The 144179-nt window shown below is 40.9% G+C and overlaps 2 protein-coding genes across 5 annotated transcripts; one reads left to right on the forward strand and one right to left on the reverse strand.

The window, feature by feature from the left end:
- The first annotated feature begins 14307 nt into the window (after positions 1–14307).
- Positions 14308–105730, forward strand: LOC124138581. Of its 4 annotated transcripts, none has more exons than XM_046505309.2 (11): positions 14308–14658; positions 60740–60802; positions 73896–74474; positions 78581–78646; positions 85911–86035; positions 90774–90951; positions 94949–95046; positions 95648–95755; positions 98233–98268; positions 100973–101074; positions 101913–105730. In XM_046505309.2, exons 2-11 carry the CDS (start codon positions 60793–60795, stop codon positions 102177–102179), a joined length of 1569 nt encoding a protein of 522 aa, XP_046361265.1. In that variant the 5' UTR covers positions 14308–14658; positions 60740–60792; the 3' UTR covers positions 102180–105730. The 4 variants fall into 4 exon arrangements, with proteins under 4 accessions (XP_046361265.1, XP_046361264.1, XP_046361262.1 ...); XM_046505308.2 differs by lacking the exon at positions 14308–14658 and adding an exon at positions 49574–49867; XM_046505306.2 differs by lacking the exon at positions 14308–14658 and adding an exon at positions 59916–60250.
- Positions 105731–119813: 14083 nt separating this feature from the next.
- LOC124138636 lies at positions 119814–120944 on the reverse strand. Its single transcript, XM_046505374.2, has one exon. The coding sequence runs from the start codon at positions 120942–120944 to the stop codon at positions 119814–119816; it is 1131 nt and encodes a 376-aa protein (XP_046361330.2).
- Positions 120945–144179: the final 23235 nt, after the last annotated feature.

The following is a 144179-nucleotide window of genomic DNA, read 5'->3' on the forward strand; positions in this document are numbered from 1 at the left end:
TCATGACGTTATTTTTTTAGTTACAATATAGATGTTTAAAATGTCAAATAGCTATAAGCCACATTTCTGTGTTACACGTGTACAGCCATGTATCATAGATGACTCATGATCAGTTTAATATATTCTTTCCAATTTCAGAATAGTGTTAATCGTCGTTTTCAATATCAATCGAATATGGAACAAAAGAAAACTACATCATCTAGAGTGACATTTTGCTTCCATTGATTTGAACTTTAATCTGATTTATCTATTCCGATTGAAATGATGTATAAGCAAAGCCATTTTCTGAAATGTTCATAAATTGTATACTTTAACATTGAAGATAACGGATTTTAACATTACTGTTTAATGGTTTGACCTTTGACATTTACAAGTGAAAAATAACGAAATACAGAAATGACATACGCACATTACCAATGTTCAATTTCAACTGTAAATTAAATATCATGAATGTTGTTACTATTGTTGTAAAGATATCAATGCTACAAATATACTGTCGTTGGCGAACAGTGTGGGAAGGAGATGTCTTTAGGATAAAATAAAATGTCACCCTATTCATCTAAATCACTTTTCTAAATGCACAGTGTAAATGAAAAGGAGATCGAGGTAACGATGAAATAACATTACAACGTGACTTGGAATCACATGTTGGCGGATGACATATGACTTTGAAATATAAAACATCAACGTCAGTCTCGATTATCCACAGAAACAGATTCCCTTATGTGGCAAAGCCAGAATAGTGACTGGATCATTGAAAATCAGTAATGGCTCCAGGTGTTCGCGAAAAGGGTAATCGTATCCTGTCCTAATTGTAGCACTGCCACTCTCCTAAAAAAACATATTTTTACGTGGTTGGAAAATAACTTGTTCTTGTGTGATATATAATTTGAGAACATATTGAAAGAGCTTTGATTTTATTCCCAACACGTGAGCGTGGTTTTAATGGGTTTCAAACAATTTCAAAGTGCTTTCACTGTGGATGCTTTGACCTTGAATTTCGTCATTGACATTTGGTACCATTATCCATCACCAGTAACACTTTTTGCGCAGTGTTTCTCGACCCTCAAGGATAAGACTCTTCAAAAGTGCCATCCAAAGACTTGGGCAGTTCCAGGAAAAAAATTAAGTTTTTTCGTGGAATCTAGGTGTGAAATATTGATAGTACACGCGCAACACGACCGACTAAACCCTTGGATCCTCTTCAACCCTTACATTGAAGACGTATCAAACTCACATTAGATCCTGCGCATCAAAACACTTCACGGTGAAACAGTAGGAGGATATATCCTTATGTGTGATACCATTGTTGGCGTAACACAGATATCATTGGTAACGTTATGTTTGGTGACGTTACGGCGTATCATAGTTGACGTCATCTTGTTGTCAACCTCTACATAATTATCAATGTAAAAACACTCCTCCTTTGCAGATACTGCTATTCATTAAAAAGAACGTATTCTACGTAATTATTTTTTCTCAGTCCGGTTCATTCTGATTGACGCTATTGACATACTAATGTGCCGTCACATCGATAGTTTTAAATAATTAAATAATGCCGTAATCCATTGTTCATGTCATCATTACATATTACCCTAGTGACCCAAAGATCGTGCTACCATCTCTTTGCATATTACCCTGGTAACCCAAATATCGTGCTACCATTTCTTCACATATCGCCCTGTGACTGTCTCAGTGGTCTAGTGTTAGAGCGTCCGCCCATAGAGCGGAAGTTCGGGGTTCGATGCCGGCCGCATCATACCAAAAGACGTTAAAATATGGTACTTGTTGTTACCCTGTCTGGTGCTCGGGCTAAAACACGACTGGTAGGCTCGAAGTCTCTGAGTTGAGTATTCATCTGAAAATGCGGCGTGGTATCTCAGCGGGCTTGCACTATAAAATTAGCATTGGTCCGGACTTGTACAAGCAGCCACACACACGTGCATGCACGTCGCTATAAAAGTGCAATAATCTTGGACGCAACCTTAAACCCCATTCACCTCAGCTCACATAATCTCCTGGTAAGTTTAAACCCAAAGATAATCTTAAAATGGAACTTAGTAATACTTCTTTTCACGAAGTCAAACACAATCCGACATAATGACTGCAAGGTAATAGTTGAACATCACGGCATGCAATCATTCCCAGACATTCCAAGTACGATTTACTGTGATGACGCAGCTGCATCTTAAAAGCACATGTTGAAAACGCTAGTGCTGGTTTGAAGACAAATTTGAAACCTTCGGTTTGATCTGCGCTGGCTAGTGCTTTATCTCTTAAGGTGCATTGTCTGCCTATATCCTTTGAGATATATTTACAGTTGTCATTGCAGAGTCCCCCGATAAAAACAAACAACAATTACAGTTGTCAACTATTTGTCCTTGTAACAGAATTTGAATTTACGTGATTCCTTTTATCCCAATACATGTTTGTTGACAAATAAATATTCTACGAATATTTAATGAAAGACAATAGATAATTCTTCTGAGGCTGACATTGTTGAATGAAAGGAACTAAAAAAATATACTTTCATTCCAAATGCCATCGGTGAGAGTTGAAAGCACAATATTTTTTTTAGGTATATAGAATTACCGTCTGGCTACCTGATGCGTGTGTTACATAATTTTATTTATATTTTTAGTGCCATTCTTTTAATCTAGCTGTTCGTCAGATTTAAAAAACCTGAATCAAAAACAGATTTAGCTTTCATGTAGTAAAGAAGGTTGAAAAGTTTCACTTGCTACACAAATAATACCATTTGTTAACTTTTAATGGCGTTATGTCATGCAATGCGCAAATGCATGTTCGTGTCAATCGAAAGAATGACTTATTGTTCAAGTTATAGTTGCTAAATAGGACGATATCACGCATTTCCAGCAATGAGGTTTGATAGAATTGACATATTCAACTTCGGCTAGTGATCCCAATTACAAAAACAATATCCAAATAACAAAAACTTGTAATTAGGATCTGAATATAGACCATAATGACACAAAACCTGAAGATGAATACAAAGTAGTATTATCATTAAGTGTTTTCATGCTTGATATGGCAATTCAATGCTGAACCAAGTTAATGTAAACGACAAAGCTGTGCTTGTCAGGCACCTCTCTGTCACACAATGCAGCAGAGTTAAAGAGGACCGGAATATATATAGCTATATCAATTCTGTACACATTTTTATGCATTAAGTACTATATTCGTCAAGTAATATATGGGGCGGTCGGGTAGCCTAGCGGTTCGATTCCCGACATGGGTACAATGTGTGAAGCCCATTTCTGGTGTCCCCCGCCGTGATATTGCTGGAATATTGCTAAAAGCGGCGTAAAATCCAACTCACTCACTCACTCAAGTAATATGTATTAATCGCCAACGCCAAAGAATTATCAGTGTCGATTATCAACCGAAATAGATTCCATTGAGCGTAAGAGGCAAAACAGTGGTGAAATGTATATGGATGGAGCACTGAAAATCAGTGATGACACCAGGTGTTCATGAAAAGGGTAAGCATGTCCTGCCCTACAGGTAGCACCCGCCATTAACATGTAAGTGTTTGTTACCTGGTGCCACACAGCACTACCACTGCCATGCATCGTCAGCGGCAGGAGTTTTTCTTGTTGATGACAATCGAGAGACTTGTTAAAATGGAATTGCTCTATTCTACCACCGCTAATGATCCAAATTACAAAACCAATAACCTAAAAACAAAAGACGTGTTATAAGAATCTGAATAATATAATGATTGATGATGAATACAAAGTGGTATTATAAGTATGTGTTTTCATGTTTAATATTACAATGCAATGCTGAACCAAGTAAATTACTGGTTTGCCTGGCCAAAACTAGATTACCTTGATCACACTGGAACTGCCTTATTTACCCACATCTAATTATCCCAATTATTATTTTCCCACTATGTTATTCATCATATATCCCAGGTCTCCGATGCTGGTCGTTAATGATGCCTCATGAGTCTCATCGTGCCCCTACGATGTGGGTCGTTGCTGTCAATCATTGGTTTGCCTGGCCAAAGCTCGATTACCTTGATCACACTGGCACTGCCTTATTTACCCACATCTAATTATCCCAATTATTATTTTCCCACTGTGTTATTCATCATATACTAGGGCAGAAAGATCCCAGGTCTCCGATGCTGGTCGTTAATGATGCCTCATGAGTCTCATCGTGCCCCTACGATGGGGTCGTTGCTGTCAATCATTGGTTTTCCTGGCCAAAGCTCGATTATCTGCAAGCCGATGTGACAGAGCAAGGGTATTTCTAAATGCAACATTAAACAAACTTCACTTATCATTTTATGACAGTAATATGGACAGAACGTTGTTTGTGATACTTCATTGTTTTACTTACGCAAATAGGTATTACATGTACGTCTTACGCAGGTTCTTGAAAGAACACAGAATGGCATAATTATGGGATCGAACGACAGCTTAATGCAGCACATACGTGGAGATCTGTACAGTATGTGTCTTGTGAGGGCATAAATGGTTTTCATGGAAGGCGTGGCATTAACAACAAACATCCCTGATCTTACATGTACATTCTCCTGAAAGTCGTTACTCTCAGAACATATTGCTAGCAGAGGAATAGGGCCAATTTCCATTAACCTCAAGAACCTTTCTTCATTCTGGTAATGAAAGGACGAGATTTGGGTATAAAAGTCGTTTCAAGTGATTAGTTTTGCTTTCTTTACACAAATGAATACATCTCAAAAGGTCGTTTGGGGCATTGAAGCACCCGTAACGATAGACAATGAAGCATATTGATGTTGATGTTTAGTGATAAGATTTAAATTGAAATAATCAAAAATGGTGTCCATGACAAGATTTAAATTTAATTAATCCAAACTGGTGTCCATGAAACTGGGCATATTTAGTGAAGCGTACGTATCGAATACTTCCACATCTACTCGACATCTGATCATAGGCAACAGACTAATACCATTAAAAGAGATTGACATTGTGGAATGAAAGAAACTAAGTTGAACAGATTTGAAAAAACAATATTCTTTTTAGATATTTAGAATTACGTCTGGACTGTTTTGCTATCAAAAGAACGTTTGGGGCATTCATGGATGCAGCATGTTGATGTTTAGTGATAAGATTTAAAGAAATAATCTAAAATTGTGTCCATGACATGTTATCGTAGGCAACAGACAAATACAATTAAAGCCAAGAAATTGAATCATTCAATTATCAATTGGTATGACACAACAAACAGTTTCCGGAACACAGCCTATTTAAGCAACAAGATTGATTTATATAAGACTTGGGCTTCCTGTGCTGTCTTCCACCACAGAGACACTCGGCAAAGAGCCCATTTATTCAAGTCATTCATCTTTATATTATTACAATGCCCGTGGCTACGACAATGACGCCGTTACAGGCGTTAATTTGTTCCTGCTGTACCCGAAAACCGTATGCTTTTGCCAACGTGCAGTGACAGCCCCGGGGAAACAGCTTCCTATAGGAAAAATATCCTCTACTTCCGTAAATTCGAATGTTAGACAAAGAAATTTGCAGCATCTTTCTTGCGGTTGAAAATCAATAATAATAGTAGACGTAGACGTACTCCTAATTGGTTTCCGTGTGCAAATCGTGGCTAAGAAGTTTGTCGTATTTTGCTGAGTTCACTTCCACCTGGGGAATTCAGGTGCTAGCGACTGAGGTTCAGGGATCATACAAGTTAAGACTCTTTCACCTTCTTTATGGATGGGTACTGTCATAACTTAGTGTTTTAATGGCTATCTGTAGGGCAGGACATGCTTACCCTCCCGCGAACGCCTGGTGTCATCACTGATTTTCGCTTTCATCACTATATTCTCTTCCCCTGCAATCAATTTCGTCATGGAACCTGTTCCGACAAATGGTGGAGACTGATTATTCTTTTGATTTGAACCACATGTTCCTGTGATTGTTCGAGTGAACACTTGACGTGCCTCGGCATGTATTTGTGGCCGATACCACCTGTAAGAAATGATACGCTCACCTTTTCGAGTTGTTTTACGTTTGTTCTTGAGCATCTCAAGACTTGAGTCCACACGACTTTGGAAAATAAATAAATAATAGTGTGATGCTATTTCCGTTCAAGCTTACACACAATGACCTTAACATTTGCCCAATACGGCGGGGTATCGGAATAATCAAAGATCATGTTCAGTGATGTTATTGTTTGGCGATTTAACAACATCGGTCAAAATGTTGGCTCGTCCCAATTAGAAATAAAACGTGACATTATTATGATAAGGAATTGAATGCTTCGGACTTGCTGGCGTCTCTCTCTTACATCGTTTAAATTGGATTTGTGATCAATGCAAGTTTCATGACTGTTATGCAACGTTCGCGTTTGGTCTAATAAGAATCTGTGATAGGCTAACGATAGGACTGTTAAAATCAATTTCGTTACTCATGTCAATCGCAAGTAGGACTTTAATCACTGCTCTATGAGTCGACGTGTTTTCCCAAATTAAACTGCCTTTTTCATTGCTAGATAGCAAAGTCATTTTTGGCTTATTGTACAAAACTCAACGTTCTAAAATTTCTTTAAATCGACTGATTTTCTAATTATCTACGGTAAAGTGTGTTCACGGTAGTTCACATTGCCTCTAATGTCGATATTTCCAGAGCGTTTTGCCGTTTTATTTGCAACGTGGAAACTTTAATTGAAATATCATTTTGCTTTTACACTTCTTTGCCGAGCAAGTTCCCATCTCCGTAACTGTTGTAAAAGTGGTCATTTTATAGCGTCCGTCATTGCAATGGCTTCGTGACAATGACATCTCTACTTCAAATAAACAAATTATCGTTTTCATCTGTATCATTGATTGAAATCAATCCTTTGTCATTAGAAACGTTAAATGGCTATCACATATCATATGTTATCTTCGGAGGATTTCATTAAGGGGGTAAAACAAGGACTGGTCGGTTCAGAGGCTGCGTGGTGTGTTCGTGTTAAAACGGCGTCGTGGTACCTCAGACGGCTGGCACTATTCAGCACAAGTCCATGATACTACATCCAGGGAGCCACACAAACGCCATTAACGGACAGAGACGAGGGCCTTTTTAAATATAAAATACTGCGATAAGCTGTCAGTATGCATATCCTTCCATTGTTAGAAAACTCTTAACCACCCAGATCAACTGAGGTTGTTTGCATAAAACAGACGGAGACAAATTGCAAGGTCTAAATATCTGATGCCGTGGCAAATTGTCGGTAACGCAGCCGGTAGTCATATCATCACGTGCTCTACATGTAACACATTGTCCAGTGAGTGAGTGATTGGCGAAAACGGAAGTCATATCATCAAGGGCTTTAGAAGTAACACATTGTCGAGTGAGTGAGTAAGGATTAACGTCGCTTTGAAGAAAAACAGTATATCAGTTCTATCACGGCGTGTCAGCTTAATGTGGGAGGAAAGCCCGAAGTAAAAGCCCTTTTTTTCAAAAGACAGCAGTGTTATTACACCTCCGCATCTCTCTGGACAAGCACTTAAGGATCAGGCATTGCATAGAATGAGCGCTCGTTGACTCCCATCAATCCGTGAGAACTATATATTATTGTCATATGTGTCGAGGAAACTGGAAGTGAAAAAGATATTAGTGATATTATTGGGAAGCTGATTCCCAAATGGGTTCTTTGTGTACAGACCCATGGACATAAACTTACCCGACCGAAACTGTATACAGGTTTGGGCATGGCTGAACCTGTCGTCTGAGGCCGAACAATTTGCTAAGATCATGGGTTCGAAATCTGGTAAGGCTCCATTATGTTTCAAAGTTTATCAGCTCGTAGGTTTCACCAATCTGGTAAACGTCAAAGACCTGCGTCACTTAAGGCTTTCCTCTCACATACAACTGACATGGCCTGGTGTAACACTAATACTGTTCAAAGTGACGTTAAACCAATCTCACCTACTTGTTTCTGTACATGTATAATACTTAATAGAACATCCCCATTCCATATGCATGAGGACATATCCCTCGTGATTGTCGTGATTTATGAAAATAATTAATCTTGGTTTTTATTGGTTAAAAATCAAAGATGAAACATATTGTAATAATGATTACATAAATATGTACTGTTAATGTTTACAGGATTCCAGTTGCTTTTATCCATCGCCACAAAGTAGTATCGACCGTGCACATCCTGTTTGTGCCAATCCTCATCGTCTTGCCACAGTATCTGTATGATTCAATTTGCGACATTTAGTATGGAAATATGGCAGCAACATGCCTGGTGACGCCAAAGGAGAAATAGCCATGCATATAGTGTACAGAACCAACACTTACAGGAAAATGCAAGTAAATATGGTGAAGAAGAGACTGGCTCCATTGGCAACCAAGCCAGCTATAGGTTCTTGTTGTAAATTAATAATACGAATAACCATTCTCTTGTTGGTAATATAGCGGTTTCAGGTGTCACTGCTCTGTCTATTTGGGGTGTCACTGATGGATTAGGTATCACACTGTCAACATTGGTTTTCGTCATTAAGCGTGATGTATTACTGCTTTTTGTTCAAACACAGAAGTTCTGACACCAAGGATGAGCGTATCTATTTATAAATTTCTATACTGTTCTCTGTCGTTAAATTTTACAAACACGATGTGGGCACGGGTGTTCCCCTTTTCTCAGCGTAATGCAGAGTTGTGTCCCTTAGAAACCTGTGATCGTGGGTTTGATTCTAGGTTGGCTCTGACTTTGTATAGGTTTGTCAGCACCATACCCGTCTTCGTGGGTTACACCAAAGCGGCAAACGTCCGAGACAAGCATCACTGCATGACTTCCTACCACGCTAAGTGTCCTTAAAGCCAGATAAACTTCGGTCACACATTTACTAGTGAGTGAGTGAATGGGTGGTTATGATAAACGCAACTTTTAACAATATGTCAGCAACTTCACCTGCAGGGGAAACCACTTGGCGACCTGACAACCCTGCTTCCATGCAATATAAGTCACAATATAGCAATATTCCAAAGTAGTTTCAATATCCGTGGCGTCATTTCTGACTTGTTTCCAGGCCTCTGAGAGTTGCCATGGATACTAGTAATTCCCTCATTGCATGGTGTACAGACATTGAAGTTGACAAATGGCAACATCGCATGTCGGTAAAAATCATCTGTTGACCGGTCAAGGAATCATTGACCCTAACATAAAATTCGCAATCACAACTAACTCACTCACTCAAACACTATGCCCATCTTCATGTCGTTTACTATATTTCATCTGTTTGAAAGCTTTCACTTAAAATGCATGTGTACAGAAAACGCTAATCTAAGGTATGGTACATGCAAACAAGGCGAAAGTTAAATGTTGTCCGTGTTTCCAGAAATGACCTGCATCTACACATCTAGACGATTGGTCCTCTGAGATGGGTTCAGCGCCGTTTTGAAGTTTATTTCAGTTATGTCTACTAGTGTCTGTTAATTACGGTACGAACAAGGTAAAATGTTGTTCCTTGAGACTTCATTTGGGTGTTTCAGTATGTATTTAGAACTATTGAACTATACATGTGTCGTTTCATTGGTACAAAGTGGCTGATTCTAATTATATAGAGTGGATAAATTAAATTTCCAGAAATGCATGCTTACAAAAAACGTTAATCTAAGGCATGCTACATGCGAACCAAGCGAAAGTTAAATGTTGTCCGTGTTTCCAGAAATGACCTGCATCTACACATCTAGACGATTGGTCCTCTGAGATGGGTTCAGCGCCGTTTTGAAGTTTATTTCAGTTATGTCTGTGTGGGAGGAAAGAGTGACTCTGAAATTCGTACTCACGATTGCGAAATTGAACACATTCAATACTGTTACACTATTAAGCCATAGTTTCCTTTAAGGTTCAATTTGATATCATTTAGAAGACGAGTATATTTGTATGTTTGACTCAATGTTCAGAAATGATATAGTGTTGGGATTTTAAATAAATAATTCAGTAAACTAATGAGTAAATAATCAGATCTACATGAATAACATTCATCTTGTTGAAAACCAGTTGACATGTTGGGCGCAAATAAACATTTCATATGGCACAAGACGCCGTATAAATCTAACACCAACCAACTATCACTTTCAACTCCGTCATGGGAATGTATTCCTAAACTGTAGCATTACGTCAGCTGTGTTCAAAATCGATACGATAGATTCAGCGATGATAAAGTCCAGGAAGCTTTTAAATAGTTCACAACTTAAGTACAGAAAAGGATTTCAAATGAGCTAACTTTCAAGAAGGTCATGATGTGAGTAACGTATTTTCTCTTTGCAAGGTTCTGAATTCGTTTTGAATAGGTTTTTCTTTCCTGATAATCGATAATTCTATACTGAATTAGACATGTGCTTTGCCCACATAAACGCAAACGCGGATCTGTACATGGAAACGAAGAAAACTAACAAAGGTAAAGATAGTTAAATAGATTCTAATTATAGGAAGTCTACGTGCGTCATCATAACAATTCGTTTTATGTATAGGACAATAATGGTTTGAATAATGGAGAAGGAAAATCAACTGAATATATTTATTCACGTATCCTAAAGCAAGGTCTTACATGAATCATGCATATGCATTGGCAATATTGTACAGTTTACACCCGGTCGTATTATTTATGTATATATGTATACAGTGAGACCTGGTCAAAAGGTGTCGTTCTCAAAACTACCATCCATGTTAATATATATAAAGCTACAAAACCCTTTCCATATCCAATAGGTTTGTCAGCACCATACCCGTGCTCGTGGGTTTCACCGAAGTGGTAAACGTCTGAGACCTGCATCACTTCGGGCTTTCCTCCCACATTAGGCTGACACGCTGTGATGTAACTGGAATACTGTTAAAAGCGGCGTTAAAACCAAAAATCTCTGCAGAAAGCAGTGTCGATTGTACAATTCCGACTACATCATGAGCACGTGTTTATGAATCAATATCAAATAGTAATGATACCAGGTGTTCACGAAAAGGTGAGAGTATTCTGCTCCACCTGTAGCACAGGTCACACACACATGCAAAGGCAAGTCAATTGTTCACCTGAAAAACATGAGAACGGCAGAAGACAAAATAGGGAATTGCATCGGACATCATTATTGTCACTAGTGCGTCAAATTTGGAAATGTCCTCCACATAAAACTACCATAAAACTTTTTGAAAGTTTTACTGAGGCCTTGAATGTTTTAACCTTGCTCACACGAATTCTGAGCTGGAGTCAATTTCAAGAATCATGTCCACCGTGTGTTATCACTTTGTGCATATGTGGATGTAACATACTCTTTATATGGTCCACGTCGCCCAAAAGCCTAACACCAACTAACCGGTGGCGTGGCACCCGTCACAAACACATGCAAAGGCAAATGTGGAAATGTCCTCCACGACTACCATAAAACTTTTTGAAAGCTTTACTGAGGCCTTGAATGTTGTAACCTTGATCAAACGACTTTACTGAGGCCTTGAATGTTGTAACCTTGATCAAACGACTTTACTGAGGCCTTGAATGTTGTTACCTTGATCTAACGACTTTACTGAGGCCTCGAATGTTGTTACCTTGATCAAACAACTTTACTGAGGCCTTGAATGTTGTTACCTTGATCAAACGACTTTACTGAGGCCTTGAATGTTGTTACCTTGATCAAACGACTTTACTGAGGCCTTGAATGTTGTTACCTTGATCAAACGACTTTACTGAGGCCTTGAATGTTGTTACCTTGATCAAACAGCTTTACTGAGGCCTTGAATGTTGTTACCTTGATCAAACGACTTTACTGAGGCCTTGAATGTTGTCACCTTGATCAAACGACTTTACTGAGGCCTTGAATGTTGTTACCTTGATCAAACGACTTTACTGAGGCCTTGAATGTTGTTACCTTGATCAAACGACTTTACTGAGGCCTTGAATGTTGTAACCTTGATCAAACGACTTCTGAGCAAGAGTCGATTTAACGAATCATGTCCATCGTGTAATATCACTTTGTGCAAATGTGGGATTACATAGTCTTTATATGATCCACGTCGCCCAAAAGCCTAACACCAACTAACCAACCAACCATTCAAAGCAAAGTGTGGCGCAATCTGCGACTACAAAATGCCATGAGTGTTGCCTCGTATATGAACTCATGTGATTTCATTTTAGGAAATGCATCATTTACAGAACCAGAGTGCGATTCCATATTTCCATTCTTCAAAATAACACGTTCATTCCGAGTAGCTCCTAAGCACGTTTAGCATCTCCAGGAGTGTGTATATATGTTCTCACGAACACCTGGTGTCCCCACTGACTTTCAGTGATCCATTCTTATTATTTTCATCGCTAATTTGGCCTTTCGCCCAAAGGAATCTGTTTAGACGCATAAGGAGACTGGGTACTCCCTTGTGTAAAAGCATAAAAAAAACAGTTTCAATTTCACATTGTTCGGTTTCGATCATTTGAACAACATCAGATGGTGAGGAAATGTGTCACAAGCCGTTTCGCGAATCATGACATACGGTGTCAGCTGAGCGGACGTTTACCTTATAAATTGTGTCAGCGACAAAAATGGATGCGCGAGTCTGTGGTATAAGTAACACATCAATCTATATAGACATAAAACTAATGACATTCTACAGTCAGTTTAGCTTGTTTTCACTGAAAAGCAATATATCATTTTTTAACATGTTTATAATTGGAGTAACAGCAAAGGTCACACATACATTTCGTTTCATAGATAAAGCATGTGCTGTTTCAGCATCTGTCACAACTCAAATATGACAGATGAGAATCTGCTGAAGTTCAACATGTAAATAACATTTGATAGCGATCGCAGTATCGTTAATGTAACTGAAATTGATTTTGGCACTTGAAATCGTTTCAACGAATAGCTAATTATATTATATCGGCTCATATTTCTGAAATTAGTTTAACTTTAAAATGATTGAATATTCCACACGCACATGTTCTCCTATAAAAACTTTCATATTTAGAAAATGAATTTGCATGAACGTAACGCGTATTTGTACGTGGAAACGATACAACAAATCCCACGAAAAAGATTACAGTGTCCACGTGCGTCATCTTGCAATTATTGTTAGCGCATAATAGTTTTATGTGTAGGACAATAATAATGGAAAATGAAATATGAACTGAATATATTTTATGCACGAATCAAAAATAAAGTCTGACATGAAACGCGCATTAGCATTAGCAGTAGTTTACATCCGGTCGTAATCAGGTTTTTGTGTGTCGCGTTACGCGAATCATGACAACGGTGTAGGATGACTTTGTGTATATTTGGACGTTACAAGCAGCAATAGTCTGGATTGCAGATAAAAGTTTCCGGAATTTAAGGATCAAAGTGTTCAGGAGTGTGAGTTTGGTTTGAAGCTGCTTTGAACAGTATCTCAGCCTGTCAGCTTGTTGGTGAAGGAAAGTCCGAAGTGGTGCAGGTCTTGGACGTTTGTTACTTTGATAAGTCCCGCTAGCATTGATGTGTTGCTGACAAACCTCGAAACAATTTTAGGGCCAGCCTGAAATTTGTGAGTGAGTGAGTGAGTGAGTGAGTGAGTGAGTGAGTGAGTGAGTGAGTGCATTAACATGATTCCCTAAAACTGGCTGGTTTAGAATGTACATTACCATTGATACATTACAGCGTGTTAATTTCCTAAATAAGTAATATCTGTGAAGCCGTTCCTTGTGGATCCACATGATATTGTTGGCATAATGCTGAAAGTGCCATCCACCCCAAATTAATCCATTTATACTGCTAAAATAACTTTCATCTACGCCTACACCATTTCAGTAACCATGCGACATTCGTTTGTGTAACATGGCTAATTCAATACACACGCGCTTGCTTCTCGCCTCACCTACTTCACTTCACTTCACCTCACCTCACCTCACCTCACCTCACCTCACCTCACCTCACCTCACCTCACCTCATCTCACCTCACTCGATTCGCCCCGACTCTCCTCACCTCACCACACCTCAAATACTGCTTTAACATGCCTATGATATTATCACTTTAAATCAATATTCCAAATGTGTAAATGTGTAGGCATCATGTTTTGACTCAAAATACACCCAAAGCAGTACAATAAGCTATACAGTACGGGAATGTTTCAATGCGCTTGTCAGTAATATCTCAAGCCTTGTCACTACCACGACTACAAGCATCATTCAGCGAAATGACTGATGTTATTTTATCCTCAGTGCTTGAGAGTGTTCAGCTGAGGAAATGCATTTTACCATTACAGAGCATTGATACGATCAGGTCCGCTTCCACATCCTCCACCCTCCCCAGAAACTCTCATCCTTCTTTGAGAACAGAACTCATTTGCATGTGCCCGTTACATAACGGTACAAGGGGCTCTCGTCAGCACAAGAGGCTCACAATCCATACCGTTGTGTAGCACCAATGGTCTATCACATGGGCCGATACTCCAGTCAGTCTCACTAGGACGAGCGAACGGTCGGATGAATTATTGACGGATTTCACTACGCTTGGAGATGAACGCTGACCGACTGTTTCACTAGATCAAGTGGTCATTGTCGGACTGTATGGTCATTTGGCGGAAGATCTCTTTTATTCAGTCTCTACTCGTGTGAGTGCATCGGTTCTGTGATGTGTCATGATCTGACAGAATGACTACGAGTGTGAATATAGTTTGGATATACTAGCGGCAAGGTAAGTTCCGTTGCTCTTGATGTGTAAACTGTTGATATTGGCTTGAAACACTATGCAAATGTGTTGAGTATGTAAACACATACAAGCACGTTTCTGGATACACATGTGGTGTGTTCTATCTGAACACGTCTAGGGTCTAAATGCATGAAATGAACTGTCGTTCTAACACCCCTAAACGTAACATCAGAATTTAAACATGTTTAGTGTTTAATCCTGTTTAGAATTAAAAAACACGTTTAAATATGTTTAGAATTATGGTACACTATGGACATAAAAATGTAAACAAAGCTAACTTAATGGTAACCAGGACACAATCACAAACGGAAGCTGACAATGAAGTATATCTGACAACTACGATAAACCCTTAACATTAATGGTAACAGCCCAAAACCCCCAAACACCCACCCCACCCCTCCACCCCATATCTGTATCCCCCAAACCATATAAAAAGCCCCTTAATTTATTTATTAATTCAAAATTTAATTTTGTAAATTACCTACAACGAAATAAAAGGGGTGGAGGTGTGTGTGTGTGTGTGTGGGGTGGGTGGGGGGTGGGTGGGGGGGGGGGGGGGGGGTGGTGGTGGGGTTAGGGGGGGGTATACGGACCTTTTCCACATTTATACCTTAAACAGGTGTAGCTGTTAAATACTAAATCCTGGACATGTCAGAATTTTGGGACAAGGAACGTTTTCAGATTTGTGTTCAGGATCTGAACACATTTTAACAATGTAGTTATAATTCTTATAGTTTGATGTTGCAGTGTTACGGTCCTTATCATGTTTTTAAGGCATCGAGGGACAACGGGCACGTCATCGGACCATTGAATCAGGCTGTTACATGTGTTTGTCTCGAGAGTTTCCCGTTCGATTCTATATCTGCATTAAATAGACAGCTAATTTCGAATAAGGGACTCTTGTACGACTAGTAACACACTTGTATAAATCTCTTGGTGAGTGAGTGAGTGACTGAGTCGTACAATACTATACCATGAGCAGATATACGTTCACCCGAGTGAGTGAGTGTGTTTTACGCCACTTATTTTCAATATTCCACAAATATCAGAGGGAATAAATTTACAGGTTATACCAGAATCGAACCGTGGTCCTCGGCGTAACGGTCGAATCATTAGGCTATACCGTCAATTGTAATGTACAGACTGTCCCAGTCCTGTTAAAGATTTCACTATTTCGTGCTCAAGTGTTCCAACAGACAGTTGTTGTGTCGTGTGCAGCGTAATGATATTTAACCTGGGGAATATGTTCTCATTCATGCTTACCAAAAAGGCATTTTAAACATTTCACACAATGCTAATGTCTAGACACCTTTTATTTCATTACCGGATTTGCTTGTGGTACGCGTAAAGGTTTGCAACGCCGTAACTAGTTTCCGTCTATATAATGGTGTATAATTACTTACCGGCGGCTGTTTCCATTTAATATACCAGTTTAACGTCTAAGTCTGGTAGATCTAGATAGAGCAATGCGGTGTTCGGAGCCTCAGAGGCTTTGTGTATTAGTATGAGATTAAATTCGCATCACCGTCAGTGCTAGTGATATTGGCTTTTGTTGTAACTCTGTTCACTGAGTGCTTCATTACACTGAATAAGATATGTTTTCTTTGAACTTTTCTCATCAACTTTTGTATCCTTAGAAGTCATTAAGTGAGTTGGCTTTAACGTTGCTCTTAACAGTATTTCAGTTATATCACGGCGTGCCAGCTTAATGTGGGAGGAAAGCCCGAAGTGATGCAGGTCTCAGACGTTTACCACTTTGGTGAAACCCACGAGCACGGGTATGGTGCTGACAAACCTAGAAACATAATCGGGGCGAACAATCATAGGTTTCTGGCGTGCCCAAGGGACGCAACTCTGCTCAGCGTATTGCGGCGCTTTTCACGACCGCCCCCCACCCCCGTGCCCCCACCCTTACAAGTGAATACGTAGGTATGTGTCATGTAAAACTTGATTTGATTTCATTACATTAAATTTACATGATTCAGATACAAACAATCGATTATTTATCTATTTATGTTGATTAGATATATCAGAAAGGATCCAAATCTGTTTGTATCGTAGAGGGTAGTCTTGTGGTTAAAGCGTTCAGTCGTTACGTCGAATGCCAGTGTTCGATTCCCAACATGGGCACAGTGTGTGAAGCCCAATTCTGGTGTCCCCCGTCTTGATGTTGCTGTAGTAGTGCTAAAAGCGGCGTAAAACCTTACTCACCCTTCACGGGATGCCCTTGATGATGCTCCGTAAAGATGGCCTGGCGGAAAATGTACCATTGTTGAAAGTCATAAATTCGATTCCCAAACGAATAGCGTACATAATACAGTTAGTGTTGGCTCTTCACTTCACCGCCTCCGTGGTTTAGTGGTAGAGCGTCCGCCCGGAGAGCGGAAGGTCCGGGATTCGATCCCCGGCCGCGTCATACCAAAAGACATTAAAAGATGGTACTTATTGTTACCCTGTCTGGCGCTCGGCATTAAGGGGCTAAAACAAGGACTGGTCGGCTCGGAGTCAGTATACTGTGTCTGAGTGGGGTATTCATGTTAAACTGCAGCATGGTATCTCAGTTTGCTGGCACTATAAAAAAATCGGCATTAGTCCGGACTAGTACAATCAGCCACAGACACACACACACACACACACACACACACACACACACACACACACACACACGTGCATGCACGTCGCTATATAAGTGCAATAATCTTGGACGCGACGTTAAACCCCACAACACCTCACCTCTTCTTTTGCAGTCACAACCTTATTTATACTTGTATATTTGTCTAAATACAAAGAAATCAATACGATTTCCCTAACAAAGCTTTGAAATGCATTTCAGTTATCCTATAGGATCATTACGAAGAGATTCCACTCAATTACCATCATAAACAGGTAGTGATAACACCATGGCTACAAATCATCCAAGAAACATACCATAGAAAGAACTGAGTATTCTTTCCAAATTTCCCATTCGTGGAGGGTTTCTGATATTAACAAAATTGCCAAGAGTCGTGTGTACACGAATAGCCCAGACGCACCAAGTCTTAGAAAGCTATGATCGTGGGTTCGAATCCCAGACTCGCCCTGATTATGTATGTACGTTTTGTTAGCACCATACCCGTGCTCGGGGGTTTCACCAAAGTGGTAAACGTCTGAGACCTACATCACTTCGGTCTTTCTTCCAACATCAAGCTGACGCGCAATGATAAAACTGATATACTGTTTAAGGCGGTGTTAACCAAGCCTCACTGATCCACCCGAAGGGACAAAGGAAGTCTTTTCCAAGAATATTCAGGATTTGAATTGCTTTCGGGACATCAGACTGCGTTGACTTCAGAATAATATTTAAATTGGTCTGTATTAATATTATAATTCAACTTTGGAAAGATGTATTCTTGTTGAATGGAATGGAACGGAACAAGTTTTCTGATCCAGGAGATAGATGTATAAGAGGTAGACGCTGGTAGGTAGAGGTAAACAATAACACCAACCCTTGAACCATCGCCCATATGCGCATATTATGCATTAATGTAATCCATCGCCCATATGCGCATATCATGCATTAATGTAATCCATCGCCCATATGCGCATATCATGCATTAATGTAATCCATCAACAATATAGACATAACATGCATGAATGTAACAACCAACTCTGTCATCAGTCTTTCCACTTGTTTCGTATGCACCAGTGTTAGTCGTGAATATTTACCAACAAAGATACGAATTCATATAAACCCTCAAAGGTTTCAATGCTTCAAACGCAAACGTTATTTGTAACGTGAGCTCTTGAACAGGGAGATCAGCTTTATCTGACTATTTCTGGAACTTGCATATGGCGAAAGTTTACTCGATAGACTGAACTATGCAGAATGGCAAACAGAACATGATTTGGATAAGGAAATCTAGAATCTTGACATTGTTATGGGGTCTGATTCCTCACTGATCCGCCTTCCTGCTAATGCCGATCCCCCTTAAGGACGGGAATATTGTGTTCGTCAATATTTGTCTCAGCATCGGGCTTTTACTGCTGTTTAAATCATGTGGAATCTGTCGCATCATGGCCAGGATATCACGAAAAATGAACTCCATATAGGCCACTATGAGTTCCCCCATGTCCCTACTTGAACCGTATCGATCCATCGATTTCATTGCGTCAACATAATCTAACACGGACTGAAGATCCTCAGCTGAACGAACATTAATGTTCAAATAAGACCCGGTTGTCTTAAATAATACTTCAACATGCTCAAGGAAATAGTATTACTTCATGGCGAACGCATCAACGTTAAAGTTCTATAACACCATTGAATCCGCCGCGCAATGTCTCCTTCGTGGAGCTGGTATGCGTATGTGTGTGTGTGAGGCATTTCAACGCAAGACATATTTCTCTTAATGTAATATCCATTCATTTCGCAAGTCAAAAGAATTTATAAATGGTGTGTATTTATGGAAATTGGAAGTGGACAGGAATAGATAATTCAATCTTTGAGTAATAATGAAACAGCATAGCTGTTACATCTTCCTTCGGAAATTCCGGAAATTATAATTTGTAAATAATAATAATAATAATAATGATAATAATAATAATAATAATAATGATGATGATGATGATAATAATAAAGGGAAAACATGGTAAATACGCAGACCTCGCTTTCGAAATGTCACGCTTGCATCCCCAGTATCAGGTTGTCCGATTCCCCATTGTTCTCGGTGCCTTAGGTTTGGTACCTCCAAATCTGACCCCGATCAATGGATCAATGTGTACTTGGTTTTCATTCTCATCTCCCTGGGAAGAATACAACACACAGTGTCTGTGAGGCGTTAGGTTAACAGTTGTTACCGTCTCATCCCTCCGGGTACCCATTCACTGCTGGGTAAACAGAGACACATGTCGATATGTCTCGGATTTAAACGTTTGACCCTCTGAATTTGCAGCACCACCAAACCGTATGCAACGTGCCTGCAACAGAAAATTCTACAGATCAATTCCATGTTGTAATCTAAAACATTCCATTCGCAAGTGTCAAAGTACCGATACATACATATGTATATGTCGCATGTGATGTTATAATCAGAGCAACAAAAGCAAAACGTTTTCACTCAAACATTGTCCACAATGTTATTGATAACTGGATTCAAGCGAAACACATCTTTATGGCTATATAGGTTTGTGGACCGTATACTAATTCATTTAAATTACATTGGATTTACACATTATCACATTACTTTAATGCCTAGAACAGCTAGAGCTGTATCGATGATCTCTTTAAGATTCCATATGCGTTGAGAAATCAATTTAATGCGCCATCCACGAATATTATCCCGCTACTTGCACGTTTCAACATGGGCATTAAAAATGCAAAGGAAGCTATGGCCATTCCCAGCAACGATTTCAGAATGTTACAAAATCTCCTCAGGGATTTAGATAAGAGGTTTACTCAATTATTAAAAGTTGCTTGTTTTCAAATACGCATGAAAAGACTCCAAACAGTATAGCACCATTCATTAATTAAATCTACTTAATGTTGCCTTGTTAGCTTCCGATCCGTGAAGATCCGGTTAGAATGGTCTCAGCAACCCATGCTTGTCGTACTAGACGACTAACGGAACCGGGTGGTCAGGCTCACTGACTTGGCTGATGCATGTCATCGTATCCCAATTGCGTGGATCGATGCTCATGGTGCCAATCCTTGGATATTCTGGTCCATTTGATTATGTACAGACCGCCGTTATACAGATGGAATATTGTTGATTGTGGTGTTATATTCGTAAAACATTTTTCACGCACTATTGAAATCTAGCCAATAAATAAAAAAATAAGTATGTATATGAATTAATCATAACATTTTCATCCATTAAATTATGTTAAATCAAACTGTTTGAAGGCAAAAGTTTAAATGAACTGTCGACTGATTCTCATCTTTATGAGTCAAATCCCAACACGTTTCCTAAATGACAAGCGCCGAATGATCAGCGAGGGACACACATTGACGATTTGTTTGCTGTCACGCCTGATCGTATTTTAATGATTAAGTAAAGAAACCCAGTCAACACACGTAGCCCATTTCTTCCACATTGGCACGTGGGAATAATAACTACATGGTGTGAAAAGGGTGTTTTGTGGTTAAGTCGAGCGATGATGAAAATCTAATGATTAATTTATTATGGCCTGATCGTGTTTTGTTTAATTTATGTTTCTCAAGCCGTCCTGCCCTCATAAGAACAGTTCTGCAAGCAAATGCACCTACACCGTGTCATGATCAGAAACGTATAGCTTCTCCCTCCACATTGAATAGCTGTAGAAGTATTCTCATTACGGATCTCTGACAATGTATTCCTTGTTTGAAAATCCGTTCCAAAACACTATTCATTGGGAATTATTGATCGAGGTATCGTAGCATTGCAAATGTTCATGGTCTGCTGGCAAAACACACAAGAGACGTTAAATATCAATAGCTGATTGTCGATAGTTTCAAGAGGTAACAATGAATTATTTTGAAAATAAAACCTTTGTAAGAACAATTCTGTTTTTGTCCAAATTGAATCTAGTTTGAATGACAAGAGAGTATGCCTTCGGAACACTGTACAAGACGAAACCAGCAGCCGACTGCCGATGTTATTTATAGAGGTAATACAAAGAAATATTCAAAACAGGGAGCACAGATGACGCAGTCGTCTGAAGGCCTCGCTGTGCAGAGTTGCGTCCCTTTGGCACGTAGGAAACCTATGATCTTGGGTTCGGATCCCGGTTCGCCCCAATCATGTTTCTAGTTTGTCAGCACCATACCCGTGCTCGTGGGTTACATTAATGTGGTAAACGTCTGAAACCTGCACCATTTGGGGCTTTTCTCCCACATTAAACTGACACGCTGTGACATAATGGCGTCAAAGCGACGTTAAACCTTACTCACTCACTTATTCAAAACAAGTTCAGTTTGAAGAATCAAGTGAATATGCATTAGGAACACTTCTCTAGTTCGAATCCCCATCGCCACATATGCCATTGACATACGACCGGCATGTTAGGATTTGACATCAAACTCATCCTCGATTTTCCAGGGTATTCTGGCTCCATTCTAAAATAGCATGGCCAATCAATTTGCATTCGCGAGAGGGTGAAATTCGGTACATGACATTGAGATGGCAACGTGACCTGTGAAACGGAGCTTTGGTAACGAATAGGTAAATAATATCTTGGATAAAAGAGGATGCATAATGCTAGGAAGCCAGCGACATCTTTACTCTGATACGGCAAGAATGGTCATACTATTGGCAATAGAAGTACAACTATAGCACAAGTATTATACTGAGATCCGGGTTAAAATAGGTCTCCAGCAACTCATGCTTGCCGTAAAAGGCGACTATGCTTGTCGAAAGACGTTACTAACGGGATCGGGTGGTCAGGCTCACTGACTTGGTTGATGCATGTCCCAGTTGCGTAACTCGATGCTCATGATGTCAATCACTGCATTGTCTGGTCCAGACTCGACTGTTTACAGACCGCCGTCATATAGCTGGAATATTGCTGAATGCGGCGTTAAACAACAAACAAACAGATGTTTTACCCACCCTAAATCTTGGGGTGTATGAACCTCTGATTCGTTTGATCTATTAAGAATGGTGTAACATGCGTTATATTGAAGAGTGTTATAAATAAAAGCGACAAAACCATTTCTATAATCATAAGAAATATCTGCTAAAAGCAGAGTCTATTGTATAATACCGACTATATCATGAACATGTGTTTATGAATTACTATCAAATATTGTATATTATACATATTAAACACAACAGGAAAATAACAATAACTAATGTAGAACACAGCGCAGACCATGCAACTCGTGTGTGGATTCCGGGTTAGCAATAGTAAAGGTCAGCAACCTATGCTAGTCGTAAGGGGCGATTTACTGGATCGGAGGGGCATGCTTGGTGACGTGATAGTCTGTCAGCGTGTCCCGACGGTGTGGTTCTTTGCTTAAGATATCAATCACTGGATTGTATGGTCATGACTAGGTGTTTTAGAGGCCGCAGTTAGAAGCTGGAATATCGCTAAGAGCGGCGTTAAACAACGATAATCTAGAATGATTAATTTACTTAATATGTGACATTTACATTAAAAAACGTAAATATCGTCACTGTAGTGACACCGATTATCAGATGGTCGGACCGTAAGCGAAACGTAGCGTTTTTGTGTATTATACACTGCAGTGAGTGAGTGAGTATGGGTTTACGCCGCTTTTAGCAACATTCCATCACTATCACGGCGGGGATACCAGAAAAGAGCTTCACACATTTTCCCATGTGGGGAATCGAACCCGTGCCCTTTGTTCCGACCTGAACCCTTAGACTACCACAATGCCATATTTCCAATATCTCAAACCAATCTGCATATAAAATGGTCAAATCTATATCATATCTTCTTAGCTTGCAGAGCGCGTGTGTTTTTCATAGGCCAAGGCCAAGGGCTAATGAGAAAATGACAAGTGAATATATGGGTCATACAATCCGATCCATCAACCAATATTGGCATCACGCTGTCCTTCTCCCAAGGCAGGACAAATCCGACATGGTTTAAATACAAAGGTATTTGCAGCCAATAAGCTGGTGACAGTGTGTCTCGGGAATGCTTGGTATCGTGAGAAATGCTGAGTCTCCTACTTGTCTCTCTCCAGGGAAACAGCAAAATGACACATGATGGCTTGGGGGGGGGGGGGGGGGGGGTTAGGCTACGATGCCTTCAGCGTTCTTTCTGTTTACCCATCCGTCAACACAAAGAGCAGGCACGTGGGAAAACTTGATCTAAGACGACTTCTCAAAATTTTCTAAACGTTTCATGTAGACATGTGGAGGACATTTCCTGATCAAAATTACGTCCGAAGTAATTTCAATACCATGTGTATACCTTATGTTCCCTTGTTGCTTTGGTGAAACTTGTCTTTGCATGTGTTTGTAACAGGTGCTGGGTAAACAGGATACGCTCACTGCGAACACCTGGTATCATCACTATTTGATGTCGTTCAATAATGGTAAAATCTAATTCCCTTCCATTGATTTACCAACCGGAACGACCGCGTTTGCCTCGTTATCTTGATGCATGACACTGCCGAATGCAGTCGGTCTGGTGGCGTAGCCCAGTGGTTAAATCAAGCCTGATGTCGGGGTTCAATTTTATTTCTCGTGTCCTACGGCTCAATATTTCTGGTATAAAAACAAATTCACTCACTCAACACAATCTGTGGAAACGGATCCGTGAAGATCCGGGGTAGAATAGGTCTTCAGCAACCCATGCTTGCCGTAAAAAGTGACTATGCTTGCCGTAAGAGGCGACAAACGGTGGTCAGGGTCACTGACTTGGTTGATGCATATCATCGTATCCCATTCGCGTGGATCGATGCTCATGATGTTAATCACTGGATTGCCTGGTTCAGACTCGATTATTTACAGATAGTTATATAGCTAGAATATGGCTGAGTGCGGCGTTAAACAACAAACAAATGTGGAAACGCCTTTTTGTACCATGTTTCTCTGCATAAGCAAAATTAGGAACATTCCAACAGTTTGAGAACGATCTCGTTATTTGATTGAAGTTCTAAAATATCGTATATTATCTACTGAACCTTTTCATAGATACAGTACCTTCATTGCTGTAAGTCGCATAATATACCCTCAAAAGAGAAACGCATGACCGATTGCATAACAATGAATATGGTTTCTTTCACCAAAATGGCTTCAAAATTATTAAAATACGATCATCTGCATATACCGTTTAGAGTATTTGGTATATATGACGTTGTGCCGTTTGGTTTAAAATTTTCGAAATATCCTACACACAACCTTTTGATAAATACAAAATTCTTTGGAATATGTCGACCTCGCCTTCGAAATGTCACGGTTGCATCCCAAGTACCAAGTTGTTCGACTGTTTGGTACCTTTCAATCTGTTGACTGGCTTTGGGAGAGTACCCGGGTTTGCTACCAGGAACACAGCCCTTCTGACAATCTGGGTAATGCAGAAGTGTGCAGTGTTGGGGTGTGTTCCCATTCTCCGAAACGTTCTTGGTGGGTTCGACCGCAGGCCCTTGAAGCAGGATAGGGATGTTACTGAAACACCGGACCAATATATATATAAATAGACAAGGTCAGTCACTCCCCATCATGGCCGAAGTATGGAAATGTATGCATGTCATATTCACAATACCTCCCCCTCCCATAGCATACGCCCTGCATGCCGCAAACCTTCATTTGGTGCATTCTATTACCTATATCGGGTGATTTTATCGAAATATTGGCTCAGTCGCGGATGTCAGTCACGGAAGTAAACGAAAATCTCCGCGCTCAAGAGCGCTCTGATTGGTAAATATCACCATGTGCGTTTGTTATGGTTGGAGCGCGGACCAATCACAGCACTTGACGCCATTGAGCGCGGTGATTTTGTTTTCTTTAAGGTTCGACTAGGCAGTACTTCCTGGGAGAAGTACCATTCGCTGTCTGGGCTGCGTGGAGACGGGGCGTGGAGATATATATATATCTTTTAATCTGTATAATAATGATGTGTATATTAATAATGTGCCAAGCCCACACCCTTAAGCAAGCTCCAAGAGAACGCTACATTATTACCCCGGTCAATGAGACAATAAGCACTCAATTCTCATTCTCAGCTCCCTGGGGATGATCAAACACAAGCAGCCTGTGAGGCATTACACGGTTAACATTCATCACTTTATTCGTTTATAGCTACACATACATGGATATGGAAAACCGATTTCAGGGAATATTACATATTTAGTCGACATGATGTTTCATCATCACATACACTGTATGAATTCAATAATTAAATATATTAGCAAACCATAAAAACAAGACGGTATCTGCAAAAAGGATGGTTTTCATTTCATTGATAAAAGAGAAATAACGCCATTATCACACTCTCTATAAATTATCAATAATGTGCATATTACCGATAAAATCTTTGACAAACTGTTCACCCATGAGAGTAACGGGAATAACTCTCTGTTGAAGTCTTTGATTGCTTTTCTATTGATTTGGAGGAAAAGATACAGCCCCGTTCATCGTCTCTTATTCTAGTTTATGTCACCTCGTCAGGAAAAACATGGATGCAACACATTCTGAGCATCTGACAGGAAACGGGAGACAACCGCGATCGGTGTAGGCTTATCTTGTGGTAATTACGGCCTTGCGTGAATTACTCATTCTTAAATAATGTTATTTTGGTCACAGATATATGATTCCTGATGACTGAAGGTTGTCTTTTTGTAGTAGTAGTAGTAGTAGTAGTAGTAGTAGTAATAATAATAATAATAATAATCACCATCATCATCACTATCATCAACATCAAACATCATCATCATCACACAAGATGATAATTTGTAATAACTAGATGATGATGATAACAATACACCATCGTCATCACTATCATCATCATCAAACATCATCATCATCATCATCATCACACAAGATGATCATTTGTAATAACTAGATGATGATAATAACAATACATGTAACAATAACGATATGATAATTTGTGAAAAATGTATCTTATTTTTTTATTAGAACAAGTTATGTTATTTTCTAAAAGCATTCCGAACATTATGTTCGTAATGTGTCACACTAATCATAATAAGGTATGCTAAATGTGCATGTACAGAAAATATGCCATATATTCATACACTAATGCCCAAGTAGATTAGCTGTCAACAGAAATCGATATTGTCCCCTCGTGATATCTATGCCCTTTGATGATTCCAATGGTGTTTCACGACAATTCACGTGAAGGTGAAATATGGCGTCTCCTATCAATATATCGACGTCGACCCGGAAGTACTTGCAACAACTTCAAAGAAACTGCCGCGGGGAGAAAAAAGACATTTTCTTAAATAAATTTGCAAACTTTACAAAGAAAGGACTCACAAAAACTTTCCTTTCAAACCCACAACCAACGTAAGATTGAAGCCCACGGCTTCTGGATCAATAATTAATGACTTATTCACTGCAAAGATTCTGTTTAACTGAAAACAACTTCAATCGTTTCAGTAACTCGGGGTCTTTGGGAAAGAAATTGGTTGTGCTTTGGTAGATGGTAAATTCATTGCTTAAGTATTACGATGAATATGAAGTCTTCCAATTTTCTCCAGCAAATGCACACATACACGTTGCAATTTGTATGATGCATTCACACAGTATAACACCATTAATCCGAACGATATCTTTACCAGTTAAATCGTCTACGAATTAACGAATCCTTCTTTCAGAATAATTCCCTGTGGATATACATAGACTATACTAAAATGATTAGTCGGCAACAGTGGCCCCGGGACTAGAGGCTCAAGCGTGTCCTATATTCGGGGAGGGGGCTTTGCATTTTCAATAATGGTCAAATAGCCAACTCCCTTGCTCTGATTTACCCATCTGAACTGGAAATGAAAGAGACCAGTAAAACCGCCTCATCTGTTCCATATTCAGATCTGAGCACACATATCTAGCGTGACAAAAATCACATGACTGGACTGTGACAAGAGGGATGACTTTACTTTCTCTTCAATATTCTAGCAGCTGTAGCATTTGGTGTCCACATTCATTTTTTGAGGTACAATCGAGCATGCTCTTTTTACAAATATTTCAAAGCGCGTCATTACATTTTCATGAGAATTACAGCACTGAATGCCTTAGTACGACTTTCAAAAACGTTTATGGTAGACATATGAAAGAAATGGATTTTCCATTCTGAAACCAAAGGCATCGAGAACAAAGCATAAAAATCGAAAACATCACAGCCCAGACTAAATTATTGACTGGGATATTTCTGTGCGAGGGAAACAAAATTTACTCCCTTCTTTTTTCTGTTTTATGTCAAAGGTCCATGGTTTACATAACAAAACCCAAAAAAATGACAAAAGTATGTAGGTTATTAGCCAAATATTCTAAATACAGACATTGCCATACACTCTCGTCACCATGACGGCCAATATCAGACATTAATAGTTGGTAGGTGAAGCCAGTCAAACCAAATGTATTAGCAAAGATAAAATCTAACAAAAGACACTTTTTATATGACGTATCAAGTTACGCTAAGCCGTCACCATCAACAACATGATATGAAGAGAATTATTGCTTTTAGCATCACTTGTCACAGCATCGATCACACGCAGAACACCGTATTTAATCTCATCTAAGCTGTTAGTGTGTCCGTACCGGAAGTAATCCGTTACTTTATGGGCTCTCTATCAAAGGTGATAAGACTCACGTATATACCGGTTCACATACATCGCTGTACATAGAGCGACATCTTCTATAGCAAGGTAAGGATACCATGTACTGTTTCGTCCATGGCTACATGAAGGATACTAGATTAATACAGATTAACTGTGAATTAATTACGAGGGATGTGTAGTTCACCTTTATCGGGGGCATGTATTAAGTATAGCACGCTTTATGCTTAAAGGCTGCAGTTTTACCAAATGTACAACAAGGCAGCATGTTTCTGCAGGCATCAAAGGGATTAGGTATCCTCTGTTGATGAACATTGACAATATTGGCTACCGCGCTGTCATCAACTCAAGGGGCTAATTCCAGCTGGACACGATGTCGACTTAAGAGGATAATGCTCCTTCCATTGCCATTGTTCAGAGATGGGCAGCATAGTTCAGGAGGGGAGGACATGGTCATAAGAGAGTTGAGAACATTCAGATGAATGGACTGGGCATTACAAAGGTTTCAACATGCAAGGTTCCAAGGCTTCTGAACCGGATAAGTAACGCTCCTGTATCATCATCATCATCATCATCACTATCGTCGTCGTCGTTGTCATCATCATCAATCTCAATGGACTTTGTTTTGAGGCAGATCCAGCTGAGTTGGTTGAGCATGAATTGGCTTCACTACTTTCAGTCAGAGACTAAACAACAGTCAAAGTAGTGGAAACATCTTATGTTGCTTCTATTTGTGGAAGAGACAATTTGCGGCCAGCATTATGCAAATCTGCTTCGGCAACTGTGTGAGAATATCAATGCTAAACGTCATGGAAACTCACTAAAGGGGCGTTGTTCCATCAGGACAATGCACCTATGCACAAGTATGTTGTTGCAACGGGTGAAATGCATGACTGTGGTTTGAACTCATAGAACATCCCCTGTATTCACCGGAGATTTCCACCTACTCGGAAACCTGAAGACAGAAAGGTCTTGCAAACATTATACACATGATGATGACGTCGTTTCTGCAGTGGATGAAGTCTTCCACACAAGTGGGATCCAGGCACTCCAGCAGGTTGTCTCCCAACACAACTACATGCCAAAATCCCTACAGTTTTATGGAACATCAAAGGCAAATTAACCACTGATGTCGTGGAACAGTCCACGAGTAGGAATTAGATGGGGAGGAAGATGATGAGAGAGATAAAGAAGTGGGTTAACTAGAAGTTGGTTTGTTCAAACAAGCATATTCTTATAGAAAGAACTACTTAATATGATATTGTTTGGAGTATCTTTGAAAAAGAGTACAAATATACATGACCATGAAGTTCATATAAATGAGGTGATTTAACCAATTGGAAGTTCGTAAAACAAATTAAAAAGATGTTGTATAATAGTTAAAAATAGCTATGCGAGATTCCCCTTGCCACTCTAAAAACAAGAACCGTAGATCTCCTGAAAGCTAGAAAGGTGGTGCTGGGAATAAAGAACAAAAATGTCCTCGAAAATCCTTGGAAAAAAAATATGTTCCATATTGATGCATGAAAAAGACACTGCCTACCACAAAAATTCAATGTGGCAATGTTGCGGGGTTTTTTTTATAAATAAATATTTTTGCTCTTAGTCTTAATTAAAAAAATATATCTGGTTTTGCAGCTGCAGCTAAAAAATATCTGGTTTCAATACAAAATTCCAGCCCTACCCCTCTACCCCAACCCTCTTTCATAGTCAGACTCAGAACTTCTCAGCCACCCCGGGTATTACTCCGGTGTTTTGCTTTGCATGTTGCTGTCTTGATAAAGAAGTACGTTCTTACAACGTATGGTATGTGTTTCTAGGTTTCATCAATTTATCATTGTCATCACCATTAATGTCTGAATGTCCAACTGTCCGGGCAGAAATGTGCAGTGACCTAAGACATTTCACCATGCACAGTTGCGTCCCTTAGCCGCACCAGGACACATGGGTCGGCGGTTCGTATCCCTGATTCACCCAATTATCATCATCGGGCTGTCAGCAGATACCACCACTTCCATCCTTGCTTGGGGATGTTCAAAGTATTGTTAAGATAATGAAAACTGTTTCGATTTTTTTGCTGGGAAAACGATGCAAATCTTGCAAGCGATGTTAATTGATCTTCTGTAATTGAAGTTCAGTTCCTAAACTAACATGTGACGAAGAACATTACTCACCGCAAACTTCACAGAGTACAAGAAGGATAGCTTGCATTCATTTTTATATACACTCTACCAAGACGGTGAATGAACCTAAGCATGACATACATGACTAAGTTCATAGAACCATACTAAAATCTTACCAGCCTCAGCAAATTCGTCTCTTGTCGGATTATCTAACGTGACAAATTCTATATGAATGATACCGTTAACACCATAACCTTGTGGACCCTTCCTTGAGTTTCTCAATTCATCCTTAGACATCCATAAAATGCACTTTCCATGCGATAGGGATCTTCTTTAGAGATCTACTCACTTAAATCTAATCGAATTCGCCCCAACGCTGCGTTCGACGTCCTGAAACTAAATTCAGCAGATAGAAACGCCTTTATCAAATTACAAAAATAACGAGCATGGTGAATGGAGATTCATCGGACTCTAAAACGTGTATCTGACAATTGAGGCCCCTGGTCTCGATCGTGAACAATACTGGTTAGAAGTGATGTATCTCACTGTCTCCTTGCAGGCAATACTACGTGATGAACTGCACTTAAGAGGAAATCACTACTCCGATCTATAACTTTAATTGACTGATGTTTTAGAATTGTAACGGATCGAGCTTGAAGTTAGAAAGTAAAACTCTTAAAGGCCTGAAAAGCGTCAGCTTCGAAAAAGGACGACATTTAACATTTCTGTACTTTTAAAATTCTCGACCATTACTGTTGATAGCATACGGCTTTGTGTAGAATAGGAGGCACACTCTGAGAATGTCCTCATTCAACCAAACCCTTTCCATATTCACAAGACCACATACTAAGCATGTGTTAATGAATCACTATCAAAAAGATATGATACCAGGTGTTCGCATCAAAGTAACTGTATCCTGCCCCACCGGTCACAAACACATGCAAAGGAATGGCATTTTTTAACTGAACAACACGGGAACGTGTCTACCATAGAATTTTTTTTAAAATCAATTCCATTTTTACCTCGATCTTCTTCCACGACATACATGTTATCCGAGTGAGTGAGTGAGTGAGTGAGTGAGTTTTACGCCGCTTTAAGCAATATTCCAGCAATATCACGGCGGGGGACACAAGAAATGGGCTTCACACACTGTACCCATGTCGGGAATAGAACCCGGGTCTTCGGCGTGACGAGCGAACGCTTTAACCACTAGGCTACCCGACCGCCCCTATATGTTATCCGAAGAACACATGGTGTGCACTTTTTCAATTATTTGTTTGGACTATGTTCTCGTTTTCTTTTTTTGTAATATATAACTCACCTGACTCAAACTCAAGTGAATTTAGGTCAAAGGCTGCTTTTTCGGCGTCCCTCTTCGTCATCGTCGACGTCGTTTACGTTGTCGACTGTAAACATAATCTCAGAAATTACTGGAGCAATGAAGATGAACTTCACATGATTAAGCCAACCAAATCATGATGACACCAAATTTAGAACCAGAACCAGAAAAGAGGTTCGAATCCGATTTTCAATACGCCACATTGAAGACGTCGACGTCGGCGTCATTGCCGACTGTAAACACCTCCTCAGAAATTACTGGAGCCACGGCCGTCACAGTGAACATTTATATATGGCTATTTCTGGGCCATTTTCGTTCAAACTATCTTAATACCCAGGTAATCTGCCATGTCGTGGCACTATTTTTTAATATTAATAACCTTCAAGCAGTTATGTGTTTTATCTAATATGTATCAAATCTTACACTATATGACATAGTTAGATAACATCATAACCTGTTGGGGTATGGGTGTCTCAGTCGTCTAAAGCACCCCAATTCGTATCCCTTAGACGTGCCTGCATCCTATGATCTCGGGTTCGAATCCAGTATTGGTTCTGATTATTATCCTTGGTTATATTAGTCAGTTCACAAGGTGATAATAACCGGACAGTTTCTGAGGTCCAGTCTTGTTGTAACCACTGTGGTATTGATGAATTACAAACAGCGGTGTAAACCAATATTCATTCACTTCTAATATTTACATCCGCTTTTGTAGTCTGGTAGCTGACGTGTGTATCTCAGTCAGCACATCCTCTCGGTCCGATGGGCAACCGTTCTAATTCCAGTTGTATTGCTGGAGTTGGGCAGTGGGGTAGCCTTGTGGCTAGATAACCTAGGCTTACATGGGCCAGTGTGTGAATCCCACTTCCGATGTCTCTCTCCGTGATACTGCTGGAATTTTGCTAACAGCAGTCTAGTAACCAACCCACTCACTTTGTCACATTTTATATCTCGCGTGTATATCTCATCAAGCGTTGTCTATAAATGCTGAATTTATGACATTGTACGTTGATTCTTGCAGTTGTTTCACCAACATCGTCAGTTTCATTAAGGTAGGAACTGGAGAAGGCAGTAAAATTCAAAACGTCAACACCAGGGCGTGAGCAGTCTCGAAAAATCTGTCAAAACAGAATGCATAGAGTGTATAAGGGAAAACTAAGATGGAAGTAAATCAATGAATCTCTGGAAACGCTTGATGACACAAGGTTTGGGCGAAGGGTATGGTTCCACCGTTATCACCCACACCCACACCCACACCCACACCCACACCCACACCCACACTCACACCCACACCCACACTCACACCCACACTCACACCCACACCCTCACTCACACTCACACCCACATCCACACCCACACCCACACTCACACCCACACCCACACCCACACTCACACCCACACCCACACCCACACCCACACCCTCACCCACACCCACACCCACACCTACACCCACACCCAAACAAAGTTCATTACAAATGTAAGTGCCAGTGAGTAGGAAGGTGTGTAAACTCCACGTAAAGGTTATAGTGTGGGCTGGCTTTGCGCATCATGTTGACAAGCGACGTTTAATATCAGTGAGTTTATCAGAGTGTCCAATATAACAAGGAAGCACTTAACAATGCGTGTGATGGTGACACCTTGGTGGTGAAAACGTTGTTCAAAGCAGAAATGTGTATTTCCGTCACATTTGAATACAATGCACTTGCTCTAATGTACCTAAGCAGTTGGCAAATATAAACGTCATCAACTGATGGTATTTTCCTGACATGAGTGGGTGGGTTTAACGCCGCTTTTAGCAGTATTACAGTTATATCACGGCGTGTCAGCTTAATGTGGGAGGAAAGCCCGAAGTGATGCAGGTCTCAGGCGTTTACCACTTCCGTGAAACCCACGAGCACGGGTATGGTGTGACAAACCTAGAAACATAATCGGGGGTGAACCTGGATTCGAACCCACAATCATAGGTTTCTGGCGTGCCCAAAGGATGCCACTCCTAGCGAATCGCGGCGCCTTAGACGAATGAGGCACCCGTGCCCCCGTAGGGAAGAAAGAACTTCAGGGCAGTAGTGTATGTATTCTCCTTCGGTGTATACGGGGCAGTAGGGTAGCCTAGTGATTAAGGCGTTCGCTCGACATCCCGAAGACCCGGGTTCGATTCGTAAAACATTTGTCACGCACTATTGAAATCGTAGACGGCGCCTTAGACGACAGGGCCACCCGTGCCCCCTTCCCCGACATGATGGAGATGGTGGCGTTTCAATTTGTTTTCGAAATTATCCCTCTTGACGTACAGATTGGTGAAGAGGCTGCCATCACGTTTTCGTTGTAAGAAATATCACCATGTTATTATGATGATGATGGTGATAATAATAACTGCTGGTATGACAGCTCATCTTGGTAATGCAGAAGGTTGCAGCGTTAGGGAATCTTAATATTCTCCGGAAAGTTCTAGATATGTTGGACTTGGCAGTGCTTCTTGGGATAAGTCCCATTCGCTATCTGGGCTTGATGTAGAAGGGGCAAGAGCTGATGATGAGCCTAACCTGTCTGACTGTGCCAGGATCGCCCTTTGTTGCATTGTAATTTTAATGTGTTAAACATGGTAATAAATTAATAAATATATTGTTGACCATAATAATAAACTAATATAACGGACGTATTTTTGGGGGTCCCGGCCATTTGCTGTATATATGCTGTACATGTGCTTATAACGAACTAGAGTTATAACGAGCTAAAATTAGTGGTTTCTTTGAGTTCGTTATAACCGTAGTTTACAATAAACTATAACAGTATTAAATAAATGAAATAACAGTATTAATGATGGGATTATTGTTCACATGATTCATCAATGGACATATGCTAATCCTGACTTTAACGGGGATGCTATCGTCCTAATTAAAGTGGCTAAAACGTATTCAGTTTATGTGAAATATCGGAACTGGAATTACTTGGACTTTTGGCTGTCGTGTTGCACCTTGCTGGCCATACATCATCATCATCCCTTCAGCTTTAATAACAGGTGGCGTCTTATATCAGGGTAATATCGGTATGGTTGAGCTGGAAAACAGTTCTCTTCAAATCCTGGATTGAGTCTTAATGGAAGTTGAGGTCAAATATCAGGTTTGTTGCACTAGCGTTGACAACAGTCCTCGACAAATCATGCATTTAGCTCTAATGTAACTTGAGATCAAATACCAGTTCCGTTCAATCAGTTGAATCTCGAAACAAATTATTGCCAATCTTCATTGTCCGTTGAGGTCAAATATCCGGATTGCTCCCGTACAAGGCATTGTCAGCGCTAGCTACTTAGCTGACATGACTTCTTGATGCTTGATCCAATATATATGTCTGTTCTTATCAGACTGGACGCATTGATTCTGACAAAGCTTGAAATACATACAACCTCTAGGAAATGAAATTTACATGTGACACGACTTGTAAACCCAATTGTCATTTCCCACGTCGCTGACATGAGGACGTAATTCAATTGTTACTCGCCGCCATCTAGCAATGCTGTTTATTATATTATATTACATAACAGAGCGAATACGATTGTTCTCGTCCAATGACGCAAATCTTGCTTCAGATGCCATGTGCATAAGTGAACATGATCGTTGACACAAAACTAACTCAATCAGATTCAGTGTAACTGACACATGTCAAATCGTCCAGACTGTAAGAAACAAATATTGAATACAATCCGCAATTGGTCCAATCTAAGTCAAGTGACCACTGGAACCAATGGCACCAATACCAACATGGCCAGTCAACATGTCTTCGAGTACCAGCCATGTCCAACTTGGCTCTTTGAAATGACAAATTGGTTTTGCAATCATTGAATCGATGGGTAGATTAGATTATAGTGCTGCTCCAGCAGGAACGTACTGACAACGTCTCTTGGCCTTCAAGTAGGTTTGTCTGATTAGGTCCATTTGTGCTATTGTGGAGTGAGAATGGTCATTGTTGCATAGACTCACATACTGCCATGGATCAATATTGTTCTAGAATCCCTCAATGAGACTTGTAGGAGCAGCTCATTTATACCGTGTCAAATACACCCGTGTCTCGTTGGATCCCTTTGTAAACATATGGAAGGCGCATTACAGTATAGAGAGCACACACCCATGTTTGATGTTGGCTAAACATGCTTTAAACAAGAAACGGTTATTTGATGGGGATGTATTTGATACGGATCCTTGTTGTGTTTTGGACCTGAAGCTGCAGTGTTTGGGAGACTGTTTTCCGATCTTGTAACGTTTTGATACAGTTTGTAATGTTTAAATCAAATCCAATGTTTAAGTGTATAGTTTTTGTTTCCTTGTATCATGATATGCTTTGATTTATTGAAAATAGCCCAAACAGTATATTTTTGTTTTGGTCATGTAAAATGCATGAGGTATTTCGGTTAGGTTGACAATTATTTTTACTTATTGAACGTATTCCAGCAGGCATTATATTTTGTAATGGCATACTACAGTATTGCTTGCAAGATGAATTTCAAGAAATAATAGCGTCAAAACCCTTTCCATATTCATAAAAATCTCTACCAAAAACAGAGTCGATTGTATGATTCTGACTATATCATCAACATGTGTCCATGAATCACTATCCAATAGTGCTGATACCAGTTGTTTGTGAAAAGATGAGCGTATCCTACCCCACCGCTGGCACCTGTCACAAACACATGCAAAGCTCAGTTATTTGTTCACCTGAAACAAACATGGAAAGCGTACAAGTTAAAACAGGGAATTGTATCGGACATCAGTTTTGTCACTGATGCGTCAAAGCCGGAAATGTCCTCCACATGTCCACCATAAAACGTTTTGAAAGCTTTACTGAGGCCTTGAATTTTGTAACCTTGATCAAACAACTTCTGAGCAAGAGTTTTATGACGCTCTTTGAAACTTGGTAGAAAGAGCAGGCTCTACTGAACCTCAAGAGTTGTGAAATGTAGACACCAAGGGCTGGAGCTGCAGGAATATTGTTCGACATACAGGAATAGATGACTATTGGAAAGTTGAAGACATTTTTGAAAAATTGACCTGAACTTCTGAAGACAGATATGTAACTATATCTATGGTCACCACCTTTGGTAACAAATGCCCCCTGGATCAAAGAATTAAGTTTTTCCTTCGGTTTGTCTTGTGGGATAGTGGTGTACAAGGTCGAAAAATCACATTTTAACAGAAGTGAACCTGGTTCTTTTCTGAGATTGTAAAAGGTCAAACAAATCCTTTGAGGTTTTTAGATTCCACGTGGTATTAATTCTTCCTTGGTTGTATTAAGGTTAAAAGTTAATCTATTAGACAGATATTTGGTGGTACATTTGCTGGACCCAGCAATATATCTCCGGTTTTTAAGGACAAATCTTCCTTCTCGTTTTGTCATGTGGAAGGGTAGATTGTCTAACCACTTACATGATACTGTTACTTGTGTACAACACGCAGGTAAAACATCAGGCGAAGTGAAGCAACCCTGGCCGAGTCTAGTCTGTGGACGGGGGCGGTGGTCAGCGGCTTGATTCCTGAGAGTTTCTGGGGCTTCCTTAAAAAATGTTTCAGAGATAAAAATGTATGTTTTTAAGCTCTGACTGAGAAATATTCAGCCTGGAAAGAAATTCAAGCACTATCACCACATTGCAGGTATTTTCGCCTTTTGATGGCTGTAAAAACATGTATTAATTAAATCAATGATACTAAATTATTGTACATTCAAAGTAAACAATAACATAGTCTCATTACCACACTCACATCTGTACACATGTACGTCCCATTGTACGTATATATATATATATAAACAAGTCCAGATATTCGTACTTGTCAAAATAAATGTGTGTGTGTATGTGTATGTGTGGGTGTGTGTATGTGTATGTGTATGTGTGGGTGTGTGTGGGTGGGTGTGGGTGTGGTGTCTGTGTCTTGGCGGTGTTGTTTATCGTTACACTCAGCAATATTCCGGCTGTTTGACGGTGGCCTGTCAATAACCGAGACGCCTCTTACTACCAGCATAGGTTGCTAGGCATAAATTCTATCACGGAATCCGCACGGGGCTCTCATCCCGCCAAACACTGAAGTACACCTGTAATGTACCATGATTTGCAAGGGGCTTTGTTCGAAATATGCCTCTAAGCACCTGCAGTGAATTGGTACCCTGTTCACAATGATCTATTGACCGGGGTAATAATAAGTATAAAAGTGTAAAGGTATATAATTATTGCAACGTTTACATATGAAACTATTCTTGTGCACAAAAGAATACATACTTTTTAACGTTTTCATTTGAAATCATGCTTGCGTTTTAACGTTTATCATAATTGCATTGTTTTCACATGAAACGATACAATCATATCATTTTTTCAACGTTTCCTTCTCAAATTATGTACATGTATTATTGTAACAAAATTTGCCTCTGGAACTGGTTATGATTTGTGAAACACGAGACGTACACAATGAAAAAAGCAAAACAGTGCTCTATACAGGTTACACACAACCAACTGTTTTCCCATAGACTTCTATAGTAACGTTATATCTTTTTTTTAAATAACTAAGGGGCGGTCGGGGAGCCTAGTGGTTAAAGCGTTAGCTCGTCACGCCGAAGGTCCGGGTTCGATTCCCGACATGGATACAATGTGTGAAGCCCATTTCTGGTGTCCCCCGCCGTGATATTGCTGGAATATTGCTAAAAGCGGCGTAAAACCTCACTCACTCACTCACTAAAAAATAACTAGGCATTCAACAGCCATTACATTTACATATGTGTACAGTCTGGCCTTAAAGCTGCAATAAAACCAAAAATTTTGGCTAGGTTAGCCAGCTCCTTTTCCGAGTACAGGAAGCGTTTATATACTTGAACTTTAGAACAGCTATAAAAAACAGCCTTTACGTGACCCACATACGTTCAATCCAGATTAGCCTGGGAGCTTAATATTTGTCTGCAAATTATTAATTTGAATTTGCCTACGGTCAACTGCATGACGTGTTGTTTGTCCTTATCGGAGATATTTCAGCGGAGATATATCCAATTTCACCAATCATTGCTATGATTTTGTATATTATGTTTTATCTAAATTAATGAGAGTGATTTGAATTTGATGCCGAAATTACTAGCTTTGCTTCCTTATTATCGAAAATAGTTTCTGTCAGCTTGAATCTAATTTGTCTTTTCAATTTAATGTGTGGATTAATTCGATGTTTTATGCACTTCAGCTACATAATTTTGAACACTACCTCTTCTTGACGAACGATGTTGAATGCATACTTAAAATAAACTTTATATCCGTGAAGGGGTAGAATAGGTCTTCAGCAACCCATGCTTGTCGTAAAAGGCGACTCGTAAGAGGTTCGTAAGGCATTCAAAACGATTTGTGGTAGACATGGGGAGGGTATTCCCACATTTCCCTGTTTGGACTTGTATTATTATCTTCCAATGTTTGATCAGGTGAACAATTGACTTGCCTTTGCATGTGTTGTGATGGGCGGTGAGGCAGTAAATGCTCACATTTTCGTGAACTCTTGGTATCATTACTAATTGAGTGAGATTCATAACCACATGGAAATGTCATCCAGATATGAAAGCAAAACGAAAGACCGGCCCATTTTCATGTACTCGCTGTAATGCCATTCATGTATGTTCAACACAGGAGGTATGGCAGGGGGTACGGATCGGGAACACCTGGTGTCATCAATAATTTTCAGTGATCCATTCGTATAATTTTCACCACTATTTTGCCTTGTACGCCCAATGGAATCTGTTTCGATAGATAATCGAGTCTGGTTATTCTCTGTCGTTGACGTTTTATGTGTTATTGTCTTCCAAGTTCCTACCTTGATGTTCAAGACCCATGAAGATTCCAGGTTAGAATAGGTCTTCAGCAACCCATGCTTGCCGTAAAAGGTGACTATGCTTGTCTTAAAAGGTGACTATGCTTGTCGTAAAAGGCGACTAACGGGATCGGGTGGTCAGGCTCGCTGACTTGGTTGATGCACGTCATCGATCCCAATTGCGTGGATCGATGCTCATAATATTAATCACTGGATTGTCTGGTCCAGACTTATTATTTACAGACCGCCGTCATATAGCTGGAATATTGCTGAGTGCGGCGTTAGACAACAAACCAACCAACCTTGATGTCCAAACATAAAACGGTATTAGTGAGACAACTGCATGAATCAACCTACATTGTCTTAAATCCAGCTTTTATAGACAACGCTTTCCCTTCAATCAAACCATCAGACAGATAAACAAGTAAAGCCAACGACCAATTACAAAAACAAACAGGGTAACATCAACAGTAACTCCAAGATGACATGCTCACGACTCAACACCCAGACTAGAACTAATTACTTGGGGTATTAGCTGATGGATCCCGTACTTTATTTCTTTAAGTGCACGTCATGGCAAGAGGGGCGAGCTAAAATGTCACACCTAATTACCCGAAAACCGTTTCGGAAGCATGTTAATTCTTCCAAATTTCTTCGAACGTCGACATGGTATCAGTCCATGGTAAAACGATGAATAATGGCGATGTGGTCTGATTTGACACTGATGCCATAAGTATCTTCATAGGGAGAGTTAACCCTATGTCTGTAAAGACGAATCCCTTCCATTTGGCAATTAGTTAGGTAACTGACAGCAACACCCTCAGACCACGATTCGGTCCTAATGCTCCCTTTTCTTTACTAGATGGTGTTTCTAGTCGAAGGGATTCTGTCAGACTACCTCGCCAGTGCCGGAAATTTCGGACTGTTAACCCAATTAGGTCTGATGGACATGGGAGATCAATACGGACTGAAATGGTCCAGATTTCTCCACGGGTCTTAAGGAGTCTGATCTCTGTTCTTAAAGCCTCAAACATTCTTTCAAGGTCTCTTATAACGTCAGCCCGACCACACACTGATTTCAAACTTTTTTCCTCTTCAAAATTAAGACTGCTTTGGGCTTCCAGTGCCATCGAACGCCTGTCGTTCCACAGATCGCGAATAGGATACTTAATTACAGATATTTTGACATAAATATAGACATTTAGAACCGTATGGATATTGCTTTAGTATCCTGGTCTGACAGAACTATAACTACAGCGATCACGAACCCTTCTTCAATATCAGACTAATACCCAATTACAGCATGTAGCTCAGGCTAGATCGAAACCTTACATGTGTCACGAAACTTATCCATCTGATTGATGCTTGTCATCCGGAAGCTAGACACATGCCATCAGCTCATTTGGCATGCAAGAAGGGAGGATTCGATGTGCATAACTACAATCGTGGCTGATCCTTTGGTATTTGTTTTGTTATATAGTTCTTTTAATATAAAACGTCAACGCCAGAGATTATAAACCGAGACAAATTCCACTGGGCGTAAAAGGCAATATGATGGTTTGATGGTAATTTATTTTCTGATAGATTTTAGCTTTAAGTGAGTGAGTGAGTTTGGTTTAACGCCGCTTTTAACAGTATTACAGTTATATCACGGCGTGTCAGCTTAATGTTGGGGGAAAGCCCGAAGTGATGCAGGTGTCAGACGTTTACCACTTCGGTGAAACCCACGAGCACGGGTTTGGTCCTGACAAACCTAGAATCATAATCGGGGCGAACCGGGATTCGATCACACAATCATAGGTTTCTGGCGTGCCCAAGGGACGCAACTCTGCACAGCGAATCGCGGCGTCTTAGACGACTGGGCCACCCGTGCCCCCCTTTAGCTTTAAGGGAAAGCTTTGTCTATAAAATCTTGCAGTTGTGTCACCAACATCGTCTGTTTCGTCAAGGTGGGAACTGGAGAAGGCAGTAAAATATAAAACGTCAACGCCAGAGAATAACCAGTCTCGATTATTTAACGAAATATATCCATTGGGCGTAAAAGGCAAAAGTAGTGATGAATGAATCTCTGAAAATGAGTGATGACACCAGGTGTTCGCGTAAAAGGTAAGCATGACTAACATACAATCAAGTGATGAACAACAATGAACCAGATGGACCATTAGCAAACTTCTACACAACTTAAAGCCACAGCGCCCTCAGCACATAACATGTAATACGTGTTTACCGGTGAGGATCCAGGTTAGAATAGGTATTCATCAACCCATGTTTGCCCTAAAACGCGACTATGCTTGTCCTAAGAGGCGACAAAAGAGATCAGTTGGTCAGACTCGGTGACTTGGTCGATGCATGTCATCGTATCCCAATTGCGTAGATCGATGCTCATGATGTCAATCTCTAGATTATCTTGTCCAGTCTCGATTTTCTTTAGACCAATACAGACTCATATTGAAGGAATATTGCTTAGTGCGGCGTTAAAAAAACAAAAAAACATAGGTGTTTGTTAGAACTAGTTTTATGTTGTTTATCATTACCTTAAGTGAAACTGAATCTATGTGTATATGCTTTCAGTGTAGACGTAACATTAATTGTATAAGGTTAATAATGGATTGATACGCAAGCAGAAAATAACAAACCCCGTGTTATGTTCGTGTCATTGCTGTAAGTAATCCCATCTCAATATCTGTTTCGTGACAGTGGCTAATATAAAACCTTGCTCTTTGATATCCATCAGTATTGTATATGATACAGGCTCTGGTGGATAGGGAGACGTAAAATACAACACTAAGTCGATTTTAGCCATACTTTGGATAGAAAGACAAGCACTGTCATGTAACACAAGATGGCTACAAAACTCCCCGCTCAAATGGCGGTACCTAATGAAGTTAGATGCAAAGGACCATTGTTAATTCCTTTGATGAAACTCTCATCTGATATGTTAAGGAACAAAGTAATCTGAATGTATCAAGCATATTTTAAAGTCTTGTCTCAAAAATGTTTAGATTGGTTTAGATATTCGTGTCTGTACAAAAAGGATATAGAAGGTTGATGAACTTTCTTTCTTGACTTTGATTTATTTCGAATATATGTTGATTTCAATTAATTACCCAGATGATTCGTATTTCATCATTCAGTCCCCGACTTAGTTGTCATTTCTGGACGTTTTGTTACTTCAGTTCGGTTTTGCCTTTGCTGAATTATTTATGCCCATGTACAGGTAACCTTCCACATCTCCAGATGTCTGTCTTCCAGCTGGGTACCTAGAGAACATAGCGTAGCAGTTTTACCCTTGTTTCCTTCCGTTTCTAGGCCACGTATCTCATCAGTGCACTGCAATGATCTTCCCATTATCCTAAATGTCAATTTGGTCACTATGTAGCTGGACTGCGCTGATATATGTTGTTAGACTAGCTCTGCAGCATCAATGATTGACCCTCTGAAATTATATGGACTTGCCCAGAGGGCACATCTCCTTGATGAGACACCGGGCTGGGAGAATTAGTGTTTCATTGACTTCAAGGCAATCGAAATGATGAACCTCGGGGGAATAACATTGGGATGGAAGCAAAGGGGAGGTGTGTGTGTGTGAGAGGGAGAGAGAGAGAGAGAGAGAGAGAGAGAGAGAGAGAGAGAGAGAGAGAGAGAGAGAGAGAAATGAGAGAGACAGAAAAACAATGTGTGTGTGCGAGTGTGTGTGTGTGAGTGTGTGTGTGAGAGAGAGAGAATGAAAGAGAATATGTGTGATGTGTGCGTGTGTGTGTTGGAGTGTATGTGAGTGTATGTGTGTGGTGTGTGTGCATGTGTGTGTGTATGAAAGAGTGTGTGATGTTTGTGTGTGTGTGAGAGTATGAATGAATGAATGAATGAATGAACGAATGAATACTCTTTATTTCCCCAAATGAATTGGAGAGTAGTACATACAATTACATTACATTATTTGACAACGGCAATGACAAAATACATACAAATACAACAGATTGAGCTGGGTAAGCAGTAATGAAGTGATGCGTGAAACTGTGTTTCATGATGTGTGACATAGCTTCACAAACACAATATGGATGTTAAGTTCCATGAGTTCCATGTTTAGCCACGATACTCATGAATGCAGCCCAGCTGTCAAGTGTCATGTCCTGGACCACATCTGTAATGGCACCGAGGTATGTCAGAAACTTGACGTCATCACTAGACTTGTCCTCAAGTATGAGATAGGTGTCAAGGCTAACATTGTCAAATAGAGACTCACTAAGCACATTTCTCTGTTTCATTAGGCCATCACAGTGTATACAGGGTGGGGGAAAGCAATATCATACCATACACACAGAGACCAGAGACGATGTGGGGCAAGGCGGGTGTGGATAGCACTAAACCTATGCATGTCTTGCAAAGTTATTTTCCAATTCATATTTTATGTGTGTGTATGTTTTGCGAGTGTATGAGTATTCGAGTGTGAGTGTGATTACGTGGGTGTGCAAATGTTTGTGTGTGTGTGTGTGAGAGAGAGTATGTATGTGTATGTTTTGCGAGTGTATGAGTATGCGAGTGTGATTACGTGGGTGTGCACATGTTTGTGTGTGTGTGTGTGTGTGAGAGAGAGAGAGAGAGAGAGAGAGAGAGAGAGTATGTATGTGTATGTTTTGCGAGTGTATGAGTATGCGAGTGTGAGTGTGATTGTGTAGGTGTGTACATGTTTGTGTGTAGGCAGGGTTATGATACACAACAAATACTGCATTGTTAGTGGCATGTTTGAGACGAAGCAGGGGGTAATGTTGAATGGTATTTAAAAGAACGTCACCATGCCATTCCCTGCCGTTTAACTGACAGAACTGACTGTCCGTCTATCCATCCATTTTTCCATCCATACATTCATCTATTACATATGTTCTTTCACTACGAAATTGGGTCATCGTCGATGCTGATAAAATAGCAGGTCATCGAGCGATACTATAAAGGATGGAAGACTTCCAGTACTAACATAACTAGTGACCGAAAGGTGTCTCTATGGATTTCCCTGCGCTTGCATAAAAACGTATGCCCTGTAATTAAATACCTTATATTGCCATACCAAGTCAGTCCGCAATTGTATGGGTATAACTTCTTGTATAAGGACATATTTTATTCTTGAGAATGAGTGAGTGAGAGAGTGAGTTGGGTTTAACGCCGCTTTTAGCAGTATTACAGTTATATCACGGCGTGTCAGCTTAGTGTGGGAAGAAAGCCCGAAGTGATGCAGGTCTCAGACGTTAACCACTTCGGTGAAACCCGCAAGCACGGGTATGGTGCTGACAAACCTAGAAACATTATGGGGGGGGGATTCGAACCCACAATCATAGGTTTCTGACGCAACTCTGCACATCGAATCGCGGTGCCTTAGACGACTGGGCCACCTGTGCCCCCTCTTGAGAATGAATTCATACACAAACATGAATAACATTTATTAAATATAGTAATACAGTTGTAATAGGTGTTTTCCCCATTATTTCGTACCGCCTCCGTGGTATAGTGGTACTTGTTGTTGCCATGCCTTCGCTCGGCATTAATGGGATAAAACTGGTTGTGTCGGAGTTGGGAAGCCATGTCCAACTGTGATGTGGTATCTCAAGGGGCCAGCACTACAAAACCGACAATAAGTCCGCACAAGTGTGGCATCCACAAACACACGCGCGCACGTGCATGGACATTCCTATAAAAGTGCAATAATCCTGAACGCGACGGTAAACCCCATTTCACCTCACCACCTTATTTTTGTGCGATAATTTTGAATAACAGGAGATCCCCAGTTTCCTCCAGGAATGTGATGAATGTTCCAGACAACTCAAGATATACGCAAATCAATATTGTTCCCGTTCACTTTAAAATATCCTTGATTTATTATTTACATAAAATTACATTTAGTTCAAAAGAAAGCACTATACAGTTTTGCGGTCTGTCGATCCTTTAGTATTTGCTTCCGGTTCTGTGATGTCGTACTATAGATGTGTCGCCTTTCTTCATCATTTTCCTTCTTGCTAAACCTACACACATCCACCAGCGGCTAGACTTATAACGCAAATCCTCCTGGGCCTTTATATTGGGCTTTTATGCACTGTTAGTCCACTAATCCTCTAGTAAGGTTGCCCAGCTCTGTCTGTGGAAGGCGTTCAGCGCGGAGTGCACCGTACCGTAATGGCTCCATTGCTGATAAACCGTGTTTTACTTTAGGATCTGGTAAAGTATTATACATGACTTGTGATACATTGATACATAGTCTATTTACCATCATTTACTGTTATTTTATGATAACCCTTCTGTAGGTACGACACTGGAACATTATTGATGCTGTGTTCAAAAATTACAGGAAAACATCGAGCAATGCTAGGAGGCGGGAAGAAATAAAATCCCACGTGACCTGAAAGCATGACAGTGGAATTCCCTTCCTGGTCACGATACCAATTTTGTAATTCCCAGTTAGGACTTGTTATATAGGTCCGCGTTCCCAGTTAGGACTTGAGTGTGGAAATATAAATCATCAACGCCAGAAAATAACCAGTCTCGGTTATCCGGCGAAACCGATTCCATTGGGTGTAAGATGCATAATCTTATGAACATCAGTGATGAAACCATATCCTGCCCAACCGGAGCCCCCACAGCTTACACATTTTGCAACCAAAGTAAGTGTTGTTGCCTGACGCGCACATCAGTGTTCAAGCCATTCGACGGCGGTCTGGAAACCCCCTAATCAAGTGATGCACTATATGTTAGTTTTGATTACGGCTGCTGTGTACAAGTGCAGAGATTCTGCTGTTTATAATTTTAAAAAACACATTTAAGGTATATGTCCGCTTTGCAACACAGTGGTGGTGGTAGAGGAAGTTTCCATTTTCACGTCAGTAACACTGAAACGCCATTGGTGCTTAAAGTATCGTGATAATGTAATCACTGGTTGTGGATTAAGCAGCGCTTGAAATAAGTGGTCAATGACAACCTTTAACTACGTTACTCAGTAAAAACCTTTTTTGCTCTCAGGAGGAAACTGTGGCGCGAGGCGTAAGATACCCATATATATTTGGTTGTCTCAACCGTCCAATGTGCGTGTGATTTCTTCAGTATGTTAGATCAATGCATTCAATATTCCACGATTATGGAACCCTGTTTTCTCTAATACTATTCATCAAGGTGAAGGCATGAAATAAATATGGTCGCTCTCGACATAACATGCCGCAAAATCGATCAGACGCTTACATAAACAGAGACGCTTCACTAACCAGGGCTTTATGCTTTCAGTTCACAGCAAACCTCTCTTGAATAACGCCGATATAGATGTGATCACAAGGGATGCAGGTGATTTGTCTAGAGATAACGGTATACATTTTCTTCCATGATCAAGGGGGGAATAATCAATATAATTCCCTTTTCAGAATGTGCATCTGAGAAGTTCAGGAATATTTTTTTTCATTAATCCGGGTCAAAGTAAAGATTTTAATGTTTATGCATGTGTAAATGTTTGAATACACTATGCCTTTTAGAAATTGGCCAATAAACAAATTGTTGTATTTAGGATTATAATTTCTTATTAAAGTACAAATAAGCACGTTTAAAGCACAAATTAGTACGTTTTACGGTTGAGTCCCATCCGGGATTCGAACCGACACCTAATCGCAAAGCACAAAGTAAGTGATATTGAGAAAGCGTAATCCCGAATGTAACAAATAAAACAATAAAAACATCTTTTGATGGAAAATGTGACTTTGTATATTATTTATCATGCCCCCCAAACAAATGTACCATTGACTCAACCTGGAAATATAGACGCCAATGATTCGTCACTTCCTGAGCAAATATATGTTTCACTTTTTCTGTGGTATTAGACTCACTAATTAATTAGGCACACATGTCAATAAGCCATTCGTGCATCATTACGCCTTTCCTCCATCACATGAGATCAATTCTGTTAACAGTATGATACTCCTGTCAATCCATTGACTAATTGGCACTGATGCTGAACAGATGTCCTTCTGGAATATAGTCAATACACTCAACTACACCCCATCCCCACCCCACCCAACACAAAACCGCACCCACATTCCCCCGAATACCACACCCACCTGCTCTCGCTTACAATAAGTCTGGCAGGAAACTTGGTGGAATTGTCAGCAACACGTATGCACGATCAACATCATTGATCGTCTTGCGTCTAATAGCTGTCGCTACCAGTCCCAGAAAATTGCTGGGCTCTCTTTCAGGGCAATGCCATGGGAACTTCTGTTTCTCTTGTATAATTCAAGGAGCTGATATCGCATACTGCCTTAAGGCGACGATGGAAATTGTATAATTATTTTACGAAGCACAACCCTGCAGGGGAAGGGATAGTTGGATGTCGAAGAAAAGGTGTCGTGTCAGTATATCTTAATTGGAACTATTTCTTATTATTTCATGTCCTAATCTAGTTCTGGGATAATGCTCATATGTCTCTGTACCTACAACGATATGAATGTCATATTTTGATCATATAGGCATTTTATTTTTCGGCATAAGGTATTATATAAATGCATCAATCTAACTCAACATTTATGTCATTCTGAAACCATATCGTCCTTCTCTGCTAGACGGAATGTAAATAAAGACGGGAGTTTAGACATGACGTGTTGTCGAGGAATATTCATTCTTCGAATGTTCATGTTTTTTTATCATTAGTGAGTGAGTGAGTTTGGTTTAACGCCGCTTTTAACAGTATTCCAGTTATATCACGGCGTGTCAGCTTAATGTGGGAGGAGAGCCCGAAGTGATGCAGGTCTCAGACGTTTACCACTTCGGTGAAACCCACGAGCCCGGGTATGGTGCTGACAAGCCTAGAAACATAATCGGGGCTAAACGGGATTCGAACCCACACTCATAGGTTTCTGGCGTGCCCAAGGGACGCAACTCTGCACAGCGAATCGCGGCGCTTGGACCACTGGGCCACCCGTGCCCCCACTTTTATCATTAGGTGCAATAGATACATATGGACAAGTGCTGTGGAAGATTCTTCCGGATCCTTTCCGATACATTCAAGAATTATTTTCGTTTAAAACTCAGCTTAAGACTCACATCTTCAGACAGGTATACTATTGAACCACATGTTCGAGCAGTTTCATCGTAGCTTCTTTTATCAGTGATCACTAACTGGAGGCAGTCGCTCTACATATGATTCTTCTTCTTCTTCCTCCTCCTCTTATTTTCTCTCCTTTTCTTCTTCTTCTTCTTCTTCTTCTTCTTCTTCTTATTATTATTCCTTGTAATGATCAGCAGCATCATACCCGAGACAGAAATGGGATTAATCGTGGGTTTGAATCCCACATTAGTGTTGATCATGACATATGGTTTGTTTGCGCCATCCTTGTGATCGAGGGTTTCACCAAAGTAGTAAAATCTGCAATGAAGATTGGTATCACTTATGGCATTCTTGACTCCTCTAACCCACGTTCATGTTTATATAAAGGTGTTTAAACAAACTCACTCACCCTGTACAACCCCCTCGTGTAGCAACCATCAGATTATTTTAATGATGTCCTTTTGGGCCAAATTATCTAGTTTTATTCACTGTCTTCGGGTAACCGTAATGAAAGCAGTCAGCCCAATGTTTTAACAGCTACAGGTTATTTTATTTGGTTGTTGTTATCTAACGAGACCGCCTCCGTTGTCTTGTGGCAGAGTGTCCACCCGGAGAGCGGTAAGTCCGGGGTCCGATCCCCGGCCGCGTCACACCAAAAGACGTTAAAAGATGGTACTTGTTGTTACCCTGTCTGGTTCTCGCCATTAAGGGGCTAAAACAAGGAGTGGTCGGAGTCGAAGTCAGTATACTGTGTCTGAGTGGGGCATCCATGTTAAACTGCGGCATGGTATCTCAGTGTGCTAGCACTTCATATCGGCATCAGCCCGGACTAGTACAAGCAGCCACACACACATGTGCTTGCACGTCGCTATATAAGTGCATTAATCTTGGACCCGACGTTAAACTCAATTTCACCTCACCTCACCCGTTGTTAAACGCCACACTCGGCGGTCCGTGACCAATCAAGTCTGGACCAGACAATCCAGTCACTGATATTGTGAACAACGTTCCACGCCGTCGGGGTATGGCGAGACGCTATCAACCAAGTCACCGAGCTTGACCACCCGATCCATTTGGTCACCTCTTATGACTAATATAGATGTCTGGGGACCTATTCCAACCCGGATCTCCACGGGAGTCTTCAACGGGACCCTTTTACACAACCTATGCAGCATTCTCGACGATTACCACACACATGCCGTGGCAGGTAAACATATTCGGTGAGCTTATTGATTAGTAAGATAGTACCTTTATTGGAAGAGAGCACAGCCGACTCCCAACACCATACTAATAATGGCATTGTTTACTCGTATCAAGATCAATCGATCCGGAACCGTAACTACCACACCTTCAACGGCCTCGCTTTCAGGGCTTTATTAATTCAACGACTTGAAAGGCACAGCCTCAGCGCCACACCTGAGTAGACAGGTAGGGCATAGAATGGACTCTCCTAATTGACAAAGTCGACCACAGGTGAACCAGCGTGGGTATGATAGGACGGAACACATGAGTAAGATCGATGTCGCACTGCAGTGGCATGCTTGGTCTACAGCTTCAATTCAGAACCAAAGTTCTACCAGGGAGACATGGCTTAGGAGGATATATCTCAGACGATAGTTTGACGTAAGTATTTTATATGTATCATTCGTAAAATACATCCATCGTTTCTTAACCAGTAAGTAGCCTGAGTTTACAAGGTTCTCAGTCAGATGGGGAGTATGTAGAACTCATTCCCGCTTATTACAGTGCATGTTGCACGCAAATCTTGATCGATATTTCTAGTGTGATTGAGATGGATGTTTATGAAACCCAATTGCTTCGCCCAGGACATTTTTGTGATATGTAAGCTTATTCAGGTGTGTCAGCTTGCTGATGTGCGTTTTCCAGAATCACACATGGACTTTTCGTTTTGGGGTTGTACATGTCGTGGTTCAATTGTCAAACACAAGCTCTCTGTGCAAATTTGTCCCCTTAGTCGTTCCAGTTCCACCTGTCATGGGTTCGAATCCCGATGGGGGCACGGTTGCCCCGTTCGTCTAAGGCGCCGCGATTCGCTGGACGCAGAGTTGCGTCCCTTGGGCACGCCAGAAACCTATGATTGTGGGTTCGAATCCCTGTTCGCCCCGATTATGTTTCTAGGTTTGTCAGCACCATACCCGTGTTCGTTGGTTTCACCGAAGTGGTAAACGTCTGAGACCTGCATCACTTCGGGCTTTCCTCCCACATTAAGCTGGCACGCCGCGATATAACTGGAATACTGTTAAAAGAGGCGTTAAACCCAACTCACTCACTCACTCACTCACTCCAATCCCGATGCGTTCTGATTATGATGTTTGCATGCTCTGCCAGTGTCGTGTCCGTTGTTAGTGCCGTATCTCGTGCTCAAGTGCAGCAAAGTGGTACACGTCTTCCCAGTCAATATACCCACACCAACATGAATAAAAGCGACCTACCCCTTTACATTTTCATTATCAATTTCTGCTGAAAGATGAGTCTGTTGTATGATTCCGATTGTATCATAAGCATTTGTTTGTTAAACATTATCAAAGAGATGAAACCAGGAGTGAGCGAACCAGAATATGATCGCGCACGTGCGGCACTCGTCATAAACACAAATAAAGTCAATTGTTCAACTGAAAAAAACCTTCAAGATTAGGAATTGCATAAGACATACAGGGAAAGTTGTCTTTTGTAAAGTTGAAGTCATACCTTTTGCCATACAGTCCTGTGGATGTGTTTTGACCGAATGTTATACATAAATATCACACATATTAAGGCGGGATGCCGTGATATAACTGAAATACTTTTCAAAGCAATGTTGAACCAAACGCATCCACTTTCCCGAGGTGGATGGGCTGTTATGAATACCTAATATGCACAGTTGTGGGTACTTCAAAATTACGAAAGCCTACGTATCTTCTGATTTACGCCTTGTATTGCCCGTGTTGACTCAACAATATTAAACATTCAGAAATATCTCATCAACTGAACAATTGGATACCGATGTCAGTGAAAACTAAATTTGTAAAGAAAAAGTACGATTATGGATCGTTGTGTTGGAAAACGCATTGTAATTAATTAACTTCCAATCTCATTCTCCAGAGAATTACATTTTTAGAGTCCGTACAGAATATGGTAATATGATTCATCAGACCTGCGTACTCAAATCAACCAATTGACCAGCATATGTTGTAAAAATTCAGTAGTGTATTCAAAATAATCATATTTGCATACTATCTACTTTGCATAATAGGAATACATGTTGCATGTTTGTACTTGTGCCTAATTTGTTATTCAGTCTATTTGATACACACTTGATGCAAACAATCGTGAGGATTGCCTGATGACTGAGGCAGTAACTTCGGTTTTGCGCCGCTTCTAGCAATATTCCAAGACACACGAAATTGGCTTTCTACATTGGACCAATGTGGGAATCCAACCTTTGAGCGAATGAATGTTGTATAATGTTCACATGATGTCACGTGGCAGACAACATGAGAAGTACACATTCAATATAAATATGATTTTGTCTCATGCAAAGAATACATTAAATGACTCAACTAATGTTGCTAGGTTTGTTACAATTTCATGTATCAAATGCATGCTTCCCTTCAACCAGATCGAGGATCAGCATCCCAGAGTCTTAGCTAATCCGCATCTTAACCGTACCCGTAGGTTTTACGAAAGTCTTAAACGTTCAACATGTCTCCATCTGGACCTTCCATCAATATACATAATTATTTATTTGGAGTTGAAATACTGTTCATATTTGCAGACAGTCACACAATCAGTATATTCAATACAAAAAAAATGAATGAATTTGGTCAACGTGCTTCGAAGAGTACTTACAAAAAATATCTCCGAACATCAGTGAATGATATTACATTGCTAATCATTCTCTTCACTAAAATCGGAATACCTTGATATTAAATAAAAACGACAAAACCTCTAATAGGCAATATTAATCTCTGCTAAAAGCACAGTCGATTGTACGATTCCGACTATATCATGAACATGTGTTTATGAATCACAATCAAATAGTAATGGTGCCGGGTGTTCGCGAATAGGTGAGCGTATCCTGCCCCACCGCAGCCACCCGTCACAAACACTCGCAGAGGCAAGTCAATTGTTCACCTGAAAAGCACGGGAACATGTGGTACAAGTCAAAATAGTTAATTGCATATTTTTGTCACCTACGCGACAGATTGAGAAAAGACCTCCACATGTCTACCATAAACCTTTGATTAAACAAAGAGGCTTCATATAATTTTCTGATCATAAGATATCTCTGTAGAAATCTGAGCTACATGTCGAGTATCATCAAAACAACGTCTTTTAGAAGCAGGAGACCTTATACATAGGCCAGGGCCTTTCCTTTGGTAATCAATGTACGACAAGATTGAAGACTTGATTCAATGCGATGACATTCAACACAGACGTGTGTTCTGGCAATGTCTACGAAAGCCACGGGGGGTCATCATGACGTGACATTTAATCAATAGATAGATACAACACAAGCTTAACTGTTATCTCAACATGTGTATGTCAAACAGACTTACCAAATGTCCCTGGAGCCATGGCATTTTAGGCGCCTGCCTTCAAGAACCCTCATATGCTTCTCACCCTATGTGGCCGTGCCATTGTGTCTGGACATGTATAAGGAATCTATATCGTTCATCTACCACCAGCCCTATGTTCTGCAGGTGTGCTATGTTCCAGGTATAATTAATACGCTTTGTTCTCGAGGTACCTAGCTGCAAAACAGACATCGTAGATGTGGAAGGTTAATCGTGTATGTCCATAAATAATTCAGAACAGAGGTAACCCGACTATAGTAACAAAGAGTCTGGGAATGACAACGAGGTCGAGCATTGAATTGAGTCCTCTGGGTACATATATTGCAAGAGGCAAGAGTTTTTTTAAACGAATCTTGCTCAAAACTTGTTTCATCACGATTATAACATTGAAGACCATAGTAGAGCGTTTTATGGTAAGCATGTGGAGGACATTTCCAAATTTAACCAAAATTATGTCCGATGCAATTCCCTAATTTGAATTGTACCATATGATCCGTGTTTTCTTTTTTTCAAGTTATTAATTGATTTGCCTGTGCATGTGTTTGTGACGGGTGCTACAGGCGGAGCTGGATACGCTCAACCTTTCGAGAATGCCTGGTACCATCACTATTTGATGGTGATTCACAAACATACGCTAATGGTCTGAATCAGGCAATGGACTGAATGCTTTTTAGCAAATATATCTTATGATAATGCAAATGACTTTGTCGCTTTTATTAATTGATGGGGGCGGTCGGGTAGCCTAGTGGTTAAAACGTTCGCTCGTCACGCCGAAGACTCGGGTTCGATTCCCGACATGGGTACAATGTGTGAAGCCCATTTCTGGTGTCCCCCGCCGTGATATTGCTGGAATATTGCTAAAAGCGACGTAATATCAAACTCACTCACTGTTAATTGATGTATATGTCTCAGCTGTTTCCTATCAATCACGTTCCAAGAAACAGTTATCTTTTGTCTTCTGTTATGATGAATTTGAACCTACTCCCATTGTTTGTTGCTGATTGAACATTAATTGGTCGGATCGCAAATATATAGAACGCCCTTTATATTAAACGGTGAATACTTTTAGGTAAGTTAAGCTCGAGGCGATACAACAGACTCCCTATTTCGAAATTGAAATTTTCGTTGACACTTTATTGCCCACAGTAGAATAGCATGCGCTATGGTTTTATATCGACACTTCGCTTGTCTCGAAGTATTGATAATTCGATGCGTACACACACGAATCGTTGTGATACAATATATATGTACACGCCTTCTCCTTGGCTGAACAAGTTCGGGAGCGATGGGGTAGCATAGTGGTTAAAGCGTTCTCTCGTCAAGGTAAAGGCCCGGGTTTGATTTCCCTTATGGGTTTAATATGTGAAGACCATTTCTGGCCGTGCTGACCCCGCCGTGATATTGTTGGAATATTGTTAAAAGCGGCGTAAACTCACTCACTCACTGACGCTGTTCATGGTCTTCCGAATATTCGGCAACCTTGGCCTCTGTCGGACATTTTCCATACATGCAATGACCGTCAGCGTTCCATGAACGCCTGAGATCGGGACTCCAATTACTAACGGTAGCGATGTAACGGTACTTAGATGGAGAAAGGTAATGAAGGTGAGAACATGTCTGGATTGGTCTAATCTGAGAATAAGGCCCAGGCAGGACATCATAATTGTGGAAATACGTTAAATTGGACCAGGATCGGGAAAAATATATAGTCCCAGCAAGTTTGACCCAGCAAGGCTCAAACACGACGCTTTTTTGTATCTACTGACTCATATGTCATCGAGCGTTATAAATATAACAGTTAACAGCGACATTTGTATTGCTTTGTGCGGCATTATGCAAAACACAAACACTTACTTTTTATAAAAAATGCGTGAGCGGCGCGTGTTTTTTAGTAGAGCCGGTCACGCTTACCCATTTCGCAAATTCCGGTTCATTGATTTTTGGTGATTCATTCATATTCGCTTCATCACGATTTTGTCTTGTACGCCCTATGGATTTTGTTTCGCCAGATAATCGAGACTGGTTATTCCCAGGCTTGACGTTTTGTATTTACCTAACCTACAGAGAAACAATACCAGTTTCACTCAAAGCACCGAATACATCGTCTAAGCCGATACTGAAAATACGTATCATCACAGTCACTATGTAATATATCGGGTTTAATATCTTGGTATTGGACTACAGTGGCAACGGCAATTACAGCGTACAACATCTGCATGATACCAATGAGTTTCCCAGGTAGATTCCAATCTCCTGGAGGTTTTCATTAGACCACACAAAAGGGGACACGGGTGGCTCAGTCGTCTAAGGCGCCGCGATTCGCTGTGCAGAGTTGCGTCCCTTGGGCACGCCAGAAACCTATGTTCGTGGGTTCGAATCCCTGTTCGCCCCGATTATGTTTCTAAGTTTGTCAGCACCATACCCGTGCTCGTGGGTTTCACCGAAGTGGTAAACGTCTAAGACCTGCATCACTTCGGGCTTTCATCCCACATTTAGCTGACACGCCGCGATATGACTGGAATACTGTTAAAAGCGGTGTTAAACCCAACTCACTCACTCACTAGACCACACAAAGAACACCAAATGACTGTCACACTCGGTGCCGGGTAATATAATGTCTAATCTGTAATTGTTACTGTATTGTGGAGGACTGTCGTAAATAGTGCTTGACACTAACGCGCGATAGTTAATACTAGGTAAGGTTGAAACGTGTTCATTACGTGTGCCACACAAGTCTTCTCCCCATGCTTAATGGTGATACTTTCAGTCTTCAAGTCTGCCCAACATCCATTTATAGGTGACCGGTTGCTAATTCAGACGGAGACGGTATTCTTAGGAGCAAATTCACCAGACAAGGAAGAATGTATTCTTAGCGTAACCTTCCCTTACCCAATCAAGACTTACCTAGCAGTTTACAAATGAAAATATCATCTTTCCAAATGTATTCACGTGTGAGCATTTTTAGCGGATTCGTATGACACGCATGGCATCAACAAATTGTTCCAATTTGTCATTAATTTTGATATTTACATTTAAAGATATATTGCCTCAATTCCTGCATGTGATGAACGTATTGTGATTACCTAGAATCACCACTCGCCGCTTGTAGATGACACAAAACGTGTTTATTGGTAATTCCTCTGGAATGTTGGATAGCGCAAGCATTTTTCAGTCAACGCTTCAAGACATACAATTTATTTTTCAGAACATGTCTCGTGAACGAGTTATTTTGTTTGTAAATCCTGAAACAAACATTTTTTACATCATTTTCGAGAAAAGATTATTGGAAAGCTTGAAGGAAAGTCCAAAGAAAAGGACTTTCGATGATACGACTCACAACCCAAAATTTGAACTAATTTCTGCTGTAAAGGTTTGATAACAATGATGTCTAAAGGGAAAAATTATTATTTTGCTTGTATCCAAAGGCAAGAAAGGCATTGGTTAACGCTGTGATATGATCGTTCAATGGTACATAAAACAAAGTCCATGTTGTAAGATTTGCCAAGTCCTTCGACAAACAATGATATCAACTCCGTGGGGACTTCAGGTTCGAATAGGCCCCAAGAAACCTATACTTGTAAGAGTGAGTGAGTGAGTATGGTTTTACGCCGCTTTTAGCAATATTCCAGCAATATCACGGCGGGGGACACCAGAAATGGGCTTCACACATTGTACCCATGTCGGGAATCGAACCCGGGTCTTCGGCGTGACGAGCGAACGCTTTAACCCCTAGGCTACCCGACCGCCCCTATATACTTGTAAGATGTGACATCATGGATCGGATTCAAATGTTTTGAGTTTGTTTGTTTGTTTGTTTGTTTGTTGATTAACGCCGCACTGAACAATATTCCTGCTATATGACGGCGGTTTGTAAATAATGGATCTGGACCAGCCAATCCAATGATTGATGTCATGAACATCGATCTTCGCAATTGGGATATGATGACTTTCATCAACCAAATCGGCGAGCCTGACCACCCGACCCCGTTAGTCGCCTCTAACGACAAGCATAGTCGCCATGGTGGACTGTGTGTTCATAATATCACTTGATTGTCTTGTTCAGACACAATTATTTATAAGCCGTCGTCATACAGGTAGCATATTGCTGAACACGGAGTTAAACAAAACAAACGCATATGTTTCTCTTTCAACAAGACAGTGGCTTACCATTACATGATTCCAAACTGCTCGATATCACTCCGTCGCTATAGCAACGATTGGTATCACGTGACTCAAAATATATCATCGCATATGTTTCCATGAAAGCATTATCATATCTGACACACGTGTTGTGTAGCTGCGATGGCAGTATCACAACACAGAAGCGATAATTAATTGTATGTATTTTCAACATCGTGTTTTAATATAATGAATCGGCCATCTGTTGCATTTAGGCTACCTCGTCTTCTCGCATAACAAACATCAGCTTGCAATCACATACAATTTTAGGCGCGGTATCTTTCACAGTCGAATCAAAGCAGAATTTCATATTGTGGAGGCGGTTAGTTAGCCAAGTGGATAAAGTGTTCGCTCGTTACGCCGAAGGCCTGGGTTCAAGCCCTTAGTGGTATAAAGTGTGAAGCCCATTTCCGGTGTCTCCGAATTGACCGAGTCCAAATATTGCTACAAGCGGCGTAAAGCCTCTCATCATATTGATCAAACGTTAACTGCAGAACAGAGGGAAGTATACACCTATTTTTGATTGTGGCTAAAAGGTTGTGTTTTGGGCCCCAGGTTTGCATACTGTTTTCAGCTTAGTAACGGTTTGATAACCTTTGTAATGTGTAGGTCAATTCCAGTTTTTAAGTGTATACTTTCTTTTGTCCGGCAGTTTATATATGGACTTAAACAGATACAGTATGAAGCAAAAGATTTTTACTATAAGGTGTGTTGTGTCTACAGGTTTTACTGAGGCACGTTAAATGTTGTGTAAATTAAATTATAGGAACCAGTATATGACAGACGAGTAATGAGAATTGTCGTTTTTGTATGGCGCAAGAGGGTAATCTTAACACCAGCTGATCCATCAAGCTATCTTCAAAAAATGTTTCTCCAATACAAATCTAGCAGAAATCTCCGATCAAATGACCAACTTCTCCTGTCTGTACCAAAAGGAAGACTTAAGTCCTTTGGTGCTCGATCCTTCCCTCATGCTGGAGCTTCTCCATGGACCTAACTCCCTTCAGCCTCAAAAGTGTACCTGGTGTCACTGTCTTGAAGTCTGGACTCTAAACATACCTTTTTGAATGCTGCAACTGAATGTGTATATTTTTACTCTCTGTTGTATATATGTACATATGCTGGATTTGCGCATCACAGGTCCCTCAGTGATGTGGATTTTGCGCTATATAGATAGCCTTAGTAGTAGTAGTAGTAGTAGTAGTGGTAGTAGAAGTAGTAGTAGTAGTGGTGGTAGTAGAAGTAGTAGTAGTGGTAGTAGTGGTAGTAGTGGTAGCAGTAGTGGTAGTAGTATTGGTAGTAGTAGTAGTGGTAGTAGTAGTAGTGGTGGTGGTAGTAGAAGTAGTAGTAGTAGTAGTAGTAGTAGTAGTAGTAGTAGTAGTAGTAGCAGTAGTATGCGAGTCTACCATAAATCTCAGATGGTATTGGGGCGGTAGGGTAGCCTAGGGATTAATTATTTCTGGTGTCCCATAATATTGACTGAAGCGCCGTAAAACCATACTCACACATTGACTCAGATAGTATTATACCGATTCTGAGGTGATTTTAGTCTCCATTTTTAATAGTTTGGTATTCTGGTATATAATTTCAGTAAACTACTAAACGTGGGTGCCTTGTGTAGAAAACGGTAGTCTTGAGTGCGTATATTATCACCAAACAATACCTGTGTACGGAAGAACATTCGCACAAACACAAACATTCAGTCATGGAACATTCTCGGAAACGCAACTCCTTAATTACTCTGCGCGGCTTCGAGAACCATGCTTATGTATGTATACAGGTCGCACCATGCTGTTGTTCTGCACTCTTAAAATTGAAACGTGTCAACTCCCATAACCGTATGGGTTTATGTCTCTAGTTGGTGAAATGTATTGATTTGATATTCAATACCAATTGTGAGCAATCATAAAAGAAACATTTTAGTTTTATTTCAGTTAATAATAATTTAGTTCTTTGCTTGCTCGGGGAAACAACCTGTCTGTGTGTGTGAGGTATTATTTGCCGTCATCAAATCTGTAATTTAAATGAAATGCTTCACTTCCGTGTTTCCATTGAAACAATAATTCACTTGTTTACTCTCACACAACGCATGTTGAAGGTCTTCCGAGTGAGTGAGTGAATGAGTAAGGTGAGGTGAAATCGGGTTTAACGTCGCTTCCAAGATGATTCGAATTATTATACACGTACATGTACGTGTGCGTGTGCGGCTGATTGTGCTAGTCCGGACTGATGCCAATTTTATAGTGTTAGCTCACTGAGACACCATACCGCAGTTTAACATGAATATCCCACTCAAATACAGTATACTGACTCCGAGCCGACCAGTCCTTGTTTTGGCCCCTTAAAGCCGAGCGCCAGGCAGGGTAAGAACAAGCATCATTTTTTAACGTCTTTTGGTAAGACGCGCCCTGGGATCGAACCCCGGACCTTCCGCTGTCTGTGCGGACGCTCTACCACTAGGCCACGCAATGGTGGAGGTGGCAGATGGTTGACTGAACGAGTGAGTGATTTGTGGATGATTGACTGACTGACTGACTGAGTGAATGACCAGTCAAGGCCGTAATTAACTTTTTTTTGACAAGGGGGGCAAATATTTGTACAAGGATCACTTGCCCCCAACTAGATTCAAATAAAACTGTTTTTTTATAAACACCCCCCCCCCCCCCCCCCCCCCCTCACCACCACCACCATGCCCCCGGCTGGCTACGGCACTGCCTGTGTACAACGCATGACAGTATCCCAGACACAATCCCATATTCCCCCCCCCCCCCCCCCCCCCCCCACGACTGAGTTTCAATTATCCAATTATAACGTGTAAAGCACTGAAAACATCCTATACCAACAACACCTGCCGCCATCAACATCAGGATGTGGATGCTATATTTAATGAACGTATGACAACCGTCGCGCAACAACATATGCACACGGCCTGACTGTTCAGCTCACTGACAATATTGTACACACATGCCGCACGGCGAGATGGACACTGGTTGGTAATTCTATTAGTGGAAGCACGGGCTAAATGAACTGGCACAATGAAACATGGTGGAGTTCTATAGATTGGTATGATTGGCTTCATTGACATTCCACGTCATGCCGTAGGTTTGCGGACACATGTGTACATCCCTTCAGGTGACCTGGTATGGTTGACATGCGTGGACGAGGAAGTTGATACAAGGACGATGAGGATGGCACGGCGATGACAATATCTGTACTGCAGCATACGCTAAGATGTCAGGTCTGCAGAAATGTACATACACATGGCATCTGAACCTTTATTGTTATGTAGTAATTGTTTAACTTTTCAGTTCTACTCAGTGCTATTGTTCTACGTTTCAGTTCTATTCAGTACTATTGTTCTACGTTTCAGTTCTATTCAGTGCTATTGTTCTACGTTTCAGTTCTATTCAGTACTATTGTTCTACGTTTCAGTTCTAGTCAGCACTATTGTTCTACGTTTCAGTTCTAGTCAGTACTATTGTTCTACGTTTCAGTTCTATTCAGTACTATTGTTCTACGTTTCAGTTCTATTCAGTACTATTCTACATTTCAGTTCTATTCAGTTCTATTGTTCTCCGTTTCAGTTCTATTCAGTACTTTTGTTCTACATTTCAATTCTATTCAGTACTATTGTTCTACGTTTCAGTTCTATTCAGTACTTTTGTTCTACGTTTCAGTTCTATTCAGTTTTATTGTTCTACGTTTCAGTTCTATTCAATACTGTTGTTCTACCTTTCAGTTCGCCGCTATGTGGATACAAACAGAGGTAGCGCCGCCACGCAAGCACTAGGTATGGATGACGGTAAGTTAACACTTTAGTATCTTCTCATCTATATACAGTAGGAGAGGTAGAGTAGCCTGGTGGTTAAAGCGTTCACCGCCACTCTGAAGGCCAAGGTTTGATTTCCCAATTGGGTACAATGTGTGAAGCCCATTTCTCGGGAGTGAGTGTTTATTGCCAGTAATCATGCAGCTATTCACCGCCCCTTTCTGGTCTTGGTGTGACCTTGCTGAAATATTGCTGAAAGCGGCGTGTATAGTGAAACCTGGATAATCTGGACCTCTTTAATCTGGAATGGCCACAATCTGGACGATTATTTTGGGGGACGTCGATATAATACTATAATGGGTCTTTTTAAGAACCTGACCTCCAATTTGGATAGCTGTTTAGCGGACCTACACACTTTTATTGGCCCGTTCAATGGATCAGTTTGCTCTCGAATTTCATTCTCAGCTCCCTCAAGAGTATTCAACACAGGTGACCATGATGCACTTTAAGTGTAACAGTCACAATACTATCTCATCCTGCCGGGTACCCATTCACAACTGGAAGCAAATGGATATTACTTACACGTTTCTTTATACACTGATTAAGTAATACAGCCGATTTCCCTCTACTGTACATGTACAAATGTTCATTGTATGTTTGAAGTTAAATACATTCTGTTACGAAATATAAGTACGATACATTCTACACACCTAAGTACTGTAGTACTGTACTACTCATCACTAATACGTATATAAACGTCCGTGTAGAATTCTGTCTGTGAATATATAAATCAAAACGTGTAGAATGTCCTAACTAGCAACGATTGATTTGATGTATCGGCGAAATCAACAAAGGAGCATGCACACGCCCCATCTGTTTGGATGCAGCATCAGAATTTTAAAAGCACATGTATGGATTCTTATGTCGCTGCATCGTGATGCGTACAATATGTTTAGCCTTGTTGTTGCCTATGTGTGGTCTTAGGGATCGACCAATTGTTTGTGCGTGTGTGTTTTTGTGTGTGTTTTTTTCTATTCTTGTTTTTTGTTTTGTTTTTGTTTTTGTTTTTGGTTTTTTTGGGGGGTATATATTTTTCAGCTACAACTACAAAACCAGATTATGGTTGTTTTAGAACTATTAGCCTGATTTTTTAAAAGACAACAAAGTATTTTTGGTTGTGGAGAATTAGTGTTTCTTTCAACTGTTACAGTCTGAAGCATTATTACTTATTTCAAGAATTTTCGGGGACAATTGTTTTTGCGATAAAATCCCAGCTGGTCTGTTCTTAACCTCCGCTATTTCACGTGAATGCAAACGGGTCTATATTTCTCATGTAGACATATTGATACGACTAAATCTGGTCTGCAAGCCTGATCGCGTTCACCAGCTGTCATGAATACTGAAATTATATTGAAAATTAACAATGACAATGAGTTCACGAATTTCATGAATATTGCAACGTATGAACATATGTACTGGCATTGATTAACGTGGGTCTGGTGTTGGATCACGTGACCACAATGTACATGTTTGTCTGAAGGATATGCTTTCCAAGTTAAACAGGATCCGACGTTAACTCTTCAGGTTATAGAATGAAGGGGTGAGGCTGTCCGTGTTATTTTTCGAACCTCGAAGTCGTTTCTCTCGAATATTCGGATTTCTCGAAATTGCTTTTTATCTACGACGTGCTTCTATGTATATTGTATCTATCAGCGATAATAATTCATTATCGACATGTATTTTAACTATATATACAGAACAAAAATTGGAAGGATTGGGTGTTCAGTCTTCATAACAAAACAATATCCTCAAAACGACTATGCTTGTTGTAAGAGGGACTAACGGGACCGGGTGGTCAGGTTTCGCTGACTTGGTTGATGCATGTCATCGTGTCCCAATTGTGTAGATCGATGCTCATGATATCAAAACGCCAGAAACCTATGAATGTGGGTTCGAATCCAGGTTCGCCCCGACTATGTTTCTCGGTTTGTCAGCACCATATCCGTGCTCGTGGGTTTCACCGAAGTGGTAAACGTCTGAGACCTGCATCACTTTGGGCTTTCCTCCCACATTAAGTTGACACGCCGTGATGTAACTGGAATAATGTTAAAAGCGGCGTTAAACCCAACTCACTCACTCACTCACTCACTCACTCACTCCACGGTGGTGTGATGATAGCTTCTACACAGAACCACCGTCTAGTAACCAACTGCGACAATCGTGAACTACAGAGCTGGAACCGACTAGTGCCGGTTTTATAGTGCTGGCCTGCCAGTCAGAGATACCATGCTGCACTTTAGCGTGGCTACCCCACTCAGACACAATATACTGACTCCGAAGCGAACTGTCCTTGTCATATTCCTTTGATCCAGAGCGCCAGGCAAGGTAACAACAAGTACCATCTTTAAACGGTTGTTTTTGGTGTCACGCGGCCGGCGATCGACCCTCCGACCTTCCGCTCTGTCCACTGGACCAAGGAGGCGGTCACTCACGAAATTAAAATGTTGATGAAAATGTAAATGCTAGACCTTGTTTCCACTATGCTCCAAAAGCCCAACTGAAGTATAAAAAGTAAGAGTTTAACATTCAGTTACGAGAAAGATGGTGACACCATACGTTGTGAAAAGGGTGCAAAATACAACAATTATTGGCTAATAGCACGTGTGCAATGTTAAAGCTAACAGATCATTTAATCTCAATTTCTTTTTCAACATCATTGAAAATGACCAAAAAAATGACATTAATTCCCATAAAGTCGATTCAACTGACATCTGTGATAGTCGGTAAAGAAAGATGTTCTTTCCATAAAAAAGGTCAAAATAAGAAATTACGATTTGGTGTCATTGCGTTTTCGCTTGGTCTTTAATGGGCCGGGAAATCTGTCACTCAGGAGCTACTATCTCTGCACTGATCAGGATATACGTTCTGCTGTTTTTCTTCTGCTAATGGAAATCATCGCTGAAAAAAGGGCATATCTTTGCAGAGAGATTTTATATTCTCTCTCTGTGGCATTTCGGACGCTTGGCCTGGCCTCAGTCGGTGGTAATCAGTCGGAAGGAAAATACGATTTGGGTATATTAGTGAAGACGTAAATCCAATTTGAGAGGAAGGTAAGATGGGACTCGGGATCAGCTGATGTTATTTAACAATGCGAGAATCAGTACTGATTCACGACACACGGAAATTCAATCCCAGTCAGAGCATGAGGAAGCTGTTCGAGAACGACAGGACGTCTGTAGAGCTGTGGCAGCCATCTTGAAATCTGCTCTAATTTGATACATCGAAAATATTCCGACTGATTTACCTCAAATTGGACTCCCATTACATACAGTTCACGCTGTCTGTTTATTGATTTTCTACAACTGTCCTTCTAGATGGCTCATGGTTAATTGGAAGTCTTCTTCTACTTTTGGGGCTATTGAACGTATCATTGTGCAACCGTCTCCAAATAACTGTAACATGCATTTCGTTCACGCCTGCATGAGGGGGCACGGGTGGCCTAGTCGTCTTAGGCGCCGCGATTCGCTGTGCAGGGTTGCGTCCCTTGGGCACGCCAGAAACCTATGATTGTGGGTTCGAATCCCGGTTCGCCCCGATTATGTTTCTAGGTTTGTCAGCACCATACCCGTGCTCGTGGGTTTCACCGAAGTGGTAAACGTCTGATACCTGCATCACTTCGGGCTTTCCTCCCACATTAAGTTGACACGCCCGTGATGTAACTGGAATACTGTTAGAAGCGGCGTTAAACCCAACTCACTCACTTACTCACTCACCCCAGCATGTACCTTATTGTTAATCCTTTTCGCTAACAGAATGGACATAATATGGAAACGTTTTATCTTTGCTCACGAGACAGGGGGACTCAGTCGTCTTAAGACTGCATTTCTGTGCAGGTTTGTGTGCCTCTGGGTTCGAATCCCTGTTTGACCTGACTATGATTCTAGGTTTGTCAGCACCATACCCATAATGAAACACATGTTCGGGTTTTCCATCCAATATTAAACTGACACGGCCCGATCTGACTGAATTACTGCTCAAACCGTCGTTAAACAAATCATTCACTCACATTGAACATACATGTCATTGTATAACTGTCTTGTTATTATGTAGGGGGCACGGGTGGCCCAGTCGTCTAAGGCGCCGCGATTCGCTGTGCAGAGTTGCGTCCCTTGGGCACGCCAGAACCCTAAAAGTATGATTGTGGGTTCGAATCCCTGTTCGCCCCGATTTTGTTTCTAGGTTTGTAGCACCATACCCGTGCTCGTGGGTTTCACCGAAGTGGTAAACGTCTGAGACCTGCATCACTTCGGGCTATCCTCCCACATTAAGCTGACACGCCGCGATATAACTGGAATACTGTTGAAAGCGGCGTTAAACAAAACTCACTCACTGTTATGTACATATAATTCCTTACGTAAGACGTACTCCTCTTCACTAACAACATGCAGTAGAACGATTTCAACCTTGCTTTCACTTCCTTCAGATGCTCCAGTAGTGTACAATGACCACCCATTGTTATAACCTGCGTAGGAAAGAAAGCCGAGAATACCGTTTTTCTATAAAATCGTACTTACACTCCCTGGATAAAGTCTGCATGCACGTAAACACTATCACATCCAATGGGAAAAACCTCTTTAAAAACAAAGTACGTTGGTGTGTGTTAAGATAAAGCCATTCTTTGCACTGCACATAGGCTTTGTTAAGACCGTTAAGTAACGGCGCGCAGCTGATGCTCATTAGCGTTATAAATAACCTCTCGTCGGATTACCCTTACCGTCATCTTATTTTTCTTTTGCAAGCGTGGGCGTTATCAATTGCTGTCCTAATAAATCCAAGATTTCCAGAACGCATCCCTCAATATTAAATATTTAAAACCACGGCCCTTAATGAAGCAAGTCTAGATTTTCCGCAGGTAACTCCAATCTCACCGAGTCTCCTTTTCATTTTATATGTAGTTGCTTGTTTCTGTCAAAATTGAGACTAAGCGTATGTCTAAGAACTATTGTTAGATAACGGTTGAATTCCAGATAAATAAAAATAGACAGGTTGTTATTTCCGCTTGTTCATCTCGAAGGAGTGTTAAATCCCTACGATAAATGCTCTACGCTCGGTCGTGATATTACCGGATTAAATGAAAGCCCCGTTAAACGTTATTCAATCTCGAAACTATGGCTAACTCAAAAGATCCTATTGGTCCTCGAACTTTGAGATACTGGAGACTCTCTAGGCAGGTTTCAGCCAGAGTGGCAATCCTCTTCTTGTGACAAGTAAGTTACATCAGTGAGTGAGTTTGGCTGAACGCCACTTTGAACTGGTAGTTACAGTATATCACTGCGTGTCAGCTTCATGTGAGAGAAAGGCCGGGGGATGCATATCTCAGCCATTTACCACGAGTACGGGAAGGGTGCTGACAAACCTAGCAACGTAATCCGGGCGAACTGGGATTCGAACCCACGAACATAGGTTCTACATGTACTACATGTACACAATACTATATGTATATTATTCTACTTGAAAGCGTACTTGGTCAACGTTACCTCATGTAATATGTCAACGATAAAGTGCATGTCATTCTGACACAAAGCTTCATATCGATATGTTCTGCAACTGAAGCAGAACATGCAACATCTGTCGTCACCGTAACGGATCGTGTGTAACACTCATCCTGATCACGTGACATTTCATACAAGAAATATACGACCATTAATGATAACATGAATATTCCAGAAACTGTATTTCGCACAGATGATATTCGAAAGTCCGATGCAATGCCTTATTTTGACTTGTACCACATATTCCTGTACATATACATATTTCACTTTCCTTTGCATGTGTTTGTGACTGGTTTCGCCGATGAGGCAAGAAACGTTCATCATTTCGCGAACACCTGGTATCATCACCATTTGATTGTGATTCACAACCACAAGCTTAAGATTTAGTCTGAATCGTGAAATGGATTCTGCTTTTGGCGGACATTATATTTTTTTCTTAAATTATTTCACTTTTTGCGGTGAAAAAGCATATGAGGAATAAGCCGTGAAACGAACTTGCCACTGACTTTTTCTCCCACAGTTTATTCTAAGGTATCACAAAGCAACGCTAGGCCACCAGACCTTTTTCTTAAGAGATTTTACTGAAGGATACAAAAACGAACAGCGTTGGCAGAAATAGATGACATCAGCAATCTTATACACTCAAGAACCACTCTAGTTACTCAGAATGATCCTCAACATCGACTGTTCCAGCCATGTAAGAAATGGGACTATTTGTTACATACATTCAGCTGCGTCGTATGTCTAAAAAAAACTCTTGCAAGCGAAAAAAGCGTCTTGTAAATGGTGCATGTGATGCCCTTCAATCAACGTCCGTTAGTGCACTCACCAAGCAGATCGTACACACACATCTGGTCACTTCTTTAATCACAAGCTTCTTTTCTATGAAGCTGTTTTAACGCCAACATTAGAGAAGATAAGCCTTTTATTGCCGTCCAGCAATGTAATAACCTCGGTGAAGATGTCAATCTCCCCTCGTAATTTGCCAGCCACGGTACTCGTTGCTCTTTGAACACCGAGCTTGTAAAACAAATGCAAATCAACTCGGTGTTGGCTAGAACTCAAAGTGTTCATTAGGGCAAATTTGTGGTGATTTTGTCACTAGTCCGATGGCAATCACAACGTATGTTCCTAGTCTTTAGTTGGACGGTTGGACCAGAAGAAGTGGCCGTGGTACCATTATCGCCATCCGGTGGTCTTTGGCGTAATCTTACCATCATGCCTATTTGTTCACCTTCTTGCATTTGCCACTCGGAACTCTTAGAAGAAGGTGAGTGAAGTGTACTCAAACTTTCACGAATGGTATGATAGGCAGTTTGAAAGCCCATGAACGTAGCGTCTCTTTAACCAGTCCGCTACATACTTCAAGATAAGATTGATATAGTATGCCTTTGAGTTAAGAGTGTACGGTGTTCTAGAAATTCAAATTCTGGAACAATTCTAAAATATCGATTTGCATTTTGGGGTACTTTCTTGTACAGAAAGACTGTGGGATGTATGAAATAAGAGCAATTATCAACTAATGTTGTGACAGGTACCACCGATGGTGCAGGATACGCTCATCTTTTCAAGAACATCTGATGTCATCACCAGTTGAATGGGATATAGTAGGAATCGTACAATGGGGATTTCCTATGCTAATGGGAAGGGTTTCGTCGCTTTTATCAACAATACTAGACTAACATCTAGTCTCTGAAATGAACATATCGTACAGAAAAAACAGTTGTTCAGTTATCTTAATAAAAATATAAAAAAAGGGAGCCCAGTGACTCTCTTCATTTTCAGATACTGCAGTAATCTAGACTTGCCAAACATTATAGACTTGCGTGGGCTGTATTTGACATATATTTGTATCAGGGTCTGTAACACAGACTACAACAATACCTTCAGGTCTTGGTTTGAGCTCTGGAACATTTTGTATGGTGTTGGGTTTCGATCAGTCTGTGTCGTATACACAATACCACTGTTCGATGCTGTCGAGCAATTTTCACGGAAAGCGATGCTATGGCGATTAACTCGACCCTCTCTTTTGTCACAGAAGAGTCACAGCTCTCTGACGTAATTGCACCCAGTTTGACTTCTCTGAGAGTCAAGTATCAAACTTTTAAAACAGGTATAACTGTTAAATATCTTTCGTTACATATTTCGACTTTGTATCGTATATTTTTTTTTTAGTTTTGCTATTCATCGTGACATTTATTAAAAACTTTTTTGTCATTTCATCAAAACCTTTTGAAACAAGGATGATATACCAAAGGACTTCTATATATATGAAAAAGTGAAAAAGTAATTTATAATCATGATATCGAGAAGAGATTCAACCGAGGCCGATGTGCTAAATGGTCTGAAAAATAGGTGTTGTTAAAAAATAATATATATGTTATTGTTCCGCTCTAGTTTTCAGAGAAAACATGTCTTACAGCAGTGACCGGAAATTATCCTTTTGCTTATAAACAAACCAGGACCTCACCCGCACCCGACACCCCATCCCCTCCACCACAACCCCCTTCCTAATATCATAAGAGGTATCTGCTACAAATTCCAGCTACTTAATGATAATGTGTTTATGAATTGCCGTAAAATAGTGATGATACCAGGTGTTCACGAAGACGCGAGGGTATGTTGCCTTGCCGGCGTCACACACGCAAAGGCAAAGCAATTGTTCGCCTGAAAAAACAGGGACATACGGTACAGGCCAAAATATGGAATTGCATCGGATAAGTGGTCAGTGATGCGTCAAATTTGTGATCCATCAAATATCTACAATAAGTGAGTGAGTCAGTTTGGTTTTACGCCGCTTTTAACAGTATTCCAGTTATATCACGGCGTTCTACAATAAGACTTGAAGGTTTTGGCAGTAAAGGTGATTAAATTGCACTCATTGTAACCACATCGATCAATATAAGCTGTTATGTATATCGAAAAACCTAATGTATTGACATAGCTAACGTTCAAACAATCCAGCGCTTCTTAACGATTCGCGATCTATGGAAACATGAACATTATTCCCCTAACAGTACATATTTTCCAACGAGGTTATTCAAAGAGGTTGACACAGGTTTTCTGTTACAGAATTTTTGCAAAGCTGGTCCTGGCCCCGTGACTCAACAATTGTTTTTGTTCTAATGATTTAGTTTTTTTCGCTAAATTTTATGTCATCGTATTTCTACATCCCAATTGTACACATGTCTGCAACCAGCTGCTGCGCAGGCCGGTAAACATATCAGAGCTTTCATTAAGCTTGCTGTAGTACACAATGATCTCCAATTATGCAAAAGGGAACGATCATCTCTGCTTATACTCAGATTTGTTACTCGAAAACTGCCTGAGGCATACTTAACTCTTAAAGGAAGATGTGAAGGTGTTCTTGTCATGGATTCTTGTTCTTGTCTTTGATTACGCAGAAAATTTTCCTTTGTGTTTTGTCCGGAATTGATGTGTTGCAGTTTACCGTGAAACGTGAAACTGATTATTGTTTATCCACGCAGCTTGTCATTTCCCATACCAATTACTTGACGAGGAGAGATGCTTTGTGTAAGCTCACAATGAGGGTACTCATTGACCCGCGTAGAAGTAACGTGGTTGTGTACAGACTGTGTTAATGGACATGAGGATTACATGATCAAAATACACAATTATTTGTTCAAAATATTGATCGTGGTCTCCAGAAGAAACGAACTGAAGTAAACTACGGTTATAACGAACTCAAAGGGACCATTAATTTTTGTTCTTTATAATCGAAGTTCGTTATGAGCATAATATTTATATACAGCAGAACTACAGCAAATAGTCGGAACAAAAAAAGTAAGTTCGTTATACCCGTCAGTTCGTTATAAGCGTGTTCGTTATAAACGTAGTTTACAGTACCTGAGGAACAAATATCAGGTTGAACTAGCCGCATGACAAATATATTCATCCCACAACCAGAACACTTCTTTACGATTGGCGCTCCACTGAAACATGAACTCATTGCACCCCTGACAGTGTATATGACATCAATTATTTTCAATTATTTTCCAACACGATGATTTAAAACCGTTTAAACAGTTTTTGTTTCACCGCATTTTGCACGCTCTATGAACCTGGTCCCGTGTCTGTACACTGTGCAATTAATCTGCTGTTGGTGACGAGTTTCACTGTCTTTTTAGTTGTGAAGATCTTCTCCAACAACGACTTCTTTATGTCCCAAAGAATTGTTATATCTGACCAAATATGCGTAAACTGCGTAAAACGTTATCACCTAAAAATATATCCACTTTGAAACATCTGTCCAAATTCAATGTACATTTGAACACATCATTACGTTAAAGTGTCAAAGTCACTTATTAAGGCATGTTACCATCTTATCTGCATTGAATATTTTATATATACTGAACCGCAAAAGAAACGTCACCAATGGATAGCTATATGAGAAACCTTATTTGTCCAAATACTGTAAACATGCTTTGAGATGAAATTTGGCAAAACTGATCATCAAGTTTGATATTAAAGTGTCAAATGTTCTTAAAGTGAAACACAACACTAGTCTCTGCGAAAATGGCATCACAAGTCAGTATCTCGTGTGTCCGCCATATGAATTGATGACTTCTCTGCAACTTCGATACATGGAATGGATGAGGCGGTTGATGAAGGCTATAGGCACTTGAGCCCACGATCTAAGGAACGCCTGACGCAGTTCAGCTGCAGTTGTCGGCCTTGGTCGGACGTCATTCAGCCGTCTTAGAATCTTGTCCCACAGGAGCTCAATGGGATTTAAATCGGGACTGAGGGCAGGCCACTGCATGGTTCTGATGCCATTCTGCTGGAGGAAGTCTCTTGTTGCTCTCGCAGTGTGGGCACGGGCGTTATCATGCTGAAACTCGTGGTTGCGGCGACGTGCCAAATGAGGTATGGCGTGTGGTCTCAAGACTTGATCAATGTACCGAGCAGCTGTGACACCATTACCTCTCCCTGGACCGATGTTTTGGAAGACCACAGGACCGACCCACTGTGCAAGACCAATTCCACCCCACACCATGATGCTCGGACCAATCTACGAGTCTCTCTCAACAACACAAGCATCCGAATAACGTCCCCCACGGCGTCGTCAGACTCTCTCTCTGCCATCTGCTGTTGAGATACAGCAACGTCTCTCATCTGAGAAGAGGACTCTTCTCCATTGCTGGTGGCGCCAATGCTGGTGCTGTGCTATGTTGCCCACTGAAGACGGTCCCGGCGATGACGTGGTGTCAGAATGGGTCCTCGGTGTGGCCTGTGACATCGCTGGTGTGTCCCCATGGTCTGTCGAGCAGTTCCTGCAGCAGTAACAAAGCGATCTTGAAGATGCTGTCGCACGATCTGATGATCCTGACACTCGGTCTTCCACTAGGTGGTCGGTCATCTGTAGTGTTGGTGGTCTGGTACCGTCGCTGGAGCCCGTATATGGTCCTTACGTGGACTGAAATGCATTGGCTACTTGTCGGGCGGTTTGTCCAGCTTGCAATCGTCCAAGGGCTTGGTGTCGCTGACTTCTTGTCAATCTTGGCATGTGGTAGCAATTCAATAACGAAAGAATGTAATCCGATCTGGGTGGACTTTTATAGGGCAAGATTATGGGGGAACGCATGTGCAATTCAATTTGCACGGAACTCACGTGCATCGGGTTACCATGGCCGTTGCCGTGATGCGTTTGGGCGATCGGTTTTGTCATCTGCTTTGTTTGTTTTATCATCAAATTTCATTTTCCGGACAAGGTAATGTTAAATTTTAGAAACTTTGACAAAAAATTACATAGATATTTAAATGACAACTTTTCATGCAATATTACTTGGGGTGATGTTTCTTTTGCGGTTCAGTATATATATACTCTTATACCACCGTTGTGAACTGTCACTCACCAATTGTGTTTGTTCTAAAGCTTTATTTTTTTTCTTTGTTTCACTAATTGTATATGTTCATATGATTTAGGTTTTTGTCTTTGTTTTACTGGCACACCATAGTTTAATGTCATCGTATTTCTGAATCCCATGTGTACAGCTGCACATACACATATCTACAACCAGCTGCTGCGCATCTCTGTAACTGATGTAGGCCGTTATACGAGTCGGATATTTATGACGCTTGTTGTAGCGGACACAATCAATTCTGCAGAAGGGGACAATCTTCTCTGTTATGCCCAGATTTGTTACTCGACTACTCCCTCAGGTACACTCTCTGCTTGAAACACCAATCCCTAAAAGGAAGATATGGATGTGCTCTTGTCGAGGATGCACGTTTGCACTTTTCTTTTAAAACCGCAAAACATTTTCCTTTGACCTTTGTCACGACTTGATGTCTTGAAGTTTGCCGTTTCATATGAAACTTACTATCGTTTATCACTCTGCTTGGCATTTTAATGGTGAGATGTTGGGTGTAAGCTCACAATGCAAAGCTTACCACGTGCAGGTAAAGTGGCTGTAGAAAGATAACGTCAATGAAACTGCATTACATGATTCCAGAGACACAATTAATTGTTCAAAATATCGATCGCAGATTCACTGAAGAAAAGAAGTACTCGACGAGAAACAAATATCAGGTTAAACCAGCTGCAGAAATGTGCATTGATGGATGCAATGTCATTTAAAGCAACTTCATCACATGCATGTAGGTGATATCCCGGAAGGATTGGTGTGATGACTTTACGTGTCATTAGCTGATGAGTCAAAAGTCCGTGTTGAGGAGATACCGGATACATGTAGTTAATCTCTCCAATGAAGCAGGAAACATGATTGGGTCTCTTGACAGAAAGCGTCAATTCATTGCGTAACCATAGGCAGAGGATTAAACCATTACATACATGCATGCACATTGTAATGGGCTTCATGAAAAAGGAAATGATTCTCGGCTCCAGATATGCAAATCTGTCAATATTTTTATTGCAATCTCGTTTACTTAAACTCGTTCAACTCAATATAGAATATGCTGCCCAGTTTTAATATAGGTGATCCGCTTGACTCGAACTAAGGGTAACTCGATATGTTTTAGTTGTCCCAGGGTTCCGAATTAACGAAGATTCATTGTACATTATCGTCTATTATATTATCAACTTTAACTTTCTTTTAAATGAAAACTGCGTTCAGAGGAACACTTCGATTTAACCGAGTTCATATACATCGAATTGTTGACTTCGAATGGATGAATGTTTACGTTGCAATGAAAAAGTACTATAAGAACAATTTTGTTTATTATTGCCTTGTTTGTAGTTCTATCTTTCGTTCTGACTACATGAATATGGATGTTTGTGTGTTGATTTCACGCCGCGTTAGGCAATATTTAAGCTGAGACGGGAAGGCGATGTTCTCCTACAACATAATTTGATGAAAATTTGACAATGTAATGGAAACGACAAAAAGTACCAAAACTTTTTTGGCAAATTTACATCTTACATTGAATTACAATCAAATTCAGGCCGCGATGTGAAGACCCAGTTTCTAATCATTACACGCTTCAATATGTGAAACCATTTCTGGTGTCCTCGCTATGATCCTGCTGGAATAAAATCGGTGTAAAACCATACTCACTCACTCATTCACTCAATAAAATTCTGTCTTTTTCAGACCATCAGATCCTGATACCCCGTGAAACCCCACAAGAAGATACCATTTACCTTACAGGGGATTATCAGTCGGAGAACGGATACCAGTTGTATCGGGAAGACGCATCACTTGCGGAGGAGTCGCTTGTGGACAGTTGTGTGGACTTTGAAGACGATGACCAGTGTGCTGCTCCACCCCTCAGTGACCTGTACCGCTACCATGTGTTCTTCTCGCACTGCCCAGCGGACGTGGAGTGGGTTGAGGAGACTGTCAACCAACTCCAGACTCCACCGTACACATACAAGACGTACTACCTGTGTGAAAAGTTCAATAGGCGATTGAGTATCAGTCAGAATCTGTTGTGTGCTGTGATGTTGAGTGAACGTGTGGTGCTGGTGCTGTCGAAAAAATACGTTGAAGAAACCTGGCCGGAATTTCAAGAGATTCTGAAAAATCTCACAGCTACCAGTTTACACAAACAGCGTATGTTGATTGTTAAGTTAGAAGATTGTGAAATTCCAGAAATTTTGGATGTGTGTGGTTTTTTGGATGCAACGGATCCTGGATTCTTTCAGTTCTTTACAAGGCGTTTAAAAAGTGGTAAGTATATTACCAATAACAAAACTTAATATATAGTGTTGAACTGAAATGAAAACAAGAACAATATTAAGTTATGCTTAATATCAAAGGATTAATATTTTGCGAACACCTGGTGTTATCACTCCACCTTTGATATAAATGACCTTCGGGCGTTCGTCATTATTTCCTCAGTTATCATATTTTTACATATATTAATACCAGTACAAAGTCATTTTAAATACCTAGTGCTTACAGGATATCTGAATAAAACATATTGCATATTAACGGATCAACTAATTCATGAATTGCAAATCCCTATCTCAGTCAATAAGATGAAAGACATATGGTTATTGCAAGTTCAGTACCAACATGTTAAAGGGAGCCATCGAGTGATACCCACAGACTGGAAGACCTAAAATAACATGTGACCTCAATACGTCACACTGGATTTCCCCTTCTCTACTCTGCACGTAACACAAGTGTAAGAACTACATGGTAGGACCTAGTTTTGGAGAAAACGTGATGCTGCCAAATATCCCTATATGTTAACCTCGTTATGAGACGCAGCGCTTGAAATGACAGCTTGATGATTACCTCTAACGGTTCACAGGTCCACATTACTACACCTATCAGTTTTTCCATTGTCGTCGTACACATATAACAGTGTCGTCAAATGTAACGTTCGTCGTGTCAAGTAATGTACCATTATTTAGGTATTTCTTTCCACTTGCCAAAGTGGAACATTCGCCATCTATTCTTATCAGCACCGACCAAACTTGAAAATATAATAAAAGTTATTTGACCGTATGATAGGTCGGTGGTTTATGGTGTTTCCATACATATCTACGTCTCCTCAATACAAATATAGTGACAGCAAATCGATCGATGTTTCCATTCCATTTACCCCAATCACAGTACTTTCCCAAGTTTGCACATTGACCGAATGACCTGTCAAAGATACAGTGCTGATTAGACACATTTACGAGACGAGAAGCCAAAGTTCCGAACCATTCCTTGAGGAAGCTCGATTCTTCCACAATCTTGCCGCTTGAGTGTTGTTTGGTTTTACAAATGAATATTTATTCCACCTCGTAGCTATTGGGAGGGTCTCCAAGGACAATTTGTTCAAAACGTATTCTGGAAATGTTACGTTTCTCAGTTTTATTACGGTGTGCAAGAATAGTGTTGCAGGGCAGCCAGATGTAATCATTGTCGTAGATGTTTACCGTTTAATGTTACCAGTCATGAAAAATAAATGGGTGAGCTGGGGGTTCAAATCCCTCACCAGTCTGCTCACTTCAATGTCTTAGGTCATCTTGACCATTGAGAGGAATCAAAATCGGAACTGAATCACAAGTTTCACTCGTTCACGTGACAATCACATTACATAACACATTCAGACGGCAGTCGTGGCTCTTACATGTACATAAATGTCGCTTTTTATCAAATTGTATACCTAACTTCTATTAACCAAATAAAACATTGTCCCAAACATGGTCACAATGTTGTAAGAGGTATATATTAAGGGACTGATCAGTATGCGGTTTACGGTGAAATCCAGCCCCTACCCTTTCTGCCAGAGCCATTTAGTAAGTAACGTAATGTTTGTTTGTTATTTAACGCCGCACTCAGCATTATTTCATTGCTATATGACGGCTGTCTGTAAATAATCGAATCTGGCCACACAGTCCAGTGATTGATATCACGAGCATCGATCCACGCAATTGGGATCGATGACATTCATCAACCAAGTCAGAGAGCCAGACCGCCCGATACCATTTGTCGCCTCTTACAAGCATAGTCGCCTTTTACGGCAAGCATAAGTTGCTGAAGACCTGTTCTAACCCTGATCTTCGCGGGTCGAGTAACGGAATTGACCCGAATGCAGTTGACTCATGGTACGCAACTCTGGACGTTGCTGTTACCACACTTGTTACAAGCCATCTAGGACAATGAAAACTGAAACGAACCACGAGATGGCGTCCAGAGAACGAAATCAATAACACGAAATACTCCCAGAGGTATAATTATTATGAATAAATAAATATTGAATTTGGATATTTAGATCCATACTTGAAGCCAAATTAACTCCATCGGCTGCCATTCTGGAATCAAAGGCCATCGACCAGGCAACCAGACGGTTTCCGTATTAGGTCAATTTAGGCATCCTTTGTGCTTGGCATGACGTAATTACAGACCTCGTCATCATTTGGGTCTGTAATAACGCTGGCGGTGCCACTAACATAAACTACGCATCGAGACTCGACGGGCGTAAGAGGTATAATGACCATAACATAGATGAGAGGTCGGCTTTTACCATGACCAGCATATGTAATATTTCAAGCTGTAGTTCTTCGTTCTAAAGACGTTGAGGTAGTGCCATCTGGTGAATGCAGGACATCCTTGGCGTTGGTTTTTCATTTCTGTCAGATAAAAGCAATCATGTTCTTTAAACACAACACAAGCTATGGGAGAAAAAAGGTTTCGGTAAGATTCCAAATCTCAGTTTGCAAATGTCTCGAATATGACTCCAGCAAATATGACTTTTTAGATCTACCGTTCCTTCAGGGAAGACAGGATTAATCTGCTTCCCACATCAAGTGTCTCGGTAAATCTCAAATAACACACAGGCAAAATGTGAAAAGGAATCTATATTTTGTTCAAAATTGGTATTGTTCGTACTGTTCTTATTTTAATAATTCATTAAAACTAATCATTAAACGTGACTTTCTATTTATTGGCCTTTTTATCACTTTAAAAAGATGTCACATCTAAAAAGTTTTATTGTAGAAGTAATGAAATTTGTAATTCCAGTTTGAGAAATTTTACGGACATTTGCTGCAGACATGGGGCCGAATGTCAATCTCAGCAGTCCTAATCCTTCAATTCTCTGAAGAAACACATTTGTTTTGTTTACTTAGTAACATACTCATATCGGAAAACTGAATCGGAAATCGATTATCAAATGACAAGTAGCGCACGTGTTCCATGGCTGCATCCCATTCCCCTTCCATCACACAGCAACACTCCGTACTTCCATGTGGAATATACGCTGCCCTTGTACTAATGTTTCAGAATGTGTCGGTGGTACCTTAGACATATTTCTGAAGGAGATCAATGTTATATGTCGATATTTCCACAAAATATATTGAAGATCTGGATATGAAACAAGTGGTGGCGCTCAACCATTTTTCCAGTTGTACATATGTGTAAGCATAGATTGCTGTGCAGAATTGCTTCCCGTTGATCATCTGACCGCGCGTTCGAATCCAGATACGCTCTGATTACAATTCTGACATTTTCAGCCCATAGTTGTGCTCGTGGGTTGCAAATAAGTGACACACGTCTGAGACCTGCATCACGTATGTCGTTGTTATTTTAGCCGACACGCCGTTTACTATTCTCAATACTGTTCTCAGGGGCATTAAACCAAATTCACAAACTGAATCAGCCTCTTTTGCTGCAATATTGACAAAATGTAAAATATCTCTGAAACTATAACTACGCAAAAACTATATACATTACTCGTACCTTCCACCGATTGTCAAAGGTCCAAGTCTTGCATCGCTTTGGGATTTTCTCCTACAAGGTAAAACTCTATGATATAACTGATATATATAGCCGGGGTGATTCTGGGTTAGAATTGTATATAGATCCCAAGTAATCTAAACTGCCGGGCAAAAGAGTATGCATCCATGTTTGATGGCTAAAATCAAAAAGGAAAACAAGAAATGGTTATTCGAAGGTGATAAATTTGATACGGGTTCCATAGTTGCGTTTTGGACGTTAAGTTTTAATTTTTCGGCGACTCTTTACAACCTCGTAACGTTTTGATAACGTTTGTATTTTTGGTCAAATCCAGTTTTAAAATGTATGCTTTCTGGTTGCTGTCCAATGAGGCAGTGATCATGTGGTCAGGCTGTAGATGTAACCTGGTTGATTGTATGTTATCGTGCACAATCGGCGTCCAACGTTTCTCATACTGTCAATCAGTTGTCTTTTCTGGACTCGTTTTACTGGTTGCCTTCATATACCTTGAATATAGCTGAGTGCGACGTTAAAAACAAACTAACTATAATTGAAATGCTATTCAGATGTGTTAAATCAACTTACTCACTCATTTTCAGGGCGTCTCCCCCGCAGCAGTGAATCAATCAGCAGTGACATTGCAGCGGTCCTCAACCCCAGGGCAAGTGAGGCAACTTCTATCTTTTCCTATTTTAGACTAGCCTTTGAAGACTTTAATCAAAGTGTATGTTCCATGAAAAAGTAATTCGGTGAAAATCCGGATTAGAATTGCTATGCTTGTTCCGCTTTGAAGATTCAGGTTAGAATTGGTCTTCAGCAACTAATGCTTGTTCACCTCTGAAGATTCGGGTTAGAATTGGTCTTCAGTAACCCATGCTTGTTGTAAGATGCGCCTAGCGACGTCGGGTGTCAGGCTTGCTGACTTGGTTGATGCATGTCATCTTATCCTAACTGCATAGATATATACTCATGATGTCAATCACTGGATTGTCTGTCCAGACTCGGGTTTTTTATGTCCCGTCATCATATAGCTGGATTATTGCTCAGTGCGGCGTTAAACAACCTCATTATTAATGCCACGTTAGATATATCATAAACGCATAATGCGTGGCACCGTACCATGACAGTGCTCATAATATTAATCACTGGTTTGTCTTGTCCAGACTCGATTATTTCAGGCCGTCGTCATATTGAGGGAATACCGCTGAACACGGTGTTAAATACCAAACAAACAAAAAACATAAGATTTATTGCAGATGGATTATTTACAGATTTTACACAATGCAAAACTTAGATCTTCAGCAACCCATGCTTGCCGTAGAAGGCGGCTATGCTTTGTCGTAAGAAGCGACTAACGGGATCGGGTGGTTAGGTTCGCTGACTTGGTTGATGCATGTCATCGTATCCCAATTATGTGCATCGATGCTCATGATGTCAATCAATCAAACAATCTTTATTCAAGCACTTAAGAGGACACAGGCCTTTATTATATATGACAGAGGTGTTGCACAAATTTTAACTATTATTTACAAATTTGGTTCCATATATAAGTGTGTGGAATATATACTTGGCTGAGTTTTGCGTTATCAATGTATCTAGATTGTTCAACAGTTGTCAGAATTTCACAATATTTGGATCATTAAAGTAGTATACAGGAATATATTTTTTCTCACAGTGGAATACAGTGGACATACAAATCAATAGTTATACTCATCCTCTATATCTTGGGACACGTGAAGATCCGGGGTGGAATAGGTCTTCAGCAACCCATGCTTGCCGTAAAAGGCAACTATGCTTGTCGGAAGAGGCGACTAACGGGATCGGGTGGTCAGGCTCGCTGACTTTGTTGATGCATGTAATCGTATACCAATTGCGTTCCTCTGCTGTAAATCTTGGCATTTCTTGTGTCAGTACCCTTTACGTCTGCAGCAACAAGTGATGTGGCTTTTAAAAGTCTGTCTTTTATAGCCCTATTATGCATGCTTCCCGTGAAACAAAACACGTTTTCCATGATGTACACGCAATTTGTTGCGTTTTGGCGATTTCGCTCACAAAAAAAATAGGAATGTGTTTTGACGAGCTGTTCTTCTTCATGCTCCGTCCAGAACGTCGTATATTACTCATTCACTTATATATTTTCATATGACTTAAGCCCGGATAAAAATACATCCATTTTCATGGTGGTGCGTTTTCAATGCTGTTCAGTATATATACTACACAAAAATTATGGGAACACCAAAATATTCTGTTATAGAAACATTTAATGACATGTGATCGTATCATTACAATTGTGCATTTGTAGATTATCAAGCTTAAAAAAAAAAACATTTACAGGTAGCTGTCATTGAAAAGCACATACGAACAAGTCGAATAAGAAAGTAGGGGGCAGTATATATGGAAAATGGAAATCACAATGTCAATAGCGAGTGTGTCCTCCACGTTGATTGATGCATTCGGTGCATCTCCGCCTCATGGGTCTTGCAAGGGTGCGAAGGGTAGCCTGTGGAATCGCCTGCCATTCCATTTGGGGCCACTGAACCAGAACCTGAAGAGCTGGTGCAACTCCATGATTGTCCCTGACACGACGTCCCAGAACATCCCAAAGATGCTCAATTGGGGCCAAATCCGGTGAATATGCTGGCCACTGCATCACAGTCACATTGTTCTGTTGCAGGAAGTCTCTAACGACTCTAGCCCGATGTGGTCTGGCATTGTCATCTTGCAGGATTGCTCCTGGACCAATGTTGTTCAACTGTGGTAGGACAAGAGGGCGCAAAATCTCGTCACGATACCTCACTCCATTCAAATTGCCTTGAACAAGATAGAGAGGTGTTCGGTGATGCAAACTTAAGCCACCACACACCTACCACACCTCAACAAGGCAATAGCATATCACCTATAATACAGTAAAACCTCTCTAATCCTGATCCGCTTTATCCGGATACTCTGTTATCCGGGCCATTATTTACATAAATACATAAATACACAACAAAACGATCCTTACGATGTACCCATTACTCGTTAATCCTTAATTTGTCAATGCGAGCGAGTCCACTGGGAATGGTACCATACGAATTAACAGTATTTAACTGAACACTGCTCAACGTTTGATAAGGGTTCCTGATATTCAACATCTCGGTTGTCAAGGATATGCTATTATTCTAAATACGTTGGACCCATTCGACGCCATATCTTCGTTTTGAGTCTCGATTCGAAATACGCGATCCTATAAATAACCGTCCAATCAAATAACAGTCATAGACGAGAGAAAATATGTGCAAAGCTATTGATAAGGCAGGTATATGAGTGAGTGTCCAGTGAGTGAGTGAGGGTGAAAAGTGAGTGAATATGGTTTTACGCCGTTCTTAGTACTATTCCAGCAATGTCATAGCGAGGGACGCAAGAAATTGGATTCACACATTTTACCCATCTGGTGAATCGAACCCGGGCCTTCGGCGTGAACGAGCGAACACTTTAACCACTAGGCTACCCCGCCACAGCTGATAAGGCAGATGGTGACGATGACATCACTTCCTAAACGAAGCTGTGGAGGATAATAAGCCAAGGACATTTATCATACCAGAATATAACACACTTGGTTATCAATGATGAATATTCAATGATACATCATTCTGATGACATAAATGGGAATTGTATTAAATATTGCCTTATCGCTGCTAACACACGTTGAGCCATATACGTTGTTCTGGGGGCCCAGCTGTGCACCCCGACGGTATCATATGTCGGTACTCCGCGATGATACATCACCAAACGTACAAAGGACACTCTGATTGGAAATGTGCTGACACACGCCCTCACTCTATTTTCCTGGAAAAGCGGAAAAACACATACATGATTATAGGTTGCATTGATATATGTGTGCATTGTGTGAACAGATGGTCTCACATAATGTAATGTCACTCATGCGGTCAAACCATTACGAAGCTGTCCTGATATTTAATGTGTGAATGAATTATCTCGCACACATTGACAAACGTTGAAAATAATTTATATAGTATGACCGAACTATCGAAAGACGAAATTGTAGTATTGCAATATTCAGTACCGAACTATCGAAAAGCCAGTTTCGCGCATCACTGCCCAGGGCCCATCTGTCGAAAAAGTGAAGGAATTAGAAGAGATTAACAAAGCTATTAGTGGTACCTAATTAACTTATGGCCTCGTCGGTGTTCTCTTCTCCTCCTTACGTTAATAAAATCTAAAACTGACGACAATGTGAAGGGATTAGAAGAGATAAAAAAACAATTAGCGGTCCCGAATGGACTTATGGCTTCGTCGACATTTTTCTTCTCTCTAGATTATTAAGGTCCAAATAAACATAGATAGGTCAGAGGAGACCTACACTCATGCTTTTCAACTGGTCAAGGACGCAGCACATCAGTGGAGCTTCAACCTTTCCCCAGACAATGTCCAGTTAGACTTTGAGAAAGGCGCACACAAAGCCATAGGAACTTTGTTCTCAAACTCACAAGTGCGAGGATGTTTCTTTCATGTTGCCCATGGTATGGGTGATCATGACGTGTCCAGAAGCTAGGTTCCATGCGTGAATACAAGGACAATGTAGACTTTCATCGACTCGCCAGACGTGCAGCTGCACTGCCTTTGGTTCCATCTCAAGAGGGAGAGGGTGTCTGGGTGAGCTGGTCTCCAGATACGAGTAGTCATCCTGGTGATTCAGTTGTAAGATTAATGGACTACATCAACGAGGGTTGTCGGACCAATACTAACGTCGAGGGCTGGCATCACAGACTAGACAACATTTCCGGAAAGTGCCATCCTAACAGTGCCACCTTGGAACATGTGCCGGTTATCAAGAGAGGGCAGTCCGTAGTTGTTTGGTGTTTGGTCACCGTGGTGTTCCACCGTGGAGGACGAAGTACAGGGACCTGGACCCGAGGCTCTCCGACCTCAAAAACTCCAACAGCAAAACCTGACGAATCTGGACTACCTCGACTCTGTCAACCACCTGGCCAGTTTAGACTGATTGTAAACTGTATAATACAATACGAAACAGTTTAATGTATTAAAATTACAGAAGTGATGTCATTTATTTATACACGTGTTACAATTGAATTAAATGGTAACGATATATGTACATGTCTTGTGTTCTTTGCACAGCACCGAAGCGTCCGCCCGGAGAGCGGAAGTTCCGGGGTTCGATCCCCAGTCGCGTCATACCAAAAGGACCCGTGAAGATCCGGGGTAGAATAGGATCTTCAGCAACCCATGTTTGCCTTAAAAGGCGACTATGCTTGTCGTAAAATGCGACTAAGGGGATATGGTACTTGTTGTTACCCTGTCTTGCGCTCGGCATTAAGGGGCTAAAACAAGGACTGGTCGGCCTAGAGTCAGTATACTGTGTCTGATCATGAGTGGGGTATTCATGTTAAACTGCGGCATGGTATCTAAGTGTGCCAGCACTATATATCGGCATCAGTCCGGACTAGTACAAGCAGCTACACACACGTACATGCACGTCGCTATATAAGTGCAATAATCTTGGACGCGACTTTAAACCCCATTTCACCTCACCTCACAGCACCGAACTGTAGAAAGTACCCAGTGTAATGATTCTCAGCCGACACCAAATGGTCGAAAATATTTGAGTACATAAACCCATGGCCAGCACCGAACTGTTGAATATCAAAACTACCTCAATTCTAGTTTTCTACACTTAGAGATGACACGGGCGGCCCAGTCGTCGCTGTGCATGGTTGCGTCCCTTGGGCACGCCGGAAACCTATGATCGAATCCCGGTTCGCCCCGATTATGTTTCTAGGTTTGTCAGCACCATACCCGTGCTCGTGGGTTTCACCGAAGTGGTAAACGTCTGAGACCTGCATCACTTCGGGCTTTCCTCACATATTAAGCTGACACGCCGCGATATAACTGGAATACTGTTAAAAGCAGCGTTAAACACAACTCACTCACTCATTTGAGATGACACAGGACAAACAGACAGTCACATTCAGACGGGTGTTAGTTTTAGTGAGGCATGGGTGACCGAGAGAGGCACTGCTCATGTATGATGCTGCAATTCCCTGTGCAGAGTAGCGTCGCGTAGGCGTGCAAGAAAACAACGATTATGGGTTCCAACCCGATTTGCCCTGATTATGTTTTTAGGTTTGTCAGCACCGTACCCGTGTTCGTAGGTTTCACCGAAGCCGTAACTAACATCGCTTCAGCTTCTCTCGGTGTACATCACACATTGTACCCCCGAGACCGGTTATCTAAAATGTCTTCATCAGTATTGCTGCTGATCATGAACCGTTACACGGACACCTTGACAGCTAGCAGTCAACGTAAACACATCCAGAATTGTCGCCCTTGCATTACAGACGCACATTTTATTCAGTTAATAGGTGACCGCCCAAAATACTTTAATAGCAAAAATACGTCGTGCATATTTGAGTAAAGTATTTATAGTTTAAGAAGAATTATTTCATAATTTACAAGCCTCAGATATGAATATACCAATGTTATGAAGGATAAACCTGTCTTCATGTTGCATTAACCGTATAGATTTGTCATCGTGGGAAAGCTGATAAAGACTGTGGGTATTTAAAAAGGGTATTTACTGGAATATTTTTGCATATTCACATTATTATTCGTGTGGGTTTGTTTTATTTTCAACAAATCTGGGGTTTCGTTGTTGGCAGTCCTCATTTAGGCATGGTTCTGTGTCTTCTAATCTCCACATTTAAACGATGTAACAATGTTACGTCTAAACTTTGAAATACACTACGTTGTATGCTGCGGAACGTCCGCAGTAGATTAGCATTCCATGTGAGAAGAGATTTGTATTGACTATAGTTATTATACTTGGAGGCTGATTCCACTGAAATATGCCAGACAGAGATTATCTGAAAGTCGTCGCTGAAATTGCCACGTTGTTAGGACATCACAGAGAATACTCCGTAACATCATCGAGTTCTTGTAATCACTCCAGTCCGAAGCCTCAACGGAAAGCATATTTATATTTATCTAAGTAACCCAACTTCTACTCGCATCGTAAAGTCATTTTAACATTATATAAGCTTGGAGAGGTAGTCGATGCGTATAGTTTTACCCCGCTTTTAGCAATATTCGAGCATTATCATGACGGGGGACACCAGAAAAGGGCTCCACACATTGTACCCTTGTGGGGAATCGAACCGGGTCTTCGGCGTGACGAGCGAACGCTTTAACCACTAGGCTACCCAATTGCCCCTTGATGAGGTAGCCGGTATGATGAAGATGATTAAGTGAATCAAAATTTGTAACAATCAGAAGTGATCGGTTGAGTTTGCTAAACTCCATTTGATAGGTACTCAGTTTAGAGATATAAACATACCATATTGATGGCTTTGGAATTCAAAGATATTCGGCATTTCCAAGTACAGTAAATTACGGTTATAACGAACATGCTTATAACGAACTGACTGATATAACGAACTTTTTTGGTCCCGACAATTTGATGTAGTTATGCTGTGTATATGCTTAAAACGAACTACGGTTATAACGAAGTTCGAATTCGTTATAACCGTAGTTTACTGTATATAAAATTTGTACCTTATCTGACAGCGGGATAAAGGGAAAAAATCACAACCATTCACAAACGAGTATGTTAATGCAAGGCAAGATAAAACTCATCAGTCATATAAACTGTATGACGAAGCAAAGTATACAACATATTGGATGATGGCTAAAAACGAAAAAAATAAATAATTTTTTATTGGTGATATATTGGATACGGGTATCAGGGTTTGTGTATTGGTCTTTAAGTCTGCATTGGTTTGGCGACTGTTTTCAGCCTAGTAACGTTTTGTAATGTTTTAGTCAAGTCCAACATCAAGTGTATATTTTCTTTTGCCCGGCAGTTCATAAAACTGCCTCACTCTTGTGATGACCATCTTTCTCTTGTAACAGATCTGGTCAATGGTCAGGTGTTGGCGTCGGTCCAGTTTGAGATCCGGGGCTATCTGCAGGCTCATCTCATGATTGATGAAAAGGATGAAGATATCCCTGCCCCGCTCCGATGTCATGGTATAAATGTGAGTTTGATCCATGCATGTTCCCCTTCTGTACCCGTGAAGATCCGGGTTAGAATTGGTTTTCAGCAACCCATGCTTGCCGTAAAAAGCGACTACGCTTGTCGTAAGAGGCGACTAACGGGACCAGGTGTCATGCTCGCTGACCTAGTTGATGCATGTCATCGTATCCCAATTACGTAGATCGATGCCTATGATATCAGTCACTGGATTGTCTGGTCCAGACCAGGCCACCGTCATATAGTTGGAATACTGCGAAATGCGACGTTAAACAACAAACAAACAAACACAAGCATCGGTTTATCGGGGATTCGAATCCAAAACTCACCCTGAGAATGACCCTTGATCTAGCAATGATAAACATCTACAAAAATTGTCACCTTTGACTTTCCTCTCACAGTAAGCTAACAACGTGACTATAACTTAAGTACTGTTCACCATCCACACTATCCACACTATCCACTATCCACACTGTCCACTCTATCCACACTATCCACACTATCCACTCTATCCACACTATTCACTCTATCCACTCTATCCACGCTATCCACACTATTCACTCTATCCACACTATTCACTCTATCCAAACTATCTACTCTACCCACACTATCTACTATATCCACTCTATCCAACTATCCGCTCTATCCACGCTATCCACACCATCCACACCATCCGCTCTATCCACACTATTCACTCTATCCTCACTGTCCACTCTATCCACACTATCCACTCTATCCACACTATTCACTCTATCCACTCTATCCACGCTATCCACACTATTCACTCTATCCACACTATTCACTCTATCCACACTATCTACTCTACCCACACTATCTACTATATCCACTCTATCCAACTATCCGCTCTATACACACTATCCACACTATCCGCACTATCCACACTATCCGCACTATCAACTCTATCCACACTATCCCCACTGTCCACTCTATCCACACTATCCACACTATCCCCACTGTCCACTCTATCCAACTATCCACTCTATTCACTCTATCCACTCTATCCACTCTATCCACACTATCCACACTATCCGCACTATCAACTCTATCCACACTATCCACACTATCCCCACTGTCCACTCTATCCACACTATCCACACTGTCCACTCTATCCACACTATCCACTCTATCCGCTCTATCCACACTTTCCACTCTATCCACACTACCCACTCTATCCATATTAGTCATTACTCTCGATAACGATAGCTTTGATGAATTGAACGCACTAAAACGTCAGTGCCAGTTCCCAAAGAAGCGGGACCGCCCGTGGGTGTTCAATCTGGAAACACATCGTCTGTGGTTCTTCCACTGTCATTAAGCTGGCCGCTGCGTACTCGCGCTGATGCCTCGGGTGTTCTCTCATAATCCAACATGACATTCTGGCTGGAGAGGCGGTATCAGCACACGTTGCACTTAACAGTTCTTACCATTTGCGTTCATCCTTCACCAAAAAGTGTGCTCTTTTATCAGTTACCGACAAGCGTTAGAAACGACATGTAATTGGTTACATGATTTGGCACAAGAATTCCCATGAGGAACTAGATGGTTCTGCGTAAGCGGAACTAATTCTAAACAATTTTCACGACCTTTAATGTAATTAGCTTCTGTAGCTGTTTATTGGGTATAAGGATCGTCGAACGACAAGTAGAGAGCCTCTTCTGCTTCGGCAATTTCAAATGCTGTACATGTACTGTACTGCTGTGGAAGATTCAACCATTCGTTGTTGTATTTTGCATTTTTTTCTTGTATTAATTCCAAGGTAGAATTTGTCCTTTTAACCCAGGCTTATCGTAAGAGGTGATTAAAATGGATCAGGTGGTGGAGATCTGTGAGTTTTGCTGAATTTGTGTCACCCTGCCCCACTGGCGGAGATCGTTGTTCATGCTTTCAGCCACTGAATATTTACAGGCCGCTGAATTCCTGCTGCCTGCGGAGAAAAACAGCATTTACTTGTTTGATATTCTTAAGGTCTGCCAGAAGTCGTTACACTGTAGATGACAGGGTACAATGTGTGATGTCCTCACAGATCGCAACTCAGGCGAAGTTGAGCGCCGTCGGTGGCGGAGAGTAGCGGGATGGGTGACTGTGTTCAGCAGACTCCAGATAGTTGTTGTGGTTGGTTGGTTTGTTGTTAAACGCCGCGCTCAGCAATATTCCAGCAATATGACGGCGGTCTGTAAATAATCGAGTCTGGACCAGACAATCCAGTGGTTGATATCATGAGCATCGATCCACACAATTGGGATACGATGACCTGCATCAACTAAGTGTTGAGTGAGTGAGTGAGTGAGTGAGTATGGTTTTACGCCGTGTTTAGCAATATTCCAGCAATATCTCTGCGGGGGACACCAGAAATGGGCTTCACACAATGTACCCATGTTGGGAATCGAACCCGGGTCTTCGGCTCCACACAACTGGGATACGATGACATACATCAACCAAGTCAGTGAGACTGACCCCCCGATCCCGTTAGTCGCCTCTTACGACAAGCATAGTCGCCTTTTGCGGCAAGCATGGCCTGCTGAAGACCTATTCTACCCCGGATCTTCACGGGTCGACTCCTGGGAGTATTTACGGCTTTGGTCTAGCCCCACACCGAAGCACCCGTGGCACGTGTGGTGTCTCAGGCAAGTGACATTGTTCGACATGTGCCTCTATCACCCAGCAGTAAATGGGGTACCGGTAGGCTGAGGATCCTCACATGAAGTCCGGCTTGTATACTCCCCAGGGAGCTGAGAAAAAAATCGAGTGCACTATGGTCCATCAACCAGGTCAAAAATAATGTAAAAGCGCGCGTGAGAAATCGGCCTTTGAATGATAAGGGAATACACAAGAACGTATCAATGGTCTACCAATATATACAAAAACAATAACATAATTCATAATTTTATAAGAAAAGAAATGTGAAATATACGACAGCACACGTTGGATTATAAAAAAAAGCAGCATAAACGATCAACATGCCCGTAATCGCTCAAAAAACACCATCTGACATGAATTTGTATTTAAAGCCTTGTCCCAATTAACTTTATTCCTGGCCCCTGGTGAAACAGGAGTGAGGCTTGTTTCCACCGTGTGTTGAGATGAGTGTCATGTGCGATAGTGCCAGAGGACATCGCCCCTGCGTAATCATATTGGTACACCTGCTGTCATTGTCATTATTGTTATTTTTGTCGTTCGACTTTCTCCTTGAACTGGATACAATGTTACACTGACGCATGATTTGTTATCCTGGACGTCTACGAAGTATAGAGTCTTACTTGAGAACTTGCTGGAGAATGTTTTATAGCTATTCCTTATTCGACTAGCTATTAGACTCGATGGGTATTTTAGATATTGTTTTCTGGTTAGTAGAGACGTATTACCCCGTGCCGACTGAAATCGGTATTATTTCCAGAGTCGCTCAATCACTCTCTCTAACATGCTTACTTCATCACACACGGCGGCGGGGTAGCCTAGTTGTTAAAGCGTTCGCTCGTCACACCGGAGACCCGGGTTTGATTCCCCACATGGGTACAATGTGTGAAGCTCATTTCTGGTGTCCCCCGCCGTGATCTTGCTGGGACACACACACACACACACACACACACACACACACACACACACACACACACACACACGGATACTCACCTACCCGCACTCTCACTCACCTCGGTATTCGTACATGTACACTCACCCACCTAACCCACCTTTTCACTGAAAAAAACCTTCTCTCTCTCCCACTCTCTCTGTCTCTCTCTGTCTCTCTGTCTGTCTGTCTGTCTGTATGTCTGTCTGTCTCTCTCTCTCTCTCTCTCTCTCTCTCTCTCTTACTCACTCACTGTCCCGTGTGTTTCAGCTGGACCAGAGCGAGGGTTATGTCATACTCCAGAGCATCAGCCACACCTTTACTCACTCACTCACTCACTCAATGTCCCGTGTGTTTCAGCTGGACCAGAGCCAGGGTTATGTCATACTCCAGAGAATCAGCCACACCTTTACTCACTCACTCACTCACTCAATGTCCCGTGTGTTTAATCTGGATCAGAGCGAGTATTAGGTCATGCTCCAGAGCATCAGCCACACTTTTTTACTCACTCACTCACTCACTCACTGTCCCGTGTGTTTCAGCTGGACCAGAGCGAGAGTTAGGTAATGCTCCAGAGCATCAGCCACACTTTTTTACTCGCTCACTCACTCACTCACTCACTCACTCACTCACTCACTCACTCACTCACACCTTTTTTTTGTTTTTATTTTTTTTCCAAATTGATTTTTGGCCTTTTGACATTGATTGCCCTGAGGAACGAAACTTTAAGCAAAGTTCTATCCTGGATATATCTTTCTTTGTATCATTTAGTTTAATTTGATTATAAATCGGTCTTTCTTTTGATGATTTTGTTTATTACTCTTTTGTGGTTCAATGTCTTTGGAAACTGTATGTAGTTCCTCCAGTGTTCGGGCAGCAGCATTGACGCAACAGTTTATGTCATGCAAAGAACAGTCCGCACTGAGAGTGACAGAAATAATGTCATTTAATTTATCAAGTTGATTCTGTGGAAAAGATTGGTTGCAGTTAGCTCACCAGACTCACGGAGCATAAGAGTCATTTTCAAAAGATGTCAATTTTGAGTTTCGAAAATATTACAAAATCCAATGGTTGATATACTATCTTTTTTTTGTTTAAAAGGACTAATAAATGTCTGAAGCTGTCAATAACATCAGATGGAAACCGTGTGTTTCAGCTGGACCAGAGCGAGTATTGGGACATGCTCCAGAGCATCAGCCAGGTGAACCAGGGATCGACGCAGGCCCCGTGGGTGTTCACACTGCAGCCAGCCATCGTCCTCCTCTCTGCCTTCGGAGTGTGGACTCTCGCCTTCATCCTCGTCATCGTCGTCTTTGTTGACACTAACAGGGCCGGTACGTCATGGTGACGCTTTCTGTTACAGGAGAAACAGCATTTGTGTTCAAACATGTAATTATAACATCGTTGTATCTTTGCAGACACTAAAACAGCTGGTACGTCATGGTGACGCTTTCCTCAATAGAAGAAGCAACGCTTCTGTATAAAACTCTAATTGTCATAGTTCTATCTTCTATCACAGCCGGAACGTCATGATGACGCCGCCATCAAAAGAAGAAAATGAACGTTTCTGTTTAAATTCTTATTGTAACACATTTATACTTTTGTTGACACTAACCGAGACGATACGTCATGGTGACGCTTCCCCTCATAGCAGAAGCAATGTTTTTTTTCTTTTTAAAACTCTTTGGGTATTGGCTTTGTAGTTCGGCGGACCGGGCCAGAATTCGTTTACCGCAGTTTCGACTATACGTCATCTGCAGAGTTGCGTCCCGTAATCCTGATAGGATCCGTTGGTGCTAGATCCGAATCCCGGATTCGTCCCGATCATGACTGATTTGTCAGCAGCATTCTCATATTCACCAGTGTGACGTGCAAATTGTTCTCTCACTCACTCACTCACTCACTCACTCACTCACTCACTCACTCACTCACTCTTTCCACATCAATCTGTATAGGGGATCAGTCATGTATATGGATAAGTATTACAGTTGCATTGACTGAGTCATTATAAGAATTTGTTAAACTGTTATCACTTTTACCCTAGCATGTAACCTTAATGTGGAATGACAGCCCAATTGATGAGGGTCGCTTTAGTGAAACCAACGAGCACGGCTATAGTAATCACAATCTGAGGATCATAATCAGTGCGAACCAAGACTCGATGTTCCAATCTATTTCCCTTTAGAATTAACTTACATGTAGGAACAATAGGGTATCATTACCAAACAAGCCATGATCGGTAAGGAGAAGGTTATTCCTTTGTACTCACGCAACTATTTTCACACAGCAGTCTGAAAACATTTGCGTGATAACGATCGTAAAATAGCTGAAATTTATATGTCGTTTCCAACTGAGATGGGATTATGTCCTTGGATATTTATATGTTTACTTTACGAGTTATTTCTTTATAATGGTCCTAGCATCGGTAAATCTAATAATGATTCAGACATTCTTCAAATACCCTGGCATTATTCCCAGGAGATCAATATATGGGACACAATTGTGACCCGTCTGACCAGTGATTTCGAAATTTGAGTATGAATTAGACATCAGAGACCCATTGTCAACGTTCTAACCCTGCGAGGTAAATGCAATAAATGAAATTTGTGGAGGTGCAATTTTGGACATTGATAATACCATTCGGTTTGTGTCTCCCACCACTGCAGGTTTTCAAACGGGGGTGCAGCTGGAGGCATAGTTCTCCGACAAAATGTGCGTTTTCCAGCATATTTAATTGATATCCAATACAAAGTATACAATTCTTATTTTCATCGCCAATTCATGCAGTAGGGATGAAACCGCGTGATTATACAAATGCCACGAACCTTGTTTATCCGGACGGTATCGTTCCCAGTGAAATCGCCCGGATAATCCAGATTTCGGGTCATCGTATCGTGAATACAAAGTAATGCGGGCTCTCCTAATTAACGGGGATCTGGATTATCGAGGTTTCGTTGTATTCACTTTTAAATCATACATGTCCGCAATAAGATGATAGTATTATAATAGGTATACTGTTCAAAGCAGCTTAAAACTCACTCACTCTTAATACATTCCCTGCGAAGATCCGGGTAAGAATTAAGCTTCAGCATCCCATGCTTGTCGGCAAAAGCTAACGGAATCGGTTGGTCATGTTCCGTTACTTGTTCGATTCATGTCATTGTATCCCAATTGCGAAGCCCGATGCTCATGATGCCAATCACTGGATTGTCTGGTACATGTGTACTTTTTGTTAGACGCTATTCTTATATTAATGTGTTCAAGATTATTTCATTTGTTTTGCGACGTGCGTTGACGTATGTGTGCGGCTGTTTGTACTAGTAAGGACTGATGCTTGTTTTCCTGTGCTGGCCCACTGAGATACAATGCCGCAGTGTAACGTTGGTGCCCCACGTAAACACAGTTTACTGACTCCGAGGATCCAGTCCTTGTTTTTTTATTTTATAAATACCGAGTGCCAGGCAAAGTAACAACAAGTACCCTCATTTAACGTTTCCTGTTTTGACGCAGGCAGGTGATCGAACCAACGACGTTCGCTCTCCTGTTCACCTTACTTCAAGTACGTTTTGATATAACTGAAATACTGTTCATTGAAAGTGGCCTCACAAACAACTCACTTACTCACTCTGTTTGTGTACTTCATTGTTTGCTTGTTTGTTGAAGTTTCTACATGTACATGTTTGTTGAAGTTTCTGCATGCACGTGTTTGTTGAAGTTCTGCATGTACATGTTTGTTGAAGTTTCTGCATGTTCATGTTTGTTGAAGTTTCTGCATGCACGTGTTTGTTAAAGTTCTACATGTACATGTTGGTTGAGTTTCAACATGTACATGTTTGTTACAGTTTCTGCATGTACATGTTTCTTGAAGTTTCTGCATGCACGTGTTTATTGAAGTTCTGCATGTACATGTTGGTTGCAGTTTCTGCATGTACAAGTTTGTTGCAGTTTCTGCATGAGCATATTTGTTGCAGTTTCTGCATGTACATGTTTGTTGAAGTTTCTACATGTACATGTTTGTTGCAGTTTCTGCATGTACATGTTTGTTGAAGTTTCTACATGTACATGTTTGTTGAAGCTTCTGCATGAGCATATTTGTTGAAATTTCTGCATGTACATGTTTGTTAAAGTTTCTAATTAAATAATCAAGTCTGGACCAGACAATCCAGTGACTGACATCATGAGCATCGATCCACGTAATTTGGATCGATGACATGCATCAACCAAATCAGCGAGCCTGACCATCCGAGCCTTTTACGACAATCATAGTCGCCTTGTACGGCAAGCATGGGATGCTGAAGACCTATTCTACCCTGGATCACACCCTAAGTATTTTTTCCAACAAGTGTACTCACTTTATCGGGGATCCCCGTAGGAGAACACTATCTAAACGGATAAAATGCATTTTCATTTTAATCAGTTTATTTCGCAGCAAAACCTCAAGAAAGTTATGTTAAACATCGTCCCCGTGGAGTGCCTCAATTCGAAGGAAATAAACGAAAGTGACTTTCTGCAGCCAAAACATTTTCCACTGTCTTTCTAAAACTTCAGCTTACAGAATACTCCCCATCGGGTTGATGGAGTGTTTCCCGCTAATGGAGAATTTAGTCTCGGCTCTTTATTACAAAAATAAGTCCCCTCGCAAGAATACACCAAGGAGCAAACATCATGTCGAGGCGGATTTATTCTGTGAGATATGACCCATGCACGTGTTCCATTGTGTGGTCTTGCAACTCCATTGAGAGCAGCATAATAGGATATCACTCTTCATCATGGACGCGTGGAGTTTCCGCCCTCGAGATTCGTGTACGCTTGGGGATATTTGGAACATGGACACAGTCTCCTTAAATAAGACGCGTATTTACTTTAGAGTGCATACTTATTGATATGGTCAACCTTGGAGGAACTATACAATATCCTCCTTAATCTTGACTGTCTCTTGTACATCATGGGTCTCATTTATTCAACCTTATGAAATATTAAAGAATGCTTTGTGATGACATCTTTATAACGAATACAGCGGTGGGGTAGCCTTGTGGTTAGAGCGTTCGTTCGTCACACCGAACACCCGGGATCGATTCCACAAATGAGGGTCGTACTCGTGAAGATCCGGGTTTGCTTGGAACTTCAGCAACTCATGCTTGACGTGAGAGGTGACTAACGGAACCGGGTGGTCAGGCTCGCTGACTTCTTTGATGCACGTCACCGTATCACAATTGCGTAGAACGATATTGCTGAGTGCGGCGTTAAACAACAAACCAACAACTCATGGGTTCAGCGAGTAATGATACAAATGACCACTATGAACATATCATATTTGTTTTGTCTTTTCAGATATCTTGTCCGTACGGTTGACCGTGTTCGTCTTTCCTCTGATTCTTATATCGGGTGTATATATTGTCCGATGGAAAAGGAGAAAACATATCAAATTGGTAAGCATGTAATTCTATAGGAGAGAGTGAGTGCTAAATCGTTCATGGTAAGATCTATTCACCATGCACTTTCAATAGTTTCACAATGAGTTTCTGCCTGGTTCATGGATAGATCTATTCACCATGCACTTTCAAAAGTTTCAAAAAGAGTTTCTGCCTGGTTTATGAATAGATCTATTCACCATGCATTTTTTAATAGTTTCACAAATAGTTCCTGCCTGGTTCATTGATAGATCTATTCACCATGCATTTTCAATAGTTTCACAAATAGTTCCTGCCTGGTTCATGGATAGATATATTCACCATGCATTTTCAATAGTTTAACAAACAGTTACTCCATGTCTCACAGAAAAGATAACGCTACGGCCTAGTGGTTGTACGCAGTATATGTAATATTCCACTGAAAAGGGCCCCCTACAAGAATATGTTTATCCCAAGGAATAAAACCATTTTCGAATGATTACGAAATAAAAAGCATTTATTGTAACAAACATATGTCCAATCCATGAATCAAAACAATTTGTTTTTGGTAATCAGTCGAAAGTAATTTGCAACCCTGAACTTGTTTATTATTTGATCTTTAATTTGTTTTATCTGGCAGCTGTGCAAGCGCATGTTGAGCCGGTGTCTACACATCAACAGCACGCTGTACATGGATGATCGCCCAGTCGTAGTCACCATCACACAAGAGAGGGGTGCAAGATTTAATGTATCCTTTGTTGATGAGACTTGGTTTCACAGCACTATGAACGGTATTTGAGTAGCGTCAAGGCGTGTTAGCATGATATGGGAGGGGAGTGGCGTAAATTAAATTCTCTTATGCCCGTACACGATGTATATCCTCTATTTTAATACAGATCATACTCTTAATGGCTTTTTGAATGAATGGATTCATCACTGGAAACAGCAGATGTTCGCCATCATCACCTATTACTCGTACAATCAATATTCTAGTCCTTTTGTACTCAACTTTTTAATTCGAGAACATCCATGTGACAAGCTAGCATTGTTTGCGTTTGTAAAATACTACAAAAAAGGCAGATAACCATATAATCTTGTTTCTCTCTGAGCTATATCGAATTGCAAATGTCACCGAGAGATCTCATGGTTACACTTCGGTCACGATAACATTAAGTGACATGAAATGTTTATCAGATTCTTGAAGATTAACCCTGATGCACTACTCCCCGTCAGGTTTGCTAAGATTCGCGTGTTCGCTATACGACACCTATGTGGAAAGCTAGGTCGCGATACAATACACGACAAAATTCATTAAAACTTCATACTTGCCATTCAGAGGGAGGTGAGGTTACATTTAGTTAAACGTCGCGTTCAAGGTTATATCACTTCTATAGCGACGTGCATGCACGTGTGTCATTGTGTGTGTCTCCTGTGACTTGCACAGACATCAATACGTCATCATGTTTCATATGACGTCATCTGCTTTCACGATATAATCCATTTCACATTTTGTGTTACCATACCGAACCATCAAGAGGACGTAAGACAGATATAATATTGTAAAAACAAACATTTTTCAACGGGAATAGTCCCGTGGTGTGAAGCCCTTTCAGCTCGTAAAATGCCGGGCCCTCTGCTAGTGACATACATGTATACCATTCATTATAAAAATATGTCTAAAAATCATAATAATCACATCATAAGCGGAACTGGAATCTTAATAGTGCACGCGATATTCATTCTCAGCTCCCTGGGGAGTATACAACCCGAGCTGCCATACTAAGCAGATGTGAAATAATTGATCCGACCTCTTGCACAAACCGGCAGAAATAGGTATTTCACAATTACCTTGTCATTCAATTTTGTTCACAGTGCCATATATACATACTTGATTTACGAGTTAAAAGTTCGTGTACACGATCTCATTGAACACATGACCATTTACAGATTGACAGACAGACAGACAGATTTATTTGTATAAGGCCATTTGACCCATTGTACAAAATGCATCTACATTTTATTTATCTAAGAGTTACCTAATTGATACTTGTGTGTGTGTGTGTGTGTGTGTGTGTGTGTGTGTGTGTGTGTGTGTGTGTGTGTGTGTGTGTGTGTGTGTTGAGAACACGTACATTAGAAATTTTGCAAAATTTATCATTGCGTCGTTGTTGGATACTTGACAGAGTCTTTCTAAACAAAAATAGTTATGATTAACTGTCTTTGGGATATACATTTCCCGCCGACTTGCATAAAGAGGACAGTTGTATATAACATGAAGTTCATCCTCAATTACATGACAGTGTTTACATAAGACGGCATCCTCCTCAATATTAGCAACACCCCTACGTATAAGTTGAATACCAAGAGTATTCTGTCCACATCTAAATTTGGTTATTAGCCTTCTATATTCACAATGCTTTATATTTGATAAATATTTTTCACAAACGATAGTAGATTTATGCAGTTTATAGAATGAGAGGGTCTTGCTGCCTAGAGATGCATGCCAATCTTGAAACGAACAATCTTTAACTCTTTCGCTGAACATATGTACAAATAATTCTGCATTGCCAACATGACTATTTAGCTCGTAAGGCACTATCGACATTTCACCTACCAACCATATTCGTGTGGTGGCAGAGATGGGGGCCAGGTGCCGAAGTCGTGTCGAGTTGCGTCCCTTAGGCATGCCAGAATGTTTCCAGGTTTTTCAGCACCATACGCGTGTCAGTGGGTTTTACCAAAGTGGTAAACGTCTGAGACCTACATTATTTCGGACATTCCTCCCACATTAAGCTGGCATGCCTTGATACAACTGGAAAACTGTTAAAAGCGATGTGAATACCAACTCACTTACCTCAGATTCTTAAGTATATAACGACAACGCCAGAGAATAACCAGTCTTGATTATCCATTGGCGTAACAAGACACAATAGCGGTGAACATTATATAAATGGATCACTGAAAATCAGTGATGATACCAGCAGGTGTTCGCGAAAAGAACTTTTTGATAAAATGTTCGCTCGTCACGCCGAAGACCCGGGTTCGATTCCTGACATGGGTACAATGTGTGAAGCCCATTTCTGGTGTCCCCCGCCGTGATATTGCTGGAATATTGCTAAAAGCGGCGTAAAACCATACTCACTCACTCACTCACTCATTTGATAAAATGACATTAAGAATTAACTTACTTTTATGTCTACTGTTGCTTTTCCTTAACTCTACCAGGTACATTTCTACTATTTCAACATGACTGATTGTTTTGTGAGTATGACATATAATTTCCTACATGTTTTCGGCTTCAATTCAATGAAAAAAAGAACGTGACCATGAAACGCCTACAGATAGTCTAGATATCTAAGGGGCGGTCGGGTAGCCTAGTGGTTAAAGCGTTCGCTCGTCACGCCGAAGACCCGGGTTCGAATCCCTACATGGATACAATGTGTGAAGCCCATTTCTGGTGTCCCCCGCCGTGATATTGCTGGAATATTGCTAAAAGCGGCGTTAAACCATACTCACTCACTCACTCACTCTAGATATCTAAGAAAACAAGCGTCAGCCATTTCCGTCCCACCTACTCTTTGATAAAACGGCCCTTGTCACTTTTCACATTTCTTTTTATATTAAGTTTTCACATTTTCACAATTTCCTTAAAATTTCGTTTTGATCACATTTCTTTCCCTCCTGACATCAAAGCTGTTGAACGTATCATAATTGGTTAAGACATAAACAAGGAATGCCTTCAAGCTCTTGTGTCAAAATGGGGTTTTTTTACGTTGGAAATTTCATCGTGTTTAACAGATTCGAATGATTAAATTTATTGTCTTACACACTGCCTTTGAAGCATTTCTAAATCGATTTAAATGTGATCAGCACCACGCGCATGGCGTGTTTAATATAATTCTCAAGAATCTCTTGAAGGGTTTCAAGCTTCAACAAGCACTTTGTGACATTAACGTACCTAAACATTGTTAAAGATCCTCTGAAAAGGCATTCATTTCCTGTTCATTGAAACCTTGCTGACAATGACGTTCAATAACTTTATATAACTGATATAGTTTATGAATTTATTCCAAGTTGAAATGAGTTTTAAATTTCAACCTCGCTACCTTATGACTGCAGGTCATAAAGAGGTCTTCAGCAACCCATGCTTGCCGTAAATTGCGACTATGCTTGTCGTAAGAGGTGACTAACGGGATCGGGTGGTCAGGCTCACTGACTTGGTTGATGCATGTCATCGTATCCCAATTGCGTGGATCGATCCTCGTGATGTCAATCACTGGATTGTCTGTTCCAGACTCGATTATTTACAGACCACCGTCATATAGATGGAATTTTGCCGAGTGCGGCGTTAAACAACAAACAAACAAACATGAACGTAAAAAGTCGGGCAAAAGGAAGTAACCACGTATATCATCTTCTAACCTTATCCGCTAACCAGAAACGTCTCAACGTTACTGTAGTGAAACAGCGGGTGTTTCGAACCAAAGAGAACATGACATAATTTGCTTGTCAACGCAATTAACGTCTCTGATATCGTTTTATTATAGAGAGAGAGCTTTATTTCATGAAAGGGGCCACCGGCCCATTATACAATACAGAGTTAGACAATTTCAGCGCCAATGAGAAAGGTATTACGCCTTTTAAAAGCAAGAAATATAAATTTAGCTAAAGCATTGATTATTCATGGGGTTTAAGATGTACAGAGTGTTACAAATTTATCAAAAGTTACATTTGTGTAAAAATAATAAGGTAGAACCTTACGTCTCAAACTGTCATAGTATGGACATTGTAAACAAAAATAATATTCAGATTCCACTTCAGGTCTTACACAAAATGGACATATTGTACTTCTTTCCATTTTCAATTAGCAAGGTATGACCAGAGCATCTACATTTACTCCAAGCAATACGATAGGCACTTACAGGAATGCATTCTAGATAATTTTCAAATACATTAAACTGCTTAATACAGGAATAAAAAGAAAGTTCTGAGTAAGTTCTTAAACTGCTAGACCACTGTTGGCTATCTATATCAATACATCTTGTTTTAAAGTTATCAATAATACCTATATGATTTACTCCTTGACTATTCCAAACATGGCCAAAACCATATGAATAAAGAAGTTGTTTTACTCTTAGTACCCAGCAATTTATTCCTTTTTCTGCCAGATTGTATTGATATGAATAAGCATGGCTAAGGATTATAATAGTTTTTTTAGAAACAAGTCGGAGCCAATATTTGACAATACGAACATGTTGATTGACTTTAAGCGAATAACGTCCAAGCTCACCACGAGCATCTATATTGGGGACAAATCTCCCATATTGTTAAATATTCTTACATGATAATGAATCATATAACTAGCCACGATTGTGAATGCGCAAAGGCAAAAGTACCGTGATCATGTACATATATTGATTACTGGAAATAGATAATAATGCTCCGGCTACTGATATGGGCTATATATGGCTTTACAGATCAATCAGTCCTCTAACTGTTTACGCAACAAACCAGTTATCTAGAAAAGTAGGTAGCTCGATGCCAATTTGTATTGCTGTCAGGAAAGTTACACGTCCTAATGTCTTTCCCTCAAACCAAAGTGGGAAAGGAAAATGACGGGAAAGCGTGAAAAGAACACATTACTAGCGAGAATTTGAAATTAAAGGTTTTAACGTTCACAAGTTTTTATTGTTCAAACAACCTTCATTAAAATCAAAGTATGACGTGTCTTGATAAGAGCTTTATCACATCACCTATGAATATATTTAGAGCTACATGTATATTAAATTAAATGGAGAAAGGTCGGCTTGTATGGCAAAGATCGCCTGCCTTAAAAAGTGGAATAATATTCCCCAAAGCGATCTAATGCTTCGGTCATGAACAATACATAAATAATGATCAGAGAAATGTCCAACGTTAGTTTTTAATGTTGAGATACATATAGGTGTACATGTTTGTTTTTCAGGAAGATGTGAATCTTCTGTTGTGTAGCTGTCTAGATGAGGACGTAGACAAACTGTCTAAACTCATCAAGGTCTACACTAAGGACTGTGACTACCTCAGTGAGGTGAGTGATTCATCCACTGACATTGTCTTCTAGTAACAGCGACAGAAGTAGATGCTGTCTGAATACACATGAGGACTGAGCAGATCAAATGTGTCGAAATTGTGTTAATAGATAGCGGGTTGGGTCCCCGTTCCAAATGGCGATCGTAGCGCGACAAGTCCATTTAAAATAGTGGGACCGCACCCGTGGTCTAGTGGTAGAGCGTCCGCCCGGAGAGCGGAAGGTCCGGGGTTAGATCCCCGGCCGCGTCATACCAAAAGACGTTAAAAGATGGTACTTATTGTTACCCTGTCTGCCACTCGGCGTTTAGGGGTTAAAACAAGAACTGGTCGGCTCGGAGTCAGTATACTGTGTCTGAGTGGGGTATTCATGTTAAACTGCGGCATGGTATCTCAGTGTGCTAGCACTATAAATCGGCATCAGTCCGGACTAGTACAAGCAGCCACACACACACACACACACACACACACACACACACACACACACACACACACACACACACACACACGTGCATGAACTACGCTATATAAGTGCAATAATCTTGGACGCACACACACACGTGCATGAACGACGCTATATAAGTGCAATAATCTTGGACGCGACGTTAAACCCCATTTCACCTCACCTTAAAATAGTGGAGTTAGTTTGGCCTTAGCGCTACGATCCATTTGTTGAACGGGTTATTATATGTTTTACTTAATTATTCCATAAACTAAAACAGAAAAAACGAAAGTATGTTAACATTTTCAATTAGAGAAATCCGTGTAAATCTAATGTGACAGGGTTCATTGTTGTGATGCGCAACCAAATATATATTGGTGTTGTTTCTCTTTTGCAGATGTCTCTCGCTGAGAGGCTAACTGTAATGATGGCGGCGCCCTATGCTCTAAAATTATCTCGTAATCTACTTCCGGTTCCGGCCCAAGAGCGCCATATTGATCAACAATTGTGTATGTGTCAGTTCACGGAGGAGTGCATGTCGTTATATATCCACTGCCTGTCAAAGGAAAATACCGCTGGTCTTATCAAACTGTTTTCCCAATATCTCCACGCTCTGTGCACTGTGCGGGAGCTGCGAGAGATACAAGAAATGGCCCCATCATGACGAGCTGAGCAATTCTCATCGCTGGATCTACGACAGCTCATTTTCATCAGTGTTTTGGACTGCCATATTCAAACACATTATTTTCATTCCCGGGCTTGTTATTTCAATTACAATGAGTTGGGTTTAACATCGCCTTGAACAGTATTACAGTTAGATCACGGCGTATCAGTCTAATGTGGGAGGAAGTCCCGAAGTAATGCAAGTCTTAGACGTTTACCTCTTTGGTGAAACCCACGAGCACGGGTATGGTGCTGACAAACCAAGAAACATAGAAACATTATCGGATTTCTTGTGTGCCCCGTTCCAGGGATTAGAGCATATTCATCCATTGATACCAACGACTGTGGAAACGTCAATTGTTAGTATGATTAGTACTTAGAATATGATTAGTAATATCATAATATTGTAGCTTGACACAAGTGCAGAGCTAGGCGATATATGTGGTGAGTATGTTAAGTAGGATGAGTGAGTGAGTGAGTGAGTGAGTGAGTATGGTTTTACGCCGCTTTTAGCAATATTCCAGCAATATCACGGCGGGGGACACCAGAAATGGGCTTCACACATTGTACCCATGTCGGGAATCGAACCCGGGTCTTCGGCGTGACGAGCGAACGCTTTAACCACCAGGCTACCCGACCGCCCCGTTAAGTAGGATGACAACTGTGGAGTACGACTTAGAAAGGTTAGGTCGTATTTAGGACACTTCACATGACACAATAGTTAGGAAAGGTCGCATATTATAACGCCATGGAATGTTAGCTTCGTACGTTGATGTAGTAGAGTCGGGTCGTATATTTGATACGTCATTTGGCGTCCCCTCCAGTCATGACTGTGGGAGCAGATTGAATATACGATACGTATTGTTGCATCAACTTCATATACTGACGTAACCTTGTCAGGTCGTATGTACGATACGTCAGGGAGCGTCAGTTTCATACAAAGACGTAGCAGTGTCACGTCGTATATACTATACGTCTTGGAGCGTCAGCTTTATACTTTGACGTAACAGTGTCATGTCGTATGTACTATACAGCGAGCGTCAGCTTCATACAAAGACGTAACAGTGTCACGTCGTATATACTATGCGTCGAGCGTCAGCTTCATACTTTGACGTAACAGTGTCACGTCGTATGTACTATACAGCGAGCGTCAGCTTCATACAAAGACGTAACAGTGTCACGTCGTATGTACTATACGTCGAGCGTCAGCTTCATACAAAGACGTAACAGTGTCACGTCGTATATACTATACGTCGAGCGTCAGCTTCATACAAAGACGTAACAGTGTCACGTCGTATGTACTATACAGCGAGCGTCAGCTTCATACAAAGACGTAACAGTGTCACGTCGTATATACTATACGTCGAGCGTCAGCTTCATACTTTGACGTAAGTTTCACGTCGTATATACTATACAGCGAGCGTCAGCTTCATACTTTGACGTAACAGTGTCACGTCGTATATACTATACGTCGAGCGTCAGCTTCATACTTTGACGTAACAGTGTCACGTCGTATATACTATACGTCGAGCGTCAGCTTCATACTTTGACGTAACAGTGTCACGTCGTATGTACTATACAGCGAGCGTCAGCTTCATACAAAGACGTAACAGTGTCACGTCGTATATACTATACGTCTTGGGGCGTCAGCTTCATACTTTGACGTAACAGTGTCACGTCGTATATACTATACGTCTTGGGGCGTCAGCTTCATACTTTGACGTAACAGTGTCACGTCGTATATACTATACGTCGAGCGTCAGCTTCATACTTTGACGTAACAGTGTCACGTCGTATGTACTATACAGCGAGCGTCAGCTTCATACAAAGACGTAACAGAGTCATGTCGTATATACTATACGTCGAGCGTCAGCTTCATACTTTGACGTAACAGTGTCACGTCGTATGTACTATACAGCGAGCGTCAGCTTCATACAAAGACGTAACAGTGTAACGTCGTATGTACTATACGTCGAGCGTCAGCTTCATACTTTGACGTAACAGTGTCACGTCGTATATACTATACGTCGAGCGTCAGCTTCATACAAAGACGTAACAGTGTCACGTCGTATATACTATACGTCGAGCGTCAGCTTCATAGAAAGACGTAACAGTGTCACGTCGTATGTACTATACAGCGAGCGTCAGCTTCATACAAAGACGTAACAGTGTAACGTCGTATGTACTATACGTCGAGCGTCAGCTTCATACTTTGACGTAACAGTGTCACGTCGTATATACTATACGTCGAGCGTCAGTTCATACAAAGACGTAACAGTGTCACGTCGTATATACTATACGTCGAGCGTCAGCTTCATACTTTGACGTAACAGTGTCACGTCGTACGTACTATACAGCGAGCGTCAGCTTCATACAAAGACGTAACAGTGTCACGTCGTATATACTATACAGCGAGCGTCAGCTTTATACAAAGACGTAACAGTGTCACGTCGTATATACTATACAGCGAGCGTCAGCTTCATACTTTGACGTAACAGTGTCACGTCGTACGTACTATACAGCGAGCGTCAGCTTCATACAAAGACGTAACAGTGTCACGTCGTATATACTATACAGCGAGCGTCAGCTTCATACAAAGACGTAACAGTGTCACGTCGTATATACTATACAGCGAGCGTCAGCTTCATATAAAGACGTAACAGTTTCACATCATATGTACTATACAGCGAGCGTCAGCTTCATACTTTGACGTAACAGTGTCACGTCGTATGTACTATACGACGAGCGTCAGCTTCATACTTTGACGTAAGAGTGTCACGTCGTATATACTATACGTCGAGCGTCAGCTTCATACTTTGACGTAACAGTGTCACGTCGTATATACTATACGTCTTGGGGCGTCAGCTTCATACTTTGACGTAACAGGATCAGATCGGGTATAACATACGTTATCGAGGACCAGCTCATTACATTTGCATCTTACAATGCTATGTTTATATTTAATGGTTAGTTTACAACCGGGGAAAAAAAATTCACACCACTATATGAAGAGCTCATAAGCGGCAGCAAATGGGTTTGTTCTCGTCAATCCAAACAATCTTTACATTTATCCTCCGTTTCATTTGTCATCTAATTATGTTTGTTTGTGAATAGGAATTGGTAGCTGCACAAAAATTGCACTGAAATAGAGAAAGCATGAAAACCCGAACACAGACTCGGTCGTGTTGTATAGCTGAAGGTTTTGTATAGACTTAAAAAATAATCAAAATAAAATTGATATATTTCTGTACAGCTACACATTTTCATGATTCGTTGTCATTTCAGAAGCATCTTTTATACCAAAGTACACCTAGACCGAGCGATAACGGTGTCTGTGAAAGGGATGTGACTTTATTACTAGCTGTGATATAACAACCAGATAGTGATCTGTCTATATTTTCCTATACCAGTATGCTACGTATGAGAAGGTTTCTAGCAGAAAGAAGGATGAAAGATGTCCGATTTTTACCTTGATATGTTAAATAATTTGTGTCCGTCTTCTTCAAGTTACTGTTTATATAGAAAACCAATAAAATGCTCATATTTACAATTCATAATTGTTTGTGCTTTTTTTTCACTGAAGGCTGTGTTGATGTGTGTGTATTGTGCCACTGATCAAGACTGGTAGGAGGTCGGAGGCCTTGTCCATCGTTGAACCCATGCCCAACCTGAAATCCTTCTCAAACGTCAAATACTTGACAATCGTTACATCCTTCTACCTCATTAAATCCTTAGTGTTGTCCATCGTGACATCTTTGTCGAGCGTTAAATCCTGAAAGCGTGAAGTCATTGTACATCATTTACAACTTGTCAATCGTTAAATCCTGAAAGCGTCAAGTCATTGTACATCATTTACAACTTGTCAATCTTAAATCCTGAAAGCGTGAAGTCATTGTACATCAATTACAACTTGTCCATCCTTACATCCTTTGCACAACGTTACTTAACTCTAAATCCCCGTCCAACGTTACATCTTTGTCGAGCGTTAAATCCTGAAAGCGTGAAGTCATTGTACATCATTTACAACTTGTCCATCCTTACATCCTTTGCACAACGTTACTTAACTCTAAATCCCCGTCCAACGTTACATCTTTGTCGAGCGTTAAATCCTGAAAGCGTCAAGTCATTGTACATCATTTACAACTTGTCCATCCTTACATTCTTAAGTTTGCACAACGTTACTTAACTCTAAATCCCCGTCCAACGTTACATCTTTGTCGAGCGTTAAATCCTGAAAGCGTCAAGTCATTGTACATCATTTACAACTTGTCAATCGTTAAATCCTGAAAGCGTGAAGTCATTGTACATCAATTACAACTTGTCCATCCTTACATCCTTTGCACAACGTTACTTAACTCTTAATCCCCGTCCAACGTTACATCTTTGTCGAGCGTTAAATCCTGAAAGCGTCAAGTCATTGTACATCATTTACAACTTGTCCATCCTTACATCCTTTGCACAACGTTACTTAACTCTATATCCCCGTCCAACGTTACATCTTTGTCGAGCTTTAAATCCTGAAAGCGTGAAGTCATTGTACATCATTTACAACTTGTCCATCCTTACATCCTTTGCACAACGTTACTTAACTCTAAATCCCCGTCCAACGTTACATCTTTATCGAGCTTTACATCTTTCTTCAACTCTAAACCCTTTGTCCGACGTTAACTCCTTGTCCAACTCTAAATCGTTGTCTATCTTTAGATATTTGTCCAACGTTACATCTTTGTCTATCGATAAAGGGGGGCACGGGTGGCCCAGTCGTCTAAGTCGCCGCGATTCGCTGTGCAGAGTTGCGTCCCTTGGGATTGTGATTGTGGGTTCGAATCCCGGTTCTTCCAAATTATGTTTCTAGGTTTGTCAGCACCATACCCGTGCTCGTGGGTTTCACCGAAGTGGTAAACGTCTGAGACCTGCATCACTTCGGGCTTTCCTCCCACATTAAGCTGACACGCCTTGATATAACTGGAATACTGTTAAAAGCGGCGTTAAACCCAACTCACTCACTCACTCTATCGATAAAGCCTTGTCCAACTCAAAATCCTTGTCCAACTTGTGTCGCGTGTGTGACGGTTTTAAATGTGTCAATAACGGTGTAAAACCATATCACTCATTCACTCATTTAGCTTTCAACAAACACAGAAACAAATAACCGATTTGATCTTATTATACTCTGCAAAAAGGAAACGCAAAAGTAGTAAAATCGTAAATATATGGCTGATACACAGATGAGATTTTTCGGCCACACATCTCTCCCATTATGCAACAATCGACCGTCATTTTCCAACAAGAAAACGCCCGACCTCCACACGGCAAGATTGACAGCAGTCCTTTCAGGAATCACAACATCCAGGTCCTGCCATGGCCCCCCATGATCCATCCTTGTCTACTGTTACCAGGTCCTGCCTTGGCCCTCCGTGGTCTATCCTTGTCTACTGTTACCAGGTCCTGCCTTGGCCCTCCATGGTCTATCCTTGTCTACTGTTACCAGGTCCTTCCATGGCCCTCCATGGTCCATCCTTGTCTACCGTTACCAGGTCCTTCCATGGCCCTCCATGGTCCATCCTTGTCTACCGTTACCAGGTCCTTCCATGGCCCTCCATGATCCATCCTTGTCTACCGTTACCAGGTCCTTCCATGGCCCTCCATGGTCCATCCTTGTCTACCGTTACCAGGTCCTGCCTTGGCCCTCCATGGTCCATCCTTGTCTACCGTTACCAGGTCCTGCCATGGCCCTCCATGATCCATCCTTGTCTACCGTTACCAGGTCCTGCCTTGGCCCTCCATGGTCCATCCTTGTCTACCGTTACCAGGTCCTGCCTTGGCCCTCCATGATCCATCCTTGTCTACCGTTACCAGGTCCTGCCATGGCCCTCCATGATCCATCCTTGTCTACCGTTACCAGGTTTCTCCATGGCCCCCCATGATCCATCCTTGTCTACCGTTACCAGGTCCTGCCTTGGCCCTCCATGATCCATCCTTGTCTACCGTTACCAGGTCCTGCCTTGGCCCTCCATGGTCCATCCTTGTCTACCGTTACCAGGTCCTGCCTTGGCCCTCCATGATCCATCCTTGTCTACCGTTACCAGGTCCTTCCATGGCCCTCCATGATCCATCCTTGTCTACCATTACCAGGTCCTGCCTTGGCCCTCCATGGTCCATCCTTGTCTACCGTTACCAGGTCCTGCCATGGCCCTCCATGATCCATCCTTGTCTACCGTTACCAGGTCCTGCCTTGGCCCTCCATGGTCCATCCTTGTCTACCGTTACCAGGTCCTGCCTTGGCCCTCCATGATCCATCCTTGTCTACCGTTACCAGGTCCTTCCATGGCCCTCCATGATCCATCCTTGTCTACCGTTACCAGGTCCTGCCTTGGCCCTCCATGATCCATCCTTGTCTACCGTTACCAGGTCCTGCCTTGGCCCTCCATGGTCCATCCTTGTCTACCGTTACCAGGTCCTGCCTTGGCCCTCCATGATCCATCCTTGTCTACCGTTACCAGGTCCTTCCATGGCCCTCCATGATCCATCCTTGTCTACCGTTACCAGGTCCTTCCATGGCCCTCCATGGTCCATCCTTGTCTACCGTTACCAGGTCCTGCCTTTGCCCTCCATGGTCCATCCTTGTCTACCGTTACCAGGTCCTGCCTTGGCCCTCCATGGTCTATCCTTGTCTACCGTTACCAGGTCCTGCCTTGGCCCTCCATGATCCATCCTTGTCTACCGTTAAATCCTTGAAATCGTGAAACCCAAACAACTAAATTTTGTTTTGTTTGTTTGTTGTTTAACGCCGCACTCAGCAATATTCCAACTGTATGACGGCGGTCAGTAAATAATCAAGTGAAGACCAGACAATCCAGTGATTGACATCATGAGCATCGATCTACACAATTGGGATACGATGACATGCATCAACCAAGTCAGCGAGCCTGACCACCCGATCCCGTTAGTCGCCTCTTACGACAAGCATAGTCACCTTTTGCGGCAAGCATGGGTTGCTGAAGACCTATTCCACCCCTGATCTTCACGGGTCCTTACAAACATGTTTTATAATCTCCAGCCTGGCCAAAAGCACCCGCCATACATTTGATGTTGACAACGCCCATTGTCATAAACATGTGGAACATACCAAACAAAATTTGGAATGTACACCATTATGTTATCTGACACAAATAGTTGAATATGTGATATACTACAGCTGAAAAGGACGTGCTACAATTAGCGAGAATCAGCAATTCAAATCTGCGAGCGCTTATGTATGTCCTACACTAAAGACACCTACCGGTGGAATCACTCACGTATTCGTGAGCTGCACCTGCTCGGAGAAAGCAATTTTCTTCTAATTCATACTTCAAACGACAGAAATGATACTTCCTTGAAAAGCTCATACTATTTCATTTTACTCACTGCTAGTGAAGCTCAACACGCCTTGCACACATAAGAAAAAATATTTGAGGGTCAAGGACTGCATACTTTGATGTAGCAATGAATGTTGTATTTTGTATATTGTAGCAGTATTAATGATGAACGTGGCCATTGATTTGAGGCGCCTGTAAAATATGTTTAACTTTGGTCGGATCTTTGACATAAAGTTACCTCCCTTGGTTTGCTTCATCTGCAACTCTCACGTCACTGTGAGGAGCTCTTCTTACTGTGTCGTCAATGGCACACCTTCCAGTCTCTTCAAGGTGGAGTACAGTGTATTGATATGAGGTGAAATGGGGTTAAGTGTCGAGTCAAAGATTATTGCACTTATAAAGTGACGTGCATGACGTGTGTGTGTGTGTGTGTGTGTGTGTGTGTGTGTGTGTGTGTGTGTGTGTGTGTGTGTGTGTGTGCGTGTGCGCGCGTGTGTGTGTGGCTGCTTGTACCAGTCCGGATTAATGCCAATTTTATAGTACTAGCCCAATTAGATACCATGCCGCAGTTTAACATGAATACCCCACTCAGACACAGTATACGGACTCGTACCCGACCAGTCCTTGTTTTAGCCCCTTAATCCCGAACGCGAGGCAGGGTAACAACAAGTATCATCTTTTAAAGTCTTTTGGTGTGACGCCGCCGATACAGGTTGGCACGCCTACTGTGCAGTGTAAGAGCAGGACGAAGAAGATTCGAGGTATTGCTAGTACGACCTGCCTTGGAGGAAACCAACTTTTCTACCAGTGTCCATCACACTGATGGCTGGATTCAAGTCGGACCTCGAGCCTTATCCAAGCTATTTCCGTGTGACAATTGACCCATGAAGATCAGGGGTAGAATAGGTCTTCAGCAACCCATGTTTGCCGTAAAAGGTGACTATGCTTGTCGTAAGAGGCGACTAACGGGATCGGGTGGTCAGGCTTGCTGACTTGGTTGATGCATGTCATCGTATCCCAATTGCGTGGATCAATGCTCATGATATCAATCACTGGATTGTCTGGTCCAGACTCGATTTTTTTACAGACCGCCGTCATATAGCTGGAAAATTGCTGAGTGCGGCGTAAAACAACATAGCAACCAACCGTGTGACAATCACTGCACATTCGAGAGTGCGGTTGTTTCATAAATCTTACCCGCTGTATTGCCATATTTGATTATCAAGTTAACCTTGGGTGTATTTCAATCTATCCTGCTAATTGTTCATTGATCTTGTGTGATTTACTGATTTTGCAATCTAGTTCTGTACAGACCTATTTCTGGATTAACCTTTGAGCTTCAACTTGGGAATCATGACGTAACTATACTTCCTTTAACAATGATAGATGCAACGTTTTGGTTGTCAGTAATACGTATGTAGGCAGTTACTTATGATGTATAGATGTGTAGGTAATTACTCGTTTTATATTCTCTTAAGTAGGTAAATACGTTTGATGCATATATATGTATGCAGTTACACGTGATACTTATATGTGTAGCCAGTTACACGTGATACATACGTATGTAGACAGTTACTCGTGATACATACATGTGTAGACAGTTACTCGTGATACATACGTATGTCGGCAGTTACACATGATACATATATGTGTAGCCAGTTACACGTGATACATACGTGTGTAGGCAGTTACTCGTGATATATATATATATATATGTGTAGCCAGTTACTCGTGATACATACATGTGTAGGCAGTTACTCGTGATACATACGTATGTATGCAGTTACTCGTGATACATATATATGTAGCCAGTTACTCGTGATACGTATGTAGCCAGTTACACATGATACATACGTGTGTCGCCAGTTACTCGTGATACATACTTGTGTAGGCAGTTACTCGTGATACATACGTATGTATGCAGTTACTCGTGATACATATATATGTAGCCAGTTACTCGTGATACGTATGTAGCCAGTTACTCGTGGTACATATGTATGTAGACAGTTACTCGTGATACGTGTGTAGGCAGTTACTCCTGAACCTTACGTATGTAGGCAGTTACTCCTGATCCATGCGTATGTAGGCAGTTACTCGTGATACGTACGTATGTAGGCAGTTACTCGTGATACGTACGTATGTAGGCAGTTACTCGTGATACATATATGATTAGACAGTTACTCATGATACATACATGTGTAGACAGTTACGATGGACAAGTTGTTAATGATGTTCAATGATTTCGTGATACATACGTATGTAGGCACTTGCACATTATACATATATGTGTAGGCAGTTACTCGTGATACGTACGTATGTAGGCAGTTACACGTGATACATACGTGTGTAGACAGTTACTCGTGATACATATATGTGTAGACAGTTACTCATGATACATACATGTGTAGACAGTTACGATGGACAAGTTGTTAATGATGTTCAAGGATTTCGTGATACATACTTGTGTAAGCAGTTACTCGTGATACATACTTGTGTAGGCATTTACTCGTGATACATACGTATGTAGGTACTTGCACATTATACATATATGTGTAGGCAGTTACTCGTGATACGTATGTAGCCAGTTACTCGTGATACATACGTATGCAGCCAGTTACTCGTGATACATACGTATGTAGACAGTTACACATGATACATACGTGTGTAGCCAGTTACTCGTGATACATACTTGTGTAGGCAGTTACTCGTGATACATACGTATGAATGCAGTTACTCGTGATACATATATATGTAGCCACTTACTCGTGATACGTATGTAGCCAGTTACTCATGATACATACGTATGTAGCCAGTTATTCGTGGTACATATGTATGTAGACAGGTAATCGTGATACATACGTATGTAGCCAGTCACTCGTAATACATACGTATGTAGCCAGTTACTTATGATACATACGTATGTAGCCAGTTACTCGTAATCCATACGTATGTAGACAGTTACTCGTGATACATATATGTGTAGCCAGTTACTCGTGATACGTATGTAGCCAGTTACTCGTGATACATACGTGTGTAGCTAGTTACTCGTGGTACATATGTATGTAGACAGTTACTCGTGATACGTATGTAGCCAGTTACTCGTGATACATACGTGTGTAGGCAGTTACTCGTGATACATATATATGTAGCCAGTTTCTCGTGATACGTATGTAGCCAGTTACTCGTGGTACATATGTATGTAGACAGTTACTCGTGATACACTTATGTGTAGCCAGTTACACGTAATGCATACGTGTGTAGGCAGTAACTCGTGATACATATATATGTAGCCAGTTACTCGTGATACGTATGTAGCCAGTTACTCGTGATACATACGTATGCTGCCAGTTACTCGTGATACACACGTGTGTAAGCAGTTACTCGTAATACATACGTATGAAGGCAGTTACTCGCGATACATATATGTGTAGACAGTTACTCGTGATGCACACGTGTGTAGCCAGTTACTCGTGATACATACGCGTGTAGGCAGTTACTCGCGATACGTATGTAGCCAGTTACTCGTGATGCATACGTATGCAGCCAGTTACTCGTGATACATACGTATGTAGACAGTTCCACATGATACATACGTGTGTAGCCAGTTACTCGTGATACATATGTATGTAGACAGTTACACATGATACATACGTGTGTCGCCAGTTACTCGTGATACATACTTGTGTAGGCGGTTACTCGTGATACATACGTATGAATGCAATTACTCGTGATACATATATATGTAGCCAGTTACTCGTGATACGTATGTAGCCAGTTACTCATGATACATACGTATGTAGCCAGTTATTCGTGGTATATATGTATGTAGACAGGTAATCGTGATACATACGTATGTAGCCAGTTACTCGTAATACATACGTATGTAGCCAGTTACTTATGATACATACGTATGTAGCCAGTTATTCGAAATCCATACGTATGTAGACAGTTACTCGTGATACATATATGTGTAGTCAGTTACTCGTGATACGTGTGTAGCCAGTTACTCGTGATACATACGTGTGTAGCTAGTTACTCGTGGTACATATGTATGTAGACAGTTACTCGTGATACGTATGTAGCCAGTTACTCGTGATACATACGTGTGTAGGCAGTTACTCGTGATACATATATATGTAGCCAGTTACTCGTGATACGTATGTAGCCAGTTAATCGTGATGCATACGTATGTAGCCAGTTACTCGTGGTACGTATGTATGTAGACAGTTACTCGTGATACATACGTATGAAGGCAGTTACTCGCGATACATATATGTGTAGACAGTTACTCGTGATGCACACGTGTGTAGACAGTTACTCGTGATACATACGCGTGTAGGCAGTTACTCGTGATACGTATGTAGCCAGTTACTCGTGATGCATACGTATGCAGCCAGTTACTCGTGATACATACGTATGTAGACAGTTCCACATGATACATACGTGTGTAGCCAGTTACTCGTGATACATATGTATGTAGACAGTTACACATGATACATACGTGTGTCGCCAGTTACTCGTGATACATACTTGTGTAGGCAGTTACTCGTGATACATACGTATGAATGCAATTACTCGTGATACATATATATGTAGCCAGTTACTCGTGATACGTATGTAGCCAGTAACTCGTGGTACATATGTATGTAGACAGTTACTCGTGATACGTGTGTAGGCAGTTACTCCTGAACCTTACGTATGTAGGCAGTTACTCCTGATCCATGCGTATGTAGGCAGTTACTCGTGATACGTACGTATGTAGGCAGTTACTCGTGATACATATATGATTAGACAGTTACTCGTGATACATACATGTGTAGACAGTTACGATGGACAGGTTGTTAATGATGTTCAATGATTTCGTGATACATACGTATGTAGGCACTTGCACATTATACATATATGTGTAGGCAGTTACTCGTGATACGTACGTATGTAGGCAGTTACACGTGATACATACGTGTGTAGACAGTTACTCGTGATACATATATGTGTAGACAGTTACTCATGATACATACATGTGTAGACAGTTACGATGGACAAGTTGTTAATGATGTTCAAGGATTTCGTGATACATACTTGTGTAAGCAGTAACTCGTGATACATACTTGTGTAGGCATTTACTCGTGATACATACGTATGTAGGTACTTGCACATTATACATATATGTGTAGGCAGTTACTCGTGATACGTATGTAGCCAGTTACTCGTGATACATACGTATGCAGCCAGTTACTCGTGATACATACGTATGTAGACAGTTACACATGATAAATACGTGTGTAGCCAGTTACTCGTGATACATACTTGTGTAGGCAGTTACTCGTGATACATACGTATGAATGCAGTTACTCGTGATACATATATATGTAGCCAGTTACTCGTGATACGTATGTAGCCAGTTACTCATGATACATACGTATGTAGCCAGTTATTCGTGGTACATATGTATGTAGACAGGTTATCGTGATACATACGTATGTAGCCAGTTACTCGTAATACATACGTATGTAGCCAGTTACTTATGATACATACGTATGTAGCCAGTTACTCGTAATCCATACGTATGTAGACAGTTACTCGTGATACATATATGTGTAGCCAGTTACTCGTGATACGTATGTAGCCAGTTACTCGTGATACATACGTGTGTAGCTAGTTACTCGTGGTACATATGTATGTAGACAGTTACTCGTGATACGTATGTAGCCAGTTACTCGTGATACATACGTGTGTAGGCAGTTACTCGTGATACATATATATGTAGCCAGTTACTCGTGATACGTATGTAGCCAGTTACTCGTGATGCATACGTGTGTAGCCAGTTACTCGTGGTACATATGTATGTAGACAGTTACTCGTGATACACTTATGTGTAGCCAGTTACACGTAATGCATACGTGTGTAGGCAGTTACTCGTGATACATATATATGTAGCCAGTTACTCGTGATACGTATGTAGCCAGTTACTCGTGATACATACGTATGCTGCCAGTTACTCGTGATACACACGTGTGTAAGCAGTTACTCGTAATACATACGTATGAAGGCAGTTACTCGCGATACATATATGTGTAGACAGTTACTCGTGATGCACACGTGTGTAGCCAGTTACTCGTGATACATACGCGTGTAGGCAGTTACTCGTGATACGTATGTGGCCAGTTACTCGTGATGCATACGTATGTAGCCAGTTACTCGTGATACATACGTATGTAGACAGTTCCACATGATACATACGTGTGTAGCCAGTTACTCGTGATACATATGTATGTAGACAGTTACACATGATACATACGTGTGTCGCCAGTTACTCGTGATACATACTTGTGTAGGCGGTTACTCGTGATACATACGTATGAATGCAGTTACTCGTGATACATATATATGAAGCCAGTTACTCGTGATACGTATGTAGCCAGTTACTCATGATACATACGTATGTAGCCAGTTATTCGTGGTATATATGTATGTAGACAGGTAATCGTGATACATACGTATGTAGCCAGTTACTCGTAATACATACGTATGTAGCCAGTTACTTATGATACATACGTATGTAGCCAGTTACTCGAAATCCATACGTATGTAGACAGTTACTCGTGATACATATATGTGTAGTCAGTTACACGTAATACATACGTATGTAGACAGTTACTCGTGATACATATATGTGTAGTCAGTTACACGTAATACATACGTGTGTAGGCAGTTACTCGTGATACATATATATGTAGCCGGTTACTCGTGATACGTATGTAGCCAGTCACTCGTGATACATACGTGTGTAGCCAGTTACTCGTGGTACATATGTATGTAAACAGTTACTCGTGATACGTATGTAGCCAGTTACTCGTGATACATACGTGTGTTGGGAGTTACTCGTGATACATATATATGTAGCCAGTTACTCGTGATACGTATGTAGCCAGTTACTCGTGATACATACGTATGTAGCCAGTTACTCGTGGCACATATGTATGTAGACAGTTACTCGTGATACACATATGTGTAGCCAGTCACTCGTAATACGTATGTAGCCAGTTACTCGTGATACATACGTATGCAGACAGTTACTCGTGAGACACACGTATGTAAGCAATTACTCGTGATACATAGATATGAAGGCAGTTACTCGTGATACATACGTGTGTAGACAGTTACTCGTGATGCACACGGGGTAGTGGTGAAAATGCCTTGAAATTAGCTGAATGGATTCCATACCAAAACAACAGGAATGCTAGGGTTACTATAACAAGTTTATTCTTTGAAAATACTTATGATTGTTTTACAGAGGCAAAAATATTTTCTTGGGTAAAATAATTTTAAACTGGCCTCATCAGTAGAGATTCACTTTAAGGCCATGGTTGTGCGCAAATTACTGACATGTTGAGTAAAATAGTAGTTGCGGTTGATACATGCACAACTTTATTCGTTGTGTGAAACAAACACTCATAGTCGTTTGAAACAAGCAATCGTACTAATAATGGCGTGTTTGTACATACAATGAGCAAATGACAACAATGGTTTACCTCTAGATCGCTCACGCAGTTGGTCACATTCAATGGCAGCAATCTAACAGCATGTTCCTAAACGGCCAGGAAGTAGGCTTTATGTATTAAAGTAACAAAATAACCGGGCACTCTACGTTGTTGTAAATCAATTAGTTGTTTGTTTTGAGAGATATGGCGTTTTGTTCCATTGTGGAATATTTCGTTAAAGTCTTGCTTTTGATCTTCCAGGTTGTTAGTAGATGACTGACTGGAACGTTTCACCCCTTATCCCTTCTGAACGTTTAACGACTGCTTAGTTTAAAATAACCATCTACTATATTTAATCTACTATGTTGAATTGTGATTCGATGTATTTTATTTCAGCATGCTATCGGTAACCATAATGCAAATCTATTTGGAAATGTTTTCTAATGTGTTTTTGTTCCTTGTTGCAACGGCTGCTTTTACTTTGGCGATTATGATGACGAAAACCTTCTCCAAGCAATGATCATGATGACACGATTATGCTTGACCCCCACATCACTTGCCCCTGGCCTGTCAATACACCACTGACCTATGCTCTCCCAAAACGTGAAAGACCTTTGATGCCACGATATATGATTAAGCTTGACCCCCACATGACTTGCCCCTGGCCTGTCAATACACCACTGACCTTTCCGCTTCCCAAAAGTGAAAGACCTTTGATGCCACGATATATGATTAAGCTTGCCTCCACATGACTTGCCCCTGGCCTGTCAATACACCATTGGCCTATGCTGTCCCCAAAAGTGGGGCCTTTGACGCCACGACATATGATTTAGCTTGACCCCGACATGACTTTCCCCTGGCCTGTCAATACACCACTGGCCTATGCCCTCCCCAAAAGTGGGGCCTTTGACGCCACGACATATGATTTAGCTTGACCCCCGACATGACTTTCCCCTGGCCTGTCAATACACCATTGGCCTATGCCCTCCCCAAAAGTGGGGATCTTTGACGCCACGACATAGATTTAGCTTGACCCCGACATGACTTTCCCCTGGCCTGTGAATACACCATTGGCCTATGCCCTCCCCAAAAGTGGGGATCTTTGACGCCACGACATATGATTTAGCTTGACCCCCGACATGACTTTCCCCTGGCCTGTGAATACACCATTGGCCTATGCCCTCCCCAAAAGTGGGGATCTTTGACGCCACGACATATGATTTAGCTTGACCCCGACATGACTTTCCCCTGGCCTGTCAATACACCATTGGCCTATGCCCTCCCCAAAAGTGGGGATCTTTGACGCCACGATATATGATTAAGCTTGACCCCCACATAACTTGCCCCTGGCCTGTCAATACACCACTGACCTTTCCGCTTCCCAAAAGTGAAAGACCTTTGATGCCACGATATATGATTAAGCTTGACCCCCACATGACTTGCCCCTGGCCTGTCAATACACCACTGGCCTATGCTGTCCCCAAAAGTGGGGTCTTTGACGCCACGACATATGATTTAGCTTGACCCCGACATGACTTTCCCCTGGCCTGTCAATACACCACTGACCTGTGTGCTCACAATTCATCACTGTCTTGGCCAACAAAAACTCGCAAAAGAAATGGAAGGCGCTTTTTTAAACAACAAACAAACAAACAAACAAACAAACATTATTTCACGAAATGTACATCAAGGAACACGTATATAATACTCTCTTAAGCATTTACCGATCTGCTATAGTACCATTCACAGAAGTGACGTCATAGCCTATGATATCGATATCACTCATGGGTGGCTGAAGGTGTCCAAACACCCACTTCTAGTTGCGATATATTACATATTATGGTTCATAAATACGTGTCACATCAGGTCAATTGAGCAGTAATAGATATATAATGTTTATGTATTAACTGAAACTCTGAATAATATCTTTCTCGTGTCAATGTCGGAATGCATGTGAAGCATCTGAACTACAGATGGAGAGAATAAGCAAAGTGAAAAGATCCTTTCAAAAGCCCAAGACATCTCTGCTAAATAAAAGCGACAAAACCCTTTCCATAGCCACAAAAATCTCAGCTAAATGCAGAGTCGCTTGCACGATTCCGACTGTATCATAAGCATGTGATTATGAATCACTAAGAAATAGTGATGATACCAAGTGTTTGAGGAAAGGTAAGCGTATCCTGCTCCATCGGTGGCACCGTTACAAACACATGCAAAGGCAAGGCAATATCAGCAAGGTAATATATTTCTAAAGACGTCCGTCATGTCTCAAGAATGAAAATACAGATTACAACAAAACAACACGGTTCCACCCCTACAGCAAGCTGTTTCATTTTTGCAAAGAAGAATATGCATGAACACACACACACACACGCACGCACGCACGCACGCACGCACGCACACACGCACACACACACACACACGTTGTTCGTATGTTATAATCATCCGTACAAATCATCTGTTGTTAAGTCACATAAAATAGGACAGATCCGAAAAAAAATTCAATCTCAACAATGCACAAATTGGTAGTGATCAACCGCTTATATCATATACGATATATCATTTTTTTAATATGCAATTCCAACGACGGGTTAAAGTTGTCTACCGCGCAATAGGCATGAGTGTGACATTGTCCATGCATCCATCCATCCATCCACACATACACACTCATGACTCTAGGTTCGAAGAGAGGAACCTTTTCACAATGAATTGCAGGGCATCAGCTGCGCGAGCCACTCGTATCCTTTTTACCAAAGGTCTGCGTCTTGGGCCATACCCGTCTTCTATGAAAGACCATCACTCGTTCTTAGGGGGTGTAACATTCACCAATTTTGTCTTCAAACCCAAAGATTTATAATACAGGTTGCAGGTTTTCTTGAAAGTTGTTCTCTGACTTATATATACACCAGTCTCATTGCGTTTTGTTACCAATGGGGCACACGACGTGGCACCAGCTGCATATTTAATAGACTTGTAAAGGTTGCGGAGAAGACCCGCGTTATAATTACTATTTTTGCGAGTCCTCCCTTCGAAATTACCAGCTTTTGTGGTCTGATGAACAGCCAGAATCGAGGCAGTCGCATCTACTACAGTGTGGTTATGCTGCCGAGAGTTCAGCACAAGCCAGTTATCATACGCAGGACGTCCAATGACAATTCCAGGAATGCTGCCCCAAGGAAATGTTGAATCAGTTATAAAATAGTCCTCGGCAACAGTTAGAAATAGTTTGCCTCTTTGTCGGGCAATGGTAGAAAGACTGTCCATATTTGTTCCTTCATCCGCTGTAACACGTAGAACATTAGTCCTTTGACCGATAATCAGTATTGGATTCGATGGTGGAAAATAGCTAGACACAACGGTTCTCAACGTTCTGATCAACCCATCGTCGAACAGAATATCTCCATTTGAGTAACCGTAGAGTTTTGATTTGAACTTACGGATAACATCCAAATACATATATTTCAACACAGGTACACCGGAAGCAGCGATCTTAGTGACCGGAAGTACCTCCCAGCCATGTTGGATAATGTCTTTTGTGTCATTCTCGTTGGTGCTAAAGAAGACCGGTCTGATATGAGGTCTGAGATTTGCCCAGTTCTTCAGTGTGATATTCCTCACCTCGTATTTCTTGTCGTTTGAAGGCCAGGAGGTAAACATGGTTAAAAGAGGTGTGACCGGAAGTGAGTCATTGGCCTCCTTTATGTCTCTTGTCCAATAAGGCTTCGTATAAAATGGAAGTTGGAAATTGGCAATGAACCCATGTCGTGACGTGTTGAGTAAGAAAGAGGAACGTCGGGGTTGTAGCATATGGCTGGAATTGTACAGATACAGGTAGCCAAACATCGAGACGCTGGCGAGGAACAGGACACAGATGATGCCATGACCTGCTCGTACAGGATACAGCGCTCCAAACGTTCGAGATCCCATTGAGTTGACTTACACTGAAACGGAACGAAATACATTACACATAAATGAGTGAGTGATGTGGTTCTAACGAAACAGTAACGAAGCAGTATTTCATGCTGAGGCACTTGATCTCAGCTCGTAGACTTGTACATTTGTTTGTTTGTTTGTTTGTGTGTTGTTTAACGTCGCCCTCAGCAATATTTCAGCTATATGACGGCGATCTGTAAATAATCGAGTCTGGACCACACAATTCAGTGATTGACATCATAAGCATCGATCCACGAAATTGCGATAAAATGTCATGCATAAAGCCGATCACCCGATCCCGTTAGTTGCCTCTTATGACAGTCATACCCGTCTTTTACAGCAAGCATGGGTTGCTGAAGACCTATTCTACCCCGGATCTCTTAGACTTGTACAACGACGAACATTGGTGCAGCATAGGACGAACCTAAGATCCGAATCTACGATAAGTATATCCTGGCACATTTAAGGGCCGCAACTCTCCCATGCTGCTTATTCAACATTTACATGTATACACCTGAAAACAACTTATTGTTGCATATTATATAGTTTATATAAATATGTTATGTTTTCATATAAGAAAAGGATTTGTTGTCCTATCTTTTATAATATTTCTGTTTACAGTACCATAGTCATATTGGCATTACCCTCAGAAGGTACATACACACTTTGTAACAGAAGACAGTACTGCAAATATGAAAACTTATTTTCATTGCACTTGGGCATTAATTACAATTGCGTAATTGGTGAGCGTCCAGAAAGTGTCTGGAAAAGGGTCGGTTCTGCCTTGTACAAAAAATAATGGCAAATTACATGGCGCTGGTCCCGTGACGAACATGAGGCTTTCTTCGGGAAGCGGTTGGTTTCGTATTTCTTGCTGTGGTTTTCCTGTCTTCTTCTAGGATATGTCCGCGTAGTGCAGTGAGGTTTGCTGATACGTCAGTTTCAGGATACATTTAACCTGTCAGTAAAATTCAGACACGCGCCAAGAAGTCAAGCTAAACCATGTTAAGTTTATTGTGATCGCCTATCCCTCCCGCTATGCACAGGACAATACCGCTATACCGGACAATCGGTTGTGTATTATTTGGCTAGAACTGTAAGTAAATGAAGGTAAATTTTAAGAAATATCATATTTTGCTTTAATTTAACGCAGCAATGAGAGTGATAATGACGGCTTATAACTATTAGTCTTGTAGCAAACTTACAGACAATATTGTCTTTGTCATTGCTTTTTATTGTCATTATCTGTATTCATGATCAAATGTCCCAACTCATCTCTTCAGCCCCACGACCACACTCCGTTCTCCCACGTTACATGCGCCATTCGTTAATTGTTCCAGACCTTGAAGTTTGTAATTAAATAATACGCAAAATCACCTTACTCTAGACAGTGGAACCATTCAGTGAATGAGTGAGTGAGTGAGTGAGTATGGTTTTACGCCGCTTTTAGCAATATTCCAGCAATATCACGGCGGGGGGCACCAGCAATGAACTATTCAGAGCAGCACAGACATGCTAGAATAGATCGGACCGTTTCTTATAAATATAATATAATATAATATAACTACAATAAAGTTTCGTAAAAATTAAAAAGATTAGATGCAAATAGAAATCTTGTTAGGTTTTCAACTCTTATAATTAAATGATGAGTAGTTTTATTTGTTATAATGTGTATATTTCTCTCTTTTGGGAAATAAAAAATGCGGTGCCTGCTTGTCATGTGATGGTTATTATCATCAGCTGTCACCATGTGGCAATGTCCAACGTAAGAGCTAGGACAGAGCTAGTAACTGAAACGTCCTCTGGTGACTTCAAACCCCACATTCTCTGCTCAGATCCAAGTACATTGCGACCACTGCTGGGTATAGTAGTGATCTGTTATAATATGTGTTTAAAAAAATACGGTTTTGGGGCGTTGATAAAATACACACTGACGCAAGTATATTCTTATCAAATCAACTGGATGATTGAATATGCTTTCCTGTACATACAAAATTACCTCACTACACATACATTTGACAGTTGCAGTAACACACAATACATTTAATAAGTTAAATATCCCTTTGAACAGTATTTTATTTATATCAGTTTGAGCGTTTGAGTTTGACATCAGATTGATGTGGGAAGAAGTGCCGAAGTAATGCAGGTCTTTGACTTGATGTTCGCGAAAAGGTGAGCGTATCCTGCCAAACCGGTGGCATCCGTTACAAACACATGCTAAGGCAAGTCAATTGGTAACCTGAACAAACACGGAAACACAAGAGATTGACCGATAAGTGGAAGACCCAGGGTCACAACTGCGGCGCAGGAGCGATTCATCCGGGTGTTGCATCTTCGCAACCGGACAATCAGTGCAGCATACACAGCTAACAAAGTTCCTGGTCTTCGTAGAGTCTCAGCGCAAACCATCAGAAATCGTCTAAGACAGCATGGGATACGGCCAATGAGACCATATAAAGCGCCCGTTCTGCGGGAACATCATCGTCGTGCACGTCGGCAATGGAGCAGAAATGTTCGACCATGGACCATAGTGCATTGGAGAAGTATATGGTTCAGTGATGAGTCGCGGTTCATGCTGTATCGCCATGATGGTAGGATGCATGTCTACAGACGGAGAAATGAACACTACACTCGACACTGTATTCATGAAGTCGACCGAAACGGCGGTGGAAGTGTTATATTGTGGGCAGGCATATCCGTGAATGGTAGGACAGATCTGGTGCATGCGCGTGCAGGGAAATTTAACTGCTGTACGCTACCGTGATGAAATCCTTATTCCCGCCATTGACGTCAGAAGAGAGATTTTCCAGCAAGACAACGCAAGACCGCATACTGCACGTGTTACCATGGATTATCTTGCCCACAACAATGTTACTGTGCTGCCATGGCCCTCCAAATCGCCTGATCTAAACCCCATTGAACATTTGTGGAATCTGCTAGACAGACGTGTACGACGCCGACAGCCTCAACCACAGACGCTTCAACAGCTGACCCATGCATGGCAGGATGAGTGGAGAAGGATTCCACAACGCCAGATTCGACGACTCATACAATCCATGAGCAGTATAGATGATGGGGGTTCTGGACCACTTCCACTAGAGCCAGATTTGTATACCTATACTGCTACTACAGAGGGAATTTTTATGTCAAAATGATGATGCGATTCAACGATCGTCATCACGTATTAAAAGAATCATCAATATTAATTAATAATGGATAAAATTTACTATAGCCCACGAGGATATTGGAAAGGTATAGGAGCAATACAAAAATTAGCCACCGCGGCTAAGATATCTAAAGGTTACACACAACCAAATGTTTTCCCATAGACTTCTATAGTAACGTCATGATTTTTTTTAAAAATAACTAAGCATTCAACAGCTATTACCTGTACGTGTGTGCACAGTTTGGCCTTAGAGCAGCAATAAAAAAAATAAAAATGACCAGCTTAGCCAGCTCCTTTTCCGAGTACCGGAAGCTAAACACACCACCCCCAGTTTCGCACCAAATGTCACCTACTTGAAAATAGCTGTGGTCACATTCAGCATAAGTCATCATGTTGAAAAAGACAGTACTAAATATAGAAAAACATGGTCAGTTTTAATAACTGGATGGATGTACATTTGAAAGACATAAAAATCTTACAGAATATCCTCCAATCACAGCCTGCAGATATCTCTCCAAACTGGTACTGATTTGGTGTAGTAGAACCTAAAGATGTGGCCAAGGATTGGTTAAAGAAACAAGTGATGTGGCAAATATACTTATCAGCAACGCTTTATACCCCGAGGAAGAAGTTTGATATTTTACTAAGTTCTTCGTTCATTTTACTAGGAGACCAGACTATATACTCTTTTTCGAAATTTGAAAGAAACAATTGATGACCATATTTGGTTGGTTTGACATTATTATAGACTTGTGTAAGCATTCGTTTAAATGTGATCCAACGATAGTAAACAATCTATTTTAAATCTCCAACCAGTTCTTTGATTTTAGCATTGAATAATTGACGCACTTGTTGTCTCCCCTGTTCTATAAACTTTTTTTTCTCATCTTCGGTAATTCCACTGGTCTAACGAGAATTTGATCGAATCTCCAGCTTCATTGTGTTGTATTTGGTTAGTTCTGACAACCCTTAACGAAACTCCTCCTCGGATATCTTACAATCAGCCAGTGCTTTTGAAATATGATCCTCAATGCTGTTCAACTTTGCTTTGGCGAGTATCCCAATATTATCATGTTTAAATGCTTTCTTTTGCAACTTACGAGAAATACATTTTATCGCTATTCCTGCCAGTCCTGAGCCTCCAGCCGCTACTTCCATGCCAAGTACGATAGGCGCGGCGATTATAGTTGGTAATAAACCAACACCGGCTACACAGAGTCCCATGCCAGCTGTAACAAGCACAGTGTCAACCCCCTCGAGAAAATTCACAGCTCTGCGATACTTATTTATACAATCCAAGTCTAAACGCCCTCTCCTTCTCTATTCGATGTTTTATGTTGGTTATTTGATGTTATTGAAATCCATCAACGATATCCATCTTTTCAGATGCTTCATCGAGCATCGGATATAAACTCACAATGTATATTATTATATCATATAATAGTCTTTAATTGATCTTGCTTAAATGTTTTGAGAGTATACATCAACCTTATTAAATGTATATTATGCGGCATAAATATCTTAGTAAGAGAATTCCTTCTACCTTTTTAATTTGGACCCCTTCAAGGGTTGCAACGGGTGATACTCCCATATAAATAATACTGCAACGTCGACGCTCGTGTTTCCTGAGCCAATTACTTGATAGACCTGTTAATATCTCGAAGGCATCTTCCGATGCATCCCCAAACAAGACTTCAATAATAAGTGTAGAAACATCAAGTATAGCGTTCAAGTTCTGTTTTGTATCATTGAATTCAGTAACCAAATTTAAACTCACATTTTTTAATGCTGGACGACTAAATAACATATAACCTGGGTTTTCCGGCAGGGGAGCAACTAACACACTTTTTCGTTTTTGAGGGGATATAAGCCCCGAGTAGGATCCCACTATTCATTTTCTTAGTTAATTGATGTCCCTTACCCATCATCACATATGGTGGGGCAATGACGATATTCAATAGCCACTCGATTTTTTCTTCGACCATAGTCCATTTATTATCATCGTTGTGAGTAAGATTGTATGAAGTGTTTTTATTGAGTCTACTAACGTCGACATCACTTAAATCTCCTAGATTACCTGTGAATACAACTTCTTTCCGCTTGTATACATTATCTTGTAAATGTAAAGCGTATAACTTGCCATTGGCACAGGGTTTATCGAATCCTTCCATGTCTCCAAGATTGGAAATGCAATTGTATTACATTGTCTAAGGTATGCGTTCCAAGGCCCGATGGATCAACCATTATTTATAATATGGAGTGTTACACTTAAGTATCCTATATGTACAGGTTGATGCTTTACATCTAATACAGAAATTTTGAGATCTGAAAAAATACCCCGCTTTAACTTTTTATATTGTAATGATGAGAAAGATTCCATTCTACCGCTATTGTATTTTTCATCTTTGACTTGAATAGCTCTTAGCAGAGTTGAAGGACTTTCGAGTTGAATATTATCCGTTGTACTGATCTGATCAAGATGGATGCACAACTCTTTATAGGGAACTAAATCGGGTAATTCAACTCCATGCCATGTTTCGTTGGGTTCTATTATTACTTCTTGTCCAAAAAAAACAAGTGTATATGCGAAGTATGGGAGAAGAGTTACAAACTTTTCTCCAGCGCTTAAAATCAGCATCCTATTCGACTCATTTTGTGTGAGACTAGCTCCAAAAGGCTTAAAAATTTAATAATTGAGTGAGCACACGCTGCACACGCTGTAATACCCATCAGATATCGTGTAAAAACCTCCACCTAGTAATAACGTATTATTTTCACTCGCAGCACTTATATTGGTCCATCACGGGTAATACGAGTGACTTCAAGTTGCCCAGCCGAATTATCGATAGTATGAAGCAGTTGAATAAACTGGCCATTTGTTATTCCTGGGAGTGTAACATACTTACGTTACGAATCAATCGATTTTAGTAAGTGCCTCTGGTGATAAGTTTTTCTTTAAATTTCCCGGTATCCTTGAAAAATACAGGGTCCTGGCAACTAGCGATAAAATGGTGCATGATTGGTTCCACAATCCAACGCAATTTTGGCAAAACCAGTTAAACTTTGCCATATGGTGATCCACAACAGGATGTGGTGTATCTCTTTATGCCCCCGGATTTGAACTAAATAAGTCTGTTTTATCATTTCACGCGTACTATCAGGTTAGACGTATACTTAAAGAAATGAAAGCCCCTGCCGCAGGATCGAGCATGGAATTCCTCAAATAATCTGTACAATAGGTTCGCGTATGAACGTATTTGTCAGGAATTTAATATTGGTAAGTATACTATAAGTAAAGATTGGCGCATTAAAGGACTTAACCATGGTCTAGGTGTTCAGTACAGCGGAAAAAGAACTGTAGCAGTATAGGTATATTAATCTGGCGCTAGTGGAAGTGGTCCAGAACCCCCATCATCTATACTACTCCATGCCCAGGCGGTGCAGAGCTGTGATCGATGCTCGTGGTGTTAACACCCGGTACTGACTTTGGCACAGTGCCATCACAGACACAGACGTCCCTTAGAACATTAAAAGACTGTTTGTAGTGTAAGAAACATGTCCCTCATCCTGTGTAAAATGTGGTTGTTGCATCGTCATTATTTATTGTGTAATCCTATTTCATTAAACATGTATTGAAACACTGATTATTCTGTCATGCATTTCTTTTTTTGGCCAGTAGTTTCATCTTTCGCCTCTTCCTTTGTGGAATGAGGTTTCGTATTTGTAAAATGATCTCTGTTATCTGTCTGCCCCTGCAGTTTTCCCGTCCCATATTGCCAAGCAGGTGACCCACAAGGAGGAATACAGCCCTCCCTTAGTCCAGAATCATGAGTTATACTGTGTCTACCACAAGAAGTTGTGAATACGTAGCTTTGCTGTGGCCAAACGTTTTGTAACAATTTGGCAAACTTTGATATGTAAACAGCACATATAATTCAGTTTTATTTCATCTTAATATATCAGTTGAATCCCACTTGACCTTTGAAGATCCGGGGTAGAATACTGTAGGTCTTCAGCAACCCATGCTTGCCGTTATAGGCGACTATGCTTGTCGTAAGAGGCGACTAAAGGGATCGGGTGGTCAGGCTCGCTGACTTGGTTGATGCATGTCATTGTATGTCAATTGCGTGGATCGATGCTCGTGATATCAATCACTGGATTGTCTGGTCCAGACTCGATTATTTACAGACAACCGTCATATAGCTGGAATATTGCTGCGTGCAGCGTTTATAAACAAAGAACAACAAAAACGGAAAAAACGGATCCTACTTATTTTGTGGATACCATAACAATAAATCAAACAAAAAGATCGTTTGAGCTAGCTAAATATAAAAAATAGTCGATAGTCATAATTCCCTCTGTTGGTCCCACGTGAAACTTTCTTCAAAAATACCATAAATCATGAAATTAACGCAATAATAAGTCAGCACATTAATGCAAGTATAGAACCCTGGCCTAAAATGCGTCATGACATTTATGAGAGTAGCCTTGCAAAAATCACTGTAGACTCACAATTTAATAATGTAGTATTGGCTGATAGACGTTCGACCGAATAATATCATTTGATAACTTCAACTGTTCATCTAATTTCCATTAATGTATGTTACATAGATAATATGTTCATTGGTTTCTTCACTGAACGTATAGTGTTGAGGACTACTTCAGTTGAAGATAAGTAACATACATATTGATGATATCATTATGATATTATTGTCATTATTATTCCTTCAGATTATTAAAAAGAGTTATTATGTTTTCATATTAAACATAGAGAAAGAGGTATGGATATTGTGGATATTATTTTTTAGCATCGGCATTGTTAACATAATTCTTATATTATGTTAAATACGATATTATGTTTTGTTTATTGTCTAAAATGCCGCACTCAGCAACTTAAGGTTATTACAACATACATACAGTTAGGTTCAGTTGTATTATCAAATTTGTTTTATTTGGCAAATGTTACATAGACCTGATAAAGTGATATAAAAATGTAAAAGCGCTATTCTTAAAAGTAAGCATATGTTAAATTGATCAACCAGAAATATTGCACACCAAACGATAATCATATATCATGACACTATTCTATGTCGAAGTCAACGACATTTGTGTATGCTATTGCTACATGATTGGTTATGACACGGATACGTCATGATAAAGCAATGAGAAATTGACATTTGATGATATAAGACAACTATGCGATAAATCACAAAGAACAAAGAAGAAGGAAGCGATATTTTTTTCACGATAAAACATTGTTCTATCATGACGTCATTTATGGAGATTCGAACATGCACTCGCAACTTGAGGACCTCGTAAATATGACGTTATTTGTGAGAGGGAAGTGTCTAGTGAGTTTTCCCAATAGATGTAGCTGGGGAAGGTAGATAAATGCAATGCCCGAACAATCGCATCCGAAAGTGAGAGCGAAATGACAATCAGTATTGGGAGAAAAGGTACAGATAATCGACGAGGAAAATTGTGAGAATATGCGGGAAGGACCAAATTCAAACCCTCCTATTCCTAAAATGGATTTATTTGGCATTGCCACGGTCGGATTCAGGGAGTCATCATCATTTAAGTACGGGTAAATTTTGTTAAAGCGTGTACTTTTTCCTAATATAACACCCTTAACACCTAACCCCCCCCCCCCCCCCTGTACGTAATGTTGATATCTCATATAAGAAATAAACGAGTCGTGGTCGTTGTTTATCGTACAATAAACAACTCCCACTCGCGGTTTGTTTCTTAATTACATGACCATATACACTGACATTATATCACATGTTTATCAGTTGACAAAAACGACAAAAGCCGTTCCATCATCACAAGAAACCCTTGCCAAAAGTAGTACCAACTGCACGATTCCAACAACACCAGGAGCATGTTTCATTATTCACCATAAAAAATTATGACACTGGGTGCTCGCAAAAAGGCTACAAACACATGCAAAAGCAAGCCAATTGTTCACCCGAAAAGGCACGGAAACACACGGTACAAGTCAAAATAGAGAATTGCATCAGACATCATTTTGGTCATTGATACGTCAAACCTGGAAATGCCGTCTACACGTCCAACACAAAGCCCAAGCCAGGACCCAAATCCTTTAAACCCACCCAAACAACCACCTGAGCACGAAGCTTGCCGAAATCCAAAGTTCTGTTAATTACATACATTTTCCCCTAACCGAAAGTAATCTATACTAGTTCTGAAGTAAATCGTATTTACCGTCATGAATTGCCTTATGTCATTTATTGTCGATAAACAGAATATGCACACTTTCTGACAGTAATGTGTGATAAGTCACGCACCAAACCTATATTCTCGATATACATGTTGCTCTTACTTAAAACACTATTGGGCTAACAAGATACGTATATTAAAGTGCCATGCTTTCCTGATGTGCTATCATTCTAATTTGAAATAATGACATAAATAGTTACCACTCATCCTTCAATATTTTCCAAGGTCGGGTTAATCACAAACATATTTGAATATATACAACAGCTATACTTACTTATCTTTATACTTAAAAGCATTAGGTTTGTCTGTCATACAGACCCCGCAACAAATATGTCCAATACAGCCCAAAATTTGACAAAATGAAGAAAGTCTCTTGGCTCCTTTTTATTATATTTTATAACTATTGTTTAACAAATGGGTTTTTTCTGTAAAATATGTTCATTTCAGAGATTAGATGTTATTCTAGCATCAGGTCTGTGGTACGTTCACTGCAGAAATGCTTAGCATTTATCCTTTTAGGAAGAATGTGGGACATGCTTAATACATATGTATGTGGACACATATGTAGGGACATTTGGATGAATACAGATATACCTCCTTATAGAAAGTGATCTTAGAAGATTGTAGAACGTGCATGAAGAAAATGGAATAATTATGTGAGTAATCGGGTAAATACCACGTTTAGCAATATTCAGCCATATTGCGATTTTGGTTTCCAACATACAAGACGGGCCATGAAATTATGACTTTAATTTGGACCTGGCTTTCTGGTGTGATGTAACACCCCATAATCTCCTGTAGAAAGAGAGCTAAAAGCACGAATAAATATCGCGAGATGAAACTGATGTATACATCTGGACATATATTTTCGTAGTATTACTACGTTAATTCATCAGTATATATGTATTTTGCGCAAAAAGATATTGTAGGATCGACGCTGACATGCGCATAAAGCCCATTCTCCAGTGCTGTAATATTTAATTCATTTGTCTTTTGATACATATCGATAGGAACATGGAGAGTCTGTCTGAAGAAATATAGACATGCATGGGATCTTTTGGATAGTTGTACTTCACGGTTAGACTAACATTTAGTCTCTGAAAATATATTATTTTGGTTAAATAGAGAAACTATATTTAAAATTAAAAGGAGCCCAAGTGAGATGGAAATTTCAGCCTGAATCTGTTGAACATCTAGGCTTGTTGCATTTGGGGCTATAGCATTGCAGTAAGGCCTGGGCTTAAGGGAAAATAATATGGTTCAGGGACTGTGAGACAAACTACGTCACGGTCTGTATCGCCGTCGTGATCTTCAGAGCTACGAAATTAGAGCCATCTGAGACAGTGACTCGACACCTGTTTGCACCCATCAGATACCAGACACTTCTGTCACTACTTCTCTCTTCAAACGAAACAAAATACGAAAAATGTCGGAAGTGTATATTTTTAATCCTTCTAATTTACTATTTAGATACATGATTTAACTTGAAGGTAATTGTATGTATCTCATGTTCAAAAATGTATTATAGGTATCTGTGATGCTGCTACCGTTTTGTCGCCATTGTGTAGCTTTAAGGAGTTATTACGAATATCAAATACATGTCTTGAAATATAGACTTGTAAAAGAGTTCATCAATGAACCATATGCAGTCTAACCAATTTAATTGGCGTGTATGGATATATTATACATTTACTTATACAACTTATTATGGACATATACAGAATTTCATTGTACCTTATTATCAAAAAAATACCCGTGAAGATCCGGGTTAGAATAGGCCCTCAACAACCCATGCTTGTACGAAGGCGACTAACGTAATCAGGTGATCAGACTCGCTGGATTGGTTGATGCATGTCATCGTATCCCAATTGCGTAGATCGGTGCTCTTGATGTCAATAACTGGATTGTTTGGCCCAGACTGGACTATTTAAAAAACGCCGTCATATAGTTGGTATATTGTTGAGTGCGGCGTTTAACAACAAACAATCAAACAAAAACTATTATTAAACACCTTCTAACAATGAGAAATTAAATTAATTTATTTTATATATATTTAGTTTTATTTATAATATAATTTGATTCATAATTTAATCATTGCGTTGCTTTCTTGTCTGTCATTCAATGCACATGTTCAAACCCCTAAACTTTTGATATTTGATTTTTCACAAATGGTCACGTTAGTGAGTTGCCTCGATCTTTTGTTACCTATTCACATGAACAGATTAAAATAATATGTTTGTACTATCATATTTCAATTTATTTAATTCATAATACGAAATTAATAATTCATTTATCACAGTATAGATCAGGTTCGTTTATATCACCATCTGATGTTAAGGTTTTATTGCAGAAATAATAATGAATTCAAAATGTAGAAAGATACACAATTTGCCATTATTTGAAATGCAATATTTCTCATCTTTTAAACTATACAAAGTATAATATAATGATTAGAATGCCTGTAACGGACAGTTTTTAAGAAAGAAATATAAGTCGATTGTCCCATTTTTCAGATATGCCCTTCAGTTGTATTATTGTATATCTCCAGATAGATGTTTACATTGTAGTTCTCATTATTTGTGGATAATTCAAAAAGCAACATAGAAAATATACAATAACTCGCAATTGTTCAAAAAGAGATTTCAAATCACAATAACATATCCGATATAAACAGAGGTGGTGATACTTTAATCTCTACATTGTGCCCTTGTTCGTGAGCCCTTGTTCTATTCAGCAAACAGCCCAAACCCGAAATTCCACAATATATCCGATTACACTGACCCAGGCTGGTCCCAGCTGGATCCTCCGTAACGTCAGTTCTCCATGCGATACTGACACCCTTGTACATCTCCCAGACCATAGAGGATAAATAAAGTCTAGAATGATTTGGCAAGCCCAGATTGCCTCAATTCTATCCATGAAAGTAAGCATTAACAAAACAATATTGTTCTTGTCTCCTTTAGATTATATTTTGTAGATATATACTTTTAACTACGAACATTTTACTGACACCGGGACATTCCATTGAAGCTATTTATAGCTCGAATAAGAATTTCGAATTATCGTCCATTGTTTGATGTCAATACATCGATGACAAGTGAGGATATCATATAGTAATCGTTGATGCCGCGCTACACTATAATAAACATTATAATCAAGTTGAATAGTATGTACATTACTACAGTGAACATGTACCTGGTCATGCCCTTCGTAATATCAAATACTAATATGTTATTGTGTGATGAATTTAACTGGATCTTTGGTGACATGTGATATTAATATTCCATCGATTTCTTTCCTGGTTGGCCTATCCATGTCTACAAATAATAATAAAAAATAAAAAAGGAGGACAGAACAATGATTTTAGGCTAGAGCTGTGGAAATCTAGATTTTCCAAATCATTATAGCCTTGCGTTGGTCTCATTTTTTACTTTATTCTCTTGGGTCTACGTCACAGCTCATACCACACAATAACAACACCAGTTTGCCCCTTCGCCGGAGCTCCTGGATTTTGGTTTTATCATCTAACATGGCCAACTCTGCTCTTAAGTAAACAAGAACATAATCAGTGAGGGGTCCTTTATCATCCCTATTTGACTGCTTATAAAAATCTTATATCTCTCCTCACAGCTGGTTAATATATATATGTGCTGCTGAGTATTCGAAACAGAGTGACTGAGTTGGTACTACACATGTATACGGTTCCATTTTAAATGACTGCAGCGCTCCATTATGAATACAAATTGTTTTAACGCCACTCTCAGCAGTATTCCATTGATATATGACGGCGGTCTGTTGTATATGAAATAAATGCAAATTGAATCTTGAATCTTGAAAGTTGTAGCTTTTCCGCAGGTCTGCAGATCACATACAGTATGCAGTATATCAACTGCAATATACTGTATACAACAAGTAGTCCGCGCGGGGCTGGAGGACACATTTCCTACCCCTCTCCCTTCGGCAAACACCTCATGGGAGGTGTAACCAGGTCACAGGTCCGGCGTGCACTCGTCAGTTGTCTTCTACGGTCAAGAGTAAGATCTTCCGGACGATCACTGCCTAGAGGAATGTGGATTGTTGATGAGGTACAACGTGTTTGGAACTGGGAGTTGAACACTAAGCACTTATAGAGAAGAGCTCACCATAAAACGTTATGGTCTCGCGGACGGACTTGTGTTTTCAATGTGACGATCAGGTTGAACTTCTACGACAGATATAACTTGGTTACCGCTCCCTAACTGTAACATTAACTGAACTTTACGCCTTTTATACACACTTGTGATGGGGCGACAATGCGACAACGAGACATATTTTGACATTGAAAACGGCATTGTAGCTCTTTTGTAAAATATAGAACAAGATCATTCAAAGAGCGACAATGCGACAACGCGACAATGTTCCTTCCAAGATTCCATAGTGATCCCTGCAAATAAAACTGACTTATGAAATAGAAGTCTAACGCCATGCCAATTAAAAGATAAAGTGTAAAAATGCGCTATAGCAGCTTCTGATTTCATAGTTTTTCAAGAAGGATGATCAATAATGGGATGGGTGATGAGTTCATCTGCATGTCGAGTCTATACCCTGTGATTAACAATAATGCTCTGAGTCAATGCATTTTGTCAAATGTATTACATGTATTACCTGTGGGAACATATTGTTTATACTCGTCCATGTTTTTGACGGACAATATAATTTACATGCTCGGTAATAGTGAGGACGGGCATCATTGTGTGTGTCCGTGCTTTGTTCAGGTGAACAATTGACTTGTCCTTGCATGTGTTTGTGACGGGTGCAACCTGTGTGGCAGGATACGCTCACCTTTTCGCGAAAACCCGTTGGATGGCCTAATCATTTCGGATTTTTATCCCACATCAGTCTGATACACCGTGATATAACTGGTGTTTAATGCGATCACCGTAGTGTGTTACTACAACTGTCCAAATTTTGTGAAGTGATGTTATGTAATATGTAAAATAAAGCATATTCAATTATCCAATTGATTTTATTAGAATATACTTGCGTCCGTGTATTTTATTAACGCTCAAAACCGTATTTGTTAAACACATATAACAACAGATCATATACACGCATGGTGCCTTGACTTACTATTAGCTTTAATAGACCATTCCGGAATAAAATAGTTCCCCCAAAAGCGAGGAACATCTGTTTTAGTTTGTTTACAAGAAATGTATTCCAAAAAATATCCTCATTAGATGAGAAGGTCTGTTAAGAACTACCTCAGTAAGTCAATCACAATGACAGAGCGTCGTAATACATTTACATCAAGTACAAGACGTCAAAATGGCCGACACGATATACGTGATCATGACGGGAGATATTTCCGAAGTTGTTAATCAACCTGTGGCGATTTCAAGCCTTTGTCATCACTGATCAATTGGCCGATCATTGAAAGGTGATTGTAAAGATGTGTCAAATAGATGCTAAGGTAAATTCATAGATTGCTTTAGATTGTCACTACGATAGTTTGGATTTTTTTTAGTTTGTTTTCTCTAGGATGGGTTGTAGCGAGGGTATCCTTAAACGGGCATGCAACCAAACTCTATGACATATGCCAGAGTATGCTAAGACGCTACGTTCAAAATTAAAGGGTCTAAATGATGGGAAACAACGCTTCTGTATGAATTCGTACTAGGAAATTTCCTGGGTTTTCCCCAAGAATGTGGAAGTAGTCAGTGTTTACGTCATTTCAAGAATACAGTCACGTGAAAAACGTCATATGACCCACCTCTCGTCCTATGGAAAAGCCGTATAACGTTTTAACTTCACATTACAAATATAGTTACTGTTATAACCAAATGAAACACAACCAAATCCGAAAGAGGTAACTATGCATAGCGGAGGGATATGTTATCTCAATAAACTTGGTAACATGGTTTGGTTTGACTTCTTGGCGCGTGTCTGAATTCCATTAACGTGTTACGTATCCTAAAACTGACTAATCAGCAAAGCTCGCTGCACTGCGCTCGACAGATACTAGAGCAAGGCATGCCAGAACTACGAAACCCCATGCTTCCGAAAGGAAGCCTTGGGCATCACGTGCGTCGGGGGACCAGCGCCATCTGATTGGCCGTTAACAGTTGTGCAAGGCGGAGCAAAAAGCATCGTTTTTCCGTCCATTTTACGCTTGAAAAACTCGCTTTTCCGGACACTTTCTAGACGCTAACCAATTAATCAATTTTAATGATTTTTTAGTCGTTTTTCCGTCTAATGACCATAAACGGAAAAAAACGACGTTTTCGTGTTTACAGGGTAGATTCACTTTCATAATGACCGCTTTACAGAACGTACCAATGCTGGTGGATTTCACCAAGGTGGTAAACGTCTAAGAAGCATGTGGTAAATGAAATACTGGGATGTTTAGGAAAACACACTCACTCACTCACACACTCACACACTCACACACTCACACACACACACACACACACACACACACTGTAATTGTTATTTATGTAAAAATACTCTAGGTCAGCAAATCTCGAGACGTGAGTATCTTGACCTGTGAAGATCAGGGATAGAATAGGTCTTCAGCAGCCCATGCTTGCCGTAAAAGGCGACTATGCTTGTTGTAAAAGGGACTAACGGGATCGGGTGGTCAGGCTCGCTGACTTGGTGGTTGATGCATGTCATCGTATCCCATTTGCGTGGATCAATGCTCATGATATCAATTCCTGGTTTGTCTGGTCCAGACTCGATTATTTACAGACCGCCATCATATAGCTGGAATATTGCTGAGGGCAGCGTTTAACAACAAACAAACAACTGCTACGTGTCGATTCCCAAATTGAAACAATATGTTAACCCATAAATTTGTACGTAAAAGAATTTAGTGTGAAACCACGACCAACCAACAAGTGGTATACAATCAACAAATGTATTACAAAATTAACTAGGTTTATAAATCAACACAATTTACTGTACAACAATCGTCATGGCAGTACACAGTAAAGTAGTAGTACAATATTCAATGACAGTATATAACATGATGGCAGTGGGCAGTGTCTAATACAGAAAAACCGTAATGATAGCAAAAGTCAGTGAACCAGGGGTGATGAACGATCTTCACGAGAAAGCTGGTCTTGATTTAATGCAATGTTTGCAGCCCACACTCTGAGGACACTGCATGCTTCTGATGCCATTCCGCTGGAGGAAGTCTCATGTTGCTCTCGCAGTGTGGGCACGGGCGTTATCATGCTGAAATTCGTGGTTGCGGCGACGTGCCAAATGAGGTATGGCGTGTGGTCTCAAGATTTGATCAATGTATCGAGCTGCTGTGACACCAGTGCCTCTCCCTGATAATATATTCACCCAGAGACGACATAGGTCAAACTTCCGAGGCAGGGAACCAGGGGTGATGAATGATCTTCACGAGAAAGCTGGTCTTGATGTAATGCAATGTTTGCAGCCCACACTCTGAGGAACGCCTGACGCAGTTCAGCTGCAGTTGTCGGCCATGGTCGGAAGTCTTTGAAACTCGTCCCCCAAGTGCTTAATGGGATTTAAATCGGGACTGAGGGCAGGACACTGCATGCTTCTGATGCAATTCCGCTGGAGGAAGTCTCATGTTGCTCTCGCAGTGTGGGCACGGGCGTTATCATGCTGAAATTCGTGGTTGCGGCGACGTGCCAAATGAGGTATGGCGTGTGGTCTCAAGATTTGATCAATGTATCGAGCTGCTGTGACACCAGTGCCTCTCCCTGGACTGATGTTCTGGAAGACCACAGACCACAGGGCCGACCCTCTGTGCAAGACCAATTCCACCCCACACCATGATGTTCGGACCACCCCACGAGTTTCTCTCAATAACACAATATAACGTTTCCCACGGCGTCGCCAGACTCGATGGTGTCGTCACTAATGTGTCGCTGGTGTGTCCCCATGGTCTGTCGAGCAGTTTCCGCTGCAGTAACAAAACGATCTTGAAGATGCTGTCCCACAATCTGACGATCCTGGCGACGGGGGGTGACCCTCGGTCTTCCACTACGTGGTCGGTAATTTGTAGTGTTAGTGGTCTGGTACCGTTGCTGGAACCTGTATATGGTCCTTACGTGGTTTTGAAATGCATTGGCTACTTGCCGGGCGGTTTGTCATGCTTGCAATCGTCCAAGGGCTTGGTGTCACTGATTTCTTGTCAACCTTGGCATGTGGTAGCAATTCAATAACGAATGAATGTTATCCGATCTGGGTGGATTTTAAAAGGTCAAGAAATGGGGGAACGCATGTGCATTTCAATTTGCACGGAACTCACGTGCCTCGGGTTACCAGGGCCTTTGCAGTGATGCGTTTAGGCGATCGGTTTTATTGTCATCTGCTTTGTTTTTTTATCATCTGACTATTACATTAAGTCCAACTTGATGAGCAAATATCTATCTAACCCATATGTCCGTGTACAAGAGTGGTAATTGAGCAATCAAAACAATACCATGGATATGGGATTCGGAACTTTGTATTTCTATGTCAGGTGCACACACCACTATAAACACTATGAGGCAAAATGAAATTTCTTGGCATGGAAACAGAAAAAAATATTAATAATAATAACCCCTAAGTAGAAATAGGTATCATTTGACAAGCTGGTCTTTGTGTGTGCACAGTTGCAAGAAAGGGTACCAATTAGTTTTAGAGATATGGCCCGGACAAACACACCACTATGAACAGTCGAAGTCAAACTTGTTGCCATGGAAACAGAAAAATCTTCTTTTTTTAAATTCCAAAATCGCAAAAGGCACCAATTCAGCCCTTGGTTAAAACATGTACCAGGTTTGAATGAAACGTCTTTCACAGTTTTCAAGTTGAGCTCCTCACACACCAACATCTCATTGCTCGATAGATATCGATGGTTTTTGAGGTGTGCTCCGAAAACGAAATCCACCCCCTTATGAGACTAAGTACAAATTGTTTACATGGAAATCGATAAAAATAAAAATGCCAAAAGGCACCACTTCGGTACCTGTTTGATATATCTGTCAATTGTTGTTAAATAATATTAAAAGGTTTTCGAGTTGCGCTAAGGCAACGATATGCTTACGGACGGACAGACGAGGCGTCGACTATATCCCCCAGCATTAAATGCACGAATTGCGAGATTCTTAAATTTCATGACAATTCAAAAATATCAGAAACGGGTTTTCAGTACAACAGCATTGTCAGGTTCTCAACAGTTTGTTTGGTTTGGTTTGTTTGTTGTTTAACGCCGCACTCAGCAATATTCCAGCTATATGACGGCGGTCTGTAAATAATCGAGTCTGGATCAGACAATCCAGTGATTGACATCATGAGCATCGATCCACGCAATTGGGATCGATGACATGCATCAACCAATTCAGCGAGCCTGACCACCCGATCCCGTTAGTCGCCTTTTACGACTAGCATAGTCACCTTTTACGGCAAGCATGGGTTGCTGAAGACCTATTCTACCCCGGATCTTCACGGGTCCCCTGATGCTGGTAAAACGTCACAAACGCTGACATGGTCACTTACAATGTAAGCTACTTATCTCAAGCAATTGTTTCCACAGAATGAATCTCAAGACATAAGATAAATACTACATGCAGGAAAATGTGGTGTGAGGTCTACAATAGTTGGTTTATTCGTCAGTGACAGGAAAGGTACACTGTCTGCATGTGTGAATACTGTAGATGTTTACAAGGTTATGGAAGATCAATTTTGGCCAAAGACCCTGGTTGAGTCGTAACAATTTCTTGAACAGATTTGACCAGCAAAACGGTAGCATATTAACATGGCGAATACAACTCTCAATTTTCGTACATGGAATTTTACAGGTATTGTTACGGGTGTGTCTTATCTGAGAACGCAATATTGATATATACTCTTCAAAAAAAGAAACGCAAAGCCAGATTTGTGTAAGGTAGGAAAATACATTTATACAAGGTATTGAGCCAAAATGTTGTGGAGAGAACATTTGGTGATTGTAGTCATCTCGGTTATCGGTACATAGGAAAAGTCCAAGGTGAAGGTCAGCTACCATCAATAACGCGTGTCTCCCCCGTTTGAACCGATAGCGGCCTGACATCTCCTACCCATGGAAGAGACGAGAATGCGTATCACATCCTGGGGAATGGTAGCTCACATGGCCTGCAACGCAAATGCCAATTGCTGCAACGTCTGGGGTTGTGGTTGACGTCGGCGTAGACGTCTATCCAATTCATGCCACAGGTGCTCTATCGGGTTCAAATCCGGGGATCTGTAGGGCCAGTGGAGAACATCAACGTTGTTGTTGTGTAGACAGGCTCTTGTGATCTGTGCTGTATGCGATCAAGCGTTGTTCTGCTGGAATACACCGTTGCCGTTGGCTGCAATTGGGAGGACGTGTGGTAGGAGAATTTCGCTGATGTATCGTTGAGCCGTAAGATTGCCCTGGATATGGACCAAACCTGTCCTGCCATGATGAGAGATAGCCGCCCACATCATAACGCTACCCCCACCAAACCTGTCCATTTCATGTACGCAATTTCCAACGTAACGTTCTCCCCGACGTCTGTGGACCCGTGCTCTTTCATCCCCTCGACGGAGGAGGAATCTTGATACCTCGGTGAACCAGACATCTTTCCATCGCAGTTGAGGCCATGCCCTGTGTTGACGACACTATTGCAGTCGTTGTTGACGATGTTGTCGACACAATATGACGCGTCGAACAGGACCTGTTGATCGTGCACCGGCTGATCTGAAACGGTTTCGTACGGTCTGGTCGGAGATTCTACACAGTCCGCGTATTTGGGATGCGGTTGAGGTGGCCGTGGTCGGATGAAGCGATCTTGGGCGGGGGTTGTTACTCTTGGTCGTCCCGACCTTGGCCGATCACGTGTTGACCCATGCTGTTGAAACCGATCCCATAGCATTGTGATTTTCCTGGGCGCTATATTGAAAACCCTGGCTACAGCTGATCGGGAATCCTCTGCCTACAAGCGGCCTATGACGCTGTTTCTCTGCACTTCTGTTAATCTTAGCATTTTGTTGAACTGTCACTGTTCGAGTGACGCAGATACCAGGCAATAAAAAAACCCTACACTTAAATACCGTTCATAGCGCTGCTGCACGTGCAGTACGTGCAGCTCCATGGCCCTTTTGTTAATGCACTGGGTGCGTTTTTCCGAATCGTACGTGTTTCCCGACTAATGGTTAGCATGTCCTTGTTGTGGTCATTTTGATCCGGGAAATGTGTCACTGACACTATGACACATTAAACCTCTTCATTTTGAACCTCTTGGTCCGCTTATTGTGCTTTTATGGCCAATAAATCCGTATTGCGTTTCTTGCGCAAGTGCGAATTGGCTCCAAACAAACATCTATGAATTTTCCAAGTGTATCTTCCATCACGAAACAATCTTGTTTTTCACTTCATTGATTATGTCGATAAACTGTGTAATCTATATGAAGAGTATAGTACTGGGGGAATCTGCAATAATTATGGGAGACTGCAACAGCAGACTGTGAAGAAACCAGAGACCGTTTCCAGTTGAATCTCCTCAAAAAGAACAGTCTACATGCTATCCCTCTTTCGCAGATATGCAAAGGATGATCCACTTCCTCTGTTTCAAAAGACACTTCTCTCATTGATGACCTCATTGATGACCTCATTGACGACCTCAGTGTATCACTGGCCAAATCGTCTGTTGAAATGGAATTACAAAAACCGCATGGCCCTGAATCGTTTGCAACCAAAACTGTGAAAGAACAGGAAGTTGCTTGTAAATCTGCGAAGCATGGCGATGCTGCTGGTATTAACATGGTCTCCAATGAACATATCACGTATTGTAGGCCTCAACCTCATTGTATCTGTTGCATATACCCCCTTCGATCTCAACAGAGCTAGTATTGTAACATTATACAAAGGGGGTAACAAGCTCCGTCCAAGTCCAAATAGCTATAGAGCCACCCCGTTGCTGCCAACAGTGTAAATGTTGTTTTGGGGGGAATTATTTTTTCGTGTCGAAAGGATAACTGAACCCGCTCACTTGCAGCACTGATTTAGAAAAGGTGTTGACTCAACAACGACATCTATTCTTCTTCTTGAACATGTTTACCATGCATTTGAGAACAGCATAATATTGTTTTATTTTCTTGCCTTTCTGTATGCAGACGAAGCGTTTGATTGTGTATCGCATTCGGGACTCTTCTTCCAATGTATGCCCATTGGGATTCTGTTCAGATTATTCAAATTTTAATATCAATGAACAGATGTACATGTACAAAGGCTATGTTTATCTCATGGTTTCCAATCTTACAAGGAACAAGACAAGGTGGCGTTTTATGAACATGGCTGTATCTACATGACGGACTACTACAAAAGGTGACTGACTACCATCACAGTGTCATGATTCATAATCTGATCTGATACAAGCAGTTGACATCACTCTGTTATCTTGCAGAAAGTCTGGTCTCGACCAGATGATGATGACCTGTTGTAAATGGCGTTTTCGATACAGTCCCAATAAACATGAAATATTTGTCTTTAACGAGACTACGTCACAGATGTTAAGATGTTCCATCGCATTGATGCTTGGTGATGTTCTGGTCTCAGAGGTTGCAGATCATGTTCATCTGGGAATAACTAGCACACATTTTGTTCAAGGCATTTGTAGAAAACTGAAGGTTTATTCTTTGGATTTATAAACGCATGAATTCATCATGATGGTGGCCTTCATCAACTGAATGGTCTCTCAAACTCTGTAATTCGAGTGTCCTTCCTGGAGCGCTATTTGGGCGTGAAACACTTTAGGATACTTCGACAACTCTCGTCCTTCAACTTGAAAGAGACAATAGATTCTGTGAAAATAATATAAGCTGCCTCAAAGACTACCCTCTTAGGCTAGAACAGACTTTCCCTTGTTGGTGTTCATCCCATCATACATGTCTCTCATCAGTACGAGAAAGATAAGTATCTTTTTGGAAGGACTGTGAACTGCACCAGCACCTGTACAGCTAAACAAGTTGTGCTTTTTCGTTTTATGTTAGTTTCTTGCACAACAGGTGTCATCGTAGATTTATCCCTGACGTCAGACATATTTGTTAAGAGTACAACCATACTGCTCTTATAAACTCGCTCGAACCAATCATGGAAGCACTCAGGCAAGACAATGCAATCAATGCAGGTGATCATAACTCCTTTCTAAACTGCACAATAGCTACTCACCCCACTGCCTGAGGAACTTCGGCCAAAGTGACTCAAAGCATAGGCTTCTCCACAATATCGAGATTCATCTACGGATCCCGAGGATCAGGCTGTGTGCTTACATGGTGGTCACCAGTTTGACATTGACCAGAAGTCACTTGATTTGATTGATGAACACTTTCTCCTTTCCATAAACATTTAACTTTTATACCTTACATTTAATACCCCTTATGTTCATTTCTCTGTTCATTTTCTGTGATGATTTGTATTTTCATATCTCCAAATGTGTGGATTGGTTGTTGGTCAGCAATATTCAACCTATATGACGGCGGTCTGTAAATAATCGAGTCTGGACCAGACAATCAAGTGGTTCATATCATGAGCATCGATCCACAATTTGGGATCGATGACATGCATCAACCAAGTCGGCGAGTCTAACCATCCGATTCCGTTAGTCGCCTCTTACGACAAGCATATTCGCCTTTTACGGCAAGCTTGGGTTGCTGAAGTCCTGTTCTACCCCAGATCTTCAAGGGTCTATATCAATATGGAATGTGTAGGGCAAGGCTTCATAAGATTTCATCTAAAGCATAGTTCGTGCGTCCACATGACCCTGGTGTCATGACACGCATTGCAAACTAATACACAACTTTTAGCTGTCTTTATC

This window comes from Haliotis rufescens, unplaced genomic scaffold (genome assembly GCF_023055435.1).
Source record: "Haliotis rufescens isolate VD_foot unplaced genomic scaffold, xgHalRufe1.0.p SCAF_17, whole genome shotgun sequence".
Lineage (NCBI taxonomy): Eukaryota > Metazoa > Mollusca > Gastropoda > Lepetellida > Haliotidae > Haliotis > Haliotis rufescens.

What these genes read in the sequence shown, in the direction of transcription:
- LOC124138581 (XM_046505306.2), top strand. An exon ending in TCAACATGACTGATTGTTTT is followed by an intron (nt 98,269 to 100,972) that starts GTGAGTATGACA and finishes TTTGTTTTTCAG; the next exon opens with GAAGATGTGAATCTTCTGTT. An exon ending in ACTGTGACTACCTCAGTGAG is followed by an intron (nt 101,075 to 101,912) that starts GTGAGTGATTCA and finishes TCTCTTTTGCAG; the next exon opens with ATGTCTCTCGCTGAGAGGCT.
- LOC124138636 (XM_046505374.2), bottom strand. Translation starts at nt 120,944, where the DNA reads ATGGGATCTCGAACGTTTGGAGCGCTGTATCCTGTACGAGCAGGTCAT.